The sequence below is a fragment of the Cibotium barometz genome, chromosome 1 (genome assembly GCF_041138505.1).
Source record: "Cibotium barometz isolate CiBa-2024 chromosome 1, ASM4113850v1, whole genome shotgun sequence".
Classification (NCBI taxonomy): Eukaryota; Viridiplantae; Streptophyta; class Polypodiopsida; order Cyatheales; family Cibotiaceae; genus Cibotium; species Cibotium barometz.
The window spans coordinates 66882218-67026396 of NC_141046.1; the positions used below are offsets into that span (position 1 = coordinate 66882218).

Here is a 144179-nt window from a genome sequence, read left to right on the forward strand (position 1 = left end):
TAAAACCACCTCTGAGCCACCGATGATGTAGGCCACGTGGTAGATGTATGTGTGAGTACTTTAGTCGAGGTCGCAGGCACTTGTAGTAGCCTTGGACACATAGAGAGAGAGTGTGTCAAGGACTATGAGTTTAGGGACTTGAGGCACTGGTCACGGGCTATCAAGTAAGAGAGAAACTTGGTATAGGGTCCAGGTGTGCTAGGAGTATTCACTTGAGGGGAGGTGTTGAAATATACAAGTGAATAGGGTGCAAAAAAGTCTCCTTAGAGATCTAGAATATTACAAAAAGCAGGTCCAAATAGATCCTCTAAGTTTGATTATTTGGAAATTCCAAGCCTCATCACATAACACCAACCCTTCCTAACTCTACCACAAGCACGAGCCAACAAGCTAAAAGCCAGCAGACCTAAGGCAAAGAAGCCCAAGCCAAAACCAAGGAACCATAGTAGGAACCAAAAAATTACCCACCATGAATCACCAATCCCTTGTTGCCTCCACTTCACCCACCATTTTTTCCAAGAACAAACTTTAACGAGTATGGGTCCCAAAGGCTCATATCCAAATCTATGACAAACTTACGACAAGTTTCTATGGATTCCAAAGTGAGGGAGAAACATAATCCAACCACCCAAGGATGGATAAACACATAATTCTCCCTTGAGGCCGCCCAAGGCTATTATCAAGGAAAAGGCTGGATCTAGTTGCCAAAGATTAACTTTAGAAAGTCGGGCCATCACTAACAACGAAACACAAAAGTCAAAGAACATGAAAAATCATCATCGTGCTCAAAGCTAGTCCATAAGCTAGCCAAGCCATAGCAAGTGTGGGTACCCAAAAGGACCAACAAGGTCAAGGCTAAAGTAGAGGAATAATTGACTATAAAAAAAGTAGCAAAAACTTCAAAATCAAATCTAGGACCTCCCCTCAACCTCTAGCATAAAGAATATTCCTCTAAACCCAACATAAGCATCGGTCTGACAAGCAGACCTCACCATAAAAAGGCCCAAGGACCATAAAGCCTTCAATCCTTGCATGGGTAGAAACCTTGTTTGTCAAGAAGATGTTGTCACCCTTATGGTGGAATCAAAGGACAAAAAAAGTTATTTCTTACCCAATAGCAACATCAAGCCAAAAAAAAAAAACGCAAAAAGAAAGGAATTAGGGGCTACAATTAAAATTGTCATCATTTTGAGAAGGCCAAAATGTACTAGAGGGCATAAAAATCAAGAGTTAGGTTACTAAAGGCCAAAATGTGCCCGATGTAAAGATGTAAATCCTAAGCACAACATGCACATACTTGATCATAGGGTTTTTTTATTGATTATGCTAGAAAGATAAACATAAAGGTCAAGCCAAGTTGCCTATGTGGGATGCGGTAGGCATAAATGTCAAGTCTAAGTCAATTCAAAGGAGCAGCAAAGTAGTCCTCTCATAGCCATGCACTATTTACAAAAGGCGAAGGCTCGACTCCAAAAGCCACTCAGGTACAGCTCTAGATGGGGGGACCCTAGCGAGTCACTAAGGGGAAACCTCAAAATGTCTTGGCCTAGCATATCACCAATCGCCTAAGAACCCATTATCATATTCCTTATTACACCATAAATCTATTTTATAATCAAGCTTGTGATGTATCTCAAGGTGTCACATGACAAGGCACATGCAATAGGCATACTTTTACTATTTTACTAGTGTACTTACATGATTGCGCATCATTCATGGACCAAACACCCAGGATAGAAACCTTGTCATCACATTGATAGCCCATGGACCCCCATTGAGCTCTCTTGCATAGCATGCCATGGATATATTAAGCATATATAGGGAAATACATTGCAAGGTGCATCATTAGGCACAAGAAGAGGCACTAAAAATCACTTAAGAATCCATACACAATTCCTTAGATCATGGCGATCCAACCCCTAGACAATTCCACTTTCCAGACGATCCAATATCTTTAATCATCAATCCTGCTTCTCGAATTTTAATTTAACTCCATCGTTCAACCCTTTGATTGTTAACTTCAGAGCGATGATTTGCCTTTCAATTTGTTGATCATCCCAATCTTTGATCAATGCAATCAAAATCTTCAGAACTACCATGATTCGACCCGAGGTGACTTGACTTACATACCACATTATCATAAATTAATGATCTGAGTCAAAGCTAAATCGACGATCCAGATGGCATGTCATCATCAATCATTTTTTTTATTCAATCATGCAATTCAACAACTGAATATCATGATCCACCAAATAAGTTTAATCTTGATAATTCATTCCTTGAATTGTGATCTAAGATGGATTCATCAATTATCGACTAATGTCAAAGTAAATCTGAGTCATGATCTAAGGAACATGATTATGCAATCCCACTTCCAGTTAATCTCACAATTTAAATCAAGGATCGTGACCTGGATCCAACCCCACGATTCAACGAACTTCAATCACAAAATGATTCACCCCTCTTTAGCCCACGTCACCATGACTATATAAAGCAAAAGTAACATGAGCCTAAAGAGGGTAAGGTCTAAGAAAATAAATTTAAAGATACCTCCGCTCACACCATCTTTGTGGAATGTATCCTTATCATGGAATTATTCTACATTCTCAGTAAACCCTCTAGTTTGACATGATGACATCTGTAACTTTTTGCTTAACCCCATGTAACTTTCTTTCACTTCCAAGGATGAAAGAAGGTCTAGGTAGGGGGGAGATCTTACCTCCATCCGTACTCATCTGTACTTTTGTAGTTCCCCACAACACTAGCTTAGGTGGTTCACATTATGTATGGACACCATGGACCCACTTTTGTAAATGGAAGGCTGGCCATATAAGGCTTGTATATATATGAGTCTATATTGGTGACCCCATAAGTGTTGGGTAACCAGAAAAGCCCTTTGTATATAAGTGGCTTATCATAATGTGAAGGACACAACATCTTCTAGTGAAGAAGCGTCATTCTTCTTCTCTAAAGTTTCTACCTTCTTTTGTGTTTATTTATATGCATGTGGTGATGGATTGCTTATGTGTGATAAGCAATGTGTTCATGCTTGCTTTCATTTAAGTAGCCTTCATGACCATCTCTATAGCTCTAGACACTACATCTTTGATGAGTATTATCTTAGCGAGGCAATAGACTGAGTAGACAATCCCCTACAAAAGACTAGATGACTTATCGCTCATTGATCAATAAGTCACTCAAAAGACTAGATGACTTATCTCTCATTGATCATCCACGATAAGTCGCCTATTTATGATCAATCTGAAGAGCAAGAGGATTCATGACCATGTTTGTAGGTCTAGATACTACATCTTTGATGTGTGTTGTCATCATAAGGCAATAGACCTAATATACAATCTCTAAGGCAAGTATATAGTAGTTACCCACGCTAACCAAGAGATCGGGAACATATCATCAAAAGCCTTAATGGATGTGGGTGCCCAACCAGTATAGTTAGAGTCCTAGTTAAGGGCATGACCATGGACAAGTTGGCAAAAAATTTGCTTAACTAATTATGCTAAAAGTGGAAAAGGCCATAATTTCTCAAGTAGGACACCCTTATTTATTTCCATAGAGGTATGGTTTGGTGTGCAATTTGCTACTACCATACAAGTACGGAGTGTCCACTACTATAAAATAACAATATTCTTCTTATTTCCCAGTGTCATTGGAAGCCATGATACTATTAGCTTTGATAAAACCAAAGTTGTAAGCGCCTTGTTCATTAAAGAGAACACATGAGAGAGAGAGAGAGAGAGAGAGAGAGTATAGAAGGCTAGTTCACTAGGAGAAAGAGCTCAAGATACAATGAAGCAAAAAATAAATAGCAACCCTAAATTGAGATGAAGTTTCTTAACTAACCCTAAGGTACCTGTTAACACCAAAATGGCCATGCGCAAAAACCTAGTTGGATAAAAGTTTCTTATCTAACCCTAAGGTACCTGTTAACACCTAGATGGCCACGGGGAAAAACCTAGTGGGATAAAAGTGTCCATGGCATAAGTGCATGACCTCATAGTATAGTACTCTACCAAATATCTAACAAACCCCCCTTGTAGTACAAATGTGAGGTTTACAAAGATTATAGATTAGTCTCTGAAAGGGGAAGAGGCGTAAAGCTTTGCAAAAGGCCTCAAATTTAAGGTAACCCTAAGGTACCCATTAACACCTAAATGGCCATGGGGGGAAAAACTAGTGAAATAAAAGTGCCCATGGCATAAGTACATGACCTCACAATGTAGTACTCTGCCAAATATCTAACAAACCCCCCTGTAGTACAAATGTGAGGTTTACAAAGATTGCAGATTAGTCTCTAAAAGGGGAAGAGGCCCAAAGCTTTGCAAAAGGCCTCAAACTTTTCACATGATAAGGCTTTAATGAAATGATTTTCCACATTATCATGTGTAGTGTAATAGAACAGACTTATCTCTCTAGCATGGAGTCAGATCATGTGTAGTGTAATAGAACAGACTTATCTCTCTAGCATGGAGTCTCTCTTTGATATAGTGATAAGGCATTTCAATGTGTTTGGTCATCCTAGCATAAAGGATAGGATTCTTTACGACTATCATTATGCTCTGGCTATGAGAATAGAAGTAGGGCTATCTAAAGAGACACAAAAATCCTCCATCAATTTCTTGTCAACCATACACATTCATTATCACATTGAATGTTGCTCTGAATTTAGCTTCACAGGAAGATGTTGCTCTGAATTTAGCTTCACAGGAAGATGTTCCCATATTTAGTTGTTTCTTGCTTAGCTCACGAATTGCCAAGAAGGAATTTTCGTTTCTAGATGTGGACTATCGTGTTTCGTGATTGCCTACCCAAGACTAAGTTTTACACCAAGTTCCATTGGTATAGAAATTGGTTTGTAACTTTCCATGTTGAACCTCTTGAGCGATGCTTTGATGTTCTTTGAATGCTTAATGTTGATACCATTATCTTGCTATATAAAGTGCATACTCAAACAGTAGTGCAAAATACCAAGATATGACATCTCAAAATTGAAGGCAATGTCAACTTTGAAATCTGTAATGAAATTCTCATTAGTGCCTGCTGTCACTAGCATGCTATGTACATAGAGAATGACAAGAAGAAAATCTTGCTTCTCCTTTTTCACATATAAGGTCATGCCCTTAACTGGACTCTAACTATACTGGCTGGGCCCAACCAGTGTAGTTAGAGTCCTAGTTAAGGTCAGCTTCAAAATCCTCATCATCATCTACATAGAGAATGATAATAAGAAATCATACTTATCCTTTTTCACATATAAAGTGGTTTCTGTATGACGCTCATGAAATATATGTCTAGTCAAACAGGGATAAATCTTCTAGTACCAAGCTTTAGGAGCCTATTTTTTGAAATCTATATCTAGTCAAACAAGGACAAATCTTCTAGTACCAAGCTTTAGGAGCCTATTTCAAATAATATAATTCTTTATTATGCTTGTATACCTTATGTTCTTAACTTATTTAGGCAAGTCTAGTTGGTTGACTCACATAAACTTCTTCATGTAAGTCACCATTCAAAAAATTTATTTTGATGTCCAATTGGTATCACTTTCCCGTCCATGATGGGCTGCCAAAGGCAAAATAACTAATTGGGTAGTGGTGGTCATACGAGAAGTAAACATGGGTGTGTGCATAAAATCTCTCCAATAATCAATTTGACCAACTCATCTCTCACCCCATCAATTTTGGCATTGCCAATCTCAACAAGAAGTAGGAACAAAAGTTTCATCATAATCAAATCCCTTTTTGTTGGACATAACCTTTTTGCAACAAATATGGCCTTGAATCTGTCAAACTGATCCATCTACCTTTCTCTTGACTTTGAAAGCCTACTTATTAGTAACAATAATAAATTTCTTGCCAAGTGCTAGATCCACTAAATCCCAAGTGTAAGATTCCTCCTCAGTCGAAAAATCAAATAAGCCTCTACTTCAATCCCTTGTAATCATTCTATGTTTCTGAATGCAAGAAAATATTATTTTTCCTTGTTTGGCCTAGTGAGATAAAAATTTCTAAAGAATGGTAAATCAATATTGGGATATTTTTGGATAAATAAATTCTACAGATATCAAAAAAATATTTTCAAAGACAAAAAATGAAAATAGATTTTCTAAGGTGCAATTGAAATTAATTAAAAATGATTTAGAAAACCTTATCCTAAGGGTCAAGATTTTCTAAAAATTTTGCATTAAGGTTCCTATGGACCAATAAAATTAATCCAAGTGTTGGGATAAGATAAATCCAAAGAATAAAAGAAAATACCCAAAAATGAGTAAATGCCCATATAAGATGAAGAGTTGACTAAGTACTAGGTTTATTAGTTAAAAATTATGAAGTATTAAAAAAATGAGATATTTTGGAGTAATCATTCATTTTTGACACATGGGTAAGGAAAAGAGGGCCCTTCAAGGAGGCACCTATTTCACATGTGTGGATGAGTTTTAAACTCAAAAATAATAGAATATTTCAATCTCTCCTCTCTTCTAAATCAAACCAAATCAAAAAGGGAGCCAAACTGGTCCAAATCTTGTCCAAATTCAACCAAACTGAAGCTAGAAAATTCTAGAACTCAGTTGGACTCAGTTAGTGGTCTCCCTCACCTACAAATAGACTCTCATTCCTTTGTATTCTCATCCTGTGAACTAAACTATGCCGGTATTACTCTAAGTTAAGCTTATTTTCTATTATCCTCTAAAAACCCTCTACAAATTGAAGAGATTGGAGCTTCTCTCTCTCTTCAAGAACATACCAAACCAATTGATTGGTTGGGGGCCTCTACTGTGATCAAAGAATCAAGTAATTTAGGAGGTAAAGTGTGGATTATTGTCTTCTTTTTCTTAAATCTGTAAATGTTTCTCTTCTCAACCTCTCTCAAGCTTGAGAAGCATTAATTTGAATGGCTTTTGAATACTATTGAAGTTCTTTAATGTATTGTAATGAAGAAACATATAAATTTCCATTTATGCTTAATTTATAATGGTTTTTAAACATTTCTCTCTCTCCTCCAAAAGAATGGTCATTCCTATGACCTATTCTTAATTCGAATAAAGCTTCTCATGAAGCATTTCAATAATCTGAAAGTAATCTCTATGCTTGTCTAATTGGAGGCCAAAATAATGGCTTTTTAATACTTTTATGCTATTTAGTTTTTCTGGTAAAATTAAGAATCAATCCATAATTGGATAATGATCCAATTAGTGGTTATTCTAATCACATAAATAATACTAAACTTTATTCTTTCAAATTTATTGAGAATTATCAGTAATAGCAGCGGAGCTATGGCAAAAATTTTTAAAAATAAACACATAAATCATTTTCATTTATATCATGAAAAGAGGACTTCCTATCATATTCTAGGATTAATCATCCTAGATTAATTAAATTATTCTTATTATAACCATGGAAAATTGATTTTTATGTTTATGCATAAATAGTTAATTATGAAAAAGAGAAATTCCTAATAATCCATTTTTATGTTAAAAGAGTAATCCCCATGACAATGGAAATCCATGTATTCCAATGAAGTAGGAGAAAAAATGTGATGCTAAAATAATGTATATTTTATTTAAAAATTAAAGAAGGATTTTAGTTAAATCTATCCTTTTGCATAGATAAATTTAAACAAAGAAAGAAAAATTTCCACCATATTGAAATTCAAATATTTAAATGAGGAAAGTGTAATTCCTAGTGTAAAGGAATTAATGGAGCAATTCAAATATTTAAATGAGGAAAGTGTAATTCCTAGTGTAAAGGAAATAATAGAGATTTTTATTTAAATTTTAAGAGAAAATTTATTTAAATTTATCTTTTTGTATAGATAAGTTTAAATGATGAAAGAGGAATTCCCACCATATTAGAATTCAAATGTTTAAATGAGAAAAGTGGAATTTTTAGCTTAATGGAATTAATAGATATTTTTATGTAATTTTTGAGAATAATTTTAAGTAGATTTAATTTATGGTAAAAGAGGAATTCCCATGATAATTGGATTGCACTCATTGAAATGAGAAAAAGAAGGATTTCAAGTTTATTCAAAAAAATAGGTATTGATATTTTAGTTAAAAGAAGAATTTTTATGATATTTAAGAAAAGGTGAATTTGAATTAAATTTTAGTGTCAAAAGATGAATTTCCACCATAATTCTACCTACTGAATTAATGGTAAGAAATTATGTGGCATAAAGAATATCTTTGGATATTTTAATTGGTTAAATCACTAAATGTATATTTACCCAAAACTAGATGTTTATCTGAAAGGAATTGTAGAACTAAACCGAATGAATTTGGTTAGACTACAACAAGGACGGACAGTAAACCTACTTGTCCATCTCTTGATCTGAATTAAGTAAAAACTTTGTGACCAATTCCAGTTACTAAATCCAAAGAATAGACTTGAAACTAATCTAGTTTTTTCTTGACCAAACTCACAAAGAATCTAGTTGGACAAATGGACAAAATGATGGGTAGATTACCCTCATGAGAGATCAAGGATCCTCATTATGAAACTGGGAATCATGGAAAAAGGGTTTTCAGAACCAATCTCAAACTGGAATTTTACTTGCATTGGAACCTCTATTTTTTTAATTTAAAGGACCGTTTTATGTCAGAATGTTGGAGGAAGCATTTGGCTTATGTTTTTCTAAGAGGAGGTTCGTTGGAACAGCTGGTGGGGAGCCGTTAAGGGACGTTGCTCGCAGCAAAGCCTGTCGAGGTCTTGACCAGCCTCGGTACGGTTAAAATGGTGTGCTTCCGGTACGATGGGCGAGGACCGACGAAGCAGTCCTTGAGTGAAGTGCTAGGACACCTAAGGAGGATCCTAGAAGGTTCTGACTAGGCGATGCACGGGCTCATGGTTGCTAGGACACCCATGTGTACATCGAGGAAGATTCCGGATGGACAAAAAGGAAAGATTTTTGGGAACCAAATTTTGATACTGGATCTCATTGGTTGGCCAGCTGGTCTTCAATAGAGAGTTCAGAGGATACATTTTTGTAATACAATGGACTCGGAATTTTGAAAAACGATGATCAGAAATATTATGATTTCTATTGAAGGATTGTTTTTAAAGCCAGTCGAATCTATTATAAATGGCAAGTTCATATTGGGTGTGTACATGGTATGCCTACCTTGATTTTTGCATGAATCGCTAGCTAGGGGGCCTAGGAGCTCTTTTCCTCAGTACCCAGGCAAAAACCCAACCAAATCTTTATAAAGGAATCCCACCAATTCAGTGGTTGGGTGGTTGGCTAACCCATGGGCTGCAGGCTAGATCGGAGGATTCTTGAGAAACAACTAGATACGATTAGTTACGTTATTTGGTTTTAAATCCTGAGAAGACCTTGTTCTATGGGAGGGGATCATCGGTTGTGCCTCATAAATGAGGAAAAAAGCGGTGATTCCATGGACCAAGTGCAAGTCTCTTCTTGATCTGACCATGTGACTTCAAGTTTGGTCAGATCAATTTTTCTAGTTAAGACTTGACTCATTAGAGTAATTTCCCCGTTAGAAGATTTTTTCTAATTGGCAAAATCGCCTGTGCCTTCCGGGCGAGGGGAGTCTTCCGGGCCGGGCCGCCCGGGCTAGCCTCTCGTCTCGGACATCCACGGGCGAGGCCTCGAGTATGTGGACCCCACCCCGCACGGGAGGCCGATGCCGCTTTCGCCGGTAGGAGCCCGAGAGCAGGCGGGGGACCTCAGAGCTGGTAGTATTAGGAGAAGATTCTCAGGAGTAGAGTCCTCAGAGAATTCCTAGTAAAGTGGAAGTTCTTCCCTCTAGAAGACGCCACTTGGGAGAAAGAAGAAGAGTTGATGAAGGATTACCCCCACTTTGCGAGATGAGGACATCTCATGTTTTTCAAGTGGGAGAGGATGTAAGATTCCTCCTCAGCTGAAAAATCAAATAAGCCTCTACTTCAATCCCTTGTAATCATTCTATGTTTCTGAATGCAAGAAAATATTATTTTTCCTTGTTTTGCCTAGTGAGATAAAAATTTCTAGAGAGTGGTAAATCAATATTGGGATATTTTTAGATAAATAAATTCTACAGATATCAAAAAAATGTTTCCCTGAAATAGAAAATCAAAATAGATTTTCCAAGGTGTAATTGGAATTAATTAAAAATGATTTAGAAAACCTTATCCTAAGGGTCAAGATTTTTTGAAAACTTTGCATTAAGGTTCCTATGGACCAATAAGATTTATCCAAGTGTTGGGATAAGATAAATCCAAAGAATAAAAGAAAATACCCAAAAATGAGTAAATGTCCACATAAGATGAAGAGTTGACTAAGTACTAGGTTTATTAGTTAAAAAATATGCAGTATTAATATAAAAAATGAGATATTTTGGAGTAATCATTTATTTTTGACACATGGGTAAGGAAAATGGGGCCCTTCAAGGAGGCACCTATTTCACATGTGTGGATGAGTTTTAAACTCAAAAATAATAGAATATTTTTATCTCTCCTCTCTCCTAAATCAAACCAAATCAAAAAGGGAGCCAAACTGGTCCAAATCTTGTCCAAACTGAAGCTGGAAAATTCTAGAACTCAATTGAACTCAGTTAGTGGCCTCCCTCACCTATAAATAGACCCTCATTCTTTTATATTCTCATCTGTGAACTAAACTATGCCGGTATTACTCTAAGTTAAGCTTATTTTCTATTATCCTCTAAAAACCCTCTACAAATTGAAGAGATTGGAGCTTCTCTCTCTCTTCAATCTTTCTTAGAGACTCCAACAACATACCAAACCAATTGATTGGTTGGGGGCCTCTACTATGATCAAAGAATCAAGTAATTTAGGAGGCAAAGTGTGGATTATTGTCTTCTTTTTCTTAAATCTCCAAATGTTTCTCTTATCAACCCCTCTCAAGCTTGAGAAGCATTAATTTGAATGGCTTTTGAATACTATTGAAGTTCTTTAATGTATTGTAATGAAGAAACACATAAATTTCCATTTATGCTTAATTTATAATGGTTTTTAAGCATTTCTCTCTCTCCCCTAAAGAATGGTCATTCCTATGACCTATTCTCAATTCAAATGAAGCTTCTCATGAAGCATTTCTCTAATCTAAAAGTAATCTCTATGCTTGTCTAATTGGAGGCCAAAATAATTACTTTTTAATACTTTTATATTATTTATTTTATGGTAAAATTAAGAATCAATCCATAATTGGATAATGATCCAATTAGTGGTTATTCTAATCACATAAATAATACTAAACTTTATTCTTTCAAATTTACTGAGAATTATCAGTAATAGCAGCAATGGAGCTATGGTAAAATTTTTGAAAAATAAACACATAAATCATTTTCATTTATATTATGAAAAAAGGACTTCCTATCATATTCTAGGATTAATCATCCTAGATTAATTGAATGATTCTCATTATAATCATGGAAAATTGATTTTTATGTTTATGCATAAATAGTTAATTATGAAAAAGAGGAATTCCTAGTAATCCATTTTTATGTTAAAAGAGTAGTCCCCATGACAATGGAAATCCATGTATTCCAATTAAGTAAGAGAAAATTTGTGATGCTAAAATAATGTATATTTTATTTAAAAATTAAAGAAGGATTTTAGTTAAATTTATCTTTTTACATAGATAAATTTAAATGATGAAAGAGGAATTCCCACCATATTGGAATTCAAATATTTAAATGAGGAAAGTGTAATTCCTAGTGTAAAGGAATTAATGGAGATTTTTATTTAAATTTTAAGAGAAAATTTATTTAAATTTATCTTTTTGTGTAGATAAGTTTATATGTTGAAAGAGGAATTCCCACCATATTGGAATTCAAATGTTTAAATGAGAAAAGTGAAATTTTTAGCTTAATGGAACTAATGGATATTTTTATGTAATTTTTAAAAAGAATTTTAAGTAGATTTAATTTATGGTAAAAGAGGAATTCCCATGATAATTGGATTGCACTCATTGAAATGAGAAAAAGAAGGATTTCAAGTTTATTCCAAAAAAAATAGGTATTGATATTTTAGTTAAAAGAAGAATTTTTATGATATTTAAGAAAAGATGGATTTGAATTAAATTTTAGTGTCAAAAGATGAATTTCCACCATAATTCTACCTAATGAATTAAGGCTGAGAAATTATGTGGCATAAAGAATATCTTTGGATATTTTAATTGGTAAAATCACTAAATGTATATTTACCCAAAACTAGATGTTTATCTTCTAAAGGGAATCCTTGCAGAACTAAACCAAATGAATTTGGTTAGACTACGAGAGGGACGGCGGACAGTAAACCTACTTGTCCATCTCTCGATCTGAATCAAGTAAAAACTTTGTGATCAATTCCAGTTACTAAATCCAAAGAATAGACTACCGAAACTAATCTAGTTTTTCCTAGACCAAACTCACCAAGAATCTACTTGGACAAACGGACAAAATGATGGGTAGATTACCCTCATGAGAGATCAAGGATCCTCATTATGAAACTGGGAATTATGGAAAAAGGGTTTTCGGAACCGATCTCAAACTGGAATTTTACTTGCATTGGAACCTCTGTTTTTTTAATTCAAAGGACTTTTTTACGCCAGAATGCTGGAGGAACCATTTGTCTTATGTTTTTCTAAGAGGAGGTTTGTTTTGGAACAGCTGGCGGCGGGGAGTCTTCAAGGGACGTTGCTCACGGCAAAGCCTACCGAGGTCTTGACCAGCTCAGTACGGTTAAAATGGTGCGCTTCCGGTACGATGGGCGAGGACCGACGAAGCGATCCCTGAGTAAAGTGCTAGGACACCTAAGGAGGATCCTAGAGGGTTCTGACGAGGCAATGCGCGGGATCGCGGTTGCTAGGACACCCATGCATACATCGAGGAAGATTTCGGATGGACAAAAAGAAAAGATTTTTGGGAACCAAATTTTGATACTGGATCTGGTTGGTTGGTCAGCTAATCTTCAATGAAGAGTTCAGAGGATGCATTTTTGTAATACAATGGACTCAAAATTTTGGAAAATGATGATAAAAAATATTATGATTTCTATTGAAGGATTGTTTTTAAAGCCAGTCGAATCTATTGAAGGATTGTTTTTAAAGCCAGTCGAATCTGTTATAAATGGCAAGTTCATATTGGGGGTGTGTACGTGGTATGCCTACCTTGATTTTTGCATGAATCACTGGCTAGGGGATCTGGGAACTCTTTTCCTCGATATCCGGGCAAAAACCTAACCAAATATTTATAAAGGAATCCCACCAATTCAATGGTCGGGTGGTTGGCTAACCCATGGGGCCGGATGGGGTATGGATAGGATGGATCGGAGGATTCCTGAGAAACAACTAGATACGATTAGTTACATTATTTAGTTTTAAAACCTGAGAAGACCTTGTTCTGTGGTGGGAAGGGATCATCAACTGTGCCTCAAAAATGAGGAAAAAAGCGATGATTCCATGGACCAAGTGCAAGTCTCTTCTTGATCTGACCATGTGTTAGAGTAATTTCCCCGTTAGAAGATTTTTCCCAATTGGCAGAATCGCACGTGCCTTCCGGGCGAGGGGAGTTTTTCGGGCCCAGTCTCGGAGGGGCCGCCCGGGCTAGCCTCTCATCCCGGACATCTACGGGCAAGGCCCCGAGTGTGTGGACCCCACCCCGCACAGGAGGTCAACGCCGCTTCCGCCGTCGGTGGTGGCAGGAGCCCCAGAGCGGGCAGGGGACCTCACACCAAGTACCAGTCTTTTGAATGAAATAAATGTCATCTTAAAGGCTTTCATCCAATTTTAGATCTTTTTGAGGCTCTTTAAAAGACTCACATTCATCTACATCATATGTAGAGAACTAAGGAATGCAAACGTAGCAATATCTACTGACTTGAAGAAGTGGTTTGAGCACTAGATCTAGTTTTACTCTATAATGGATCAAATAATTTGCTATCATGTACTGATCGTTTAGCATTTACTGTATCCTCCAGCTGATTTGAAGTTGGTGCATCAATTCATGGACCCCTTTCTTGAACATTTTCATTAAGTTGCCTTCTGGAGAAAGGCAATCCTCGTATCATTTTTTAGCTTAATACATAATTTCTAGTGTTCCAAGCAAGCATGGACATTTTACAAGATCTAATGTGTAGAACAATAATAGACCTTTTTAACTGGTAGAAAATCAATGCCAAATCTTGAGCATCATGTGAATCCCATCTTCTTTGATCGGTATCCTTATGCATATATATAGGTCAATTGGCCTTAATCCCTCTTGAGGAGTAGAAAGAGTAATTATGACTGGACAAAGGTCATCACCCACTCACATGACCCCATAAGCCTTTTGTAACATGGATATTTTTTACCATAAAACTCCATAGGGAGCAATTTTGACCCATCTAATTTATCCTCTTTGGAAAGAATACCAAACAAATCATTTGGAAAGTTGCTAGCCATAACTAGTCGCTTGAGAATTTGAGAAGGAAAGGTGTTAAAAGAAAGCCTAAACTAATGTTAGTAGCTATCAAGGACTCTGGAAAGCTGTTGGAAATTATCTACAATCGGATCGCTGATTGGAGTCTCCGATCGTATGATTGGAGATAAAGGACTTTGGGAGAAATTATCAATTGCACTCTGGGAGAACGATCTAAGAAGTACAATTGGACAATTGGAAAACACCAATCGGATGATTATAAGACACTGATTAGATGATTGAAAAACAATGATCATATGATTGGACATGATCGATTGGATGATTGAGTCAACAGATCAAACGATTGGAAAATAGGAATCGTACAATCGAAAAGTACAATCGGGTGATTAATTCTAACGATTGAAAAAGTATTAAAAAAGTACAATCATTGATTGGAAAAAATGAATCGAACAATTAGAAAAGTATAATCATCAATTGGAAAAGTATAATCGGGTGATTAGACTAGTCGATTGAAGAAGTCACGATTGGAAAATATGTGCAACAATTGAAGAAGCTAGCGATTGGAGAATACAATAATTGGATAAGCTAGCAATTAGTAAACCAGTGCAATCGAAGGATTGAAAAAGCCTACAATTACACCACCAATTAAGGAGATTGGACAAAACCCCAAAAAATATAATTACATGATTGTAAAAACTAGACGATTGCACTGCCCTTTATATTAGAGATCCAAATGATTGGAGAACCAAATAATTAGAAAAGCAGACAATTGGAGATTCAGACGATTGCACTGCCCTTTATATTAGAGATCCAAATGATTGGAGAACCAAATGATTAGAAAAGCAGACAATTGGAGATTCAAACGATTGCACTGCCCTTTATATTAGAGATCCAAATGATTGGAGAACCAAATGATTAGAAAAGCAGACAATTGGAGATATATACGATTGGAGATTTAGACAATTGTTAATTGTAATTGTTGAGATGATTGGAGAAGCGGATGATTTCTCACACTAATGATTCTAACGATTGCATAACCTTATCTGCATGCTGAGAGGCAGGCATTGAGTGTATACTATCATTAATGGACTTCACAATGCAACGAAATCAACAAATCGTGCTATCACCTGCATGAGATGATTGCTTCTTACTTTTAGCTTATCAACATGATGATTGTAATGCTTTGGTAATGCTTGTTACCGACCGGTTGTAATGCTTATGTAATGCTACCACCTATAACCCTGTTAGATGAAAAACTTTTAACACAGTTGTGTAATACTACCACCCATAATCGTACAACTATAAGCTGTGTGCTTGGGCTGAACCAACTACAACTTGTAGGACTCCACACAGATAGAGGAGAAGTTTGTAGTGAAAAACTAAGTGAAGCTTCCACACAAGCTATGAAACCAAAGAAACCATAGTATTGTGAGCAAAAAATGAAAGATGTGGAAAGCTTGAACAAAAAACTAAAGCTTTAAAACTAGAAAACCAAGCAATGGAGAGTTTTGGCTCTGATACCGCTATTAGCTTTAATGAAAGCAAAGCTACAAACACTCACTCACTTGATGTTCACAAATCAAAGAGAACACAAGGGGGAGAGAGAGTCTATAAGGCTAGTTCACTAGGATTAAGAGCTCAAGGTCTAATGAAGTATAATTGAATAGCAACCCTAAACTGAGGTTGCTTATATACTAGTTAACCCTAAGGTGCATGTTCACACATGGATGGTCATGAGAAAAAACCCAGTGGGACAAAAGTGCCCATGCCATAATTGCATGACCTCATAGTGTAGTACTATCAAATATCTAATAGATACAGCCCATTGTTGGTGCTAAGGAAACCAACACCATAACCTATCTAGAGCTGTTGCACCAAGTATCCCAACTCCATCCACAATTATGATTCATATGAATGTCAAGAATAACCCCCATCTATTGACTATAATGCTCCTTAAGTGCAACAAAGAGAAAGACTCCACCTCTCTATAAGTCTCCTCAGCAAAAGGACCCCAAGTCTATCCCTGAATTCATTGCAACCTCCACTTCCCACTTACAAGCCATCACCTGCACCAATAAACCCTAACACTCTCAACATTCCTCTCGCCTCGCATCAAACCATTATAGAATCCAAAACCTTGATGAGGAAGAGAGGGAGAGAGATAGAGGGTGTGTTTTGTGTGTTGGAGGAGAAGGAGAGAGAGAGAGAGAGAGAGAGAGAGAGAGAGAGAGAGAGGGAGAGAGAGAGGGAGACAGGGACTGCCAGGCGGGGTGAGGCTAGGCGGAGGGTTGGGGAGGTGGATGGAGAGGGGAGGATGGAGACAGCTCAAATTGTAGAGAGAGAACAAAGAGGGAAGTCTTGATCTCCAAGGTAGGACACACGTGGAAGAAACAAACCTACACACACATTGCATACATTAGTAATAGATTCACATACACAAGCTCTCTCACTCTCTACATCTCTCACAACACACACATACAAATCTTCTCTCCATACATAATTAAAAAGGTAAGAAGAAGGATGGAGAGAGGGGAATGAGATATACACACACACATCACACATTTAACCTAATCTCCATTTACCCTAATCTCTCCACACACACACACACACACACATAAGAAGATAAGGAGAGAGGGAGAGGCAAAACGTCATAAGAAGATGAGGAGATGGGGAGAGGCAAACCGTCCAAGGAGAGAGGGAGAGAGGGAGATCTACACACACACTTCACTAAGTCTCTCCACACACACACACACACAACAAGAGTGGGTTGAATGGAAGAAGGCAAACGCTTGAGGGAGATGGACGCATACCTTCTCTGGATGCAGTTCGACACTGCACAAAACAAAGAACAATAGGTTCTCGGCTGCTGTAAAAAACTTACGGGCGTCGGTATATCCATCGGTATATGCGTCGGTATATCCATCAGTATATCCGTCGGTATACCCGTCAGTTTAAGCGTCGGTATACGAACTTTTGAAAATTACCCGCCCGACTTTTCGCCTCCAAGTTTAGGACATACATACCGACGTTCGACATTTGCGTCGGTGTTCTAACATCGGTATGCCCTAAACCTCTAGTAGTGGGTGAGGCAAATTCTCCTAATATCTAAAATATATTTCCCTGAAACAGAAGTTCAAAATAAATTCTCCAATGTGCATTAGGAATCAATCAAAAATGATATAAGGGACCTTAGCCTAAGGGTCTAGATTTTTAAAAATTTATGGATTATGGTCCAATTAAGGTTCCCATGAGCCAATAGGATTAATCCAAGTGTTGGGATGAGATAAATCCAAAGAATAAAAGAAAATACCTACACAAATGACTAAATGCTCACATAAGGTGAAGAGTTGGCTGAGTACAAGGTTTATTAGTTAAAAATTAAGAGATATTACTTTAAAAAATGAGATATTTTAGAGAAATGATGCATTTTTGACACCTTGGTAATTAGGAGGGGGGACCTTTGAGGTAGGCGCCTCTTTCACGTCAAAATATTCTTCCATAGCTTCCACCCATTTCTCCACAGCCTCGCCCAGGTTCTCCCCTTCTCCTTTGAAGGGTCTTGGCTGAGTTCTATGAAGCGCCTTGGAATGTGATGGTCAAGCTCATCATCTTCAGAGAGAGGGTCTGGCTGACGACGGCCACGGTTTCCTCATCTCATGATTCTATCAAAAATGATATATTATTAAATTTTTATTTTGATATCATCCACGAGATCCTAAGACTTAAGGGATTCAGAAAACAATTTCTTAAACAAGATAAATGATCTTATTGGAGATTTATGACATATGTTCGGTAACAGATTTTTCTTTATTAATTCGTCCATAAACAATCACTTATACAACAGAAAATTTTTCTCCATAAAACATTTCTTTATTTATATAAAAGTTGCAATATGTACATAGAGCAGCTCGGCTCCAGAAATCAAAATCTCCTCAGGAGATGCATAAGACGGCGATACTGGGCCATAGCCATGCCCTGATACAAACGTTCTCTTACTGCCAAAGGAGCTATTATCTTCTCCTTTTAGAAATAAAGCGACTAAGGAGTCTGTAGATTTGGCATGAAAGTCTGAAATTGAGGCGTGGACATACTACCCTGCAAACCACTTATGCTGTCGTCTCTCCGCTGCGTTAGGAAAATATAAATCCTCAAAATGGCATGCGAGTCTGACTCGGCTTGTTCGAGTTGCATCGGAAGAGATGAGATACTCAAAGGCGAACGCAGTCATGTCTTGTGGGTGAGGTCGGGAGGAACACCAAATAAGTATGGAACTTCCTTCTAAAAAATATTTTCTTTGATTAAAAATTCTTTATTAATGAGACTTGCGGAATGAAAATACATTATGAAAAATGCTTTTTCTGAGTTTTTATTATCAATTTCTGATAAGAATTCATTTATCCTTATTAGCTTTGAACAAAGCTCTGATACCAGTTGTGAGGTCCCTGCCCCCTGCACGATGCCTCGCTGACGGCGGCAGAAGCGGCATTGGCCTCCCGTGCGGGGCGGGGATCCACACTCGGGGCCTCACCCGCCGCAGATGTCCGGGACGAGAGGCTAGTCCGAGCGGTCCCTCCGAGACCAGCAGGCTCAGAAGACTCCCCTCACCCGGAAGGCACGGGCGATTCCGCCATGGGAAAAATCTTCTAATGGGAAAATTACTCTAACGAGTCAAAATCTTAACTAGTTAAACTCATCTGACCAAACCTGAAGTCACATAGTCAGATCAAGAAGAGACTTGTACTTGGTCCATGGAATCACCACTTTTTTCCTCATTTATGAGGCACAGCCGTTGATCCCCTCCCACAGAACAAGGTCTTCTCAGGATTTAAACTAATTAACGTAACTAATCGTATCTAGTTGTTTCTCAGGAATCCTCCGATCTAACCTAACCTATCCAACCCACTGTATTGGTGGGATTCCTTTATAAAGATTTGGTTGTGTTTTTACCCGGGTACTGAGGAAAAGAGTTCCCAGGCCCGCTAGCCAACGATTCATGCAAAAATTAAGGTAGGCATACCATGTACACACCCAATTACCATTTATAACAAATTCGACTGGCTTTAAAACAATCCTTCAATAGAAATCATAATATTTGTGATCATCATTTTTTAAAATTTTGAGTCCATTGTATTACAATAATATCCTCTGGACTCTCCGTTGAAGACTAGCTGGCCAACCAACGAGATCCAGTATCAAAATTTGGTTCCCAAAAATCTTTCCTTTTAGTCCATCCAAAATCTTCCTCGACATACGCATGGGTGTCCTAGCAACCGCAAGCTCATGCATCGCCTGGTCAGAACCCTCTAGGATCCTCCTTAGGTGTCCTAGCACTTCACTCAGGGACCGCTTCGTCGGTCCTCCCCATCGTACTGGAAGCGCACCATTTTAACCCTACACCGAGGGCTGGTCAAGACCTCGGCAAGCTTTGCCGCGAGCGACATCCCTTGACGACTCCCCGCCAGCTTTTTCAACGAGCCTCCTCTTAGAAAATCATAAGCCAAATGCTTCCTCCAGCATTCTGGCGTAAAACAATCCTTTGAATTAAAAAAACAGAGGTTCCAATGCAAGTAAAATTCTAATTTGAGATTCGGTCAAGAAAAACTAGTTTAGTTCCAGTAGTCTATTCTTTGTGATTAGAACTGGAATTGGTCACAAAGTTTTTACTTGATTCAGATCGAGAGATGGACAAGTAGGTTTACTGTCCGTCCCTCTCGTAGTAGTCTAACCAAATTCATTCGGTTTAGTTCTACAAGGATTCCCTTCAGATAAACATCTAGTTTTGGGTAAATATCCATTTAGTGATTTTACCAATTAAAATATCCAAAGATATTGCTTCTATCACATAATTTCTCAACCTTAATTCATTGGGTAGAATTATGGTGAAAATTCATCTTTTGACACTAAAATTTAATTTAAATCCATCTTTTCTTAATTATCATAAAAATTCTTCTTTTTGACTAAATATCATACCTTTTTTTAATAAACTTGAAATTCCTCTTTTTCTCATTTTAATGAGTGTAATCCAATTATCATGGGAATTCCTCTTTTACCCATAAATTAAATCTATTTAAAATTCTTCTTAAAAATTACATAAAAATATCCATTAATTCCATTAAGCTAAAAATTTCACTTTTCTCATTTAAATATTTGAATTCCAATATGGTGAAAATTTCTCTTTCATCGTTTAAACTTATCTATGTGTAAAAAGATAAATTTAACTAAATTTTCTCTTAAAATTTAAATAAAAATCTCCATCAATTCCTTTACACTAGGAATTACACTTTCCTCATTTAAATATTTGAATTCCAATATGGTGGAAATTTCTCTTTCATTATTCAAACTTATCTATACAGAAAGATAAATTTAACTAAAATCCTTCTTTAATTTTTAAATAAAATATACATTATTTTAGCACCCCAATTTTTCTCTTACTTTATTGGAATACATGGATTTCCATTATCATGAGGATTACTCTTTTAACATAAAAATGGATTACTAACATCTATGTTTGGTCCACATTCGTAAAGGCCTCCATTATGAGGAGAAGACATTGGTGCACGTCTTTGGTGGGAACCCTGACTTAGACGCTGATGGGGTCGTTATTTGTGACCATTGATGGTTAGGAAATGGTCAGGGGTGTAAGTGTTAGCTGGGGCCCGATGGTATGGAGAATATTCCACTAAGTTCAGTACTAGTGTGCGGACGGTGGACACGTTCTTGATACATGAGTGGTGACTACATCCTTACCATGTCCGTATTGTATATGCATCTACCAGACCACCTACAACACTATATATGGACATAATTATCATCTCATTATCATGAGTTAAGGTATCCAATGCTTGTGAGTACCTACACCCTCCACACTTAGTACTTCCTCCATTTAGAGTCTATCTACATCGCCATCTAAGCTCTACTTGAGAGTGCACGGGTGAACATAGCACCATCACATTGTACCTATCTCATAATTTTTTAAATTCTCTATCTATTGCACTTTGTTTTGCTATCTATCTTTTCGTTGTGCTATATTCTTATAGTCAAATCAATCGATGGACATCGATGTGTCCAATCAAATTTGTTCGATAACAAAAACCATTGATTCACACAATGTTGACATATATGGTAGATAAGCACAATGTGGAAAATAAATGCCATATGACCAAGCTTTGACTCTCGCTCAGAATGAAGAAATGAAGATGAACGGAGGCAAGCCCAAGACTCTAACTATTTATACATAAATATAAAAAATAATTTTTTCATGATTATAAAGAGAATCATTCAATTAATCTAGGATGATTAATCCTAGAATATGGTAGGAAGTCCTCTTTTCATATTATGTATGAAAATTATTTATGTGTTAATTTTTTAAAAATTTTACCATTGCTCTACTGCTATTACTGATAATTCTCAATAATTTTAAAAACACAAAGTTTAGTAATATCATATCATATAATAACCATTAATTGGATCAATATCCAATTATGGACTTGATTCCTAATTTTTCCATGAATTAAATAGCATAAAAGCATTAAAAAGCCACTTATTTGGCCTCAAGCATAGAAATTACTTTTAGATCAGAGAATTGCTTCATGGGAGAAGCTTCATTTGAATATAGTATAGGTCATAGGAATGACCATTATTTAGGGGAGAGAGAGAAATGCTTTAAAAAACATTATAATTTAAGCATAAATGAAAATTTATGTGTTTTATCACTACAATTCATTAAAGAACTTCAATTGTATTAAAAAGCCATTCAATTTTTTAGGTGAGGGAGGCCACTAACTAAGTCCAACGTCTTCATCTTTGGTATTTTCTTTTATTCTTTGGATTTATCTTATCCTAACACTTGGATTAATCTTATTGGTCCATAGGAACCTTAATTGAACCATAATCTAAAATTTTCAGAAAATCTTGACCCTTAGGCTAAGGTCTTCTAAATCATTTTTAATTAATTCCAATTGCACCTTGAAAAAACCCTTGAATGCCAGACCCTAACCTTAACCCTTAAGGTTAGTTCTAACCCATGCTCCACTAGAGCTTGTTCCCATGCTCCCATGCTCACAAGCCTAATGTGGGTTAGCCTCCTAGTATATGCACACATAATGTGTGTATAACATACTTTTCCTCTCTCAAAACATTGCACTCTTGCAATGAAAAGAAGAAGAACTACGCTGAACAATCTCAACCGACTCCCAAGTCGAATCCCCTATTTCCCAATCTTTCCACCTAATTTTAACCTCAGGGATTCGTCAACTAACAAAGTTTCCTTTCCCTGAATTCAAGTACCTTATCAGGTTCATGTGGAAACATAGGATAATTCTTCAACTTCAACGAGTTCTTGAGGAGTAACTGTGTTATCCTCACCTCCCAGATTCCCTTTCAATCTATTGATATGAAAGACTGGATGAACTCTAACATGTGGAGGTAGTTTAAGTTCATACACAACTGTGCCAATCCGATGTATAAATCAAAATAGACCACAATATCTAGGAGATAAATTCGAGCATTTTCCTATTGACAAAGTCTGAGAAACTTTAGGAACATGAAAATAAACCAACGCTCCTGGTTCAAAAGACCAAATTGAGCGTCCTCTATCAGCATAGAACCGTGCCATATCCTGAGCACTCTTGATAGAATCCCGAGCTTCAATCAACATTTTTTGCATATCACGCAAGAAATCCCTCGATGCATCAAGCTCGATGTCCTTAAGGATCGACATCAATAGGTACCCTGGGTTGATACCCATACATAAGCATGAATGGACTAAAACCAGTAGCCGTATGTTTAAAACTGTTATAGGCAAATTCCATCATTGGAAGATATTTTTTTCAATTTGATGATTTTCTAGAGACGTATGCACGAAGCATATACTCTACAATCTGATTCATACGCTCTGTTTGCCCATCAGACTGCGGATGATCAGAGCAATTCACATTCAAAGTAACTTCCTCGTTGTAAACCATTCAAAATAAAGTAAGAAAACATGGCATTATAACAGTAGAAACCAGGGATTCATCGGTACCCCGACATACCCACATCTGCATATGGAATAATCGGCATCCCAAGTTACCCATATCAACATAGAGAGTCATCAGCATTTCGATGAGTCACATATGTTCATCCGTAAAACCATCAAGTTAACTATATAAATCACCCTAAGTACGGAACTAGAAAAAGAAATGCCAACAAAGAAAAAATCCAAATTTCCTTAATCCAAACATAACAAGATAAACTCGTTGAACTCTAAAGAAAAAGATTTCAACAAGTGAATATGCCAACGAGATTACCCTCATCAAAACATGCAGGCTATAGATAAAAGAAGTTTATCTAGAGAATGCCCACATTATAACTTTCACTAAATTTAGAAAATGAGATTGTCTTTGAATATTGAGGTCACCATACTAAGTGATGTAAGCAAAGCAACAATCTTGAGCCCAAATTATCTTATAAGATAATATATGTGAGGGATCACTAGCATCCCATACCACCACGATACCACCCATATATACCTTAACAATTTGAAACTCCCTAATATGTCGTCTAGGAAATATGAATAAAATCATGTATAAAAGGAATAAAATGGCCTTATCTAGACTTTCACATACTAAAACCTATCTCTATATACCTGAGACTACCTCAAGGAATAACTCTTTCCAAGTACATCATTTAGAAAAGAAATTGAATTATTGGCGCCTTTCTAATGATAACTACCCAATAAACATGAATTATTGGCGCCTTTCTAATGATAACTACCCAATGATAACTATCTAATAAAATCATGTATAAAAGGAATAAAATGGCCTTATCTAGACTTTCACATACTAAAACCTGTCTCTATATACCTGAGACTACATCAAGGAATAACTCTTTCCAAGTACATCATTTAGAAAAGAATTTGAATTATTGGCGCCTTTCATATACTAAAACCTGTCTCTATATACCTGAGACTATATCAAGGAATAACTCTTTCCAAGTACATCATTTAGAAAAGAAATTGAATTATTGGCACCTTTCTAATGATAACAATAAAGTTAGGGTAAAAAAAACTCACCTAGCTAAATAAGCAACTAGGTATCCGAGTTGAAATAAAACTCACCTAGCTAAATAAGCAACTAGGTATCCGAGTTGAAATAATTCAATAAAGAAATTGAATTATTGGCGCCTTTCTAATGATAACAATAAAGTTAGGGTAAAAAAAACTCACCTAGCTAAATAAACAACTAGGTATCCGAGTTGAAATATGTACAAGAGTACAAGAAACATAGTCCAAAATTACGTGCAAAAAACGAAGGCAAATGCTACCTTCAAAGCACATGATATTATCCAAAAGACCAATAGATCCTTATGAAACCATGGATAAAAGCATAAAAGCTCCTCGAATCCATAAAAACCATAGTTGATCATAAAAATCAATGCATACCATCTAATGAACATTACTCATGCAAAAGAAGCATTAAAATTGGTAGCCAACTCATCAATCATCCAAAGTATATGAACGTAGTGTCGTTCAAACAAAACTCCAAAGTAAGCAAGTGAAACACATGTGTGTAGTACTCATTAAAAATCCCCAGATACAAGTGATCTAGACAAAACCTGATGAGTCCATATAAAACTTAGAAAAGTTCCAATAAAATCCACCAAAACAAACAGATCAACTAACCCATGATAGAATTTGTCTTAGGCTTAAGAAATTAAGCACAGACCACACTTAAATAAGTACAAAATAAATTATCATGAAAAGTGTCATAGGTGAAACACACTTTGAACGCAAATTATAGCCATCAAAAGAAACTAAGAAACATGTCCAAAAAGAATGGCTAAACAATGGTTTAAAAATCATGAAAACATCGTTTAGAATATATCCAAACAGAAATATATACTAATATGAGATATAATCGTATTAATACTATGTGAATAACCTGCATCTATCTAATGCCAGCACGAGAAAACGTATTTAGATATTAAATAACCCTCAAAAATATTAAATTCTCGAGAAAAAGAATTATCATGATTTTTTCTAATTTTATAGGGCCTCAAAATACTATAATTTTGAATTGCACCAAACCTATTTTATGGCATTCCAAATCTATATTTTTTCAGAAAATTTTTAACAAATAAATTTGCTAAAAGATCATTGATATTTTAAAAATACCAATTTTCAGGGTTTCTAAAAATAATTTCTAAAAAACTCCTAATTTTTCTTGAGAATCCCATCGTTCACGAAATTTTTAATTTTGCTCGACAATTCTCAAATCCAATGAAATTTTTTAATTTTAATGGATTTTTTAATTTTCTAGATCAAAAAAATGTTTTGAAGGAATTTGAATGGTTACGGACACCCGAATGGACACACCACATGCCAAACACCAACCCCACATTTTTCAAAAATTTAAAATAACCTTTGTCTAATTTTTTACTGATTTTTAAGAATTTTTTAAAAATTTTACATTACCCCGAACACATTTAGAATACGAATGGTCAAAAAATTTCGGAATTCCAATGGTTTTCTTGGAATACAGAAAGCCAAAAAATTCAAGAAAATGAAAAGACAAAAAAAATCGAAATATGAAAGATCAAAAGTTTCCAGAATACGAAAGGTCAAAAGTTTTTCCAGAATTCAAAAAGCCAAAAGGTTTCGGGAAAGCGGAAAGCCAAAGGTTTTCCGGAAGATGAAAAGCCAAAAGGCACCAAGAAAAAATTTTCATAAATTTTTTGAGATTTTTTTTCCTCAAATTTTAATTTTTCTCTAATTTTTAGGCTTTTTCCAAGCTTTTTTTTTAACAATCTCAAAAGCTCTTTTTTTTAAATAAAAAAACTTATTTTTTAAAAATAAATAAATAATAATAATAAGCTTAGTTAAGCTTATGGTTTTGATTTTTTAGGGAGAGGAGGCGGCTGCTGTGCAACCCCTCCCCTCCCTCCCACCTGTGCGTAGAAAAAGTGGAGAGGAGAGAACCTCTCCTCTCCATCTCCACTCCTTCTCTCCTCTCCATCTTCTCCACTCAATTCTCCCTCCTTCTCTCTCTGTTAACAGAGACCTTAACTTTAATCTTTTGATTAAGGTTTTTAATCAAATCCTTAATCATAATTAATATTAATTATGATGAATTCACACGCGCAAGAGGAAAATAAACGAGAAAAATCAGATTTGAGAGGCACATAGAGTCCTACACACACAAGAGAGCATTTCATGCATCAACATGCTGTCCCCTACTACATTTCAACAAAAAATCGACAAAAATTTGATCGCATACCCGCGAAAAAACCCATAAAAAATTTATAAAAAATATATTTTTAATCATAAAAATGCTCTAAAAATTTAGAAAAATTTTCTAAAAATTTAGGGAATCCATTCTACCAAAAATATCCACAATAAACTATGTGGTATTTTCGTAAAAATCTCTATTAATGCTTATTTTAAACCACAAAAAATAAGAAAAAATAGCAATAAACTCACGAAATTCTCTCACAAACGTCAATTCATCCATTGAATAGTAGTAACACGCATTCCAATAGCCATATCAACGATCCACATGCAAATCATCAACACAAATCAACAAAATAATATTTTTTATCTAGTAAATATTAAAATTTACTTCAAAAAATATCAAAATTTATAATTTAAAAAAAGAATTAACTAGAGATTGCTCTGATACACTTGTTAAAACCCTAAGATCTCTCTAGATAATTGTTATGCATAAACATGCATTAACTAGAGATTGCTCTGATACACTTGTTAAAATCCTAAGATCTCTCTAGATAATTATTATGCATAAACATGCATTAATCAAGCATAAACTCATCCACCCGACCACCCCCGAGCCCAAGGGATGCACACATGAAATATAATGAAATACATCATACCTCTACCTTGATGTCCCATACCATCAAGAGGTATAACTCCAATCCAATAGCATGTAGCTATAGTGTGAAATGGTAGGAGGTAAGTAGATATAGACCTCTATACAAGAGACCATAGCCTAAGCCTCCAAGCCCCTAAGCCTCCCTTGAGTGTGCCCCATGTCCCTATTATATAGAAAGGCCCTCAAGTGACTCTTGACTCTCCATTTCCCATGTGTGACCCTTGGATGCCTGACCCTAACCTTAACCCTTAAGGTTAGTTCTAACCCATGCTCCACTAGAGCTTGTTCCCATGCTCCCATGCTCACAAGCCTAATGTGGGTTAGCCTCCTAGTATATGCACACATAATATGCATATAACACCTAAGGAAGCAATGACAACTCAAACCTCGACATCAAAGTTCTTGAAGCCTAAAACTTCTCCAAAAACATTTGATAAACCTCACAAAGGAAATGAAAGGTATTGACACCAAGGTTGATGAATCACAACAAGCTAATAAAGATGATTTTTTTTTAAAAGAAGTGTTACAAGTGCAACGAGATTGGACATATTGCATCAAATTCTCCACGGAATTCAAAAAAAAGTTTATTTCACTTATGATCGACGATAAAGAATACCCCTATTGCAAGACGAGTATTCCGACTCCTAAAATAACATATTCATTTCATTTGATTATTTTCACCATAAATTTTATTTAAGACTTTTTGTAAATTTCAAAAAGGAGAGTTTTTATGCACAAAAGTAGAACTTCTTGAAAGAGCTGGCCCTTCCATCTTGAACTATGCTTTATGAATTTTTCACTATGTATTAGTCTTGTGTTATGGGACACAAAGATTAATCCTATGTGAAGGATTCTGATGCATTCTTATCTCTCTATTTATGTGGGATAATTTCTGGTTGTATGAGACACTAGAATTTTTACACATAGAATTCCTTGATAGAATGTCTTTTTGTCCTAATTCGAGAAGATACCAGAATTTATATATTCTAAGACAATGATCTCCTTTGCTTATCCAGGGGCAAGAGAGATGTTACATAATGTCCACCCTTTTGCTGAAAGGGAACGCCCGGATGCTAGTGTGCCATCCTAGTAAATTGGTATTGTGGGTGACCCTGTATTAAATACTAGTTACCTAGTGTTATTGGTATAGCTTGAGACCATGCTTGACGGGTGTATGTTATTGAGGTGTAACAAGTGTCGTTCTGACGACTGTATATGGTAAAAGTGAAACAAGCAGAGTACGGTAGACAATTGCGCGCATAGTCGCGAAGCGTAACAAGTGGTTTATGTAATTTGTGTGCCATGTTAATTAAAGTGTAACAAGTGGTAATACACACCATGCTAAATGATGTGTATAATGATACTCTCATCGTAGTGAAACAAGTGGTGAGTGTATGTTGTGTTTGTGCCTTTCAACGTTTCATATTGGGATTAATTATGGATACAGCAAGTAATTGAAACAACTAATGTATTTATGTTTGTGAGATAGGTGATTGAGCAATGTGTGTGTCGCACATGGCGGTTCTTATCTATATCATCTTGGATTATTATTATTTTGTATTTATTTTTTTGACCATGTGCCAACAGATTGTGCATATTATTTAGACACGCTTGTACGTGGCATTGCTATATTACTAGCACATATGTTAGAAGAGTTTTGGTTATTTAAACTTAGTGTGTGAACAAGCTCTAGTGCTTGAGCTATTTTTGTAAAAGTGGAAAAACAAGCCCAAATTTGTACACACAACTATTATTAGCTCTTTAGGCAATATATTGGATACAATTCTCAAAATACTCATGTCATGAAAGTAGGAGCTACACGCATGAGAGGTGGAGATTGCATCCAATAGTGTGTTGATGGTGATATTATTCTATCTCATGTTCTATGCTATGATTTAATCTTATTAATTTGATTCAAGTCTATGGTTTATTCCTTGACATATATGTGAGTTTGATTAATTTCTTCAAGAAGTACATGAGGTCCCGTGTAATAGCTTGGAATCTCCATCAAAAGCATGACCAAGTATAGGGCCAACCGCATCTTTCACATACATATTCCGATACAAAGTGACTTCTTTCCATTGCTCCTTAACGAACATGGAATCAAATCTATTACAAGTTAGTTGTATCATAAGAACTAACTTTGATTAGAATTCAACAAGAGGGTCTACAATCAATACTCTTGCACAGTTGGCAATCACATTGTTCTGGAATGCATCCACAATTCTATGATACCCATTCATGCCATCGCCAAACAAGCACTGTGAAATTTGAAATGCATGTGTGATCTATCTTCTTCCCACAAAAACCAACAAGTTAGTCATCTCTTGATATCCACCTCACCATCCTCTTTACCATAATCCCATCTTCAACAACAATGGCAAGCACATTTCCCATGCAAAGTCCATTTTTTAACATATGATGCTTTTAAATTTCTGCCACATGCTTCTCTTAAGCCAATCCTTTATTTTAAAGCCTCTCGGGGCTCTAGTTCAAGTAGTTAAAACCTTGTTGAATAAAAGGTCCCTACTTTGAAGCCTTGATAGTCTAGCTTAGGTTTTAGAAATGCTAATACATTGGATCCCATCAATACTTTGGAGTTAAGGGTGCTAGGACCAGAATAGTACTGGATGGGTGAGACCTCTCAGGAAGGCTTGGTGTTGTACTCTTTTTGGGCTCTTAAATTTAAGTTCGGTAGAGGAAATTAATAGGGAGCTTACCCCTAATGTATACGCTTAAGTGCCTCCTTCCAAAAACCCTCCTCCCTTACACTCATGTGATACCATACAACATCCATTGTGAACCCCCCTTTGGGTATGGATGGACCCGTTAACCCATTTAACTCCTAGTCTATTAGCAAGAGCTCTAATGTCAAGTAGACTCAATCCTCCTCTCTTATTTGGAGGCAACAAATTTTCCATTTGATCTTCCACTTTTCTGTTCCAATTGTTTTTGCTCCATAGAACATCCTTGAGGCATCCCTGAGAATACTCTCCAATTTCACAATGTGAGACTTAAGGGGCCTCCAACCATTGAGAAAATAAACTATACTAGCATTGAGAGTTTTATTTAAGAGGATGGCCTTCCCTTACAAACTCAAAAATGAGATGAACCATTTGTTACAGTTTGGAGCACCCAATCCCATCTAGCCTTGAGAGATACTCTCACGCACAATGGAATGCCAAGAATCATAATAACTTGTTGTTCAACCTATCTTTGGGCAAAGGGTTTCAATTTGACAATTAATGGACATAAGGAATGTCTTGGTGGTTTTAATAACAAATCTCGAGACAATGCAAAACTATGCTATTAACTTCCAAGCTTTTCTGAATTTATGAACATTAGATCCTAGTGAGAGTGGTGTCATTATCAATTGTTTCAAAAATTGTGATTCTCATTTGGTATTCTAAAAAGAGATAGGGCATCCCTATGTAAAACTTCTCTGGAGAGTAATGAGAGGAGATGGACTCCACCTTCATGAGGAGCTCCGCCAAAATAATAAAGGAAGGAGCAACACCTGACACCTTAATCATTTCCAAAGTACCCATCAAAGGCCTTGTCATGGTCCACCTTAAAAAATATGCTTGCTTGCTTTGATTGTTTAACCCATTCTTGACCTTCCCACAAGGTGATGGGAGTCTAAAATGAATCTACCCTTTATGAACCCTTTTTTTCCTCCTTCCTAATGAGATCTTTCATCCAATATCTTAACCTTAAAGCCATGCCCTTAGCTAAAATTTGGTAGGGAACATTCAGAATGCTGATAGGTCTCCAGTTACTTGGGGGTACCTTATCACCTACTTTACCTAACAGTTTAATCACTCTCTTCTTGCACCCATCATGGAGTAAATGTTGCTTAATGCTAAATTAAATTGCCTCCCAATAATCATGCTTAACGATATTCCATGCCCATTTATATCACTATGTAGTGAAGCCATCAGGATATAGGGATTTATCATCTTCCATTTCCAAAAGAGCATTTGTAAGTTCATGATGAGAAGAGGAGCTTCCAAGACCACTGTGGGAATGATCCGTTTATATATGTTCCATAGTTGAGCTTGTTTCCATCAAATCATAATGCAAAATGGAGGGTGCTCCGAGCCAGCAGCTATTCTCCTCAGATTCACTAGGGGCATAAATATTGAGGATCCTCCATCAAACATCCCTACATTTGATACGGACCTAGTACCATGTATGTGTGTCTTCTTGCTTCCACTGGACTATTTCCCATTTAGGGTGGGCACCCACCATTATACCTCCTTTCCCATCAAAGTCTCCATTGCCAAAGCATTTGTACATGCCATGGATCGAAGTCTCTCCTGTAATCTATCTCATGATACCTTAACATTTTATAAACAAATACAAACAAACACGCCAAATTGATCCTATATAACCAGTTTCTTATCATCGACAGCTTCTTTCTCTTCTAAGCTATGGGTGTCCCAATCTGAGGGTCATAAACCACCTTCCCCTTCCTCACAAAGAGGAATGAATTTCTCATCCTCTTCAGTTTTCAATAATTATTTTTCCTTGAGAATGAAAGGTGTGTCATTGACTTCTAGGATCTCTCTATTGATCCTTGCTTCTATCAGTTCTAAATCCACATCCCCGTGGACCCTCGTAATGCCAAAATCCTTACTACATTGAGTAGGGGAGGGCCTTGGCTTCCTAAAGGTCTAGAAGTCCACAAGGGGAATCTTTGGCCGTATGCTCTAATAAGGCCCCACAATTAAAACACAACTCACCTATGTCCTTGTACAAATCTTAGCTATTATGCTCACCTGAGCCAATGCTAATCTCTACATGTGTGATTCTTTCCACTTGGAGGTTTGCTAGAACACAAGCATTGCAGACGAGGTTTGACTTGAACGTGACTAGTTCATTATCTTCTTCTCCTTCCTTCCTAAGGAGAGGGCCTAATGCCAGGAAAACCTCTTCTTCTACCATATCTCAGAGTTCCACTGGGAGGTTAAGGCACTTCAACCCAACATAGTGTTTCCTTCAATCTTGCTTGGTGAACAAGAGTTTGGTTGCCACAAGAACACCACCATCGGGCTACCGTTGCCAAAAAGAGCTTCTCTACATCTCAAGGTCTCATTCACTGAGATGCTCTCCCAATGCTCCATTATCTAGAACATCAAGTCGGAGGAATCACGACTTCCGCTATTACAATAGACTAGCATGCTCTTGGTGTTGTATCGATTCTTCACATGTTACGTACCTAATGCTAGTTCTCGAGATTACTGGCCTAATCTGACAAGGTTAGGGGTGCCCTAGGATTAAGGAAAGCAAGCTGATACAAGTAACTAAGGCTCAAGGTTAATAATACCAAGTATACTCGCTATTTATGACCGGACAATCATTTATAGCAACAATACCCACTATATAAGTGAGACTTGGGTTATTATTGTTCACAGAGAGTTATTCACTCTGTGGTCTGAGATGGACCAAGATTACCATTGGGAACATGATTGGATTTGACAAATCACAGACAGTCATGCCGAAGGCCTCAGCAAGAAGGCATTGGTGGTATACCAATGCTAACTGGCATAGTTCGTGGAATTGGAGCCTTGCCCTGCGGCTCAAGGGTGGTTCCAAATAAAATCTCTGCTTGGGAGGTGAGCTAGCAACCCTTCTATTTGGTACTAATCTATTTGTTTGTGTTGAACGATATCCAGTTGGTATTGTTTAACCATGAGCCTTGGTGGCCTATACCCTTATCCTAGGGCTCCCCTAACCTTGCCGAATTGGACCACTAATCCCAAGGATTAGCATAAGGTGCGTAACATCAAACAAGACCACCTAAGCTCCAACACAAAGAGCTTTTTCCTACTAGGGATAGGAAGTAGTAGTTTACCTTCAAAAATATCCTCTTGCATAGTTAGATCCACCAGGGTAAGTGGAGGTTTTCTTTTGGGACTATTTACCAACTGACTGGTCACAAGTGTCTTGCCACTTGTAGTGCCCACCTCTCTTTGTGTACCCACCAATCCTAGAAGAGTGTTTTCCCTACCTTTGTCGTCGCCGATAATGCTAACGTAGCTTATAGCAATCTTTATTTTGCAATCATCAGACCAAGTGTCACCGGCAACACAAGTACAATCCCCCCCCCAACCCAATACCTGGCAATGCAATGTTCTTCGATAGGTCCACTCAAGAACTCCTCCACTTATCTCAATTCTCTTTAACCATCTACCGTTGATTATTGCATTTCCCTTTATTGATTTTCTCCAAGTTCTTGATTGCAAAAGATCAAAAAAGGAGAGTGAATACCTTCTTTAAACTTTATCAAAGAGCCTATAACCAACCCTGAATAGACTAGGACAACAAGATCTAGGCATGAGGCATAGCTAAAGATCTACTCCTCGACTCTTGGATGTAAACCAAAACCCACCAAAGCCCTCTAGAGATAGTGGGATTCAACTCTAAAGAGAGGTCCACTCCTTGGCTGTTAGATTTTAGTTTAAAGACTTTGGGAGACTAAAATAGTACAATCCATGTCTAAAGAGAGCTCCACTACTAGAAAGGTTCTTCACAAGGGTCTCATGCAACTATTTCTTATCCATAAAAGGATTAAAGCAAAATCAAACAACCTTTGACTCGATCAAAAGATTGCTTTGAAAGACTATATATTACTCCACTATTATCATTCCCTTGGTACACTTGGTAATTGAAACCAACCAAAAGATGATAGCTCATTTGTTTTCTTGATTGTAACGCGAGCTCGTATCCAAAAACACATAGTAACACCTTGGTATATACGCCAGCAGACGTAAACCAATTCAAGCCCTATGTTGCTTCGGGCAGAGGCTAGAACTGGATGAACATAATGATCAAACGATAATTCGGGACCTTTTTCAGCATTTGGCAGAAAAAACTCTTAAATTGTCTTCTGACAACAAATGACCTACTTGGCCAGTTTAGCCTCCTCTCAATTTGTTAAGTAATGGTGGTGTAGGCTGTGCTCCATATTTGACTGCTTCTAAATAGATCGTTTTCTCAGCCCCCATGTAACTAAGAGTGTAGGATTTCTCCGCACAACATCTGTCACAAATAGAACCCAGAGCTCCAGGAAAAACTCAAAAACTTGGCCTTAGCTTAGGTCTTACTGATAACCACCTTGCTGCTGCTCATAGATTTGCATGTACGCCTCTGACAGTGCCACCATTTGAGGTAAGGTCTCCGCCACATGCAGATCCTGCATTTCATACCTAACCATACCAAGAAAGAGACAAGCCCGATTAGAGCCTCGGAGTTTGTTCCGTTCTTCACAAGCAATTTCTATCACAGCAAGACAGCATAAACTGACCATATCTCTTCAGACTTTCGCTGTACAAAAACCCTGTAAGAGCCTTCCCCAGGTTTTCCATCATGGACTATGTTTGCAATTAGATCATACTTGGAACGCAACTTTTCAATCTTTTTAGGGACCGGCAGTGGGATGTAATCCTTCAACTCCAGATTCTTTACAGGAAAATTTACTGGTGAGAACAAAGCAACCAACACAAGAAACCCAAAGTAAGAGCAATTATAATACAGCAATTCCACCATCACCACAGCATGTCCAGCAGATGCAACTAACCCAGGGTTGGATTCTTCTCAATAAAGAAATTGTTCTTGGTGAACCTTCGCATGTGCAAAATCAGGTATTGTGGAAGCCTCGTGACCCTATAACGCATCCTAGCAAGCTGAGGCCTTACAACTTCAGTGACAGACTCACCATCAAACTTTTTTAATATATTGAACAATGGGACCTGCAAGAAGACAGCACGTCATCACCACCATGTATGTAAGCCATAAACCACAACACACTTCTAAAGCCTCAAGAACTTGTGATGAATTAAGACCTGGGGGATAATGTTTTTCTCCATAACATCCTTAAAAAGAGGAGGAGGAGGTAGGTCCAAGCCAAGCATTAGGAAAGGCATCCTGCTGATTTCCCTTTCTAAACTCCCAGGGATACTTTTTTCCTCTTCACCAGGAGGCTTATCAGAATCTTCTTTCCTGTCATTGGCATTCTTACTTTGGAATTCTTTTGTAACTTCCAATTCACCCTGCAAAATGGTTTGAAGATGCATTAGAGTTTTGATGTTATGAAAAAAAAAAACAGCCTTTTTAGAATTTTCGTAAGAATTGTTCCATAAGTTTTATGTAACATTGCAGCCAAGATGAGACACATCAGCGATCATCAGCAATGGTGAAAAACCAAGACTTGTGTTAGCTCCGTGTGTGTGCACATGTGCATGCATGGGTGCATAGGTTTGTGCATGGGTGCGTAGGTTCGTGCTTGCATGCATCCATGGGTAGATGGACCGTGGGTGGCTACACGTGCATGTGTGGTAGGAAAGTGTGCACTTGTGTGAGGCTTGTGCAAACCTCTACACAAAGTGGGATATACATGCATGTGTGTGTGTGTGTGTGTGTGTGTGTGTGTGAGAGAGAGAGAGAGAGAGAGAGAGAGAGAGAGAGAGAGAGAGAGAAGGAAAGAAAGCAAGATATATTAAGTGTCTACTAAAGACCCAATGGGCCTATGAGACCAAAGTGAGACAAAAATGTCCACGACACATCTCATCATGGAACGGAAAATAAAATCAAACAAATCAAAACTATCTCATTGGAGTGATACAAAACTATCCATGACAGAAATCTCATGATGGAATTACAAGAGCATGAAACATGAGAGGAGCATCCGCCCCCAATAAATAATATACCACTCTCCAAAATATCAAGCAAGGGACTGATGAGTATGGCCTAGAAGTCTCCCTCAGCTACGTCATGTGGAAAGGTAGCTCAACGGCAATGGAGCATGTCCTGGATCTGGAGTTGATGAGGGGGTCATGGCCGACGTCCAGGGGGCTGGGGACATCGGCCACACTGGAATGCAGAGGCCTGATCCGACGAAACTCCTCTCGGGCGTGTGGGCCTCCCCTAAGCCATGGGCTGTTCCACTCCCACAAGTCCATGCCAGTCAACCCTGGCGTCCCTTACCACCAGTGCCTACCCATAGGCACTCTCAGTAAGACTATCCATCATCCACCATGTCCATGGATTTACTAAATATGAACCTTAGCCACCTAAATCCACCTGCTTTTCCTAATTCATGGACTCCCCTAATCTGTTTGGATTAGTTCCTAACCCCAAGGGTTAGTGCTAGATATGTAACAATTGGCCCTGCTTTATTTATAAGCTTTTAGTCATTATTAGCCCTAGGCTATTAATTATAAGCTCTTGTTCAATCTAGACCTCTTCTTGCTAGGGCCCTTAGCACACATGTGAACCCTCTAGGTCCCCACGCCTCGGCTATGCCCTTCATTCTAATCTTGGGTTAATTCTGACCCTGATCTTGGGTTAGCACACACCCCCTAGCCCTAATCCTAGGCATGTTGAGACGTAACAGTGGAGTCCGAAACAACCCGAGGTGGATCCAAGGGATCCATTAAATGGGTGTCCTCCTCTTGGGTCCAAAAAGAAGTCGGTGATGGTTAGCAGACGAGGGAGGAGTCGAGGTGGCTCGTGCAAAAGCTCTCTCAAGAAAGTGTCCATGTGTCTGCAAAGCTCGAGCAAGAAGAGCCCAGGGCAATGCTGGTTCGAGAGGTCAATAGTCTTCGAAAGTGGGCCAAATCCCTCATAGAACAGATAGTGAAACCTCCCACGGATCTCATAGTATATTGGGCAGCAACATACGTAATGCTCATCTATCTTAATCTCTCTGTGGCATAATTGGCAGATCCTCTCCTCCCTCGGTCTTCGTAAGAGCTCCCCAGCTCTGAAGACACTTAGCTTAGGCAGTGGAATGAAACCCATATCTGGCCAATCGCAATCCGCATGTCATGGGACATGTGAACACTCAAGTAGCCCAGCTGTTGTTGGATGTTCCATCCTCGGTGAGCGTGAGGAAGTGATCTCTGTAGAAGTGCATCTTTGAAGGAAGCTCCAAAGGTGTGATCCATGTGTAGTGGGTATAGAGGCTTGAAAGATCTAACTAGATAACCCGATTGGCACATCTTCCCTGCCAATAAAGCTGTAGAGCTCCTAAATCTAATCCTGAATTTTGTTCTTTATCTGTTGGAGGCTTGAAAGATCTAACTAGATAACCCGATTGGCACATCTTCCCTGCCAATAAAGCTGTAGAGCTCCTAAATCTAATCCTGAATTTTGTTCTTTATCTGTTGCCCTTCAAGGATCAAAAATCAACCCTTCGTCCTGGGCTCCTGGAAATGTGCCTGGATACCGTGCCGCTCAAGTAAGCTTAAGGTTGCATATCCATGTGTCACTCTGGCATGCCTTATGGGAGCCATAGTGAAGGGTGGGCTACTGAAAGTGACACCAATGTAGACATAGGATGAGAGAACCTCCACGGGATCCCCTCTGTATGTGAAGCTCAATCTGGATGTAAAGCGATGGGGGGTATTGAAGACCATTTTTTACCAAGGTTAACAGTGAGGCCATGCTGAGTGCAAAAATTCTATAAGGCATCCAAAAGTCTCTAAAGCCCCTCGGCTAAATCTAAAAGGAGGACAGATGTCATGTGCATAAAGTAGTAGGGAGATTAATATGCCTGCCAGTTTCGTACCAGCCCTCCCTAATCTGTCAATGAAGCTCGAGATCTCATCAATGTAGAGGCCAAAAAGAGTGGCTGATAGAAGGCAGCCCTGCTTCACCCCAATAGTACTGGAAATCTCTTGCGATGTACCTCCTGGGGCTTTCACTCATCCGGTGACAAACTCATAGAGAGCGATGATGCTCCAAACCATGTCAGATGAGACTCCTATCTCCTGTTGACGTTGTAAGAGGCGGGCTCGGGATACACTATCAAAATCTTTCCAAAAAGCAACAATAAATCCTCTCATGTCGTGCTCTACCCTCCTCGATGATGGAACAAAGGATGAACATTGAATATGTAGTCAAGGGTAGGTAGCTCCTCCGAAAGCATGTATTGAGGCCCTGCATCCTTGTCTCTCTACGACAAAGAACTAAGTTCCGATCCATAGAATTTGGCCAATGTGTGGCCAATGTGATTGTCCTGTAATTATTAGGATCAAGTGGATCTCCGGCTTTGAGGATGATGGTGATGCTATTAGCGAACCAAGAGAGTGAAAATTCTTCACAAAGGCTCTGTTGGGTATGGAGAAAGAAGCCTGCACACAGACACACACACACAGCTGCACGAGAGAGAAAAACAAGTGAAGCTCAAGAGTGCTGGAAAAGATGTACTCAATAATAATAATGAAAGTACAATGTGAGTACATAAAGTAGCCTAGGACAAAGTGCCCAAAACACATAAGTGTATTCACACGGGGAAAAAACATGTGTCCAGTCACAGGGAAAAAGTGCCCGTGAGTAAGCTGTGTTCACACCTAAACTAGCTGGGAGTGGTCATGACCAACAAGCCCCCCTCAAGTGAATGGTGTGAACGGAGACGAGGTGTAGCACACTACCCTAGTAGAGGCTGTAAGCTCAAAGCTTTGCAAAAAGCTTCAAACTTTTCCCTCGAAAGAGGCTTTGTAAACCCATCTGCTATATTGGCATGTGTAGACACATAAGCCAAGTCAATCTCTCCTGCATGGAGCCTTTCCTTGACATAATGATAGTGAATCTCAATATACTTTGTGCGGGCATGAAATACTGGGTTTCGTGCAATTGCCAAAGCACTCTGACTGTCAGTGTAAATGGTGGTAGGGGACTGCTCTCCAACACCAAGATCAACTAAAAGGCGTTGTAGCCAAACACATTCCATAGTAGCTGTAAAGGTTGCCCTGTATTCAGCTTCACAGCTAGAAGTGGCCACTGTAGACTGCTTCTTACTGAGCCATAGTCACCAAGAAGAAACACAGTTACCACTGGTTGACACTCGCGTGTCATAGCAACCTGCCCAATCACTGTCTGTAAATGCAAGCAAGCACAGTGTACAAGAACTGCCATAAAACAAGGCAAAGTTTGCAGTGCCTTTAAGATAGCGAAAGACGCGCTTACATGCTTGCCAATGCATAGTGCTCGGACAATGCATGAATCTCCTCAATTGAGAAACAGCATACTGTATATCCAAACGAGTAGAGCATAAATAGATAAGGCTTCCCACAGCCTGCTGATAGGTGGCAACATCAAAAGGCTCACCAACATGCTCAAGTGACAGTTTTAAACCTGGTTCCATAGGAGTAGAAACAGGTTTACAATCTGTCATGTGAAAACGCTAAAGGAGCTACTCAACATATCTCCACTGAGATAACATGATACCCCCCTCAAAAGGTATAAATTGTATGCCCAAATAGTAATGTAATGCCCCATGCCTGTGACATCAAATGCATGCTGCAAATCAGCTTTAAAAGCTGAAATATCACCCTCTTCAGGGCCAGTGACGAGCATGTCATCCAATAAAGAATAAGGATGAGAACATTGTTCTCAATGTGGCGTACATAAAGTGTACTCTCAACTGAACTATTCTGAAACCCTTTGGCAGTCAAGTATGCATGAATTTTGTGGTACCAAGCACAAGGAGCCTGCTTAAGACCATACAGTGCTTTATGTAAATGGCATACTTTACTTTCTACACCTTTTTGAACAAAGCCAAGAGGCTGAGACACATAAAATTCCTCCTGCAAATCGCCATTCAAAAAGACAGTTTTGACCTCCAACTGATGTACATGCCATTGTTTGTGGGCAGCCAATGCAATAACAGTACGTATGGTAGTCATATGTGAAGTGGGAGCAAAGGTCTCCTCATAGTCAATGCCCTCAAGTTGGGCATACCCTTTGGCGACCAAGCGAGCCTTATGGCGATCAATTGAACCATCAGGCTTACGCTTAAGCTTGAAAACCCATTTTGTGCCAATAGCACGCTTGCCTGGAGGCAAGTCACATAACTCCCAAGTACCATTTTTGTCAATGGAGTCCAACTTCGAATGCATGGCTGCCACCCAATTGTCATCCTCCAATGCATCAACATGAGAAATGGGTTCCTCATTACAAGCGGTGGCAACAAGAGCTGTATCCACATAATGTGAAGATGCATGGCGAGAAGCAACACGTGTACGACCTGACATAAATGTAGACTGTTTGCTATCACGCAAAGTGTCAATCAGCCATCTCGGAACAGTTTTTGACTTCCTAGTATCTGCATCTTCCTCTGCCAATGCATCACCCAAGGTATCCTGATCAATCTAAGGCATGTCAGGATCAATTTGGGGCAATTTCAGCTACTGATTTTGCTGGTTTTCAACAGGCATAGGTGGCTGTAAATGAGCTGAAACTGGCTCTACATTGTCCACATTTGAATTGAATAAAGGAAACAAAGTATCAAGCACATCTTCCGGCCCAATAGATGGCTGTCTCGTACATGAGACAAGTGGTTGAGATGCATATTCATCAAAGATAACATCTCTTGACACAATGATCTTGCCTGTATTAGGCACATAGAGTCTGTATCCCTTACTCTCAATACTATAACCAATGAAAATGCATTTGATTGACTTTGCATCAAGCTTATGTCTTTGTTGTGTGGGCACATGCATATATGCCAAACACCCAAAGACTCATATGAGTCACCACTGGAATCCTGCCATTCCATGCCTCATAGACAGTCATAGATTTCAAGGCTTTAATGGGGCAACAGTTAAGCACATAATTGGCACACATAACCGCCTCAAGCCAAAATTTACTGGGTAGATCCTTGCTCTTGAGCATGCAATGTGCCATCTCCATAAGTGTACGATTACGTCTCTCTGCAACTCCATTTTGCTAAGGAGTATAGGGAGTAGTAGTACACTGACGAGAAATACCATGTAACTCCATGTAAGCTATGAACTCATTTGACAAATATTCCCCCCCTCGATCTATACGCAATGTTACAAGCTTGTGTCCACAAGCATTTTCAGCCATGGGACGGAAGTCTCTGAAAGCTGCAAAGGCACCTGACTTCATTTTTAATCCATACACCAGAGATGGGAAGTTCAAGTGACCAAACCGACCATGCCATAACTCAATGTCACTCAACACACGGGAGGTGGATGCAAGCATAGCATCATGAGAATAAGTACTCCTGTCATACATGTCAAGCTTTACAAGCCACTACATAATGTCCCAGAAAGCATAAGAGAAGCTGAATCTCTGCTGTCATACACTGAGCAACAATGGTCAGAAAACTGAACCTTAAACCCAGATAATGCGAGGGCTAAAACAGAAATGAGATTCTTCTTAATGCCTGGTACATATAAAGTGTCACAAAGAGTAAAACTATCCCCATTACATGCTGTTAGCTCCACATTGCCAATGCCTTTGATGGAGTAAGACGCATCATTGGCACACATAGCTATGCCACCTGGAGGTGAATCCTGCAAATTGACAAATAGATCTCTGCAAAAAGTGATGTGCTTAGAAGCACCATTGTCAAAGTACCAATCTCCAGCTGAGATAGACATACAAGAAGCAAGCAAACTGCATGTAACCACTAATGCATATCCCTCATGAGCAAAGTTAGCCTCTTCTTTAGTGTCCACAGTAGCAGCCAAACCTTGCTGCTTCTTTCTCTTTTCACTCTCAATGTGCTTCCTACATTCCTCAATAAGATAGCCAGGTTTTCTAAAATAGTTAAATCTCTTCTTTCTATTGTTGTCACCTTTTTTAGACGAGGTAGAATCTGAACAGGCATGTGGTTTGCCCTTAGGTTTACCACTAGATGCAGCCCCAGATTTACCTTTGTTTCGATCAAAGGCACTAAATGCCTAATCAACAGAAAGCATAGTGATCATATTAGAACGAGACTGCTCCTCTTGCAATAAGAGAGTCACCAACTCATCAAACGTATACAAGTTTGGATTACCCTTCATGAGTAGACGAAGAGTAGTAGCAAAACCTTGATAGGATTTTGGCAAACCCTAAAGCACTGTAGATACAAGTGAACCATCTGAAATGACCTCATCAATGTTGATGAGCTGCTCTTGCAAATCCTTGATGCGGGTAAGGAACATGTTCATTGAATCACCCTCATCCATATGCTCAGACTCAATCTTCTTGCGAAGATAGCCAACACGAGCCTCATTACGAAGAAGTAAGTACATCCCATGCACCCTTAGAAGAAGTGCATGAACGGATGTGCGGTATAACCTGCCTTTTGCATGAAAGGGCAATCAAAGCATGTGGCTGAGCATCCTTGGCATCCCATCTGAGCTGTTCTGAAGTGGGTGGCAAAGGTGTAGAAGATGTAGCACCACCTAAAGATACATCATCACCTATATCAATGGTTCCTGAAGTACTTGCTGCTCGTTCAGGAGCAATAGGCCTAACATCAGCCCTTGATACATAAACCCACAAATTCTTTGGAACAAGTACATGTTTCATCATGTATGCCCACATAGGATAGTTGCTGCCATCCAACTTATCCTCAACGGAGAGCATTCCAAATAAATCACTAGTATTCCCAGACATGGTTGTCACAAGTGTGTACAAACAAGTAGTAATGCTGCAGTAATGTTGTAACATCCAAAAATTTGGAAAAAATGCCCCAATGTCAACTGAATCTGCCTCTAACACCCAAAATGCCTGCAAATCTCTATAAAAGACTTGCAAACGGTGTCAATTTTTGCAAAAACCCCAAATTTCTAGCGCAATTACGCACCGAATCAAGCAAAATCAGTGCCAATGTATGCCAATGTTGCAATTTTGAGCTCAATGGTGAAAAGTCCCAAAATTAATGCACTATATTTAGCAATTTCTGAGTATTTGAAAAAATTACAGAAATACCACATGTTGTGGAGCAGCTTCAATTGGGCAGGTACAATAGTACAATCAACGGGTACAGCAGTACACGTGTAAGGCAGCATAGTACGGGCATGTACACAAGGCGGCGCAGTACGGGCGATGCAAATCTGGGTGGTGTCGCTGTGCTACAATGGATCTGGTGCAATTACAAGTGGCGCAAGGCGAACAGGGCGGCGCAGGGGGGACAGCGCAGAGCGAACTGGGCAGCACAGGGGCGGCGCAGATCTGAGGCGCAAGGACGATGCAGGGCGGCGACAGATCTGAGGCGGCAGAGTGCAGACAGGCGGCGCCGTACAATACAGGCGGCGTAAAGATGCAAAGGGCAATGGCAGGGCGGCGGCAGATCTGAGGGGATGCAGGGAGAAACCCTAACCCTAATGCTCAGAAACCCTAACCCTAATGCTCTGATACCAATGTTGGGTATGGGAGAAGAAGCCTGCACACACACACACACACACACAGCTGCAAGAGAGAGAGAAAACAAGTGAAGCTCAAGAGTGCTGGAAAAGATGTACTCAATAATAATAATGAAAGTACAATGTGAGTACATAAAGTAGCCTAGGGCAAAGTGCCCAACACACATAAGTGTGTTCACACGGGAAAAAACCTATGTCCAGTCACAGGGAAAAAGTGCCCGTGAGTAAGCTGTGTTCACACCTGAACTAGCCAGGGTGGTCATCCCTAACAGGCCTCCGCCTCTAGCACCAATCCATAGAGTTTGGCCAATGCGCGGCCAACAATGATTGTCCTATAATTATGAGGATCAAGTGGATCTCCGATTTTGAGGATGATGGTTGGTGATGGTATTAGTGGACCAAGAGGGTGGAAATTCTTCACAAAGAGCTCTATTGAACATGTAGGCTGGAAGGGGCGCCAAGGTATCATCGGCATGTGAGATGTACTCGGCAGTGAGTCCCTCGTGACCTGGGCCCGTTAATTACTAGTCTAGGGATGGCCTTGAAGACCATGCTCTTTGTGGAGGTGGTGGGACTAGTGGTGGCTTATGGGGGATAAGAGAAGTGCCATGTAACTAGGCAAGTGATAGATGTGGGGGCCGATGTTCTCGAAGTTTCCTCCAAGCCTCTTTGCAGTTCAGCCCTAAGAAGAGTCGGTATAGCTCATCCTCTTTCTGAGCATAGAACCCTCGTTTCTTGCATTGGGTAAGACATTGAGAAATGTGTTGTGTTTGGCGCTTCATGATTCTCCCAATCCGTACTCATACTTAAGACGGAAGTGTGTGGCTCGGCATTCGTCATCATACCAACAGTTCTGGGGCATGGAACCGCAAGGTGGCTTGGCAGTAGACTGTCACGTGCAAAAGAAAGAAGTGGTGGCAAATGTGTAGAGAATGGTGGTGAGTAGCGATGTGAGAGGGGTAGGGGGACATTGGGATCAACACCTTGGAGGTGGCAGTAGACGTGATCAAAGTAAACAAGGTCAAGCTCGTGATCAAAATGGACCTAGGTGTAATGTGAGATGAGCGGTGGTGGCAGGGGAGCAAGTGGTGTGCAAGTAAGAGTGAAAGAAAGGTAGGCATGGTCCAATTCAAAGGGGGTGGGAGGATGGAGAAGTCAGGGAGAAGGTGTGCCAAAGCACGAGATCCCATCAAGCAGTCCACGGTGCTGGTACATCCTGAGTAAGGGAAGGAAGTGAAGGCGTCAGAGGAGGTTCCATACTGCTAACCTCAGGTGTTTGATCTCATAGACCCTGCATCCCTATTTGGGACGGCGCTCAGTGAGGATGGCGCTCAGTGAGAATACCCCGCCATCTCTATAGATAGCCCACTCGCCCACTCTAATGGGCCTCGTAGACTGTCACCACGCCTCACGCCAATGTGCCACATGTGCTAAGGTGAGATCATCCCCCATGTACACTTTGTTAGCATATTCATCCCCATATTCTGCCCATGTATTGTGCCCACATTTGATTCCTTTTATGGCCCTTGGTTGTGGTCTGGCCACCCTTATTTTCACCATATTTTTTCCCATTTTCCTGGTTTTTTTCCCAGGTCGGGTGATGCTTTTCCAGTCAGCCAGCTCCTATTGTTCAGTCGGCTAGGTCTTGTTGCTGCAATCCGCCAGCCCCATATGACCTATATATAGGTGGGCTAGCCTCTCCCCTTTTCCATTCATTCGTTCTTGAGGTGTGGTTCATGTGTTGACACACTCTCACCTTTTGTATCCTTCACTTATGAGACTATTATGTCTCTTGCTCAGGACTGCTTTCATTGCAATATATTCAGCTTATTAGCTTCATATCTCTTTCTCTTGCACTTCTCAGATCAGCACACTCTAGTGCTCATCTTGCTTCCGCTCTGTGCACTCTTTCATGGTATCATCACTCTAGGTTCACAGTTTTCTCTGCTGCCTCAGATTCTGCCCTATCTACAGTCCCTTCACCTCTGCGTTTTTCAGATTCACAGCCCTCTAGATTGCTGCGTTTTCTGGACGATTGCTGCTGGTTGCTCTACCTTCTTCTAGGCTTCATCGCTTACAGCCTACAGGTATATTCTCATCAGCGTTTTTCTCTACAAAGGTGTGGAAGCTGGTCGGCCTGTATTTTCAGGTTGCAGCCCCCTATTTGGCTGCGTTTTCTTCTCCAGTGGACACTATCTCTTGCAGAGGGGGTCTTGTGGTGATTCTGGCTTTGGTGGCAACCTTGGTACCTGTGGTGGACACTTCTTTCTTTTGAGGTGTGAGTTTTTCTTCTGAGATTGAACCCGAGTTTTAGTGATGGCTGCCTCGACTGCTCTTCTAATGTTCTCTGAGTCTACAAAGTTGGATGGCTCCAACTGTACTCTATAGATGGTGAAGGTAAAATCAGCCTTGTGTGGAGTGGATTTCTGGGACTGGCTCGTTACGACTGCCAATGCCACCTCTCCCACCCTTTCTACCGTTGGTGTGACTCAGGCGCAAATTGATGTTTGGCAGGCGAATGATCCTCATGCTTTCTCCTTTCTAATGTTGAATTGTCAAGATTCTGTTCTCTCTCATGTGCGTACAGCAGATGTTGCACATGAAGTTTGGAAGGCACTTGCATATCTTTACGAGATTTAAGTCTCCGGGTCGGATTTTGGCTTTGGAAAAGCAGCTTATGAATCTTCATGTTTCTGCCTTTCCATCTTTATCTACTTTCATCACGAAGATGAAAGATCTTCAAGATGAGCTTGCTGTATGTAGCAAGGATATCTTTACACAAGATATGGCTATTCAGCTTCTCTTCAAGCTTCCAAAGAGGTTTGATGCTTTCTTCCGGTCTCTTGTTTCTTCTCCTCATCCTGTTCAGTCACTTGGGAGGAAGTTCTCCCCTCCATTATGCAAATTGAGTCTCGCTTTGAGAAGCGGACTGGCACCTCTGGTGGTTCTGATGGAGCTTTGGCTCCTCGAGATAAAGGGAAGAATTGACAAAAGAAAGGGAAAGGGGGTTCTAACAAGAACTCGACAAAGATAAAGACAAAGACCAAAAAAAATCTTCTAAAAACAAAGACGTGGAGTGTCACTACTGTGGCAAGAAGGGTCATAAACAGCCCCAATGTTACAAGAAGCGGGATGAAGAAGCAAAGGACGCTACCTCTACAGCGATGTCCCAGACCAAGAAGGACAATGGTATTCTTTTATTAGCCAGTGCTCGTCATATACTGGCTCTTGTGACTTCTCGATCTCGGTCTTGGATTGTGGATAGTAGTGCTACTCTTTACATGACACCTCATCGGGATTGGTTCAAGGACTTTACTGCCAGGACAGGCTATATCACTTTGGGTGATTCTTCTTCCATGCTAGTTCATGGACGTGGCACCATTCCCATCTTCCACTCCTCCGAGGACAAGAGATACTTCTCTGACGTTCTATACATTCCAGATTTGGCATTTAACCTTTTGTCAATGAGTGCTCTTACAACTCAGGGTGCGGAGGTGATCTTCTCTCATCACGATATTACTATTCGTGATAAGGAGACTGGTGCCATCTTGGCTCAAGGAGTCCAGGATAGTAGCTTGTACAAGTTGACCGCTTTGCTCTCTACTGGTTTTTCTTCCGCTCTTTGGCATGCTCGGTTTCGCCATTTGAGCTATCAGCTTCTATAGCGAGCTTTCAAAGGATGCGTTGGTTGAGGGTTTACCAACTATCAAGGCTTCAACTTTTGTTTGTTCCTCTTGTTTACAAGGGAAGCAACACCGAGCCGCCTTTCCGAAGGATGCAACACACATATCTTCGACATCACTTGCTCTTGTTCATGCAGACTTATGTGGTCCTATGAGTACCGCGTCTTTGAGTAAGGTGTTGTACATGCTCATGATGGTGGATGACTTCTTCAAATTTACTTGGTTTCTTGAAGTCCAGGAGCATTCGGAAACAGCTTACTAGAGCATATACTCCATGATCCATCACGGAATGGAGTTGCAGAGAAGATCGACTATCATGGAGATGGCTCATGCTATGCTTGAGCTTCTACTACTGTCTATATTCAGAACAGGTCTCCCACTAGATAAAACTGCATATGAGGCTTTCCATGGTGAGAATCCCTCTGCTGTTCATTTGCGAGTATTTGGTTATTCGCGTATTTGGTTGTTCGGAGGCAGCTCACTACAACATATACTCCATCACAAAATGGAGTTGCAGAGTTGAAGGATAGAACTATCATGGAGATGGCACGTGCTATGCTTGAGCACTCCTCTTTACCTCGACGTTTCTAGGCTGAGGCGACTTCTACTATTGTCTGTATTCAGAACATGTCTCCTACTGGTGCTCTTCCAAATAAAACTCCATATGAGGCTTTCCATGGTGAGAAGCCCTATGTTGTTCATTTGCGAGTATTTGGTTGTACATGTGCCTAAGGAGCATCGCTCCAAGTTGGACTCGAAGTCTCAGCGTATGACTTTTCTTGGATATAGTTCTGTGTCCAAGGCATATCATTTGTATAATCAGCAGGCCAGCAAAATTGTTGTGAGCCGTGAATGATGTTCGACGAGACTCCTGCATCTTCTGAGAGGGGTAGTGAGCTTCTCCTTCCTCCGCCTACTCCTCCTCCTCCCCCTGCTTTTGTTACACCTCCAGCTGTGGATTCTAAGTCAGATAATGATGATGACTCTGTACCTCCTCCAGCAAGCTCGAGCAGACCGGTGCTTGGATGGTATTTTCAGACAATTCGTGATTCTAGGTTGCGTGAGCTTCCTTCTACTCCCCCACCTAGTTCTCTCAGACAATCTTCCGGAGTTACAGAAAAACAAATTCATGAGGGCAACATGTTTGTTAACTATGCTCTTATGTCCTCTATTATTCATGGTCCTTCTCATCCCATTTCTGTGGACGAGGATCTTTTGCACGAGCCTTGGCATCATGCTATGCACGCAAAGTTGGATGCTATTGAACAAAATGGCACTTGGATTTTGGTACCTAGACCCCAGCAAGGTAAGGTGATTGGTGTGCGGTGGATCGGAGCTGATGGCAACTTGGACAAGCACAAGGCGAGGTTGGTTGCCAAGGGCTATGCTCAAGGTCTTGGAGTTGACTTCGATGAGACCTTCGCTCCGACGGCCGGGATGACTACTATTCAAACCGTTCTTGCTCTTGCAAGACATCATAGATTACTCGTATTACAAATGGACGTCAAGTTGGCTTTCCTAAATGGAGAGTTTACACAAGAAGTGTATATTGATCAACCACCAAGATTTGAGGTTCCAGGCAGACAGGATCAGGTGTATCGGCTAAAGAAAGCTTTGTATGGTCTGAAGCAAGCTAAGCGAGCTTAGTACCAACGGATTGATAAGTTCTTTGAGAAGCTTGGTCTACGCCGTTCTCATGCATATTCGAACCTTTATATCCTCCTTGAGAGGAGGATATCATTGTGGTCTATGTTGATGACCTCATCTTCATGGACATAGTCACCAAAAACAAGAAACAGAAACGGAAACGTTCGAGGAATGAAAACGGGAAAACCAGTTTTTTGGAGTGGAAACGATCGTTTCTTGTGACAATATCACTTGGGAAATGAGAAATGGCCATGGAAACGGATGGGGTCTTGAAACGGAGAAACACAATTCTGAGACTGAAACGGCCGTTTCTTGTGACTATGGTCATGGATGCTTTGAAGACGGAGTTTGAGATGACGGATCTTGGCCTTCTATATTATTTTCTTGGCTTTGAGATTTGACAAACTCCTCAGGTTATTTTCTTCTCTCAACAAAAGTACACACGGGAGATTCTTAACAGGTTTAGATGATTGGCTATAGACCAATTCTTCTCCTATAGATACTAGTGAGAAGCTTTCTCTTCTAATGCTTCTCCAGGGATTGAGCGGGGATAGTATCGGGTTCTCTTCGGTTGTTTGGTATGGTTGGCCTACTCCCGATTGGACACTTGTGTGCCCTTGAGGACAGCCTGTCTATCTAAGATGGCCCATCTGCTGGTGACATTAGGGAACCTTATAATGAGAGGTCACCCTCGTGTCATATCCTTCCCTGCCCTCCCTGTATCTGCTTTTTGGAGGGGGGGAGGGAGTCCCATCTACTCCTATCATTTGGCAAATCATTATGGCATCTGCCTTGAGAGAAGCTCCCACCTGTATCTACTTGGAGAGGGAGGGAGAGAGTCCCATCTACTCCTATCATTTAGCAAATCATCATGGCATTTGCCTTAGGGGAAGCCCCCACCTGTAGCCCCCGCACTCGCACATGGAGGGCCTTATCCTTCCTGCGTTTCTCCTCCTCAAGTGTCTCATGTTTGTTGCTCTATAGGGATTCGTGCTTCTTCACCACCTCCACCCAATCTTTCTTGGTTTGGTTTGCAGTTCTTCCAGCAACTTGTCACTCACAGTCTTTAGCTTCTCTAGGTCTGTCCTTAGACCCTCCTGTGTATTCAGTTCCCCTTCCTCCGTTGTATGGTCTTTGACAATAGGATTTACCGCTCCCACAGTTCCCCTATCATTGGAGTAGGCTTTAGCATTGCCTGTTGTTGCATCTGGATCTCTTTCAACGTCCGAATTGTTGAGAAATCATGTATGGTTGAGCTCATGGTAGATCAAAGCTTATGAGAAACATGATTAAGATAATATAAAATGTGATGAAGCTAATAACAAGATAATGACAAGTGATTAATCACAAACCCACATAATCTCATTGCATTAGAGTTGATCCAAGTACATCCTTCTCTATAGCTCTGATGGAGCTCCCAACTCACAAGATATGTGCACCCTAGTGCCACAAAAATGCTTACACTCCATGCGCCTCCTTGCACTTTCCACGTGCTACCTTTTTGACCTTTGACTTCACCTTTTACAAATGACCATACAAACCAACCTTTGCCAATGTACCCTTAGTCTATCCTTTTCTAATGTGCATGCTCCTCCCCTTGCTCTACTCATGTTGCACCCTCACACATTGCTTTTCTCAACTGAATCTCCTCCTTAAGGTTCAGCTTTTCCTCCAGTTCTTCACTCTTGTTATTCTTGCCATGTATCTCTTGGCGGAGGCCTTCCACCTGTTTTTTGTGTTGGTTCAGAAACCTGTCCAACACCTTCTACTCGAGCAACGCCTTCTTGGTGTTGTCCTCCACACTCTCGATGTATGCCTTCAGCTCTTTGTAGGTTCATCCTGGCTATTCCCTCCTAGTTTATGCCTTGGGGGCATGAGCAGGGTGGGTGGGAATAGCGCGCAGCACAAACAGCAGGGAACAGAGGGGCAGCACGTAGATGGGTGGGATAAGGGCACGCACTGAACAGCGCGCAGGGCAGGGAACAGCGTGCACAGCACGGCAAACAGCAGCGACCAGAGAGAGAAAGAGAGAAAGAAAGAAAGAAAGAAAGTTATATTAACGTCCACGGGAGGCCGAATCCGACCTATGGGACAGATCAGGTACATCCATTTACATTCCACTCTGGGTATCGATGCCAAAGAGGCATAAAACTGAAAAAAAATAACTCAAAATGAACTCTTAAGACTCTTAAGAGTTTAAATTACAATGGGTTCTATTGCATCTAGTTCGAAATTGAGGTTCAAAATAAAAATAGCTATATTTCATCCATGGATGGATTTGCTCTTGAGAGGGGTGGGGTACGGAATTCTTTAATGATTGCTTGTCCTCCTCTGTATACTGCCCATTTGCCATTCTTTCTTGCTTCTTTAACTTTATTCAGCTCTGCCGATCTGTTCTTGAGTTGTAGCGGGGTGAGTTCATCAGCTATCCATACCTTTGTCCCTTGGAGAGACCTTGTTTGCTTCATCACTGCTATTTTCTCATTGTTGTCCATATAGGAGACTTTTGCATGTGTACCCTTTACTATAATAGAGATAGGGTCTCCTAAGTCCACGAAGGGGACTACTTTGCTCAGTTGTGCTGTAAGTACATCTGTATCTAATATGTAGTCTTCTCGAAGCTCTTGAGTTATGTCTGCCCTATCCCAGCCTTGAGGAAGACCACCGACTCTGATTACCTTTTTGTTACTTTCCATTCGTTCCTTTTCTTTGACCGCTAATATGACTTCTTTAACAAAATCTTGTGAGTTAACTGAATTTACCTTTGAAACATGGTTTGTCGTTTCTGTTTGTAGTGTTGTAGGTATGGGTCCTTCTCGTGCTTCCTCTTGCTTCGTCTTCATGGCTTGCACTTGCACTTTCAGTTCGTTGATTTGTTCATCTTTCTTGATAGTCTCGTGTTTTAGTGCTGCTAATTCTCCCTGGAGTTTCTTCAGTTCTTGCATGAGGTAGGCTTCCCATGGTGTCGGCTTGCTCACGGGTGGAGGAATGGGCGGTAATCGTGAAGCGGTGACTGAGGCAAAAGACTTCTTACTTTCCATGTATTGCTGCTGATAAAGGAGAGGGCTGTTGGTGGAACGAGTCCCCCCTCAAGGGTACCCTCTCCCCTTTGGGGGAGACTCAGAAAATGCGACCTACAAGATGCTCAGCTACTACAGGTGCAGGGGAGAGTTATGTTGCTGCCTTGGGGGCCTGAGCAAGGGTGGGTGGGGAAAGGGGCGAAGAGAGAGAAGCGAAGCGGGTGGGAAGAGAAGAGGTGCAGGCGGGCGAAATGCAGGCAGAGAAAGGGGACGAAGAGAGAGAAGGTGGGAAGAGAGAAGCGAAGCGGGTGAAAGGGGCGAAGAGAGAGAAGCGAAGCGGATGGGAAGCGAGCGGGTGAAAGGGGCGAAGAGAGAGAAGCGAAGCGGGTGGGAAGAGAAGAGGTGCAGGCGGGCGAAATGCAGGCAGAGAAAGGGGGCAAAGAGAGAGAAGGTGGGAAGAGAGAAGCGAAGCGGGTGAAAGGGGCGAAGAGAGAGAAGCGAAGCGGGTGGGAAGAGAAGAGGTGCAGGCGGGCGAAATGCAGGCAGAGAGAGAGAGAGAGAGAGAGAGAGAGAATGCGTGCATGCGTATTTGTGTGTGCATGCTTGTGTGTGGTGGGTGGGTATGCGTGTGCATGTGTGGGTGGTGGGTGCCCATGCATGTGTGGTGTTTGCATGCATGCAAGCGCAAATGTGCTGAGGAGACCTGTTATCATGCTTGCCACAAATTAAAGATGAAATTGCAGTTCTTTGTAGACTTTTCAAAAGCTAAGACAAAAAAATCCTGTTGATGCTTACTTGGAAGCACTTAAAAATAACACTGCTGTTTAGTTTTTTTGTTCCTCCAAGATCAGCATGAAGAGTATTAAGGAGCCAGGACATAAATTCAACTGGATCAGATTGCACTCCGATACGAAAACGCTTCTTGCTAGCAACCATAACTGCCTGGAGAAACTCATGTGGACTCACCTGAGAACACACAGAAAACAGAGTCAGACACGTTCCATCCTAAAATAAACTTAACTATTGAGGACTTCAACCTTGTTGTTCACACTAGATCATCAACCAATCAGGCCAGAAAGCAATTACTCAATTCAACCAAAAGATGTGCAAAGTAGTTGACTCAGGAAACAAGTTTTAACAGAACCCCTCGCTAACAGCTGTAAATGTTATAACCCTCGGGTGAAGCCTCTTGGACTTTTCCCCCGTCTGTAGGTAAGCCGCCCATACTTGTAAGCCCAAGAGCATGAATTTAAATACCACCATTGGCAAAGACTGATACTCTCACCTATGGGTGTGACTACCCACCGTCACACTATGGCCTGGTAAACATGGCAACCTAGCAAGAATTCTTGCCTATCCACCATAGTTCTGCTCCCTACCCATCCACAAGGTCAATTCCAGAGCGATGCTTTGAGTGGGAGTGTTGCACACGAGTGAAGAAAAGTGCAATGATTCCTAAGCCCTTAGGTTCTCTGAAAGAGACCATTAGGGCTGAAGCTCCCCCGCATAGCAGCAGTGCTGCCCCCATCCTTCATGTCTCCTGCGCACCCTCCCCACTCTCCTGTGTGCGCTCCTTTTCTCCCCACCTGCCCCCCTCTCCCCTGCGTGCTTCCCCATGCCCGCCATTATGTCCCCCTACCCCTTCTTGTTCACACCTCTGCCTGGGCAGCCAACCCTTTTGCCCTTCTTTGTCCACACCTCATTTAGATGAGAATGAGACCTTTGAAATAGAAGGGGCCCAACTTATAACGTGTCCACCGCTTTTATAAGTGAGTGTGGACAGCCCTATAAAAGCCTGTTTCCATGCCCAAAACCTTCCACAAATCCACTATGCCTACCACACGAGAGACTTGGCCTCAGATGCCCATCCATATGTCCCTAGTCCATGGTTCTTGCACTAGAAAATCCCCCATTCCCAAAGCCAGTACATCCACAATCATTAGTGGCATCCTAGAATCCATGTGAGCCCATCCACATATGAAAACAAGGAAACATCCAAGCTCTTGACACACCTCCCCCCCTCCTGTTCCCAGTAGTAGTACACCTCCTCTTCATTTGACTCGGTCTGACATGATCTATGTTGTCCTGGGTTGGCAAGATCTTTGTTGTCTTGGCCTGGCATGATATGGTGGTGCACCGAGGGGTGATCCATAAACCATCCAGTGCCCATTATTTTTTAATGAAGGCACATCACGAACTATTTTGATTGAATGACTGAAATTCCCTACGGTGAAGCATATGAATGTTGCGGTCTTGGCCATCGCCGTGAGGGGCAAGAGGAAGTAATCAAACCAGCTTAGGGTTTTTGAGACATTGGAGAATGATGCTTTCGCTTTTGGGGAGTTTTTAGCACTCACAACATCAAAGTGGCACCTTTGGACCAAGCAGACGCTATTTTCAAGGAGTCCTTGCCTTCGTACTCAAAAGCCATTGATTTCGTTTTTGCTCTTTGGATGAAGCGGGCAGTACACCAAGGATCATCATTTTTGCATGTATATGTACAAGCATGTATGGGCCATGAAGTCAGATAAGTTGGATTATCTAGAGGAAGCTAGAAAGCAGGTTTTCGATCATTATGGACATCTCTTGAGTTTCATGTTACCTGATTGGTTGCCACCTCCAAAGTGAGAGAACCACCGCATTGAGCTTATCCTAGGTGTGCCGAGCCTCCATCGCGCGTGTTACTATTTGGGCATTCTCTACGCTTTTGACATCTGGACGAGCTTTGAAGAATCAATTTGAATCTATGGACGCACTCGATAGTGTCGACATGACACCTCATGGCAGGAGAGACGTCTACACCAAGGATCATGTGAATTGGAAACTCACAGTAGGGGAATTATGTCTACACCAAGGACCAGAAGGCTGGATCTAGTATGTTGGGGACTTTGGTCCGCGCTTAAATCCACAATACAATATTCTCGTTAGCGTAGGGATGTAATGTCTATGCCTGGAATGACTGCCAGCTACAAGCTAAATGAAAGGGAGATTATCCAATACATTTTGTGCCTGAAAAACTGTGCACAGTTCACGAGAGGACGAGGATCTGTTTGTGTAGTTTACGAACAAGGGAGACCTCCCATGAACCATGCGTGTGAATCTGTATTCTGATCTTTCTTGTGGATTGTAGATAGGTGATAGGGGTAACTCTAAACATTTTGTGTATTCATACAAGAGTTATGGCTTATTTTTGCAGGTTCACACTTCATTAAAGTGTGGGCAAGATAGGTTGTAAATGAGTTTGGGCATTCCAGCCAGCCACGCACGTATAGACAAGCACCTTCTTCATTAAAAGGGTGTGGACACCTATGTGGACACCCTCCCACTTATGAGAGAAGTGTGGCCACAAGTGAGCTGGCCCAATGGCCACTACCCCGCAGTATAGCTACACATTCACTAATCTCTTGGGAAAAAGGACACCTATTTGCAAAGAAGGAAGAAGCAACAAAATCCAGCAAAAATCACTCCATTGGAGAGAAAATCAAGCGATACACATGCCCATATGCCTTCCTGCTCTTCTGACAGCAGCCATCCATATAGTTGTATGGTATGCACTTGCAGTCCATACTGCTGTACAGCAGTCATACACTTGCTCCTGCTGCCCACATGGGACGCTTTTTAAAATCTTTATATTCCCTCATGCATTGTACAAGCAACACAAAATCATTTGTTTGCTAAAGCATTTTGAAACAGGTTTTCTATTTCCTGCAGAAGTTTAGAAAATGTTTCATACGCAGGGGGGAGGAAGGGGATGCCATGTTCTCTACTTGGAGCCTGGCCGTCACACTAGTTCCCAAAAAATGAAGATGTTATCCAGGATACCCTGATTCCAATTGAAACTTGTCTGAGTGGAGTGATTAGAGGGCGGGGGGAGGGAGGCTGAGGCTGATTGCCTTGGCGAGGATCTTATAGATTTCCCCTAAGAGGGTGATCACCCTCCGCCAAAGTGCGAGCCATTCTTCATGACCTCAGTGAAAGCAGCCTGAAAGCCCACTTCCATAAGATCCCAAAGACGAAGGAAGAGGGAAACCGGGTGTCTATTCTCTCCAGGGCACTTCCAGCAAGGTAGTGCATGGAGTGCAGCTGCTAGCTCCTCTCCTGAAAAAGAGGAGTTCAGGTACGGCCACAGGGGGTCTGAAACACACAGTTGTAAATGCCACCTCTCTCTAGCAAGCCACCTCCCTCTATAGCGAGTCATGGTCAGCTGTGAGAAGAGATTGTAATATGCGGAAGCCACCTTCTTGACCTGTGGAGGCTCCAAGGTTATGGGACCAACCGGCCTCTGAAGGGCACAGCGCGCACCTCCTCCTGATGGAACTGGGAGCCCTAGGCAACAAAGAAATCTCTGTTGACCCAATCCCTTGCGAGGGTCCACAAGGAAGCACTCACATGATATCAATACTCATTCCACTTCTCCTCTAGGGGCTTTCAAGTAATGCGGGTTGTCTCCATCTGGCCGCCTGCCCATGGGCTCTCTGCAGTCTGCTCTTGGAGGCGCTGAAGGGAGGCAAGGCTACTGTTGGGTTTTATGCTGTGTATGCACCCAGAGGAGTGCTAGTGATCATCAGTAGGTTACTGGGGCACTTTTTACTTCAGTTAGTGGAGGTTTTTTCCCCCAGTTTAGTTCATTTTCACTTATATGCAGTTTATAAGTGTTTTGGTCCACCCGGCACATTTATGGCCGGTCATGTGAACACTTATCCTTTAGGGGTCACTATCATGTGGCTTGTACTTCACATTTTCTATTATTGAGATATCTACAGCAGTCGTGTTCACTCCCTGCTCGTTTTCCATGCCTGTTTTCTTTCTGTAAACCCTAACCCTAACCCTGTTTAGTCTTCAATTGGTATCAGAGCAATTGAAGCTTTGCCCTTGTTCATTGCCCGTACACATCCAAGTTTTTTTGTTGCTGCTGCCGTATAGCACCCGTACCTTCTGCCCGTACTTCTGAGCGCCGTACAGCTGTGCGCCTGCTGTCCGTACTCCCATTGTGCGCCGCCTTCAGCTTCAGCCGTGCGCACTAGCTGCCTGTACATCCAGTCGCACGTCGCCTTCAATAAAGTACTACAACAGGCGTCGCCTACATTTACACACGTGTACTAGCCACCGTACGCCTACGCCTTCAGCGCCAATAGTACTACAAGTCGCCGCCTGCTGGTATTCGTCTGCAAGTCGACACCTGCAGCCAGTCAAGCGCAGCCACCATCACTTGCTGCCCGTACACTTGCATCCGTACCAGGCGACTGTACCTGGCGACTGTACATACCTGGCGACTGCACCAGGCGACTGTACCTGACGTGTCTTCAGTGAACCTGCTCGCCCGACTGTACCTGACGTGTACCTGCCCGTATATACCAGCTGTGTATAGGCCTTCGACTAGCTTCTGTACAGTCATCGTTTTTTTTGTCACCTGCACAGAGAAACGTGCACTGTGTACTTTCAGTGCAGCATTCAGTGCTGTGTATTTGAGGACTGTACCTGCTTGCTTACAGAGGACTGGTTTCGTAAAGTACCTGCAGAGTACAACAATCAACTCATATCTCAGCTGGTAAGCATTACAGGTTTTGAGTTTTGGGCATTCTTATTTTTCTTTGTGAAAAATATACAGGCACAACAGGCAGATTTTCTAGCAAGAAAATATACAGATTTTTGCACAGTTTGGGTGCAGCAAATTTGGGCATTTTGGCATTGTGTACGCCATTTGCTGCTCTACTCAGTCATTGGTGCATTAAGCTGCACATTCAGAGGATTGAGAGTGCAGGCAGATTTGGGTAAACTGTATTCAGTGGAGTACAGTTGTTATCAGGGTTTTTGCTTTTGGGTTTTTTGGTAAACAGGTACAACATTGTGCGTAAAGCATAATGGCAAATCAACAGCAAAGTGATGTATTCACATATTTGTCTAAGGAAGACAAATTGGATGGCACGAACTACTCCTTGTGGAGTTTTATGCTGAAAAATGTGCTTGTGGCAAAAGGTCTTTGGGATTTTGTTAGTGGTGATGAACCACGTCCAGGTCCATTGGCTCCAGACACTCCTCCTCAAGGGGGTGCTCGTGGACGAGGACAACAGGTACAGGCTCCAGGACAGCCATTGCCTGTTCAGAGAACAAATGCTCAAAAGACATGGGATGCCAGGGATGCACAAGCTTTGTCACTCATTGCATTGTCAGTTCAGAGGTTTATTATACCTCATATTCGTTCAGCTGGCACTTCACAGAATGCATGGGTGACTTTGGAGCAAATGTATGCTGCTCGTAATGAGGCTAGGATCTCATTTTTGAAAAGAGAGCTGGAAAATCAGAAAATGAATGAAGGAGATGATATGTCTAGCCACTTGAACAAGCTGCAGGATTTGAGAGAGCAACTCATCAATGTGGATGACATTATTCCTGAGACACAGCTTGTGTCCACCATTTTGCACTCTTTGCCAAGATCTTACTTGGCTTTCCATACCTCTTTGAACCTCAGCATGAGGAATGCTGTTGAACCCCTCAAGTATCAGGAACTTGTTGCTCTCTTACTACAAGAGGAGCAAATGAGGAAGAATATGAATATGAACACAAATGCTGAACAAGCATTTACTACAGGTCAAAAGGGGAAAGGGAAATCTCAGCCAAAGAGTGCAAATCAAAATTCAGGTGATGGTGGTTCTTCACAGGATACCAAGAAAGGTGATGGACAGCCCAAGAAGAAGGGAAAATGTCATTACTGTAAGAAGCCAGGTCACTACATCACGGAATGTAGGAAGAGGATTGCCAAAGAGAAGGCAAAGGAAGCTGGGATGTCTGTTAATGATGCTCCTAAAGCTCCTCCAGAGACTGCTTCTTTTGTTGAGGACAGGGATTACTGTTTCTATACATGCAGCTATGATGCCTCTTGGTCTTCACAGGCACTCAGTTTGACAGAGCATGCATGTACTTGGTATTTTGATAGTGGTGCCTCAAAGCATATCACATCTCGCAGGGATTTGTTTAGTCATGTTGGCCCTGCCCCTGTTGGCAAAACTGTTCAGTGTGCCAACAATGCTTCATATCCAGTGTGTGGCATTGGGGAGATTCAGCTTACAGCCATTGATGGCTCCATTCTCCGCCTTACAGATGCCTTATATGTACCAGGGATAAAGAAGAATTTGTTGTCCATTTCTTCTTTAGCACATTGTGGAATGCAAGTCCACTTTGATGATGATAAATGCATGGTCAGAGACAAAGCAAATGCCTTGACCTTGATGCTTACTGGTACATTATGTCATGGACTTTATGAGTTGGATGCATTTCAGCCAGTGGATCAGTCTGCTTATCATGCATTCACTCTTACTCCAGCTATGGTTGATGCGGAGTTATGGCATGCTCGCATGGGGCATGTAAATTTTGGTAGTCTTATGCTTATGCAGCGACATAATATGTTTACAGATCTACCTCTCATGGAGAAGCCTCCAGATCACATTTGTGAAGGATGTATTTTGGGAAAAATGCACAGGTTTTCCTTCCCACGTGATCAGGCTCTAAGAGCAACTGCAAAGTTGCAACTTATACACAGTGATCTTTGTGGTCCCATGCAGACGAAGTCATTAGGTGGTTGCTTTTATTTTGCAACATTTATTGATGACTTCTCTCGTATATGCTGGGTCTATCCTTTGACACAGAAATCACAGGTATATGATGCATTTTTGGCCTTTGTAGCACTTGCTGAGACAGAGTCAGGATGCAAAGTGAAGACTCTCCGTTCTGACCGAGGGGGGGAATATATGTCGCATGTGCTGAATTCTTTTCTTGGGAGTAGAGGTATAAAACATCAGTATACTACTCCTTACACTCCACAGCAGAATGGGGTTGCAGAAAGGAAAAATCGGTCACTCATGGAGATGGCCAGATGTATGCTAAAGGCAAAAAGACTACCACATATCTTTTGGGTGGAAGCAGTAATGTGTGCTTGTCATATTTTGAATCGATGTCCCACAAAGGCATTGGTTTCTATTACTCCTTTTGAGGCTTGGCATGGCCGCAAGCCTTCTGTATCACATTTTCGTATCTTTGGGTGCCTTGCATATGCACACATACCCAAAGAGTTGAGGAGGAAGCTTGATGATAAAGCCACAAAATGCATTTTTGTTGGGTATAGCCGTGAGAGCAAGGGCTACAGGTTATATGACCCACTATCCAGGAAAATATTTATCAGCCGGGATGTGATTTTTGATGAAAAATCAGAATTATCCATGGCTGGTTATGAGGCAAATCAGGCTGAAAATGATGTATTTGAAGGTCTTCTACCCATGGAGTTTCATTCCACAGTTGGTGATCCAACTCATGAGGGTAATGGACAGCCAGCAAATGATGTAGGTGGTGCAGAAATTCAGCAGCCAAATGAGCCAGAAGCTGAACCAAATATGGGACAGCAGGCACCACAGGTCAGACATATACCTAGATGGTATTTGAGGACATTACAGGACAGCCATTTAGAAGGTCCTCTTGCTGGTCGTACTCGTAGGGAGACAAGGACCAATGAGCATGCACACATCATGGATTTGAATCTGGTTATGGCAGCCAGTTTACAGGATGATGATGAGCCTGATTCATTTGTGGATGCACGAGATAATGTGCATTGGAACAAAGCCATGCAGGATGAGATTGATTCTATTAAAAAGAATCAAACATGGGATTTGGTTGATCTGCCCAAAGGCAAGAAAGCCATTGGTACTAAATGGGTCTACAAGTTGAAAAGACATGCAGATGGATCCATTGACAGGTACAAAGCCCGTCTAGTTGCAAAGGGCTATGCACAGAAGAAGGGCATTGATTATGAGGAGACATTTGCTCCTACATCCCGTATGTCGACACTTAGGTGTGTCATTGCATTGGCTGCACATCGTGGTTGGGTTGTTCACCAGTTGGACATAAAGACTGCATTCCTACATGGGGACCTCGAGGAGGAAGTTTATGTATTTCAGCCCATGGGATTTGCAGAACATGGTCATGAGGGGAAAGTATGCAGGCTGAAAAAGGCCTTGTATGGTTTGAAACAAGCTCCACGAGCTTGGTATGCAAAAATAGATGCTTTTCTACTCACTCAGGGATTTGTGAACAGTCCATCAGAGACCACTTTGTATGTGAAGAAAGAAGAGACAGATCTGCTGGTCATCAGTCTTTATGTGGATGATCTCTTGCTCATGGGATCAAATGATGACAAAATTGCAGCATTTAAAGAGATACTGCAACAGACATTTGACATGTCTGACTTGGGCCTTGTACATTACTATTTGGGCATACAGTTTGTGCAGGATAACAGAGGCATTGGGTTGTTGCAATCACGTTATGTTGCTAAACTTCTGGAGAAGTTTAAATTTCAGGATTGCAAGCCTATTAGTACTCCTATGGAGCCTGGGATGAAACTGTCACTACAAGATGACAGTGTTTCCTTTGATGCCACTACATATGCTCAGGCTGTTGGGTGCCTCATTTACTTGTGTAATACAAGGCCAGATATTCAGTATGCAGTCTCTCAGTTGAGCAGATTCATGCACAGCCCACGGTTGTCACATTGGCAAGCTGTGAAGCGTGTATTCCGTTATTTGCAGGGTACCTTGTCTCTTGGGTTGCTTTATCCTGAGGGGGGTGACATGCAGTTACATGCTTACAGTGATTCAGATTGGGCTGGTGATTTTGATACCAGACATTCCACTAGTGGGAATTGTTTCTTCCTTGGCGCTTCATGCATTTCTTGGCTAAGCAAGAAACAGACCACGGTGGCCACTTCATCTTGTGAGGCAGAGTACAGAGCAGCCTACACTACTACTGTTGAGTGTGTTTGGCTGCATCGTCTTATGACTGATATGGATATTTCAGTGGAGGAGCCTACACCTATCTATACTGATAGTCAGAGTGCCATTGCTGTGGCCAGGAATCCTGTGTTTCATGCTCGCACGAAACACATTGAGATTCACTATCATTTTGTTCGGGAGAGACTCCAGGCAGGAGATATCAGTCTGATCTACTGTCCTACAGATCAGAATGTGGCAGACATCTTCACCAAGGCATTACCACGTCCGAAATTTGAAGCATTCCGCAATGCTTTGAATTTGTTTCCTTTTGGTGGATGATGTACAGTGATCACATATCACTCCAAGGGGGTTTGTTGGGTTTTATGCTGTGTATGCACCCAGAGGAGTGCTAGTGATCATCAGTAGGTTACTGGGGCACTTTTTACTTCAATTAGTGGAGGTTTTTTCCCCCAGTTTAGTTCATTTTCACTTATATGCAGTTTATAAGTGTTTTGGTCCACCCGGCACATTTATGGCCGGTCATGTGAACACTTATCCTTTAGGGGTCACTATCATGTGGCTTGTACTTCACATTTTCTATTATTGAGATATCTACAGCAGTCGTGTTCACTCCCTGCTTGTTTTCCATGCCTGTTTTCTTTCTGTAAACCCTAACCCTAACCCTGTTTAGTCTTCAGCTACATCGGATACTATTATGTACTTGGATGCTAATCTACGGAATAGGAACCTAATCCAACAGGGTTAGGGGACCCCAAGATTAGGGGGTTAGCAAGTTGACACCTTACATACATACTTCTCTGTCAAACAACTATCAAGTAAAGCTCATCAAAAACACCCTAATAGGATATCCAACATAAGCTGCCATACTGTTACATACCTAGTAATAATCATAGTTGTTTCTCGTACCAGTACGAATGGGTTCGTACCGTACGGTTCGTACAGTACGAGTCCCCCCCGCCCCCCCCCCCGCCCCCCCCCCAAAATTTTTTCCTTGAAAAAATTAAATTTCAAATGCTTTAAAAAAATATAGAAACCCTGCTTAACGAAGATCCCAAATGCTCGCAATACGTCGCAACTTTCGTGTCCACTCAGTATTCCATATGGGGTTGTTGAGAGACCTAAAAAATCTAGCGAGGTAGACTGGTAGTGTACACTTGATTGGTAGGATGAGAGAATCTTGCTACATCACTTGGAGATCCTTGGTATAGGTAGGCTAGACAGTTAGATTCTCAAGTTATGTACGAGGGAGAAGATTTGGACATGGCCATTTTGATCTAGAGAGGAGTCCCTAAACCTATATAGCACCCTAGATGCACTGCTCGTATTTGTGCAAGGACGGTCCCTTAGTCATAAACGCTACACTGGGAGACCTTTGGTATTGCATTACCTATCCAGGTTCTTTTTTGGAGACAATCGGAAGATCCAACTGGGAGAGACACATATCCATGTTCTAGTTCCTCAAGCACTGTAGACTCCTCCCCTCCCAACCTTCCCTCACATTCAAGCTTGAAGCTCCATAGGTTGTAAGTGTAAAAAATAAAAACCGTATTTTATCGTACGGTATCCGAAAATTTCATATCGTACCAAAAATTCCTGTACGATACCGTATCGTACTGTATCGTATTTTCGTACCGTGACAACCATGGTAATAATCCTCAAGATTAGTGGCCTAATCTGGTAAGATTTTGGGAGCCCTAGGATTAGGAGAAAGCAAGCTAATAATAAATCCATGTGTACAACATATTTATAACAAGATCGCCATTTATAGCAACAATGGGCACTATATAAGTAAAACATGGGTTATTATTGTCATAACCTGACTATTGGTCAGAGTTCCACCAAGACTCCGACCACACATGTGGCAGAGCATAGATCGGCATGCCAAAAGCCTCTGGGGCAGACTGGTATGAATATGTGGGAGTCAAACCTTAGCCCCTGGCTTGGGGATGGTTCGAAGCATGGTACCTACAGTTGAGAGGTGAGTTACATGCACCCCTCTTAGGGGGTTTGTACTAATCACTTGTGTTTTGTGTTTAGGAGATCTCTGGGAATGTAACACTTGAATATCAGAGCCACCTTATTGTGATGCACGGAAGGTGGTTTAGGTAAGTTTTTCCGTTTTGTTTTCCATGGTTTCACAAGAACCAGGTATTCTCTACGCTTTTGTGCTAAAGTTGATTTGATGCATACTCAATGTTCATTGAAGGTATATCTCTATGCAATGCCAAAGTTTTCATCTCAGAAAAAAAGTTTATGCTTTTTAGAGTTTGCTGACATCTTAGGTACATGGATTTTGAGAGAAGGGGAAAAATGTGAGAATCGCGCGTGTAAGAGATGACCCTGATTTGCTCCCAGATGGGTTGCATTTATGCTCAAAACGCCCTACTCATGACGCAAGGGGAAGAGGTGAGAGAGCAATTGATGGGCTGTGATGCCACGAATTGCCGGTTACGCAAATTTGGTGAGCTGTGGGCAGAGGGCTGATGCAGCCTGTGCACAGTGGCTTGTGTGGACAGCGGACAGGTGTGATGTGAAGAAAAGCATAAAATGCCGGCTTCGTACAGGACAGCAACAGGCCGAGATGCACAGCAAAGTAGTGGGGAAGAGTGAACCAGGGCAGCCAGCAGAGGGGCGAGCAGTCCAATTCCACGTGATGTGGGCAGGTGTTCGGGTATGGAATGGACACAAGGACTGCTGGGCGCTGCCTACACAGGGCCGCCAGGGAGAGAAAAGCACATGTTGCTACTATTGATGATGTTTCTATAATAATAAAAATGCATGTGTCGTCTTTTTTTACAGAAACCTCCTAAAACAGGTTGACTATAGGTACTTTTGGGGTTCTAGAAGGAAGGCGCCTGTTTTTTTTTGGGGGAGAAAAAGAGCAGTATGGGCGTTTTTTTTTTTAGCTAGAGGTTGACTCCTTAGTTCAAGCGTGGGACAAAAGCGCTCAAAGGCAAATTTCACAACCCCCCTCTTGTACACAGAACAGGGGTAAGTTTTATCCTCGCCATTATTCTCAGATTTTCATGCGTAAGTGTGTTTGTTCCTCTACTTTTTTGTGATTTCTAGAATTAGCATGTATTTTATTATGGTGACGTAGCAGCAAAAGGATCCCTTTTCTCCTAATCCATTGCAAAGATTACCTCCCTTTCTCAGATGATCTTTTTGATCATGAGAAAGAGCAGATCACTGTTAGGGAAGTCAGCCAGGATGATAAAGGAGTAACATGACCATTAGATGGCCATTAGAGAATAAGATAGGCACTTGGGTTCGGCAGATGTGGTCACGACGGGATGACAGGAGCACTTGTTTGCCATGGCACCTTCTTTCACCTCTAAGGCATCTCTGGGTGAGGAGAAGTGGACACACGGGAAAAGCAAGCAAGAAGAGCAGATCATTGCTACGGAAGTCAGCCAAGATCATCAAGGAGTAACATGACCATTAGATGGCCGTTTGAGAATAAGATAGGCACTTGGGTTCCGCAATTGTGGTCACGACGGGAGCACCTGTTTGCTATGGCACCCTCTTTCACCTCTGAGGCATCTATGGATGAGAAGGAGCGGACACATGGGGAAAGCAGGCATTATGTTTTTTTTTTCCGAGAAATAGATCCTTCTAATAGCTAATGAAAAACAGCCACGATGGGCTAAATACAACCATGAATAGCTAGATACAACCTCGCCTCATGTGCACGGCGGGGATCACTAATCAAAAGGGAGAAAGATGCACTTCCCCTCCGGCTGGCCGCTCTATGAGGAGAAGGCTATCTCATACAAGAGGAGGGGGGGGGATAACCACACCGGTGGTCTGTAATGCCAAGTGGGATCACCTCCTCTATCCCTGAGAAAGGGGCCAGGCCGCCAGAGCCTCAAAAAAGCTTCCCGCCGCTTCCACATGCGATAGAAGCCACCCTGCAACTTTCCCCACTGACCGGAGGGTATGAATGATGTCGAGCCACATGCTCTTGATGGACTCCGCAAGCGGAGAGTAGGTACCCTCGATGGCTTCGCTACATCTAGCTCGCCATATGTGCCAGGCTGCAATGCTACTGCAAATCTCCCATCTCTGACATGAGCCTAGTCTCCAGTGGTTTGTAGATGGGGCTGTGATTGGTACTGCCGAAATGCAAAGGTGAGAAACCTGAAGGGCAAGCCCCCCACCATCCTCCTCATAATCCCTCACAACCTCAACCTCTGTGGCCCAAGAGACGGTGCCCCAAGTAATGATCCGGGTCGAGGCCATATCCATCGTGAAGATGCGGACAATCCACTGCCAAACCTACTGAGCCTTCGGGCAATCCCAAAGACAATGTCGCTGAGACTCCTGAGGGTGGCTGCACCTCGTGCAAGCTGTTGGTCGACCTCCAATGGCCAACCACATGCCCACCACCAAGCTCCTGTGTGCCATCAGCCGTAGAAAGAGGGTGATCTTTTGAGGCCGAAAACTATCCCAGAGCCTCTTCCAAAAATCTGAGAGAAAGCGCTATGAGAGACCCTATTACTACCAATGTACTTCGGGGCATAGTTTTTCCATACAGCAAATGCATACGGGTATGGAAGTACGAAAAAAGTACGGTTCACACTCCCAAGAAATTCCATACGTTGGATACCATACGGCACCCTAAATTTTAGGAAAAACATGCTACATATGACACAAAAAACCAAAGAAACTTGAAACTGCAAAGATTTTGGGATTAGAAAAAACATAAATGATGTAGAGCCAGAATCCAAACTCCAGACTTTATATTACTGTAACTTGTTTACATCATACATGTATGATCGATGATGTATCATGTAACATGTTACATAAGTAGGGACTAGGGAGTGTGGAGTGGGCAAATGCCAAAACCTATCACTTGTAGGCATAGTTTTTTCATACGGCAACCATACGACATATGTGTATAAGTCTGGAACTATGAAATAAGTATGGTTTAAACCTTGGAGAAATTCCATACGTGGCATTTCATACTTGATTCTTAAATTAAAGGATAGACATGCCATTTTCAAAGAAGTGAACCATGAGAGACTTATATGTGAAAGCCATGATAGATGATCTATCATAGTTTTCACAAATTGACCATGTTTCATCCGTCATGACTTTCACACATTGACAACTAATCTCTATGTCTAGAGAAGATGCAAAACATTTTCTTTTTTGGCTAGAGTATGAAAAGTTTTTCCATACGTGACCACACGCATACGGGTATGGAAGTATGGAATATTTTCCATACGAGTATGAAAAAAACTATGCTTCGGGGTGCCATCAATCTCTGGCATCTGAATCCTGCGGCCTAGCCGCACTGTATACGCAAAGAAGGGGGCATCTAGAGTCTCCTCCCAATCAGCACGATCATGCAAAGTCCACTCGCCCGGGTCCCAATGGAGGTTGGCTGAAACCGGCCTTCAGAAACTTGACGGGCGGTGTGAAACAAACACTTGCAGACAAAACACTTCAACACCTTTGAGGACCTGGAAAAGGAAAACAAATAGAGGGAGCTAGAGTGCTCCTGCAAATAGTACACGGACACCGATTGGCCCCAAAACGCAGTGGCACCCCTTGCGGTATTTCTTTAATTGATTATAAGAGAACTTTGATTACAATAAGACTGGAATACTCAGCCATCCCAGTAGAACTCGTGAAGCCTACAAAGACCCTGCCATGGCTTCTTGTCCACTCGGCCTCCACAAACAAATCCAGCCATTGTTCACATCGAAAGACTCTCTCACATGAAGCTTTCCTCCACGATCAAGGCTGCCACAACTACCCATGGTCTCTCACCCTATGAGCAACAAACATCCTGATACTTCCAGTGCTCCTATCTCACAGCAAAGACTCTAATTTGTTTCCAAAAGAAAACTCTCGTTATTACAGCACAGCATACCTGTCACCAGCCTAGACATTTCTCAGTTGAAATGGGTCTGGTGGACTCAGGATGTCTAAATATTTGGAAAGTACAAGCTTTGGGAATGGGGGATTATCCTAGAATACAAAGGACCACACTCCTAAAAGTTAGGAGAGTAGCTATTTTTGGCCCGACTCCAATGGAAATTCTGTTCGCGTCATTACATCTACAATTGAGCAGATACCAAGAGTTGGCAAAGTGCCTATGACAGAATGTCTACCAGTTGGGATATTTTTAGAGAGAGAGTTTATGGAAGGACCCATCTCTTAGATTAGGACATGTGGCAAGAAAGTGGATCAAATTGAGACAAGTGGCCTCACACTTGTCACTTCAGCTATTGTGTTGCTCTCCACTTGTCATTGTAGCCTTCTCTTGCCATTTTAGCTCATGGGAGGCCCAAATCTATAAATTGGAGCCCTCTCTCTTCATTAATAGAGGCTCTCTTGCTGCACACTAGCCTCTACCACCGTTACAGGCTGCCCTAATGATGGCTACTCTCTTTCTCTCTCTCTTGAAGGCTACCCATGAAGAATACCGACTGTTGGGGACTGTTTTGGAGGCTTCCATCGCGAAGAAATACTGAAGGCAATGGTATTTAATCATTTATTATGATTTCTAGCCATTGTACTTGTTGTACCAATCCTTGTACCGGCTGTACCAACTTCTATACTTGTTGTACCACCCATTGTACCGGCTATACCAGCCACTGTACCTACTGTACTACTCACTGTACATGATGTACCAGCATTTGTACTTGCTATACCAGCCACCGTACTAGCTGTACCAACCACTGCACCTGCTGTACCAGCCATTGTACCGGCTGTACCGGCTGAATGGAGAGTTATACTTGCTGTACCAGCTCTATTGCATGAAGACCCGTGGTTTTTGGGGAAGAATCAGTACCCACACGTAGGTATATGGATTATATTGTTGGCTCCGCTTTTCTACAACCTATTTTTCGGCTTGGTTGCCTCGTGTTGGGCTGTGTTATGGCATTTGTATATGGATAATCCCCCGTGGGGAGAGTAAGGCCCTCAAAGCTTGTACATGATATTATTCTCCTTGGGTAATAAAATACCCCAAGGGAGGGGTCGGCCCATTCCGGCCTCTATGCGGTGTCACACGTGCAACCTCCATTTTCAGCATTTGTGGATGTTTTGTCCATCTTTTATGTTTTATGTTTCAGCATTTGTGGATGTTTTGTCCATCTTTTATGTTTTATGCAAAGTGATGCTGGATATGTGTTAAGGTTGTGGCCATGTTTAAATGTTTAAATATGCATTGATGGTATCAACAAGTGTGTCGAAGGCCCTAGGCACACCTGTACAACACCTCCCTGCTTCCAAAGGTCTTATCCATCTCTAGCATGGATGCCTCAAACCCTTTCCCAAACAGCAATAGGGCTGTACGATACCACATGTTCTTCCCTGTAGCCACAGCTTGCATGTAACTAATCTCCTCGAGAAACCTACAACCTGTTCACATGAATCCAAAGACATGTTTCCACATGAAACCAAAGACCTGTATCCCATAAACCATAGGCCTGTTTCCTGGAAATCAAAGTTCTGTTTCCTCTCGAAAACCAATGTCCTGAACCAATGTCCAGTTTCCATGAGAAACCCACATATACACCATCCAAGCACGGTGCCAAAACCAAGGTTGTTTTCCATAGCACCAAGCCAGAGAAAAATAGAGAACCTGTAAGCAAATCCCTGAACACATATAAGTTCAACACGAAGAGAAATCACACCATCTCTCCCATGAACATCATCCTGTGCATCTGTAGCTTGTTCTCCCGTTTCCAAGTCTCTCATACTTCCATGGCACACAGAAGAGAAAACACGCCAGGTCCTTATGATGAGAGAAGAAAGAAAGAAAGAAAGAAAGTTGTATTAACCTCTTCAAAAGGCCAAAATGACCTATGAGACCAAAAGGTTACATCATATCCATGAGGTACATAATCCTGGGTACAAAATAGTAATAAAGAAAGATAACAAAAATCTAGAACTTTAAAATCTGATCTAGGTACACGAGCAGAGAGCTCTCATATCACCCTAATACATCCCTCATGGGCCGCTGTGACATGGTGCTCAAGGTGGTAAAACTGAGCTGGCGCGAGAAGGTCCTGCGATGATGGGAGATGATGGCCCGGATCTTCATGTGGTGGCGTGGCCGTGGGCGAGGGCCATGGGGTCTGGGGCATCGAGCTCTGCATAACTCAGTGGCTCTGTTGAGTGTCACACCTCTCGGACGAGCTCCTACACTAGCCTATGGTCTGGGTATGATGGGTGGATCGGCCCTCAGAGTGCTGGTATGGAAGAAGTCAGTGAGAGCTCTATGTGTTGGTCCTCGAGTAAGTACAGCTGATATGGATCTCGCTAAGGACTCCCTCTGTCTACGGAGCTCTAGAAGAAAAAGTCCCAGGCATCTCTGATCCGGGAAGTCCATTATCCTGGAAAGTGGTCCGAACCCAGCTCGGAGGAGGCAGTGGAACCTCCCCCGAATCTCATAGTACACGGGGCATCGGCATATGTACTGGTCCTCTGTCTCGGTCCTGTGTGACAGAGCTGGCATATCCTGTCCTCTGGTGCGGCCGCCCTAGGCCCATATCTGGCAGTCTCCACTCTCAGCTGGTGGGACGAGGTGCGGATATGGCCGATCGCACATCTCACCCCAAAGGATAGGTGTATGTCCATGTAGCGTGGACGGATGATGAACCCATCCTCTGTCACGCATAGGAGGTGATCTCTATAGAAGGCCATCTTTGTCCCCAATGGACGACTAGGTGAACTCCATGTCCTCTGAGTATCCAGTCTGACAATGTCCTTCCTGATAACCCTGTTCCGCTCTGTGCGGCTGAGAGCAAATGACGGGGCCTCTATGTTGTACTAGAAGGGGGGGAGTGCCTCCATCTGCATACCGGTATCTGTCAAGTGGAAGCTCCCATAGCCTATGCCAGTATGTCACTGTCTGGAATAGAGCCTCTGTCACTATCGGTGCAGCCCCCATCTCTGCCCACACAATCTCATGTGGCACTGATGGTTTACTCCTAATCATGCGTGAGATCATCGCCACTAGGGGCCTCTCCATCGGCTTCCACCCATCATATACCTCCTCTGTATCTGTCTCGGTCGGCTCTCTCCTCTGTCTCCTCCTATAGTATAAGCTAGGACCCCAGATGGGGGCACCATACAATAGTGCAAGTGTAACTAGAGTATCAAATAGCCAAAGCTTCGTCCTCGGCTCCTGAAACTGTATCTGTGAGCATTGCCTCTCTAGCGAGACAAGGGCTGCATATCCCCTCATCAATCTAGCGTCAGCCGCCTTCCGCATCGAGAACTGAGGTGCAACAAAAGTGATCCCAAGGTATACATACGAGGTAACATACTCCACAGACTCTCCACTGTATGTAAACTGTACTACAGATCTACTTATCCACTGTGAGGAGGTGTTAAAGATCATGACCTTAGTCTTTCCAAGGTTCACAGTAAGGTCCCGGTCCTCGCAAAAGGCCTGTAATGCATCCAAATGCCTCTGCAGCCCCTCTGGTGAATCAAAAATAAGAACAATATCATCTGCGTACAAGAGGATCGGTATCAAGACTCCTGCCAAATGTGCTCCCGGTCCTCCCTGTCTGTCTATGTAATCCGAGATCTCGTCAATGTATAGACCAAATAGAGTAGGAGACAAGGGGCAACCCTACTTCACCCCGATAGTGCTGTGTATGATCTCTGAGTCACCTCCTGGAGCCCGTACTCTGCCTGTGACTGACTCATAGAGTGTAATGATCCCCCACAGCATCTCTGCTGGCACTCCCATATCTTGCAGTCTCCTCATCAATCTGGCCCGTGGGACAATATCAAAAGCTTTGCGGAAATCCACAAAGCAGCAGTATATCCATTGCCCGTGAGCTCTCCCCTCCTCAATGATCCCCCGTAGTGTAAAGATATGATCTAGGGTGGAGTGCCCTCTCCTGAAGCCTGCCTGCCCCGGTGCTCTCAGTCTTCCATAAAGCCCTGTTAAACATGTGAACCAATAAAGGGGCTAGCGTGTCTCTAGCATGGGAGAAATGCTCGGTGAGGAGTCCCATCATGATCCTGTGCTCTCCCAGTCCGCATCCTGTCAATAGCATCTCTCACCATGCTGAGGTAAAAGAAGGAAGAGTGTGGGGGTCGAGGTTCGGGTGGATGGAGGAGAGGTGGCTGCTCGGGGACATGGTAGAGAGAGGTGGCATAGGTGTGCCAGGTGCTGTGTGAAATAATCGGAGTTGGAAGGCGATGATCCTGGAAGATCCTCCAGGCCTCCTTACAGTCCCTTCCAAGAAATAGCTGGTATAGCTCCTGCTCAAGCCTTGCTAGGTAGGCTCTCTTCTTTCTCCGTGTGAGACGTCGAAAGATCACTCGCGCCTGCCGGTGAGTGGTGGATCCTAGTGCCATCTCCCGATGTAGACGGGCTCGGGTATCACGGCATTCCTCGTCGTACCAGCTATTCTGTGGGATAGTCCCTCTTGGTGATGTAGGGGTGGCTCTGGATTGTGGGAAGGCGGCTACAGCGGACGTATGGAGGGTGGCTGAGAGGTGTGTAGTAAGCTCATCAAGTGGGATGTGGGAGTCGAGGTCGGAGAGGATGCGGCAGACATGATCAGAATAGATGGAAGAGGTCTCTCTGGTGAAGTGGTATCTCGGACGGTGATGGGGCAAAGCAGGTGGTTGCATGGTGTATCGGCATGTGAGTGAGAAGGCCAAGTATGCATGGTCGGCTGCAACACCGATGGGGCGAGGAGAGATGGTAAACTCCGAAATGAGTGGAATCAAAGAGAGGGATCCCATTAGGTAGCCCACTGTACTAGCTCCATGTCCGAAGGGGTAGGAAGTGAAGGAGTTGGATCTAGGCCATCTAGCCAAGCCATTATAAATGGCTAGCCTATGAGCCCCACTGAGGGCTAAGAGATACTCTCCATAGTCTGTGCGGGCTGCTGTATCCTATGATGTCCGCTCCAGATCTGTACCCATCGTGTCAATCTCCTAGTACATGGGATCATCTGTCTCAAAGAGGGCTACCTGTGCACCTGTGGTGCGGGCATTGAAGTCTCCAGCCAGGAGGATGTCCTCTAGACTGGAAAACTTCATAATGTCACCATAAAGGGACAGGTACGGGGACTCTCCATGGGTGGCATATTTAGAATTGGAGGGTGCAAAGTAACACACTGCAAGGTAGATGTCTCGGGCCCTCTCTGTCTGGATCCTCACCCACAAAAACCGTGCGGCCTCATACCATCCGACCACCTGTATCACATGTTGAAGCTCCTCCCTATATAATAAAGCCACCCCTCCCGACCCCCGGTGTAACTCGCGGCGGGTGTGCCCGGGGGACTAGGGCCTTTGACACACTTGTTGATACCATCAATGCATATTAAAACATTTAAACATGGCCACAGCCTTAACACATATCCATCATCACTTTGCATAAAACATAACGCTGGACAAAACATCCACAAATGCTGCAAATGGAGCTTGCACGAGTGACACTGCATAGAGGCCGGAATGGGCCGACCCCCCCCCTTGGAGTATTTTATTACCCAAGGAGAATAATATCATGTACAAGCTTTGAGGGCCTTACTCTCCCCACGGGAGATGCCGGATTATCCATATACAAATGCCATAACACAGCCCAACACAAGGCAACTGAGCCGGAACATAGGCTGTAGAAATGCCGAGCCAACAATATAATCCATATACCTCCGTGTGGGTACTGATTCTTCCCCAAAAACCACGGTTCTTCATGCAATAGAGCTGGTACAGCAAGTACAACTCTCCATTCAGCCGGTACAGCAGGTACAATGGCTGGTACAGCCGGTACAGTGGCTGGTACTGCAGGTACAGCAAGTATAAATGTTGGTACAGTAGGTACGGTGGCTGGTACAGCCGGTACAGTGGCTGGTACAGCAGGTACGGTGGCTGGTACAGCAGGTATAGTAAGTACAGTGGTTGGTACAGCAAGTACGGTGGCTGGTACAGTCGGTACGGTGGCTGGTACAGCATGTACAGCAAGTACAAATGCTGGTACAACACATACAATGGCTAGAAATCATAATAAATGATTGAATACCCTTGCCTTCAGTATTTCTTCGCGATGGAAGCCTCCAAAACAGTCCCCAACAGCTGGTATTCTTCATGGGCAGCCTTCAAGCGAGAAAGAAAGAGAGTAGCCATCATTAGAGATACCTTCAACGGTGGTAGAGGCTAGTGTGCAGCAAGAGAGCCTCTCTTAATGAAGAGAGAGGGCTCCAATTTATAGATTTGGGCCTCCCATGAGCTAAAATGGCAAGAGAAGGCTACAATGACAAGTGGAGAGCCACACAATAGCTGAAGTGACAAGTGTGAGGCCACTTGTCTCACTTTGATCCATTTTCTAACAAGTGTCAGGCCACTTGTCTCACTTTGGTCCACCTCCTTGCCACATGTCCCAATCTAAGAGATGGGTCCTTCCATAAACTTTATCTCTAAAAATATCCCAACTGGTAGACATTCTGTCATAGACACTTTGCCAACTCTTGGTATCTGCTCAATTCCAAATGTAATGACGCGAACAGAATTTCCATCGGAGTCGGGCCAAAAATAGCAACTCTCCTAAATTTTAGAAGTGTGGTCCTTTGTATTCTAGGATAATCCCCCATTCCCAAAGCTTGTACTTTCCAAATATTTAAACATCCTAGAGTCCACCAGGCCCCTTTCAGACTGGGAAATGTCCAGGCTGGTGACATCCTCCCCAGCTTCTTAAAAGTTGTCCGCAACTTTAAGCTTCAAGCTATATATTCAAGATATAATCATGTCCCATCGATTGGGCGAGACCAGACAGTCTCAAAAATCCAATATAACTGAAGAATCCATGTCCCAAAAAAATGGGCGAGACTAAATAAGTCTCCTGCCAACAAGACATCAGTCCACATGACCCTTGGCATAGACATAAGTCCCGTCATGTCCACTTTACCACTTGCACTCCGTGTTGGTACTCTGACCACACACCTTGGATGAGAGGTGGGCTTACAAGAGACACACAATGAGCCAAAACGGCTGACCCCTCTCTTGAGTAAATTGTATTACTATTGGAGAAATTCAATACATAGCTTCACGGGCATCCATTGCCAAATCCTCCATGCCAATGCATATGAAATTCAGCATTTAAAAAACAATGGTATGTCAATGTAGATCACCAAGGAGCTGCCTTGACGCCCGGCCCGACTTCAGTGCCCATATTCTCTACCATTGGCTCTATGTTCTACCAAGGAAGGTAGCAACATCTTGAAGAGCACTTAGGACAAGAGAAATACTACACAGGGCGGCTAAACAAGGAGTCCTGAAAACAATCACTCGCAGGCATAGATAACCTGGTGTTCCATACGCATTTCTGCTACACATAGTTTATAAGCATTTCGGCCACCAACTCACACTACCCTCTCAAGTGCCCATGTTCCCTTCCATCTGCTCTCTATTGTTCCACCCACACATGGTAGAAACAATCTTCAAGAGAGCACGTAGGACAAGAGAACACTACACAGGGTATGTTGTGCTTGTCACTACCCTTTGAAGTGCCCAGGTTCCCTTCCATCTGCTCTCTATTGTTCCACCCTCACATGGTAGAAACAATCTTCAAGAGAGCACGTAGGACAAGAGAACACTACACAGGGTATGTGAATCATGAGTTCCATAAGTCCAATGCATCCCAAATAAAGGGAGCCAAAAGGAATAATTCATCCCAGTAAAAGGGAGTCATAAACATAATCCATAAACCTGAGGATGGATCCAAACCCCTAGAAAAGAAGTCCAAGAATCCATAGAGCTGTATACCATAATCCTTGTATACCATAACTCTTACCACATACTCCGTGCTAACCACACACCTTGGAGTAGAGGTGGACTTTATCCATAAAAGCATCATATCCATGAGATATCCAAAGATTTCTTCTCTATAAACTCGGACAGATTCGTCCATAGAAATTGCTTGTGAAGCCCAATATCTATATAGATCTCGTCCAAGAAAGAAATCTCCATAGATATAATCCATCCCAATAAAGGAAGCCATGAAAAGAATTCATCCCATTAAAGGGAGCCATAAACAATGTTTCCCTGAAACCATCTCAAGGCAAACAACAACACCTTTCTCCTTGCATAGCTATACAAGGGTTAGTCAACATCAAAAACACTTCATAGTAAATAGCAAAAGCACCAACTTTGCAAACTCAAAGTATACTTAGCTTTTCTTTGCCAGGTTGGTCATGAAACGAAAAGAAATATCTCGTCAGCATATCCTTCAAATATCCTGAGATATATCTCCATATAGCTTGCCTGTAAGCTTGATAATATAATCCACAATATTCATATGGAAAGAGTGCTAAACGTGTGCACATAAAGCCAACTCCATACTTCCAAGATAAATTTTGTGAATTCATAAATCCTTAGACCAAGCTGTCTATTGCTCATGCTCTTGCTTCATAGGCTCTGAAGTGGCTGGCCATGCTTAATAGCAATGATGGTAAGTGTGGTCCCCACTTGAGATCTTTTCTCTTCCTTATTGATAGAAGGAAGCCTCCGCTTCCAAGGCAGTCTATGCTCTGATACCAATGTAACTCGCAGCGGGTGTGCCCGGGGGACTAGGGCCTTTGACACACTTGTTGATACCATCAATGCATATTAAAACATTTAAACATGGCCACAGCCTTAACACATATCCATCATCACTTTGCATAAAACATAACGCTGGACAAAACATCCACAAATGCTGCAAATGGAGCTTGCACGAGTGACACTGCATAGAGGCCGGAATGGGCCGACCCCCCCCCCCCCCCCCCCTTGGAGTATTTTATTACCCAAGGAGAATAATATCATGTACAAGCTTTGAGGGCCTTACTCTCCCCACGGGAGATGCCGGATTATCCATATACAAATGCCATAACACAGCCCAACACAAGGCAACTGAGCCGGAACATAGGCTGTAGAAATGCCGAGCCACCAATATAATCCATATACCTCCGTGTGGGTACTGATTCTTCCCCAAAAACCACGGTTCTTCATGCAATAGAGCTGGTACAGTAAAGTACAACTCTCCATTCAGCCGGTACACCAGGTACAATGGCTGGTACAACCGGTACAGTGGCTGGTACTGCAGGTACAGCAAGTACAAATGTTGGTACAGCAAGTACAATGGCTGGTACAGCCGGTACAGTGGCTGGTACTGCAGGTACAGCAAGTACAAATGTTGGTACAGCAGGTACAATGGCTGGTACAGCCGGTACAATGGCTGGTACAGAAGGTACAGTAAGTACAGTGGTTGGTACAGCAAGTACGGTGGCTGGTACAGTCGGTACGGTGGCTGGTACAGCATGTACAGCAAGTACAAATACTGGTACAACACATACAATGGCTAGAAATCATAATAAATGATTGAATACCCTTGCCTTCAGTATTTCTTCGCGATGGAAGCCTCCAAAACAGTCCCCAACAGCTGGTATTCTTCATGGGCAGCCTTCAAGCGAGAAAGAAAGAGAGTAGCCATCATTAGAGATACCTTCAACGGTGGTAGAGGCTAGTGTGCAGCAAGAGAGCCTCTCTTAATGAAGAGAGAGGGCTCCAATTTATAGATTTGGGCCTCCCATGAGCTAAAATGGCAAGAGAAGGCTACAATGACAAGTGGAGAGCCACACAATAGCTGAAGTGACAAGTGTGAGGCCACTTGTCTCACTTTGATCCATTTTCTAACAAGTGTCAGGCCACTTGTCTCACTTTGGTCCACCTCCTTGCCACATGTCCCAATCTAAGAGATGGGTCCTTCCATAAACTTTATCTCTAAAAATATCCCAACTGGTAGACATTCTGTCATAGACACTTTGCCAACTCTTGGTATCTGCTCAATTCCAGATGTAATGACGCGAACAGAATTTCCATCGGAGTCGGGCCAAAAATAGCAACTCTCCTAAATTTTAGGAGTGTGGTCCTTTGTATTCTAGGATAATCCCCCATTCCCAAAGCTTGTACTTTCCAAATATTTAAACATCCTAGAGTCCACCAGGCCCCTTTCAGACTAGGAAATGTCCAGGCTGGTGACACCCGGGTACCCCCTACTGTGCGTGGGTGTAGGCGGTGAACAGACTCCCATCTGTATCCTCTCACCTTTGGAAGCCGACTCCCCTCGCACTGATGAGTCTCTGTGTATAAGACCAAGTCTCTCCCTCTAAATGTCTCCTCGAACAGACCTGCATCTGTCCTCAAGGCACCATTGCAGTTCCAAACCGCACTGATGAGTCTCTGTGTATAAGACCAAGTCTCTCCCTCTAAATGTCTCCTCGAACAGACCTGCATCTGTCCTCAAGGCACCATTGCAGTTCCAAACCGCAATCTCTAGCTTGGTCTCATAGGTCTCGCACAGTCATTGGGCACGTCGCTCGGTGATGATCACCCTCCCATCTCTATACACTGCCCATTTCCCTACCTTCTGTGTAGCGTGGCATGCATTCCCTCCTGTGTGCCACCTATGCTAGTGTGAGATCGTCTTCGAGGTATGTCTTTTCTCCTTTTAGTGCCCGCCTTTTGGTAAGGAATGCTTGCCTCGCCTCCAACCCCACAAACTTGAGGATGAGTGCGCGTTCCTTGGTGGTGTCTTTGCCCACCCTCCATGCCTACATGAAGGGGGTATCTGCGATTTCTAGCTTTCTGCATAGTGCTATGGCGTCCTCTTTCGGCGAGGCTCCTTCCTTCCATCCCACCACTCTCACATTCAATGCCCTAATCTTCCTTCTTTTCTCCTCTTCAAGTGTGTCATTGATGATGTTTGGGGATGATGGTGGGTTCCATTGCTTCTTGGCAACCTCAATCCAACTGCCTGCTTCTTCCACTTGTTTCTGTGTCTTCTTAATCACCTCGGCCCATGTGGTTGCCTCCTTTGCCTTCTTCTCCTCTTGTTCCTGGAGGGTCTTCAATAGCACTCTAAGTGTATTCAGCTCATCATTGAGGGATAGTTGAATCTCTCCTTCTTCAAATTCAGTACGTGCCCTCAAGGTCTCGTTTTCCACTCTTAAGGGTGGCAACTTGGGCCTCCAGCTCTGTGATTAGTGAGGTGTGGTGGCTGGTTTTTGCGTCCAACATTTGGACCATTTCCTCCTGCATCTTGCTTGGCTGAGTTGCCATGTATGCCTGCATGTCTACCTTCCACCTATGATCTATCCATCTCCTCTTGCATGGAGGCACGCAACTCATGCCCAAGGTCATTACTATCCTTGTTCTCCCCGAGCTTCTTTTGTAGGTGCTCAATGTCACTATCCTACATTTTGCATACTTCTCTCATGGTGGTCAGGCATGTTTTGATATGGGGGTCGCCAATCTTCTGTGAGCTCGCCCAAATCGAGCTGTATTTCCTCTCCTTCTCACCTCTAGTCCTTGTTGCCAACGAGCTGTCCATGTTGGACTGAAGGGGTCCCCCTTCTAGTACTGAATTTTCTCCTCAGCTGGTGGCCCCCATAGATGGCCAGCTGCAAGTGGGGAGGCAAGTAGCAGCAGGTAGGTATGTTGCTACCTTGGGGGCCTGAGCAAGGGCGGGTGAGGAAAAGGGGCTGAAGAGAGAGAGGGCAGGTGGGGAAAAGGGGCAAAGACAGAGAAGGAAGCGAAGAGAGAGAGGGTGGGTGGGGAAAAGGGGCGAAGACAGAGAAGGAAGCGAACAGCAGATAGGGCGCAAAGAGAGAAGCGAAGAGAGAGAGGGCGGGTGGGGAAAAGGGTCGAAGACACGAAGACAGAGAAGGCGCAGAGAGAGAAGCGAAGAGAGAGAGGGCAGGTGGGGAAAGGGGGCGAAGACAGAGAAGGAAGCGAACGAGAGAGAGAGAGAGAGAGAGAGAGAGAGAAATGAAATGAAATGATATATTAACGTCTTCAAAAGGCCAAAATGACCTATGAGACCAAAAAGGTTACAACAATTGGTGGATCTGATACAATGTCTGTGTAAGAAAAGCTAAAACAACTAAACAACTAACGTAAGGTACTAGGAGCTCCTAATGGATAACATCTGGGAAGGAAAACTCTAGCAACAAAGGTAAGCATCATATACATCACTATCCAAACATGTCTCTCATCGGTCGATGGCGGATATCCTCAATGTCCTCCATGGTGAGTACTCTGACTGGACGTCTCCCATGCCGTGCTAGAATGGTCCTGATCCTCTGTTGTAGTCTCCGCCGGTGTCGAGATGGGCCTCTCATCTTGGGGCGCCTGGACCGCCCCAGCTCTATATCCCAATCAATCAGTGTACCTCTGGTGCGGCTATACTCTAGGACTAGTTGCAATGCCTGCTGGCCTGACTGCTCAATCTCTGGTCGAAAGAAGTCTGTAATCTGCCTCTGTAGGTGTCTCTCCCTCTCTGACCCCCTCCCTCTCAAGAGACCCTCTCTTTATCTACGCAGCTCCAGCAAGTATAATAGTTCTGTGCAATCTGCAGCCGCTTGTAGCCTAGGCCTTGCCTTGTTCGCTGTCCAGAGCTTCCTACAGTTCAGCACCTCAGCAGCCCAGCCCTCCACAGCCTTCCAAAGCAAGAGAGAGAGGGCGTGAGAAAATCTGCCCGGCTGTCAACTCTCGTATGCTTCCTGCAGCCCCTCCTCCTTCCAAGAGACAGAGGGCGTGAGAAACGCCTCCTGCAGCCCTCTGTAATCCTGCCGACCCCCCCCCCACCCCCCCCCCTTCCGATAGAGAGAGAGAGAACAAGCGCATTCCAGCCCACCTCCTACTCAGCCGTGCGCTGCCTGCTATCTGGCCATCAGCTTGCCAGCTTTCCGAAGAGAGACAGAAAGGGAGCAAGCGTAGTCCAGTCCGCCTTCCACTAGAGAGAAAGAGAGAGAGAGAGAGAGAGAGAGAGAGAGAGAGCGCCGCCCTGCCTTCCGCTTCTTGCCAAGGGACCCTCCCCGCCTTGCTTTTTATCAAGAGAGAAGTCTACAGCCGCCAGTCCCTCCATTAGAGTGAAAGTCCACGATCTCCTCTCCCCTTTTTTCACCAATAGGGAGGTGCCTGCAAAAACAGCCCGCCACCCCCCTTTTTCTCCTTTAAAAAAAACTAAAAGCAAAAGCAAAAAGCGCATTCTCCAAATTATTATTATTATTTTAAATCATCAAAGGTTATAAAACCTTATAAATTAAAATCCCTTTGTACCAAAGGTTATAAAACCTTTAAACTTTAATTCTCTGTCCCCTTCACACTTGGGGTTGTCCACACATGGGCGAACCAATGCCATTCACACTGTCCACCATGTCCCCGTGCCCACCTGCATACTGTCCAGAGAAAAACACAAGGTCGTAACATCAGCTCTCCCATATCAATAGCCGTCCGCCAAAATCTCTCGATGGCCACCTTGGACGGTGGTGGGTCTATGTGCCACTCCTGTACGTGAAATCCAATCACCCTCACCCTTTGTAAGGTGCAACCATTGAGATCCTCCAAGGGGGGCTCGGATCTCTCTAATCTGCCATGGAATCCAATAGAAAAAGTGAGCAAACCACTGCCCTCATCCGCTCCGCGAACTGCCACAAGAATATCATGCCTGGTAAACACGCCTAGCCACACTAGGAAGTGAGGTCTGGGATAGGAGTCGGCCACTCCTAAGGAATAGCAGAGTCGATGTCGATGCTTAGCCTGTCTCTGCCCCAGATCCCTATCACGCCTCTCTCCTGCACCTCCGGGGGTAACTACCTATGTGCAATCCAATCTCCAAGGAACCTGGCAGGTCCTATGCTCAATGTGCCCCATGATGCATGAGGTCAAGCCCCCAACATGTGGAAACTGGATAAATAGATCAGGAGGTTCCAGACCAATGACTGCCAAAGCCGCTCCTCTGAGGCTACCGGAGCAATCTGCCTAAGGGCCGGCTTGAGGTGATCCAAAGTCGAAGTAAAATGACTGCGAGTCTGTCCTCAAAAGCTGGGCTAAAACCGCAGACCCGCAGCTCTGTGAAGATCCATCTGGTACTCTGCAGCCACGGGACCCCTAGACTTGGGGTGTGGGCTGAAATCCGAGCCAAGAGGAAGTCCTTCCAAGGTCCACCACCACTGGGAAGGAGTCCTCTAACAATCAGCTTGCCCAACAAGGCACGGCTCTGAGTAGCAGGGTCAATGATGCCTAGCCCCCCCTCTACGTCGTGGCTGAATGATCACTCTCCATGCCACCTTGGCCCTGGCAGGCCTCCCGTCATTGCCGGCCCATAATAAGTTCCGGATCAACCGTTGTACCTTGCCAATACATGCTCGAGAGAAGACCCAGTAAGAAGGGATGTACCACATCATGGCAAGAAGAACCTGGTTTGCCAACACCACTCTAATAGCTAGGGAGAGCCTCGCAGAACTCCAGTACAAAAGCTTCTTCTGAATATTGGAGTGCCCCTCGGGATCCACTCGAAAGCCTCAACTGGGCACCAAGTCCGGGCAGGTGCATAGCCTACCCAAAAACGACACGACTTGTGCCGGTTGATCTGTACTCTTGATGCATGACAAAAGATCTTGATCGCCTCCGCGAATCTCTGGAGATTCCCCACTTCTCTTGAAAGGTACGCTACTGTGTCATCTACAAACTAGCTCCTGCTCAATACGGAGGGAGAGACGCAATCCCTGAAGCTCAATATCCTGGGCTAAGAGAAAACTGCTCATGGCCTCGACGACGAATAGAAAAAGGTAAGGTGCCAGAGGACAGCCCTGCCGTACCGAGTGGGAAAGGATGAATCTGTCACCACGGGCTCCCTGAATGAGAACCTCGCTGTGAAAGACTGAGTAAAGTCCTGAAACCCCGCAAATCCACTCCACAAGGAACCCCATCCGGCTCATCGTGCCCTCTAGAAAGCTCCAATCCACCCTACCATAAGCTTTCTCAAAGTCTAGGAGTAGCACTATGAGGTCCCACTGCCGCATCCTGGCCGAAGTAGTCGCCTCCCAAAAGGTGAAGATGTTGTCCAAAATGCTCCAATCCTGAACAAAACTTGTCTGAGTGTCATGGATCAAGTCAAGGATGAAGTCTCCCGCTGATGACCTTGGCCAAGATTTTGTAGGCCATCCCTAGAAGGGTGATGGGTCTCCACTACCGGATCTCCAATTTGTCACCACCCTCCTTACGAATCAAGTGTATCAAACCCTTTGAAAGCCTCTCTGGCATGGCTGCTATGATCATAATCTCATTGAAGGCTGCTCGAAGGCTGCCTTCCATGAGATCCCAGTGGCGAAGAAAGAAAGAAGCTGGAAGCCCGTCCGCCCCCGGGCATTTGCCCCTAGGAAGAGCAGTCAATGCCTCTGCCAGCTCCTCTGATGAAGGGAGTCAATAAGAAGCACCGAAGAGCGAGGGGAACCACCTCTCTCGTGTGCCGCCAGACCCTCTCGCGCGCATCCATCACATGTTGGGATAATGGGGCACCCATGAGGAGAGATCGGAAAAAATCAGTTGCGATGGCTCTCACATGGGGGAGAGGGGTCAAAAATAATGACTCCATCCTGTCGACGCAACCTGCAAATACCATCTCTCCTCCTGTGGGGACCTGCTATCTCAAAGAAGTCACCCATTACTCTATCGCCAGCCTAGGTCCAGAAGGAAGCTCCGGCATGGTATCTATACTCCACCCTCCTCTCCTCGATGGATTTGATCTCCGTACGGGCGGCAGCAAGCTGACTCTCAATCCAAGGGCTATCGGGGAAACTCTCCTGAAGCCGCTGAAGAGAAGCTAGACTCCTCCTCACACTCCTCTCCGACTCACGGAATCCCTCCAATCTGCTCTGAGTTGCCTCCTCCAAAAAACTATTGATCTCACCAAGGCCCGCATCCAAGGTGCACGCAACAAAGCCTGAAATAAAATCCAATCCCACCCAAATCTACTCTATCCTGTTGCATATTTCGGGGTCCTAAATAAGGCTATCCGGAATCCTAGAGCTCGCGTACCTATCCTGTCTCCAGGGGTCCTCTAATGTCAGAATGACCGGAGCGTAATCCAAAAAAGTAGTGCCCGCCAAGATGCCGCTCATGCCCCCACGGCCGCAAGCCCACTCATCCACATAAAATATGTCAAGTCGAGAGAGGTTGGGACCAGTGCTCCTCCGATCAGATCGTGAGAAGCACAAGCTCCCGAAAATCTAAAAAATGCCAAGAATCCTGTCTCCTAAGTAACAGGATCAACTCCTCCCGTGCAGAGTACTCTGTGCCTGAGACTGTGGCCGTGCCTCCTTGGAGTCTGTCCTCTGCTGCCTCAATCATGTTGAAGTCTCTCACCCCATACACCAAAAGTCAGCATGAGGAAGGGCCTCACAAACTATGCTCCAAAATATGGCTCTACCTGCTATGACGTTCGGGGCATAGACGTTGAGGAAGCCCACACAATCCTCTCCAATCGCAACGGTGACCCTTTGTGCTCACCCAGAGACTATGATACATGAGCACTGCCGGTAAGAGCTCCTCGCTGATAGAAATACAAACTCCTCCCTGCGTCCAAAAGAGGGGGACCAAGAAGTGTGGCTCCTGCCTTGTAAAATCTTCCCACAGCTGCGGGTACGCCCCTAAAGAGGTGGTGCTCTTGGAGGAAAAGAATGTCAATGGATCCCCCTACTGTAGTTCTGTGAAGCTTGCCTCTGAGGACGCCGCGTCTCTAAAAGCACTAAGGCCTCCCTAAACCCTGAATGTTCCATGAGGCTATCTGCATATAAATCTCTGTGGGAAGCGGAACTATCGGAACTCGAAGAGTCTTGGGTGTGGGTTTAGAGGGGGAATAATCACTATCAGTCATGTGGCGAAGGCGCACCAAGTGGGCGCAGATCCTGTTCTCTAAGTATCACCACTCCAATGGATGTACATGTAAGAGGGGGAGAGTAGTTCTGCGACTAAGATATGCAGGAACACAAAGAGCAGCACCTCCAAGCTGGAGGCCACTACCTCCCCATCCTAGTCCCTATGGACTGAGCCTCCAAGCTCCATCCTGGCCAAGAGCGAGAGGTGCATGAGCACATCGGTGATGCAAAGATCGTGAAGATGGTGTGAAGGCTCGACTACCTACCCCTGGATGGCGGCAGCCACCGACTCCAAGTCCCACTCCGTCCCTAGGGCTGCACTCAGAAAAGATCATCGCGCCACTCTCTGGCGTAGAAGGTCTGGAGTGATGGAACACCTCCGCTCCGGGTCGAGTGCTGTTGGAGGGCGCAGGAGTGCTCTGGAGAGGCAGAGGGAGGGAAGTGCGGGCTCATAGGAAGAGGACAGGCAGAGGGGACCACTGCGAGAAAAATCGGAGGTGAGGATGGGAGAAGAGGGGGAGGAGGGGGGGGGAGGAGGAGGTGGAGTGGGGTGGGGTGGGGTGGGGTGGGGTGGGGTGGGGAGGCGGAGAGGAAGGAGAAGGGACCAGCTGAGAGCTCTCTCTCTCTCGCTCTTATGAACCTTTTTCAATTTATCATGGCTACTATTAGGTGGAGTTCGACTCTTTCACTCTCTCTCTCTCTCTCTCTCTCTCTCTCTCTCTTATGCACCTTTTCAAATTTATCGTGGCTACTATCAGGTGGAGTTCGACTCTTTCACTCTCTCTCTCTTTTGTACTCATTGTCACTTTTGTACTCCCCCATATTCATGTATTCATGTATCCATGTACTCATGTACCCCATTTTGACTAGTAGCATTAGCTTCCCACTCTCCCTAGTTGTTGCTTCTGGATGCCCCCTACTGATGTATTGTGGGGCTAGATACTTACCTTCAGTTCTTTCTTTCTTTTCCAGACAGTGTATCAGATGTCACATGGTTGTAACTTTGGTCTCATAGGTCACTTTGGCCTTTTGAAGACGTTAATATAACATTTCATTTCTCTCTCTCTCTCTCTCATGCACCTTTGTATGGATGTATGCTCTTATGTGTGTGTGTGTGCATGGGGTGTGTGTGTGGGAGCATATATTGATACCAAGTTCTACACCCACTATTGGGCACTAATGACGTTAGTGGGGATGTCGTAGTATCTAGTCCATACTATGCATGATGGAGTTGATGGTTTATTGTCTTGTGGATGACTACCATGAGGTTATAAATTGCACTTTCTTATAAGGTGAATTTGGGCATGCTCTTGGATTCATCTAGGTATACCTTTTCCAATTTATCATTGTCTTCTCTCTCTTTCTCTCTCTCTCTACACACACACACGTGTGCACATGCATGCATATTCTTTGTATGTATGTTTGTCTGTCCGTTTGACTATCTCTTGACACCCACACACCCTCTCTTTCTTTACACACACACACACACATTCTCTCTCTCTCTCTCTCTCTCTCTCTCAAAACATTAAAACAGCGTTCTTCACTGGGTGTGTGAGTAAATAAACAAAATGGGCTAACCTTTCTATCACCCAATGTGTGGTAGATCGGTTAGCTCATGGAGTTGTTATTCAACACGTCTTGTGTTCGAATCTCACTCCTGTCGGATAGATCTTCTTAGGTCTCTTGGGATTGTTCCTACGACATTAAAACAGCGTTCTCTCTCAAAACACACACAAAGTTACAAACACACAAATCCTAAACCCACTCACCCACACACACCCCTTTTCTATCTCTTACACACATTTTCTCTCTTTGTCTCTCCCAAAACACATTCTCTCTCTCTCTCTCTCTCTCTACACACACACACACATACAAATCCTCTCTCTTTTACACACAAATCGAGTCATGTAGCTGAGCCCCGTTGCACTACGTACAGCCCGGGCCTTTTGACCCTTTGGCTGGCATGTCAAGCTTCCCAGTGACAGTCTCTTTCCCAAGCCTTAGGAAGGAATACCTTCCTCTTCTCCAGGGGTGATCGGTGGAGCCATAGGGAGAGTGATGAAATCCCCCCTCACTACTGCCTCATCTCTCACACGGGCGGCCAGGATTCCATCCCTTCGCATTTGTATTGCCTCACCGTAGATAGTGCCTCGTGTCATATCTATCCCATGCCTTTGGGGCGACCCCATCATTCAGCAAGTGGAGTACTCAGGCCTCCTAGGCCAGTGTTTCATTTGCAGGTAGATGGGCCACCTCGTTAGAGCTTGCCCTCAACGCCAGTCCAGGAGACCATCTCCAATGGTCCCGCCCCTGGGTCCCCGTTCAGATCCTCACCAGGGGACACAGAGAGAGGCAGGTTCTTAGGTAGCGGAGCACCAGGATCCGGCCGTGGACGACCTTGCTACCGGAGAGTGGCGAACGGTTGGCCCTCACCCGAGCTACTAGTACCAGCTGACTACTAGAGTTGAGCATCGCCGCCGTGCGCGCCAAGCTGAGAGAGTACAGGAGGGTTCGGTTTTGTTAGAGATCTGTTTCAAGCATTTATCACAACACCCACCCGTCGGTGATGGGCTCCCTCCAGCCCACGGAGAGGGTCCCTCTGGTCCCTCCGATTTGGTGACCACTTCCCCGCCGAGATTTCTCATGCGGTTCTCAGTTTCCAGTAAAGCCATCTGGCCCCACTGAACCCCGGACGAGGCCCTCGCAGCAATCTCCCACTTCGATGGATCAAGAGTGAAAGAGTCGAACTCCACCTGATAGTAGCCACGCCCCAAAGGATGAATGTCTATGGTCTTTGCAAGCCCACCCATAGACTTGCCTGCAAAAGCTCTCTGAGTTGTCCGCGTGCTGGGCGGCTACAGACAATCTTGCATATCAGAGTGGAGGCCTCTAATGATGCAACAGTCCTAGAGAGGAGCTGAAGGTCCGCTTCAGAAAATGATAAGCAAGCAACGGTGGCCTCAGTCGGGGTAGATGGAGCAGCTGCCATGGAGTCCTTCTGAGGGTGAAGACCAGAAAAGGCCGAGACTTGCCAATAGGAGAAAGCGCCGAGAACTAGGAAAACTATCTGAAGACAACAGAGGAGGCAAAGGAAACAGAGGAGAGGCTACCAAAAAGGAAGGGGGTGACACGGGAGGAGGGGGGCGGCGAGAGAAGAATCAAAGAAGAAGAAGAAGGGGGGGGGGGGGGGGGGGGCGAGGCAAAATAGGGCAAGTGGGGACTAGAAGGGGAAAATGATGGGAGGCGAAGCTGAAGGAGGGGGCACAGGCGAAGGCCCCTTGGGGGGGGGGGGGGGGGGGGGGCGCAAGCAGAATCACAGGAGGGGGGAGAGAGCAGGTCACGCTACGACTCAAAATGTATCCGCGTCCTTTATGGTTTAAGCAAGACTTCTCTGCACATGCATTATGTTTTTATGGCATAGGCCAATGGGGAAGCTTGGTTTGCTTCCCCGCGCCTGCCCCACCAAACCCTTACCTCATCGCGCAAGGTGTTAATTCTTCGTCGTCATACTTTATGGGGTGGTCATTTCAGGAGTTATTTGATCCAAGTAGATTTCCGTTTTTGGAGCGGAATAGTTTGAGTTTTCCTTCATGATACCTTTGAGATACCTACAGGCTGATTTTCCTCGTCAAGGGGTTCTGTGGGCTATACACACCCACAATGGGCAGCCATAGGTGGAAGGATAGTTGTTTGAGTATGTAGCGAGAACAGATTTCTTCAAAGCTTCTCATTTGAATGCGCTCGTCATGCCTTAGCTGAACAACTTCAACCAATATTCTGCTTGCTTACCTAAACTCATGGTAGACCAATCTGAAATAGTAGATCCAGACCATTGCAAGGGTGACTGAGGGAGGGGACCCAAGGTTGGTTGATCTCTTGGGAGGTTCAGATGGAGATACACACCTTGGAGACATATACCTTGGTGTCCCATCTGGCACACTATCTGACAGATTATTGTTCTGGATATTTGATGGGTCACTTGTAGACGGGTGATTTCCTAATCCCTGATCTATAGAGAAGAATTTATTGTAGAGACCATTGACTTGAGAGCCCAAAGAGCCTTCCTTGGATGGTCTTGTGGAGCCGGCCTTCAATAGAAACCAAAGTGTGGTAGACTAACTATCGCAATAACACGGCCGTAAATCAGCAAAGAAAACAGACAAAAGGGAGCTAGAGCACTCCTACAAGAAAACAATGACACCTGTTGGCCCCAAAGCTTGGCGCCCCTTTCGGTATTTCTTTATTTGCATTCAAAAAGAGTTCAGCTGAATACAATAGCCATACATGGCCTAAACATATGCATGTCCAAACTGCTAGTCCTCTGGTCCTCTCAGCATAGAGGTTTCACACAGCCCTGTGCTCAAAACAGCTCATTGTTCTCGAAACACCTCACTGTTCTGCACCTCTAATCTGCCAAGAAGGTATCTCCACAAGGCCCTGAAAACGCAGCCAATTGACCCATGCTCACAGCCATTAAACAGCCCACGAACTCTTCCAAAGACATGCCAAAGTTGCTCCTGTTTCAGCCCTCTTAGGCTGCAAATCCCTCCTCTCACAAGGGACCAAGAGAAACACTCCCGAACAGCCCACGAGCCAGAAGAAAGAGGAGCTTTAGCCTGTGTGCGTCTGACACCGCCCACCAGCCTGCGAAGAGAGAGAGAGAGAGAGAGAGAGAGTAAACAGTGGCCGGCTGTCCCGGGTCAGCAGCACGCCTCTACGTCTCCTGCAGTCCGCCGCCTTTTACAAGAGGGGGCGTGGGAAAAGCTCTGTTATGTCCTGCCCCTCCTGTCTTGCAGCCGTCTGCAGTCCAGCGCCTGTTTCCACGTGAGAAAGAGAGAGAGAAAGCGTGTCCCTGGCTGCAGCCCGACTCCTTGCAAAGAGAGAGAGAGGGAGAAGTTCAGCCTGCGCTTCCTGTAACCCCACTTCTCTGTCCAGCCAACCTGCCTGTTGCACAAAGGGAAGGCGCCTGTGTGTGCTGCAGCGCAGCCCGCCAACCTCTCCCAAAAAAGCAAGAGCCCAAACGTGCTGGCCCAACTCCCCCTCCAAAAGATACATAGGCCCCAATAATAGCATAGGGGCCACCATCCCTTCAAAAAGGGGTTCTTTGTTTTTATTGGTTTTAAAACCTTTGTCCCCTCCCCCATATGGGGTTATGAAAAGAAACCTTAATAGGTGACCCCAAGTGTGAACATTAAATAAATGTCCTACACACTAACCACAATGCCCACACTGGCTCTTCCCACACCCTCCAGGTCCCCTAGGGTTAGGGTTAGGATTAGGGTTTACAGACACAGAGCTAAAGATACATTTTACGTGACGAACTGCCAAAAATACAGAAGGCCGTGACATCTTGCCGAGGTAACCTTGAGTTTGTTTAGATGAACTCTTGGATATGGACGTACTTTGGTGTTTATTCTATGACCCGTGTGTTGCAAAGTGCAAACACGTGTCTTTTGTGGGGATCCTAGTGATTGCATGCTACCTGGTGTGACCCAAGAGGATGCGAAGGATCGATAGCTTGACTTTGATAGTGCTATGTATACCATGCACTTATCTAATTTTATTTTTCCAGCAGAGTTGTCATGATCGATAGTTCCTTCATGCATCCAAGAATAACATTAGTTAATCCTCGACAGATAGACGCCACAATCGGCAAGCCTTGATGAAGGATTTCATCAAGCATTTGCTTCAATTGCAATCCGTGTGTGTCACAACCAAGTGTGCTAGTGAACAAATTTGTGACTACTTGTAGTTACTTGTTACTTTCATGTACGATTATTGATCTTGCCTATTTTGAGTTACCAACAGTATCCTTAGATCATGTATTTGATCAAGCATATTTCTTGGATGTAGGGCACAAGATCTCAAGGATGGTTATTCAGTCATCTTTTGATAGAGAGTTTTCGGCTTTAAGCTAGGGATTCAGTGTAGCTTCATGCGGGTAGTTATTTTCTGATGATTTTGACTCACAAGGGAAGCATGTCTTGACTTTTGTCAAGAATATTACACTGATGAGGTTTCTCTGTGAGCATGGATAACTTATTTTTGTCAGCATGGCGAGGATGGGCTGTTGTAGCATATTTTCCTTCAAGAGCACTAGGTTTCCTAGTGATTATACTGGTACTTTTACAATGTGCAGATTGTTAGAATTTGTGCATCTCTGTGTTTTGGGGCTTTACCATTTATCTGGTATATTACACATTTTCTCCTATTTATTTTGTCCAAGGCCAGTCGGCCAGGTCCCTATAGCACTATACAAGGAGTTCCCCATTATTCACTCATTCATCCACTTCCTTTGCACATAGTTCAACACTCAGTTGCTGGCCATTGCCATTGTAAAGCTTTACTGCTGTTATAAAAGGTGATCTTGTCCAACTCTCTCAATCTCCTTTGCACTCTGTCATATGTTTACTATTTATGCTTCCGCTTGTGCTATCTCCTTCATGGTATCATACGCTTAGGTCCAGGCGGCTACAAACTCTGCAAATCTGCCCACCTTTCCCTCCTTTGCTGTGTGTTTTCCTCCATAACTATCCCAGCTGCAGATCCGTGACAACAAGTGGCTGCGTTTCCCAACTGTGCTGCGTTTTCAGGTCCAACCAGCCTGCTGTTTGCTGCCGGCCAGTTTTGATGGCTGCATTTTCTCCTACAGAGGCAACCCGGCCAGTTCACTTGGCTGCGTTTTCTTCTACAGAGACAAAAGGTGGCATTGTGGCTGTGTTTTCTACACCGGCATCTGTTTTTGGTGAGTTCTTTGCAATTGGTGTTGCCAGACAAGTGGCCCTACATTGTCTTCTTCCTCCACGAGTCCCTGTCCTTTCGGTAGGAGGTTCCCGGTGGATCTTGGACTGTTTTGCTGCTGTCCAGCCTACTCTCTCTCAAGTTTGAGAGGGATCTCATTGTTCCCGGTGCCTCGCTTCGTTGGAAAGCACTTGAGAGAAGTGTTTGAGAGCTGAGATTTGTTCTTTGTTGCTGTGGATATGGCTCCCCCCTTACGAACAAGGATGACAAGTTGAAAGGACCCAACTATGCTCATTGGAAGCTTCAGATGCAGATCTGGTTCATCCACAAGGGTTTGTGGGACATTGTTCAAGGCACTGAAAGGAAGCCCAAGCATCCTCAAAACTCTAGGCGGTGGACTCAAGATCAGAAGGATGAATTTGCTGTGGAATTACAAGACTCGGAGAATCGGGACTCGAAGGTGTATTCTGTGCTTGTGCGGACCATCACAGAGGAGGTCTCACCAGCCGTGCAAACTCTCACCATACTCATCAGGTATGGTAAAAATTAGAGGATCTCTTTGCTCGAGATTCATCGATGAGGCCAGTTACCTTGCAAGGGCAGCTCTACGGCTTGTTATTTCCTGCAGGCAATTCAATGCAGTCTTTTCTCACGAAGGCCAAGGTTATCCATGACCAGTTACTAGCTATGGGTGTTACTTTTTCCTCTTCTCAACTGGCTGCTCTTATCCGCACCAAGCTTCCTCCAGACTATGATGTGATTTCTCGATCTTTGTGGTGCCAGGTCACATCCACTCAATTGGATTTTGATGATCTTAACTTCCTACTTTTAGAGGAGGAATCCATTCTCATCTCATAGGGTAAGTTGAAGGTGTCAGTCAACAGTTCTGACCAGGCACTTTCCTCGGTTCAAAAGAAAGGTCGGAGTCACTGCTTTACTTGTGGAAAAAGAGGCCATCTGTCTAAAGATTGTTTGTCCAAGAAGAAGCACAAGACCAAGGGCAAGGCTTCATCTCAGAGAAAAGGCAAAGACACGACACAGGATAGTGATGCGAATTCTAGTACCACTTCTAGGGCTCCCAGGGCGCTTCTAGCTCAGGAGAACCCAAATGGTGTACTTCTCTAGTAGACATGCAGTTTCCCCCCATGTGCTTTCAGCCCGAAGAGGCTTGTGGGCGAGAGAGGGAGCTGATTACAGCTCCACTTACTGGTGCATGGGAACCGTGATTCGGAATTCCAAGCATTAGACATCTGGCAGGACATGGTTATCTTTGGTGCAACAGAGATTATGAACTCGATCTGTTCCAAGTTCATTGTTCGAGGCTTTTGGGATGTGATGCGTTCCGTCCACTGTTGGGGATTATGGGCGCGGTGTGTCCAGCAGCTCATCATCTATTCTTGGAGTTCACTGCACACTTGTGTAGGAATTCGTGGCCAAGCAAAGTTCCTTGCTATTCGAGGTGGCATTTTGTTTCGAGGAAACAGGTTGGCGGGTGCTCTCTCCGAGGTGATTCTAGTATTCGCAGTGCTGGAGGGTCCATGGTTGCATCTACATCCACTTATCTTCTTCCGACTCTTGCACACTATGAGCTACAAAGGAGGTGTTAGAATTTGTGCATCTCTGTGTTTTGGGGCTTTACCATTTATCTAGTATTTTATACATTTTCTCCTATTTATTTTGTCCAGGGCCAGTCGGCCAGTCCTAGAGGCAGTCGGCCAGGTCCCTACAGCACTATATAAGGATTTCCCATTATTCACTCATTCATCCACTTCCCTTGCACATAGTTCAACACTCAATTGCTGGCCATTGCCATTGTAAAGCTTTACTGCTGTTATAAAAGGTGATCTTGTCCAACTCTCTCAATCTCCTTTGCACTCTCTCATATGTTTATTGTTTATGCTTCTGCCTGTGCTATCTCCGTCACAGATTTGGGTTCCCTATATAGACCAGATTCAGGTTTATCTTACGGAGTTGGTTCGGTATTAGGTTTTGGTACCAAAGATATTACCCGAGGGAGACATGATATGCAGATGTGTGATATACACAACAATGGTATGACCTATACCCAATGAGTTGCTATAGACACAGTATTACTTGAGGCAAGATTTTTGTGGATAATTGTTCTACACTTACAACGGCCTCATGATCTTATTTGGGGCGGGATTACCATAGACGAATGATCTAGGTAATGACTCTGGTTCAAGTTGTCTCTCTCCTTTGTCTTAATCATGTTTAAATCAAGCCGACGCACCGTAGGCTCTATGGGCTTTGTAGGCTCTGATCGCTAAAAAATGCAGATGATAAATGACGAATTCCTATGCTCGTATATATAGGCACCCCAGGTGCTGGTCGGCCAGCATAAAATGCTGTCGGCCTATTATATTTGTCTGCAACCTGCATTTACTGCTGCACACTGCCACGTGGCTCAAGTGCTTGCCCGCCACTCCTGCACGCGTGTTCTTGGCTACTGTCCATAGCCTGTTCATAGGGGAGATGTGTCACGCAAAGCTTTGAAACCTCAAGTTCACTTCGAGTTGCTTCTAGCTGTAGTTCCTATGCTGGAAATAGGAGACCGAAATAAGCTTTTTGTGCTCAAAGTAGATGTGAGCAAGTATAATATAGGAGCATTCATTTTGCATTCTCAGCCATCAGTTGTACTCGAATTTCAGTTGTAATACTTCTTTCTTGTACATAATACAGATCAGCAGTTTAGAGGACTCTTGCGTGTGATGTGTTTGCTTGTGATGTGTTTGCTTCCGCTACTCTCTTCTCTCTCTCTTATGTCAGCCTAGCACATAGGCACAAGTGTTCTAACCAATGTAGCGCTCCTAAGGAGTATCGGCGGAGGATTTAGGGGCTGTTCACTTCGGACGACACGGGAATCACCTAGGTTGTCACGTGGGGACCATTGCATGTGCCGCGGGCAGCAGCACTCTTATAGTAGGACAGCCAGGGTCTTCCACTTTTGGACACCATCACAGTGGCTCCAGCGTACCTTGAACCCCCCGGACCCATACTGTCAAGAGCTAGGAAGTTACCAGCAACATAGCAGCCCAGCATATCAAGCGAGAGCAATGCAGCAAGTCAATCAAGGCACAGCCACCCTACCAGCGGAGACCATCCATTGTATCTGGACGAATTTCTAGTGTATAGAGGCCATCACACCCAACTACCACACATTATTTTGGTGCCCCCACTAAGGATCATAAGGATTTGGGGGCGTTTGGAGGGCCTTGATGGGCGAATCAAAGTATGCAACGGCACCAGGCAGCCTTATTCTACATTTGGAACCCAGGTCTCTTCGTCACCCATGGGAACGGCGACGTCACTTTGCACTAGAGGGCTTAGTTGATATAATAGCACACACTAGACTACTGCAAGCTACTTCCTTAAGCTCCACAGAAGCTGAAGGCTGCCTGAATGGACCGATCAAGAAGGTTTTGCAACATGCAATGTCAATTCAATCAACCCAGGGTACTCATCCGCATGCGCTCATCCCAACCTAATGTTGTCATACATGTGCAAAGAATCTAGCCTCATCTATGACAACTCAATAGAAACCAAACCTGTTGGAGATATCAATAACTGCAATTGTCAATCCAAATTGAAATAAATCTTGAACCAGAAAATGCTCCTACAACCACCAAATCGACTCGTCTTTGTAGCCAAAAGCTTCCTCATCACCCTCATGAAGCTCAACAAACATTCTTGCTATAATGCAGCAATATCCATCAATCAACAACTGAAATGGCCCACACGTAAAATCGGATAGACTCGTTGCCTCAAACTTTACCTGTCCCTTGAAATTTCGTGGATGCCAGATCTTCCTTGTCAACTCCCCAAAGCGATGAACAAGGGTTGACTTACACATCTGATAGTTTTCAGGAATTAGAAAAAAGTCTCTGAGTGGAGTGACTCTCATTAAAGACTGTATTGTTACATTAACAAAGTCGGTTTCCTTAATGTTGTTGAGGCCCACCTGAATTCCAAAGAAGGTAGAACCATAGTAAGACATTATACAAGCCCATGAACGTATTAAAAATTAAAAGACATTTAGTCAGGATGGTTAAAAACCACACAAACTGTTCACCTGCCACATTTGAGGGTTCATACAACACAGAAGTGGGCCATGTGAATATTTGTGACCATAGCAATCCTCTTCTGAAGAGTTAGGACGGAAGATCAGTCATAGATAGGTTAAATGTGGTCCACTAATGTTGCTGGGTAGAAAGGGTACCTACATTAGACTCAAAGCTTGCACATCTTCAACTGTAACTTCCATGCACAATAAGGGCAGCCAAAACCACTAGTCCGCATACAGGAAGGTAGATCTCACTTCACACCCTAAGTTCGCAAATCATTCATGTAAATCATGAGTAAAGAGAAAAGCTCTCCGTGTCTTCTGTACAGCATCTACCAAGATTCCACCTCCGTCTATGCTAGAAAATGGTTAAAGACACTAATGCTGAGGTACCTAGCCACTGAGATCGTCTGTTTTTTGAGGTGCAAACAGCATGTGCATATCATCTCCTGGACACCCTACGGTAAGGGTACTCCAGTTATCCAGAATATGTATTGACTCAAATCAAACCACCTGACTGGTAGGCCTCTGTCACAAGCAGGTGCCATGGCTTCTCATATTGATTGACATGTACAGTGGTAAAGAGGCTTATTCTCACGGTAAGGATAAGATACAGGCTCGAAGTGTAAGAGAGGTCTGCGTCTTTGTTCAGAGCAGGATAGGCTTGCATCTTAGATAAGAGAAAGAGAAACAATAAAACCCATACCATTCCTGGTAGATAGTCAGAACTATCCAATGCTCTTGCCCACTGCTTATTTTTGTCAAGTTGTTCAACTTGTTCCCTTGTGAACCTGTTCATAAAACACAAGCCAAAACAATGTATGAGACACAAAACATAGAATTTGTTGAAACAATCTGTATTATTGAACAAAATGAAAGGGACTGGATATTCAGAAGTTGCCAGATAATAAATTGGGAAAACCTATACAAATGAATCTGGAACACATGCATATGGCTTTGACAACCCACTCTAAAGTTTCCAAACGATTGCCTCACAATGCATGCTCATAAAAGCATACCTTGGATACAGCACATGGCGAATGTCATCCAACGATGGATCATTAACCTCATATCCATCTGGCAGGCAATAGACTTTCTCTGTGAGTAGATTGATGAAGACATGATGACTCGCCTCAAGGCTATGAGTGTAGGCATGAGAATTGCGGCCCCTCCCTTGGAAATATTTTCCACAGACCAAGCAAGCATAAACATTCAGATTCGATAGAGACACAGAGCAGAATTTCTCAAAATCGAAATCCAAAACCTGTAAAAAAATTAAATAACATGTTTGAAAGATGGTGCTTGCAAGTCTTGAAGAAAAAAGTAAGCATATAAACCAAGGCAAAATGCATTTCTAAGAACATGTGGAACTGTAAACGTAAATGTGCATGGGCCAAGCTGTAATAAAATAACGCGAGCAGCACTGGACTAGGTACAAGCCATCCTATTAGTGCCGGCCAGGCACAAATGCCGTCAGCTACCCTTGGCCACCAGCTAATCAGACTGGTCCTGAGCATCGATTGCTGCCTCATCTCCCATATTGTATCATGCTTCCCACCTCTATATTCAGCACCTCACAACTTACGCTTACTGTCATCCACTGTGCGTTAATGGAAAACGCTGATTTGGAGATGTACTTGGCTGATCCAAACTGTTAGACTGCATGCCCTTGGACATTTGGCTCTACAATCTCTGTCTCTCAATGAATAGAAATGACCATGACTTGCCTTTATATAGGCCCATAATATGTGGTGCATGTCCTGGTGAAACCGGCCTTCAAAAACTTGACGCGGGCGGTGAGCACACTTAATCACACTTAAAAACTCTTTACAAACTGGAATAATAGACTTGGGAGGAAGAAGAAAAAGAATAAGTGGAGCTAGAGTGCTACTGCACAAAAGACCAATTGGCCCCAAAGCGTGGCACCCCCGCAAGTATTTATTTATCACTCGAGGTCGGCGTAGCCCTTGTACAATTCCCGAGAAGATGCCTCCTTGATTCACGCGCAGGAGATATCCTTCAACTTTCACCCAGTTTGTGTTGTGGGATACAAGAGCCTTGGCCCCCTTTTTATACAAGTTTAGGAGTGAAAAGCTATGCTTTTCCCCCTTAGGAAAAAAAAAACTACTACAAGAGCTTTTATCTCATTAAAATCTCTTCAAATAGCTTTTCCCTCTCTCTTTTTTTTTTATTTTAAAAAAAAATAACATGGCGCATAGCGTTTCCTTTTTTCGAAAAATCAACGCTTGCGCCTTTTTGAGCTGCCCGGAGCTTTTCTCCATCGCTTTTCCTTGCGTTTTTGCTGCTGCCCAGCGCTTCCGAGTTTTGCTACTGCCCGGCGCCTTTGCTTCGCTTCTCTCTCCTTCGCTTGTGCGCCTACTTGCCTACGTGGCAGCACCTGTGCCTGCCATGTCAGCCGCCTACGTGGCAACGCCTGCAGCCAGCCGCCACGTCATCACCTGACGTCTTGCCTGCACAGCCAGCCGTACCATGTGCAGCTGCCAGTACCACGTGTCAGGTTCCTGTGCCATAGTGCCACGTGTCAGGTTCCTGCTGACTGGTTGTACCTGCAGGGCTGACCCACAAGTAGTCTTGAGACAAAAACTGCTATATACCTGTAGCAAGGTAAGAGAAAAACACATAAACATGTACATGAGCATGCACACACACATGCACACACGCACACCAACCATGTATCTGCATCCACACACGTGTACAAACTTACACATGCATATACAGGATTAAACATGATCAGTGAGAGTTAAACATGCTTAAACATAATCACAATGCTTAAGAAAAAGAGGTAAAATACTCAGTCTTGTAACACTTGGGCACCTCCGAGAACCTAAAGGGCCACCAAATTGTCTCCAAACTGCCCATATACGACCTCTAACTTTGCCCTTAAGGTGGCTGTAAGGAATAATCATGTCTACGTGGCACCAGATTAAGGTGTGCACATGATATTCCCTCCTACTAAACTTGAAGCTAGGGTGCACATGATGTGCCTTTGCTCCATGTTGTAGATTCGACTACGCATTGGATCTCCCATAGGGTGTCTCCACCACTATCTCCTCGGGAACTGCGGGCAATGGAAGTTGCCCCTTTTTCCATTGCCCCTTTGCCTTTGGAAGCTCTATTGGCATGGTAGACTCCATGAACACCTCAGAAACTGAAGTACTTATCTTCTCCTCCTCGTCAATGGATTCGGAGATAATTGTGGAAACCTCACGAACTGTCACCTCCTTGATGGCTATGATGATCTCGGGAACTCGCATGGAATCTAGAATTGTTTGTGGCTCTGAATACTTGAACAATTGTAACTCTTGGTTGACCTCGACTTGCGGATTCGACAGTTTCTAGTGCCTCTTCGGTATCCCTTTGTCCTTGGTCTTCTTGTTAACAATCGTAAAATGGGATTGATCATGGTGATAGACACAATAGATTAAGCATAATTACGGTGGATTAAACCACACTAAAAACTCCATAAGAGAGAGAGAGAGAGAGAGAGAGAGAGAGAGAGAGAGAGATTGCACATTCAAAACTAGTTCTCTTCTTCTATTGCATTCACAATGAATCATACAATGATATAGGCTTTCTAGCCTTATCCCACTTTACACACCATCATCCATGCGGCACTCCCTTTTCCACTCTTTTGGTCAACACTCACACACCATACAATATCACATGTGGCATTTTTATCTTACCACAATATCTTGCACCTCTAGGGTGCTTTCCCACATACACATAACACCGCGATCACATCTCTCAACACCCCCTCTTAATCGAGGTGTTCCACAAATCACCCATATCAATGTAGCATTGCACAACCGCAATCACTACCTCTCAACACTCCCCCTCAATGATACAACTTGGTGACACAAATTTCCTTTCTACAAGCCGTTGTGCTACTCCATAGACATGGCTAGTCTACCCTATAGATCTATGAGGTTCCCTTGCTTCTACTCCCAACCTTGAGCATTATGCTTGTGCTCAAAGTTGCTAGCACACCAGCTGCATTGGTGCATTAGCTTTCTTTCTCAATGCACCTTGGTGCCACAAATTTCCTTTCTGGAAGCCGTTGTGCTACTCCAGAGACATGATTGGTCTACCCTATAGATCTATGAGGTTCCCTTGCTTCTGCTCCCAACCTTGAGCATTATGCTTGTGCTCAAAGTTGCTAGTGCACCAGCTGCATTGGTGCACTTCAAGGTACCAATTTGGATGCTTGAACTTGATAGCCCCGGCTCTTTGCCACTCTATACCTAAGATTTCCATATATGCAGCTTGTTCTAACTACTACTCTTTGCCTCAGAGAACCTCCTTCATGAGGTTATTTTAGCCATTGAATTGCCACTACTAGAAGCTCCTAAATGAGCTCCATATGCATATATTCTTGTTGGACACATGCATTCAAGGTTTCTTTTCAAGTGGATTTCTTGCAAGAAATCCAAGGTGCTCTCCATGCGAAAGCTTCAAAGGCTTCCACCAAACATTGTCCATCTTCCATGAGCAAAACCATGAGCCATGCCTCAACTGACATGCTCCAATATGGACTGCAACTGTCACCAGCCTGGACATTTCCCAGTATGAAAGGGGTCTGGTGGACTCCAGGATGTCTAAATATTTGAAAAGTACAAGCTTTGGGAATGGGGGAATTATCCTAGAATACAAAGGACCACACTCCTAAAATTTAGGAGAGTTGCTATTTTTGGCCCGACTCCGATGAAAATTCTGTTCGCGTCATTACATCTGGAATTCAGCAGATACCAAGAGTTGGCAATGTGCCTACGGCAGAATGTCTACCAGTTGGGATATTTTTAGAGAGAGAGTTTATGGAAGGACCCATCTCTTAGATTGGGACATGTGGCAAGAAACTGGACCAAAGTGAGACAAGTGGCCTGACACTTGTTAGAAAGTGGATCAAAGTGAGACAAGTGGCCTCATTCAGCTATTGTGTGGCTCTCCACTTGTCATTGTAGCCTTCTCTTGCCATTTTAGCTCATGGGAGGCCCAAATCTATAAATTCGAGTCCTCTCTCTTCATTAATAGAGGCTCTCTTGCTGCACACTAGCCTCTACCACCGTTACAGGCTGCCCTAATGATGGCTACTCTCTTTCTCTCTCTCTTGAAGGCTGCCCATGAAGAATACCGGCTGTTGGGGACTGTTTTGGAGGCTTCCATCGTGAAGAAATACTGAAGGCAAGGGTATTTAATCATTTATTATGATTTCTAGCCATTGTACTTGTTGTACCAACCTTTGTACTTGCTGTACCAGCCATTGTACTCAATGTACCAATCCTTGTACTTGTACTTGCTGTACCACCCATTGTACCGGCTGTACCAGCTTCTGTACTTGCTGTACCAACCACTATACCTGCTGTACTAGTCATTGTACATGCTGTACCAACATTTGTACTTGCTGTACCTGCTGTACCAGCCACCATACCGGCTGTACCAGCCACTATACTTGCTGTACCAACCACTGTACCGGCTGTACCAACCATCGTACCTGCTACACCGGCTGAATGGAGAGTTGTACTTGCTGTACCACCTCTATTGCATGAAGACCCGTGGTTTTTGGAGAAGAATCAGTACCCACACGGAGGTATATGGATTATGCTGTTGGCTCAGCATTTCTACAGCCTATGTTCCGGCTTGGTTGCCTCGTGTTGGGCTGTGTTATGGCATTTGTATATGGATAATCCGGCATCTCCTGTGGGGAGAGTAAGGCCCTCAAAGCTTGTACATGATATTATTCTCCTTGGGTAATAAAATACTCAAGGGGGGGGGGGTCAGCCCATTCCGGCCTCTATGCGTGTCACACGTGCAAGCTCCATTTTCAGCATTTGTGGATGTTTTATCGCTTTTATGTTTTATGCAAAGTGATGATGGATATGTGTTAAGGCTGTGGCTATGTTTAAATGTTTTAATATGCATTGATGGTATCAACAAGTGTGTCAAAGGCCCTAGTCCCCCAGGTTCCGCCACGAGTTACACTGGTATCAGAGCATAGGCTTTCTTGGAAGCGGAGGCTTCTTTCTATCAATAAGGAAGAGAAAAGATCTCAAGTGGGGACCACACTTACCATCATTGCTATTAAGCATGGCCAGCCACTTCATAGCCTATGAAGCAAGAGCATGAGCAATAGACAGCTTGATCTAAGGATTTATGAATTCACAAAATTTTATCTTGGAAGTGTGAAGTTGGCTTTATGTGCACACATTTAGCACTCTTTCCATATGGATATTGTGGATTATATTATCAAGCTTACAAGTAAGCTATATGGAGATATATCTCCGGATATCTTAAGGATATGGTGACGAGATATTTCTTTTGGCTTCATGACCAACCTGGCAAAGAAAAGCTAAGTATACTTTAAGTTTGCAAAGTTAGTGCTTTTGCTATTTACTATGAAGTATTTTTGATGTTCACTAAGCCTTGTATAGCCATGCAAGGAGAAAGGTGTTGTCTTTTGCCTTGAGATGGTTTCAGGGAAACATTGTTTATGGATCCCTTTATTGGGATGGATTATATCTATGAGATTTCTTTCTTGGACGAGATTTATATAGATATTGGGCTTCACAAGCAATTTCTATGGACGAATCTGTCCGAGTTTATAGAGAAGAAATCTTTGGATATCTCATGGATATGATGCTTTTTATGGATAAAGTCCACCTCTACTCCAAGGTGTGTGGTTAGCATGGAGTATGTGGAAAGAGTTGTGGTATACAAGGATTATGGCATACAGGTCTATGGATTCTTGGACTTCTTTGGATCTATCCTCAAGTTTATGGATTATTCTTTTTGGCTCCCTTTATTTGGGATGCATTGGACTTATGAAACTCATGGTTCACATACCCTGTGTAGTGTTCTCTTATCCTACGTGCTCTCTTGAAGATTGTTTCTACCATGTGTGGGTGGAACAATAGAGAGAGAAACATATTCCACACGTGTAGATCCCAAAATCTCTAGAGTAGGCACTTCAAATCAACCACTTTGTACAACAATCTATGCAAACCATTTATTAAAACATTGCACAACCAAACAATGTCACTGTCAGTGCTTCTATAAAGTGCTTGCCAAAAACCTTGCAGGGTCAATGTGCAAGGTCTAAAATGACTTTGGATGTCAAAAGTAACAAAGTATGCACTTTGGATTTTCTTCACTAAAGAGTTCTCCCCAATATATAATGATAGTGCCCCCTCCTACTATGCCTACTACTGCCAATGTCCTTAACTAGCAATTTTACTGGTAGAGATTTCCTTCTAAATCAAAGGGAAAGAGATGGATTACCTTTATTGTATCGCTTCTTTTATATGGAAGGGAACATGGGCACTTCAAAGGGTAGTGACAAGCACAACATACCCTGTGTAGTGTTCTCTTGTCCTACGTGCTCTCTTCAAGATTATTTCTACCATGTGTGGGTGGAACAATAGAGAGCACATGGAAGGGAACATGCGCACTTGAGAGGGTAGTGTGAGTTGGTGGCCGAAATGCCTATAAACTATGTGTAGCAGAAATGCTTATGGAACACCAGGCTATCTATGCCTGCGAGTGATTGTTTTATCTTGTTACTTGAGCCCACCTCTCATCCAAGGTGTGTGGTCAGAGTACCAACACGGAGTGCAAGTGGTAAAGTGGACATGATGCCTGGTTGGCACGGAACTTATATCTATGCCAAGGGTCATGTGGACCGATGCCTTATTGGCAGAGACTTATTTTGTCTCGCCCATTTACTTGGGACATGGATTATGATATCTGGACTTATGGGACTGATTTGTCTCGCCCATTTATTTTGGGACATGATATTGCTATTATGGAGACTTATTTAGTCTCACCCATTTCTTTGGCACATGGATTCTTCAGTTATATTGGATTTTTGAGACTGTCTTGTCTCGCCCAGTTGATGGGACATGATTATATCTTGAATATATGGCTTGAAGCTTAAAGTTGCGGACAACTTTTAAGAAGCTGGGAAGGATGTCACCAACCTCGACATTTACCAGTATGAAAGGGGTCTAGTGGACTCCAGGATGTCTAAATATTTGAAAAGTACAAGCTTTGGGAATGGGGGATTATTCTAGAATACAAAGGACCACACTCCTAAAATTTAGGAGAGTTGCTATTTTTGGCCCGACTCCGATGGAAATTCTATTCGCGTCATTACATCTGGAATTGAGCAGATACCAAGAGTTGGCAAAGTGCCTATGACAGAATGTCTACCAGTTGGGATATTTTTAGAGATAAAGTTTATGGAAGGACCCATCTCTTAGATTGGGACATGTGGCAAGAAACTGGACCAAAGTGAGACAAGTGGCCTGACACTTGTTAGAAAGTGGATCAAAGTGAGACAAGTGGCCTCACACTTGTCACTTCAGCTATTGTGTGGCTCTCCACTTGTCATTGTAGCCTTCTCTTGCCATTTTAGCTCATGGGAGGCCCAAATCTATAAATTCGAGTCCTCTCTCTTCATTAATAGAGGCTCTCTTGCTGCACACTAGCCTCTACCACCGTTACAGGCTGTCCTAGTGATGCCCACACCAGGGGTACACTGATTGATCGTGCGATTGAGCTTGGGTGGTCCAGACGCCCACGACCACGGAGGAGGGCATCCCAGCATAGACGGAGGTTGCAGCGGCAGATTCGGATTATTCTTGCGAGGCATGCGAGACACCCAGTCAGGGTGCTGACCACAGAGGATATTGAGGAGATCCGCCAGTGTCCGATGCGGCACATATTATGAGATGGAGGTACCTCCATAGTGTACCTTCCAGTTCCAGTTTCATTTTCTAGGTGCCAGTAGTATCATCTTTATTTTTCATTTTCTGGGTTTTTTTATCCAGACATTGTATCAGATCCACCATGATGTAACTTTTGGTCTCATAGGTCATTATGGCCTTTTGAAGACGTTAATATAACATTTCATTTCATTTCATTTCTCTCTCTCTCTCTCTAAGGCTACCCATGAAGAATACCGGCTGTTGGGGACTGTTTTGGAGGCTTCCATCGCGAAGAAATACTGAAGGCAAGGGTATTTAATCATTTATTATGATTTCTAGTCATTATACTTGTTGTACCAGCCTTTGTACCTACTGTACCAACCATTGTACTGGCTGTACCAATCCTTGTACTTGTTGTACTTGTTGTACCACCCATTGTACCGGCTGTACCAGCTTCTATACTTACTGTACCAGCCACTATACCTACTGTACTAGTCACTATACATGTTGTACCAACATTTATACTTGCTGTACCTATTGTACCTGCCATCGTACCGACTGTACCAGCCATTGTACCTGTTGTACCAACCACTGTACCGACTGTACCAACCATTGTACTTGCCGTACCGGCTTAATGGAGAGTTGTACTTGCTATACCAGCTCTATTGCATGAAGACCCGTGGTTTTTGGAGAAGAATCAATACCCACACGGAGGTATATGGATTATGTTGTTGGCTCGGCATTTCTACAGCCTATGTTCCGACTTGGTTGCCTCGTGTTGGGCTGTGTTATGGCATTTGTATATGGATAATCCGGCATCTCCCGTGGGGAGAGTAAGGCCCTCAAAGCTTGTACATGATATTATTCTCCTTGGGTAATAAAATACTCCAAGGCATTCCGGCCTCTATGAGTGTCACACGTGCAAGCTCCATTTTCAGCATTTGTGGATGTTTAGTTTTGGTCGCCCAAAACTTAATGAAGTGTGTACACACTCACTTATAAATTAGTGCTAACTCCTAAGGCTAGGATTACGACCAATACTTACCACCTATCACATGCCACATAACCATGTCAGCAGACAGTTTCACACGCACGATTCGCGGGCGGGCATCCCCTTACCCAGAACTGCACATTGATCAAGCAAGCATGAAAACAGCATGCAATTTCAATTACAAGCAAGCACATAAAGATGCTATGCAATGCAACATTGGTATGGACAATCCCTGTTCATGAGACTATACCAAAATAGACGTGCTCCAAGCAAGTACACGAGGTACTAGATCCAATGGAACACCAATCCACCAAGCATTTCCGGGCATGTACAAAGAGGCACAAGTCCCAACGGAAAGCCAAGTCCACAATATCACATGAGTGGCATCAATCCCCGACATATACAACTGCCATGGACACCAGTCCAATGTACATACATGATGAGAAAGCACCGGTGGACCAATTGGGTGGCCAAATGGTGACAATTGAGCAGTCCAGCAATCCAATACAACCTCGCTAGGTCAATGTCAATAAAATCGACATTGAGAAGATGAAAGATGACCGAAAGATTCCTCAGGAGGAGCAGCATCGTCCTCTTCGGAGAGTGACGTTGAGTCTACCAAGGAGGCTCCTGATGAGGATATCGAGGACGTTGAGGATTGAGTGCTCAAACTCCAGATTGAAGACTCTAGTCTTTGGACCTATCAAGCTCCTCTAGTTTACTGTTTGTCATACATGATTGCATCTATCAGCATACTTTACTTTGTGTATTTTAAACTTCAATTTACTTTTTTTGTACCAGCTCGGGATTCAGACTTTTTGTGCTCACTTTCAGTGCCATTATTGAGTAGTTGCCATTATTGATGATGGAAACCAGATCTTGATTCTTGATGTTGCCAGTTTATTTATGCCAATTGGTCAGTGACTCAGTTGGGTGTCCAATTGGTCAGTGACTCAGTTGGGTGTCCAATGGAAACTGGGTCACCCAGATTCTTTAGTTTTAGCTTGTAAACATGTTTTAATGTGTAAATGATGCATGTTTAATATTGTTTTGGAGGAAAGGCAACATATTTTTAACATATTATAAACTTGTATATAAATTTTGGGGACTATAACCCCTCTTTTTGTATGAAACGTTTTTGAAACATCTGGGAAATGAAAGAAACGTTTCTGAAACATTTATGAAACACATTTCATGAAACGCCTGGCAACTATGGACTATACCTGCCCTCATGTCACGGTCTCCCTACAAGTAGGCTGTGAAAGGAACCGTTGAGTTAAATTAATCCCTCACCCACGTAGGAAGCAATCAACTGCCTTTGAATACCATGTTGCTTGCCAAAATTGTCAAACTCTGTTGAGGTGTGCAAGCTTTGTAAACTCCTTCAATTACCCAAACTTTTGGCAGTCCCTAAACCAATGAGTCTAAATGAGTCTTCAGTAGAGTTGTATATCTCAAGTGGCCGAATCTTTTGTGCCACAACACTATAAATAGGAGTCTAGGCATTAGTCATTCGTTCATTGATCAGTCAGTCATCATTGAGTCATTGAGAGCTCAGGAGCAATGCCACCATTTAGTATCTCTATTCAGCATTGTATATACTTCATGTTAGTAAACTTTGTGATCGAATTAATTTGAGAAATTGGGCAAAATGTCCAAGACAGCTGTGAGAGTTTGCTTTGTGAACCAAGTCCACCTGCGGACAGCTGAAACCCGGGCCTCCTAGGGAATGTCACATGCATTAATCTTAGTTGCAAGTGCCCGCTTCTGTACACCACGACACTCCATGGATTGCTACAGGGTACACTTTGACCTTGGCCCTGAACAATGCAATACCTGCTTCCTTCTTTCAAGATGTGATCTGCTTCAGTAGTCAAGATGGGATCTCCCGTATACTGAGGCATATACAGGATGGGCTCGATGAGTGTTGGCCACTCGTAAGCCCTTACTGACATTTTTTGACAAGGTACTGGCCTTGGCATAAAAACCTTTAAAAAACTTTCCATATTGCGAAATTAGGGTTTAGCACAATACCTGTCGATTGACAGTGTCCAGGTAAGGGCAGTCACGGCGGACTTCTGTGTCTCTCCGGCTAATCCCTCGTGGCTTTGAGTCTTCGAGGCCTTCATTGTCGCCAATCTTGTCATACTCATCGTCTTCCACATCTCCATAGGCAAAACCAGGCAACGAGCCAGCCAGATTATGGTCCCTTCCTACGTACCCATTGACATCCCCGGTCTGAGCTGCATCATGATCATCCGCGTCTTCCTCCCTTGCCCTCTTCATAGTTTTAAGTGCTGAACATGTTTTCCTCTCCTCGGTGTTCAATTATTGTAGTCCTTAGTCCTTATTAATTAAAGTCGGTGAGACTATAATATATTCCAACCAAAAAATTAGAACTCCCCACATTTTAGGACAAAAATGGAAGTTACTCTATTTCATACCGGTTCCGACAGTTACTTAGTTACTTAGGACCAGTGCTCGATAAAAACGACAATTACTCTATTTCATATCAATTGAGAAACTCAAAAACCAGCATTTCATCAGAGCTCCCTTTATTTGATACGAAAAGGAATCAAGGGATAATCTTGATTTCAAGGGTGGACCTTAAAAACAGCTTTAATATAAAGCTCAATTTAAAAAATTCCCTTGATTATAAAGGCTAAGCTATATATATATATATATATATATATATATATATATATATATATATATATATATATATATATATATATATGAAGGTAGATATATCAATATGAATATAAAATAATATGATAGTTGATAATTGTATTTAATTAAAATTATTATTTTGAAATTTTGATATTTTATTTAATTTTACTTTAAAACATGCAAAAATAATTTCTCGAATCAGCCTTGGGCCCTTATCCCTTATCTCCAAAGTGGATTCTGATTCTCTCTCAACCAACCGACCGACTCCACCAGGAACCAGCCCAAAGCTCTACCTTAAGAGACAAGTAAGTCGTAACTACTACGTCAAGAACATCCGTGTCTTGAGAGACAAGTAATTACAGCCTTTTCACCAATTCTCATTGTACTCGTTCTGAATTTGTTTCTGCAACTCTACATCGTGCAGCTTCTTCAATTCTTGTGTAACCTTGTCTTCAGTTTTGCCCTTCTCACCTTTGCCCTTGATTTGGTGTTGGTGGTGGGGGGGTGGCCTTGGTGTCAACCTCTTTTTCTTCCAACTCCAATTGTTTGGTGTCGACCTCTTTTTCTTCCAACTCCAACTGTTTGGTTATGAGGGTGTTTACCTGCTCAATGAACGCATTGCGCTCCTTCTCCGACTACTTATTTGCCACTTTAAGGTCTTGTTCTAGTATTTCATAAGCAACTACTTTGTTCTGTACCATTTCTAGCTATTAGAACTTGGTGTAGATTGTATTTTATCATTCATAGTTGGTCTGCATGAATTTTTCTATGGCACCGTGATGGTTGGCCAAGGAGATCCTTCACTCTTTGGGCTACTCCTCCATAGGCTTTTTAGAAGTTTGGATTGCTTCTTTAGCTTTTTATTGCTGCCAACTATGCTTTCACCATTTGCGGCGAAGATTCGTCTTTTCTTAATAAGCAATGTTATTTTCATTGGAGATTTTGGCGGAGTCAAACGTGTTTCCTTCGTCCCAAAATTACACTTAGCCAGCTGATGTTGTTTTGTTGCTCGTACTTGTAAGCCATGTAAGAAATGTATCATATGAGAAATGATTTTGTACACATATGGGCTGATTTTGTAGTCCAAGACAGCACTAAGCTAGTATGCTATGACATTGATGGTACCATCTCCTAAGCAATGTTATTTTCATTGGAGATTTTGGCAGAGTTTTTTCCATTTTAAAGAATTCATGAAATATTTTGCCAAAATGATATTGAAGATTTATCTTTTGAGAAAAACCTTATAAAGTGAGAGAGAGAGAGAGAGAGAGAGAGAGAGAGAGAGAGAGAGAGAGAGAGAGAAAATTAATTATGAAATCTATCTTTTTTTCAAGATTCAATAATGTCTCAATAAACCCTTTTTGCTATGCCACATTTTACCCAACAAGTTCCACCCTGGAAAAAAGGAAGAAAAAGGCTTCCTTGCAAAGATGTGTCATCAGAACAAGAGGTTATAAGAATGGATGGTGACAAGAATGATCCTAAGAAGGAAGAAAAAGAACTTTATAGAAGGCATGAAATGAGGGTTAGACAATAATATTTAAGTGGGCCTATTTTGGTTATAGTACTGTAAAAATGTTTTGTACGTATTGCAAAAAGGATAAGTGGGCCTATTTTGGTTATAGTACTGTTTTGTACGTATTGCAAAAAGGATAAGTGGGCCTATTTTGATCATAGTACTACAAAGATGTTTTGTACATATTGTAAAAAGGATAAGTGGGCCTATTTTTATCATAGTACTGCAAAGATGTTTTATATGCATTGCAAAAAGGATAAACGGGCCTATTTTGATCATAAGATCCTACCACAGTATTTCTGGGATTACTTAAATTACAAGAGGGCACTTCTCAACACTTACACAAATGCTTTCTTCACTTTTTATCACAGTTTCACCTTGATCTCTATAAGATGGTATGCCTAGGCACTAATGGCGCATCTTCTATGGTTGGTTATGTAAATGGTTTACCTGCTCGCTTTAAACGTCAAAATCCATTTATGACATTCAAACATTGTGTTGCTCAGAAAACTAGCTTGTGTCTTGCCAATGCTGTAAAGAACTCGGCTTATTCACATAACATTGGTAAGTTATCAATGAAATGTTGCTATTTTTAGTAAAAGTGCATTAAAAATGCTTTATTGGAAAGTTTAGAGGCCGAATTAGGTTGTTCGATCATACACATATGAGTCGCATACACAAAGTGAAGTGGTTAAGCAGATCAACAAAAATTCACAAATTATGTGAGTCATTTGAACACTTACTTGTGTTCTCCATAACATCGTCTCTTTTCTTATTCATTATTCAAGTAATTTTCTCTCTTCTTAACATGGTCTTGTAAACGTTTAGTATATGTTACCCTCTAGGAGAGAGTGAATTCTCAAGTCCTATTAATTTGCAAGGATGTAGCTCTTATCATGCATGTGCTAAATAAGGCCTCATAATGTTATTTTTGTTGCAATCAATTAATTGGTTCTTTATTTAAACTTTGATTAAGGTTAATTGAACCAATGATTTCCTTATTCGTGTGAAGGTTAAGGCCTTTTGCAATAAAGGTGGCGTGCATGTCTTTCATGTATTTCTTGTACGTGCTCCTCCTTTTGTGTAAGATTCTACACCCTTCATTGTTTGCATCTCTTGGTTCTTTCATCTTTTGCACTCTTAATGCAATTCTTTAGGGACCCCATATTTTTCTCCTTTGTTTCAAGTATATGTCTAGCTTCCCATTATTCCCCCATGCTCATTATTCTATTCACGAGGTGATATGATCTTCGCGTCCCTTATTTTTGCATCCTCTCGATTTCCTTTAGTTACAGGGTTTCCAAGCTATTTTCTATATGCAAAATATCACTAATAGGCATGCTCAATGTGCTCGTTCATATGCGAGTTGTGATATTTCTCCTTCTATGTCCCTATTCTGCAAATTCATTGGAAAATTTATCTCAAAATGGCCATGCACACAATACTCGTCCTTGTCTTCCTATCGTTATGGTTGCAAATGCTCCTTGAGAATAGTGACCCCTTTAAAGCATGATGCTAGTCTTGAGAACATGGCATTAAAAAGAGGGCAAGATCATCAAGTAAGTGTTCCTACTAGGACTTCGTCTTTTTAAACCAATTTCCAAGCTTGATTGAAAAAAATAATAATAGATGTTCTTCTTTGTGTATCGAAGTGTGAAACATACATTAGAAGCTTCCAAGGCTTGTGTTAATCCATGTAAGAAGAAAGAGAGTTCAAATCAATCTGTTGTATTTCTTCCTCTCTCAAAACCATTCTTGGCTCCCCGTCCTTTTGGGAGACCATAGAAGATTTCATAAAGGCTTGAACATCTTGTACTTTTTTCAAATGTGGTATTTTCATGGGCAAGAAGTGAAATGTTGCCACTCTTTATACATTCTGTGCCTATGGCATGTAGTTTGGAGTATTTGTACTTCTTGTTATATTTTGTGCCTAAGGTTATATACTTCTAATTCACTAATGCCTTGTCTTTGTTTGGTTAAAAGTCAAGGCATCAACCGTGACATTAAATATGAAACAAAATTTTAACTAAATATGTATATGAAATAAAATAATTTATGTTACTCCCATTGCTGTAAGATTAAGTTCTACATTGAAATTTTAAGAAGGGAAGTTAGATCTTTTAGGGGTTTTGGGCATTTTTAAGTATGAAAATGTTTTAAATGTTCGTACACAATGAAGCGAGCATGGCTAAACTGCATGCATGTTCTCTCTGAAGTCCACATGGAACCAAGGGGTGATCTCTCTCTCTCTCTCTCTCTCTCTCTCTCTCTCTCTCTCTCTCTCTCTCTCTCTCTCTCTCTCTCTCTCTCTCTCTCGAAAAAGGAAGTAGAGCTAGAGAAGACGGTAACATGGGGAATGAGAAATTCCCAGAAATGGCAATGCCATCATTCATGAGTTTTAGACTCCTAAATTGATAGTCTCTCCTTCTTTGGATGTGGATGTATGATTGATGTTACTTTTCTTTTTCTTTTTCTTTTTCTTTTTGTAAGCCTTATGGATCCCTAACACACTCTAAGTCATTAACTGATGTAATGACTCTCAGTCCTTAAACGATGTACTATGATTGCATCATTTAAGGATTCTCAGTCCTAAGTGATGTAATGTGATTACATTGTCACATAGGTTAGCCTCCCGATGACGTTAACATCAACATCATTGTGTGTGTGTGTGTGTGTGTGTGTGTGTGTGTGTGTGTGTGAGAGAGAGAGAGAGAGAGAGAGAGAGAGAGAGAGAGGGGGAGGGGAGAGGGGGAGGAGAGAGGGGGGCTCAGTGCATCATAGGGAAGGGGTAAAGTCCCCCTCCTACAAGAAAAAATGTCTCTTATATGCTATAGCTAGATTTATGGTGGGCTCACACATAGGAGAAGGATCCATTTGAAAAAGAAACATGTTAGAATAATCCAAAGCCTAACTTTGGTGATTGAGTCTTCAACATGCCAAAATGCCATGTATAGAGTGTTTATCTCTACTATTGTAGGATCATTTTCATATCACCTTATTGAGCATAATGCTTTCATTGATAGTGCATACCTTCACACTCCTTGCATCATAAAAACCAAATAGATATATGCCTTCAAACAACAGCATAAAAAAGGACCAACATACAAACTCTAATAACATGAATCACTTGAATAGAGTTAATGTGCAAAGAAACATGATAATTTATATGACAACGATGTGTCAATAGCTAGATACATAGCATACATATAAAGGCCAACAAGATAAGATACACACAATAGTATACATATATGTAGTATAGGAACATACATCAAACCAAGTAAGGTTCACACATGATAATTCTATATGACAATGATGTGTCCACATGAAGATACATAGCATATGTGTAAAGACCAAACAAGGTAAAATACACACACTAGTATGCATACATGTAGTATAGGAACATGCATCAAATCAAGCAAGATTCACACATGATATACAAAACTGAGATTAGAAGGAGAAACCAAGTAAGGTGGCAATATACACATAGAAGTATAATAGCAAGAAACTAAAGAGATGGATAGAGAATAGATGGAGAAACCAAGTAAGATACATACATAGTACATATAGAAAGATCAAGCCAAATATACAGAGATGAGATAATGTAAGTAGACATACATGGACAATGTACATGCATAATATACATGTCAATGCATAGTAAACATGGCAACGTATATGGCAACAATGCACACTTAGTAAGAAACTAAAAAGATTGTCAGTGCATAGTATGTACTACAACATATGTGGCAATGATGCATAATCTAGTAAGAACCTAAATAGGTTGAGCAAAGTCTACTCGCCGAGAAAATATTTAGCCTCCTTCATTGGGTGATTCTTTTTACTTTTTTCTTCGTTCATTAAATATAGCAGACATCTCTAAGAGAATCCGTGCAAAGTAACATATTGACCATCTCAATTATTGATGAAGTTAATCATTTTGGTTGCAAAAAAAAAAAAAAACACTTATGTGCATGTGGGGAAAAAAAAAGATTGAACACAAGGTAAGGCAAGGAGGTGGCACGTCTCCCCTTAAAGTTACAATAATAGAGGCAACTTGCCATTCCCCTAATTAAATAAGTGCTTTAAGTGCTGAAAGTGTGGGATAAGAACTTTAAGTGTTGAAAGTGGAGGATACACACTTTTGGTGTTAAAAGTGGAGGATGCGCACTTTCGGTGCTAAAAGTGAAGGATGAACACTTTCAGTGTTGAAAGTGGACAATGTACTTACATTTTGAGCACTCGCTTCAAAAGTGGACAATAGAGTATGTGACAATGTGAGCTTTTGCTTCAAATTTATTATCAAGCATTCCCATTGGTGATTCTCGCTGAGGATTCTCCCTACCCAATGTAACAGCCTAGTGTAGCAAGATCTATTATTGGAATGAGGCACCAACTGTTCAGATAGAAATTTCGGCCTAATGGACCATTATTGCGATAAGGGTTGAATGTTACGATTTGAGTGAATTATTATGTGATGATGAGTTTTATATAAGGGATCTTTATCCCAGGATTCTTTTGGGAACCCCAGAATCAGTTGGATCTTAAGGAAAAGAGTTCTCCTCTAATTTTGCGAGATGAGGACATCTCACGTTTTTTAAGTGGGATAGGATGTAAGATTCCTCCCTCTGGCTTTTGAGGTGTACAGGTGTAAGAACCTCCCCTTCTGTTTTGGCCTAGAGAGAGAAAATATCTAGAGAGAGATAATTCAAAATTGAGATATTTTTGGATATAAAAATCCTTCTAGTGTCTAAAATGGTTTTCCCTGGAACAGATATTCAAAAAGCAATTTTCAATGTGCAATTGGAATAAATTAAAATCAGGTAAAAAGGACCTTAGCCTAAGGGTCCAGATTTTTTAAAATTTTTGAATTAAGGTTCCTATGGACCAATTAGATTAATCCAAATGTAGGGAGCAGATAAATGGAAGAATAAAAGAAAATCCCCCAAAAACGAGTAAATGCTCACATAAGATATAGAGTTGACTAAGGACAAGGTTATTAGTTAAAAAAGAAGATATATTTAAAAGAAATGATGCATTTTTGACACCTTAGTGTGGGGAATTCCCCTCATGAAGGAGGCACCTATTTCACATGTGTGGTAGAGTTTTAAACTCACAAATAATGAGATATTTTCATCTCTCCTCTCTTCTGCTTCAACTAGATCCAAAAAGTAAGCTAAACTGACCTAAAAATGGTGAAAAATTGACCAAACTGATTTAGAAAAATTTTAGAATCAGTTTGCTTGGTTAGAGGCTCACGTTTTCCTATAAATAAAGCCTCCCCCTTTGTAAATGGTTAATAGTGTTTTATGCAGTGTTACTCTACTCCTCCCCAGAGCCAAAAACAGTGAATTCATTGATAATTCATTTGTTTTTGACCATTTCCTCTTCAAAAGAATTGGTGGCCACTCTTGTTGCAAACAAGAGTAGATCCCTCAAACCATCAAGCCAAAGGAAAGCTCACAAAACTCCTAGTAAGTTAGAAATTCTACTTTTTCTTATTCTATTTTATGGTTTTCTGGTTTTTGCTTTCTTTAAAATGAAAATGGATGTTATGCCTTGTTGGAAAGGCTTTCCCCCTTCTCTTCATTATTGAATTCAGCCTTTCTTTATCCTAGATGTGTAATCAAATTGATGGAATTAAACTTTTCATATTGTTTACTCTTAATAAAAAGAAAATTGATTAGATTAGAATGATTTAAATCGTCTTGGATAATTTCTAGTAAATTTTAGAGTGAAAAATTTAAAAAATGGTCAGCCATACAAAGGAGGTTATGGAAAAATTTTCTTAAATTTGGTGAAGTAAGTTTTATCTTTTTATTATTCAAAAAGAGTAATCCCCACCGCTTGTGTATTCTAAAAGTGTTATTTTTATTCTATGCATAGAAAAATGCATATTAGAAATATTTTTATTATAAAAGTGTTATTTTCATTAGAATTAATTTCTATGCATAGAAAGATGCATATTGGAAATATTTTGATTATAAAAGTGTTACTTTCATCAAAATTAATTTTTATGCATAAATAGATGCATAAAAGAATTTTTTTATTATAAAAGTGTTACTTTCATTAAAATTGAATTTATGCATAAAAGAATTTTTTTAATTATAAAAGCGTTACTTTCATCAAATTAGTTATTCTCATCAATTTTGATTTTATGCATAGAAGGATGCATAAAGAAATTTATTTTTATTTCAAAAGAGTTACTCTCACCAATTTTAATTTTATGCATAGAAAGATGCATAAAGAAATTTATTTTTATTTCAAAAGAGTTACTCTCATCAATTTTGATTTTATGCATAGAAAGATGCATAAAGAAATTTATTTTTATTTCAAAAGAGTTATTCTCTTCAATTTTGATTTTATGCATAGAAAGATGCATAAAGAAATTTATTTTTATTTCGAAGGTGTTATTCTCCTTAAAATTGAATTTATGCATAAATAGATGCATAAACGGATTTTTACAAAAGTGTTATTTTCCACTGAAGTTATTCTTATGCATAAATAGATGCGTAAAGAATCTTTATATCAAAAATAAGAATTCTCTTACATTCTATAAATAGATGTGATAAGATGTGATATGAATCAGATAGATAAGAATGAATAGAGAATGGATGTGATGAGAATAGAAGTGATGAGAATGAGAGGTAAATAGATGTGATGAGATGTGATGTGAATCAGATAAATGTGAAAGAATAGATGAGATGTGATGTCATTGAATTAGGATGTAAATGAATGATATAAGATGTGAATGAATGATAAGGGATGTGAATGGATGTGATGTGATGTGAATCAGATAAATGTGAATGAATAGATGAGATGTGATGTCATGTGAATTAGGATGTAAATAAATGATATAGGATGTGAATGAATGTGTTAGCATGTGAATCGGGATGTGAATGAATGCTATAGGATGTGAATGAATGTGATAGCATGTGAATCGGGATGTGAATGAATGACAAGGGATGTGAATGGATGTGATGTCATGTGAATCAGGATGTAAATGAATGATATAGAATGTGAATGAACGTGTTAGCATGTGAATCGGGATGTGAATAAATGTGTTAGCATGTGAATCGGGATGTGAATGAATGATATAGGATGTGAATGAATGTGATAGCATGTGAATTGGGATGTGAATGAATGATAAGGGATGTGAATGGATGTGATGTGATGTGAATCGGGATGTGAATGAACGCTAAGGGACGTGAATGAACGTGTTAGCATGAGAATCGGGATGTGAATGAATGAGATGTGATGTGAAATAGATGTGATAAGATGCGATGTAAATTGGATAGATGTTAATGTATGTGAAGTGATAAGATGTATGGGTAGATGTAAGTGGATGAGATCTGATGAGGATAAATGAGGAAATAAGTGATGAGATAGAAAAAGATGTGATTAGATGAGAATGGGAATACTTATGAAACGAATGTGGATTGATGTGGGTTGATGTGTGGATAATGTGGATTGATGTGGATGGATGTATGGATGATGTGGATTGATGTGTGGGTAATGTGGATTGACGTGAATGGATGTGTGAATGATGTGAATTGATGTGTGGATAATGTGGATTGATGTGGATGGATGTATGGATGATGTGGATTGATGTGGATGGATATATGGATGATGTGGATAGATGTATGGATGATGTGGATTGATGTGTGGATAATGTGGATTGATGTGGAGGGATGGATGTATGGATGATGTGGATTGACGTGTGGATTGATGTGGATGGATGTATGAAATATGTGGATGGATGTGTGGATAATGTGGATTGATGTGGATGGATGTATGGATGATGTGGATTGATGTGGATGGATGTATGGATGATGTGGGTTGATGTGTGGATAATGTGGATTGACGTGAATGGAATGATGTGGATTGATGTGTGGATAATGTGGATTGATGTGGATGGATGTATGGATGATGTGGATTGATGTGGATGATATGGATAGATGTATGGATGATGTGGATTGATGTGTGGATGATGCGATTGGATGTGATTGGATGTGGGAATGATGTGATGTGATAGGGATCGATGAAGAAAAAAAATTATGAGAAGATGAGAAAAGATGGGGACTAATGTGAAAGGATGTGGTGATGAGAAAAGATGGAAATATTGTTGGAACTGTATTTGTATATGAAATCTATTTTTAAATGACTGTTTTATGTCAAGAATGCTGTGGAAGCATTTTGACCGTCTTGTGAATGAGGTCGTGGAGACCTATATGTTAAAGCTGTAACTGCTGACGGAGAGTCAACGGAGGACGTCTCACGTAGCAAGATCCTCGGCCGAGGTCTTGACCAGCCTCGGTTTGATTTAAATGGTGAGCTTCCGGTACAGTGAATGAGGGACCAAGGAAGCGGCCTATGAGTGAAGCGCTAGGTGACCTGCCGAAGGATCCCAGAGGGTGCTGACCATATGGTGCTTGGGCTCTGGGTCACCGAAGATACCCACACGTACGTCGGGGAAGATATTGGAACAAGGAGTAAGAGTTGTTTTTTTAATTCGGGCATGGATTTGGTTGATTGACCTTGCTGGTCCTCAATGGATGAGTCCATGGCTCTTTTATATGGATTTGTTGGTTGATCTTGCTGATCTTCAACGGAGACTCCATTTTTGTTAAAGTGAATACTTGTCGGTTATTATGAGCTAGGAACTATCGAAAAGGCCCCTGAGTGGACAGGGGGTGAGCGTTCTGGTTGCCAATGATGCCATAGATACACCGATGAAGGAATGTTTGGAAATAAGGATTCAACTGGATAATTAGAGGATTATGATCAGTGACACTATGGTTTCATTAAATGATTGTTTTAAAGACTGTTGAATCTGTGAAAAAGGCAGTTTCATATTAGGTGTGTAAGTGGTGTGACTAGTTTTAAGTTTGCATGAATATCCGGCTAGAAGGGCCCGGGAACTCTTTTCCTTGGTACCCAGGACAACCTAACCAAATTCTTAATTGGATCCCATCACTACAGTGGTTGGACGGTTTGCTAACCCATGGGACTGGATGGGGTAGGCTGGACTAATGGATCCCTCAATTGAGACTCAATTCTATTCTGGTTTAATAGATGAAGTAAATCCTGGACAAAAATTGTTCTATGGAAAAGAATCAACGGCTGTGCCTCTCAATGAGGAAAAAAGCGTTGGTCTCTATGATCCAAGTACAACCTTTTCTCTGATCTGACTATGGGACTTACGGGTTCGTCGACCAGATCAGTTCAGTTAGTTAAGGCTACGTCAGAGAAAAGTTATCCTGGAGGAATCGCCCGTGCTTTTTGGGCAAGGGAAGTTTTTTCGGGTTCGATTTTGGAAGAACCGATGGATTAGTCTCTTGTCCGGATATCCGTGGGTGAGGCCCCGAGTGCGGGACCCTGCCTTGCGCAAGAAGTGCTACTTCCGCTGCTCTAGCAACCTTGAAGTCGTTACGTGGTGGGGATAGGGACCTCACAGCTGCCGCTGGTATCATAGCAAATTGGCTAATGAGGATCAACTGAGAAGCCAAAAATGTCAAAAATTTATGAAGAAGCAGCAAAAGGTTGTAATTGTGTGATAAAATTCATACAATTTGATATTCAAATTGAAATTCGTAAATTGGTAATTGGTTCTTCAGATGGAAGTACCGCAATTTTATGGAATCCCTGACTTGCTTGAGGCCTAGACATGATGGTATTTACCTTATAGTTCCAAGGACCATGACTACCCGTATATACCGAGGGTATAACTGCAGCTCTTTATTGGCAGTATATACAAGTAAATCTAAGACTTGAAATTATAAGTATTAATACTATCCAGACGATGAATTCGAATGTGGTTGATATGATTTTAAATTCTGGTTGAGAACTGATGAGTTGATTTGGATTCTGATTGAAAAATGAAGATTCCTGAATTTTGATTGAAATGTAATAAACTAAGCAAAACCACAATGAGAACGAATGGGATGAGTCCCTGTGATGATGTTCGTAGCTGGAATGACGTTAATGACTTCAGCACATCACTATGAGATTAGTGGATTGTGCTGTGGCAGATTGCTGTTGTTAACACCTGGGATGTCAAATTAAAAATCTGTATAATTGAAAATTTCCATGAAGGACTGTTCAGATAGAAATTCCGATCTAATGGACCATTATTGTGATAAGGATTGAATGTTACGATTTGAGTGAATTATTATTTGATGATGAGTTTTATATAAGGGATCTTTATCCCAGGATTCTTTTGGGTTCACCGGACTATAAGGAACCCCGGAATCAGTTGGATCTTAAGGAAAAGAGTCTAATTTTGCGAGGTGAGGCTTGGTTAGAGGCTCACTTTTTCCTATAAATGAAGCCTCCCCCTTTGTAAATGGTTAATAGTGTTTTATGCAGTGTTACTCTACTCCTCCCCAGAGCCAAAAACAGTGAATTCATTGATAATTCATTTGTTTTTGACCATTTCCTCTTCAAAAGAATTGGTGGCCACTCTTGTTGCAAACAAGAGTACATCCCTCAAACCATCAAGCCAAAGGAAAGCTCACAAAACTCCTAGTAAGTTAGAAATTCTACTTTTTCTTATTCTATTTTATGGTTTTATGGTTTTTGCTTTCTTTAAAATGAAAATGGATGTTATGCCTTTCTGGAAAGGCTTTCCCCCTTCTCTTCATTATTGAATTCAGCCTTTCTTTATCCTAGATGTGTAATCAAATTGATGGAATTAAACTTTTCATATTGTTGTTTACTCTTAATAAAGTGGAAATTGATTAGATTAGAATGATTTAAATCATCTTGGATAATTTCTAATAAATTTTAGAGTGAAAAACTTGAAAAACGGTCAGCCATACAAAGGAGGTTATGGCAAAATTTTCTTAAATTTGGTGAAGTAAGTTTTATCTTTTTATTATTCAAAAAGAGTAATCCCCACCGCTTGTGTATTCTAAAAGTGTTATTTTTATTCTATGCATAAAAAAATACATATTAGAAATATTTTTATTATAAAAGTGTTATTTTCATTAGAAGTAATTTCTATGCATGGAAAGATGCATATTGGGAATATTTTGATTATAAAAGTGTTACTTTCATCAAAATTGATTTTTATGCATAAATAGATGCATAAAAGAATTTTTTTTAATTATAAAAGTGTTACTTTCATTAAAATTGAATTTATGCATAAAAGAAATTTTTTTAATTATAAAAGCGTTACTTTCATCAAATTAGTTATTCTCATCAATTTTGATTTTATGCATAGAAGGATGCATAAAGAAATTTATTTTTATTTCAAAAGAGTTACTCTCACCAATTTTGATTTTATGCATAGAAAGATGCATAAAGAAATTTATTTTTATTTCAAAAGAGTTACTCTCACCAATTTTGATTTTATGCATAGAAAGATGCATAAAGAAATTTATTTTTATTTCAAAAGAGTTATTCTCATCAATTTCCAATTGCCAATTAAATGAGGTAGAACAAAACTATACCACAAGGGAATGAGAAGGGTTAGCCATGGTCTATACGGTTAAAACGTTTCACCATTATCTTTTGGCAACCAAGTTCATTTTCTTTGCGGACCAGGATGTGGATGTGGATGTATGGATGTATGAATGTGGATATGGATGTGGATGTATGAATGTGGATGTGAAAATGGATGTATGGATGTAGATATGGATGTGGATGTACGAATGTGGATGTGTATGTGGAAATAATGAATGCGAATATGTATGTGAATGGATATGACGTCGATATGAGCGAATGGATGAGATGAGATGTCATGTGAATCAGAATGTGCATGAATGATATAAGATGTGAATGAATGAGATGTAATGAGAAATGGATGGGATGAGACGTAATGTAATTTAAGAAAGATAGAAATGGATGTTATGTGAAGTGAATGAATCTGATGTGATGGGATGGAAAATGATGTATCTGGTTAAGAATGGATACGCATATGGTTTGGATTTGGTTTAAGTAATATGGATTGATGTGGAACAATCTGGAAAGAAGAGAGTTCATTATAGAAACTGTATTTGTGAACTCTTTGTAAATGACTGTTTTATGTCAAGAATGCTGGGGAAGCATTTTGACTGTCTTGAGAATGTGGTCGTGGAGACCTACCTGATAAAGTTGCAACAGCTGACGGAGAGTCATCGGAGGACATCTCGCGTAGCAAGGTCGGCCGAGGTCTTAACCAGCCTCGGTTCGATTTAAATGGTGAGCTTCGGGTACAGTGGATGAGGGACCAAGGAAGCGGCCTATGAGTGAAGCGCTAGGTGATGTGCGAAGGATCCTAGAGGGTGCTGACCATACAGTGCTCGGGCTCTGGGTCGTCGAAGATACCCACACGTGTGTCGTGGAAGATATTGGAACAAGGAGTAAGAGTTGTTTTCTGAAACCGAGTATGGATCTAGTTGATTGACCTTGCTGGTCCTCAACTGATGAATCCATAGCTCTCTTATATGGATCTGTTGGTTGATCTTGCTAATCTTCAACAAGGATTCCATCTTGATTTTTATAAGTGAATATTTGCCGGGTACTATGAGCTAGGAACTATCGAAAAGGCCCCTGAGTGAACAGGTGGTGAGCGTTCTGGTTGCCAATGATGTCATAGATACTCCGATGAAGGAATGATTGGAAATTAAGATTCAAGCAGATACTTGGAAGTTTATGATCAGTAACACTATGATTTCATTAAATGACTGATTTAAATACATTTAAATATGGGAAAAAGGCAATTTCATATTGGGTGTGTAAGTGGTGTGACTGGAGTTAAATTTGCTTGAAAATCCAGCTAGGGAGCCTGAGAACTCTTTTCCCTGCTGGTACTCGGGACAAAACCTAACCAAATTCTAAATTGGATCCCATCACTACAGTGGTTGGGTGGTTGGCTAACCCATGGGAGCTGGACTGATGGATCCGTAAAATGAGACTCGATTTCTATTGTAATACGCTAGATGAAGTAAATCCCGGATAGTAATTGCTGGGGGGTAATCCCGCAAGCAGATCGGCTTCATTCTCCCAGGTGGCATCTTCAAAAGGATAGAACTTCCATTTTACCAATAATTCTCTGAGAATTCTATTACTGAGAATCTTTTCTCGAACATCAAGAATTTCTTCAGGTTGGAGTTCCATTTGCCCTTGGGTTGAAGAGGTTAGGATTTCATCATCAAGCACATGATTTGGACTTGGCACATATTTCTTTAGAAGGCTTACATGAAATACATTATGAACTTTGAGATGAGGAGGTAGAAGAAGCTCGTAGACTAAGTCACCTACTTTCTTTGTAATCAGATATGGCCCACAATATCTGGGGGATAACTTCTTGTACTTCCCAAGAGATAGAGAACTTCTTTTGGGCCGTACTCTAATGAAGACCATATTTGCTTCTTCAAACTTTCTATCTATCCTCTTCTTATTTGCATACCGCTTCTGTCGATCCTGGGCAACTTTAATATCTTTACGAATTTATTGCATCTGCTGCTCCATGTTGTCAAGCATCTATCTAGACATCTCGACCCTAATCAATGGGTCGGACCAAGTTAATGGAGTTAAGCAATCTTATCCATATAGAGCTTTAAAAGGGCTCATCTCGATACTTCGATGATAAGAAGCATTGTAGGCGAACTTGACTAGGTGCAGATAGCTTAGCCACTTCTTAGGTTCCCTGCTACACAGTAGGACCGAAGTATATCTTTGATTACTTGGTTTACCCTTTCAGTTTGACCATCGGGTCTCAGGGTGATAAGCTATGCTGAGATCCAAGAAAGTTCCCACTGCTTCGAAAAATGCAGTCAAGAACCTTGAAGTAAACTTGGGATCTCGATCACTTACTATTCTCCTGGGTAGGCCATGTAATCTGAAGATTTCTTTGAGGAACACTCTGGCCACATCCACTGCAGTGTAGGTTTCTTTTACTGGGATCAGATGGGTAACTTTGGTTAGTCTGTCAACTACCACAAAAATGGAGTTGTAACCTGATTGCACTGAAGGTAATCCAGTAATAAAGTCCATACTGATACATTCCTTCCCAGGCATTTTTACTCTTTCAGCTTTGACTTTCTGGCATGTCAGACATTGACGTACATGATTCAGTACATCCTTTTCCAGACTAGGCCAAAAGAAGCTTTTCTTTACAGACATGTAGGTTTTGATGAAACCTGGATGTCCTGCTATAAGGCTGTCATGGGCTTCATTCAGAATTTGGTCCTTGGTTCCCTCATCATTGGGAATGCATAGCCTACGATTATAATACATAATGCCATCATCCACGCTGTACCCTTGAACTCTGTTCAATTCCTGTGGAGTTTTGTTTTCCTACATAAGAAGAGTAGCAATAGGGCCAAAGAATCTATCCTGCATGATCTTCTCTCTTGCTTGCTTCAATAATCAAAGGATTTGATACTACAATAATTGTAAGCAAGGAGGCTTTTCTGGTGAGGGCATCCACTACCACATTTTCTTTGCCTGGGCGGTACTTGATTTCAAAATCAAATTCATGTAGGGTCTGTATCCACCTTCTTTGGCGTATGTTGAGGTCCTTTTGAGTAAAGATCTACTTTAAACTCTGATGGTCATCAAAGTGAATCTTTTTCCCAGTAGGTAATGTCTCCACAACTTTAAGGCATAGACTACTGAAAGTAATTCCAGGTCGTGAACAGCACAATTCCTCTCATGCGTTTTGAGCTTTCGGGATTCATAGGCCACTGCATGACCTTCCTGCATGAGTGCACCTCCCAGGGCAAAACCACTTGCATCAGTTACTACCTCAAAGGGTAGAGAGAAATTTGGCAGCTTCAGAACGGGACTGGTTACCAAGGCGGTCTTCAACTTATCAAAAGCACTCTGGCACCTCGCATAACACTGAAATGGGGTATTCTTTTTGAGAAGGTTAGTCAGGGGGGAAGCTATGAGAGCATACTTTGGTATAAAAATTCTATACCAACCAGTCAATCCCAAGAATCCTCTGACTTTTTTCACTGTCTTTGGTTTCGGCCAATCTATGACTGCTTGGACTTTTACGGAATCTGGAGAAATTCCATCTTTGGATACCAGAAAGCCCAAGTATTCAACGTGGTCGGCAGAGAAAGTGCATTTGCTCTTTTTGGCAAAGAGTTGGTGCTTTCTTAGAATCTTAAGAACTTTTCGGACATGAGTCTCATGGTCAGCTGCATTCTTTGAGTAAATCAGAATGTCATCTAAGAAAACTAGAACAAAATCATCCAAGTATTCTCTGAGGATGTCCTGCATTAGGCGATTGAATGTAGCTGGGGAATTAGTTAATCCGAACGGCATGACAGTAAATTCATAATGCCCATAGCGAGTATTGATGGCTGTTTTTAGTATATCTTGATCATTGATCCTGATTTGGTAATACCTGAATTTGAGATCTATCTTTGTGAAGATCTGGGCTCCATTTAGCCTATCCAAAAGCTCATCAATTCTTGGGATAGGATACTTATTCTTAACTCTCAGCAGCTGATTTAGACCTCTGTAGTCCACACATGGTCTAAGCGTTCCATCTTTCTTTTTTTGAAAGAGAACTGGTGCACCCCAAGGTGAAACACTGGGTCTTACAAACCCTTGTTCTAACAGTTACCTAAGCTGTTCCTTGAGTTTGATGGCTTTAGGAACTGGCATTTTGTATGTACGCAGGGCTACTGGCTGAGCTCCGGGGGTCAATTCAATCACATGATCTACTTCCCGGATTGGAGGCATTTTAGTTAGCTCTGCTGGGAATAGATCATCAAATTCATTTAACCATTCTGGTTCTTTAGCCTTAAGCTTTAAGTCTACTGGGTTCATTTTGACAACATAAATTTGCTGCTTCTTTCTAAGTCCTTTCAGTAACCTAGAAGCATTTACTAACTGAAGGTCTGGGGATCCGGAAACTCCAGTTCCTTGAACTTTGTTCCCGTGAAGGTCATGGAAGGAAATGGTTCTATTGTGACAGTGTATGTCAGCTTGATTTTTGTGGAGCTAATCCATTCCAAGGATCGCGTCAAAAACTCCCAGAGGTAAGACTTTGAACTGAAAGTGGGTTACATTACCATCTAGATTGAACTGGATAAGATCTGTCTCATGGTGAGTGAAAAGAGTCTTCCCACTGGCCAATTCAACTTACATAGGTTTCCCTGATTTCTGTTCTAAGACTAGCTTACGCAAGCATCCAGGGGAAATGAATGAATGAGAACTGGCTAAATCAATCAAAAGCTTAAAAGGCTTACCCTGATATTCTGCTTGAGTATGGATGACTGAGAACTGATGGTGGTTAGGTCCTTGGTTTTCAATTGCAGCATAGATCTGCCCTCTTTTCTCTTCTACTACATCTGAAATTGTGATTGCTCTGGCTGCAGTCTGAGGTGGAACTCTTTCTCTTTGGTTGCCCCAGTTCTGGGAAGGAGTTCTGAGGTTACTCTGGACAGAGGCAGATGGCTGAGCTAGAGTTCTTCTGGGGTTTCCCTTGCTTGGGCGAGACGGTATGAAGGACCCTGATTAGACTGGTATGAAGGGGTTGGTCTCTGACTTCGGGGTCCTTGACTTCCCTGTCCCCTTGACATGGCAGGAGTCGGGCAGTCTTTCAGTTGGTGACCAAAACCTTGGCATCCAAGACATCGGTTTTCACTTCTGAGCTCATCCCTTTGATTTCTTGAAAGAGGTGGGGCTCCTGAGAAAGTATTCTGGGGGACGGGTCTTCCTTCACTTCGCATCCTGATTCTGATTCGGGCCTTGCTGCCTCTTCGGGGGTGGAAAGTTTGAAGTATTTCCTTGGGCTTGGAATCTTTTAAAGTTAGAGGGCGCAGGCTTTGCCAGGACCTTTACTACAAAGGCTTTGGCAAAATCTTTTGCCATTCTTACCGCTTCAGCCATGGACACTGGCTTGGCATTTTTGACCAGTGTGTCCAAGGGTTCGTTCATTCCCCGAATGAACCTGGCCATGAGTTGCTCTTCATCTAGAGGTGGTGAATATTTGAGTAGAAGAGTAAAGGCCTCATGATATTCCTCGATGGTTTTGCTCTCCTGCTTTAGCTCTAAGAATTCGTTCATTTTGATTTCCAAAAATCCAGGGGGACAAAATCTCTTTCTCAAATAGGGTTTTAGGTCGTTCCAGGACTGAGTATTTCTGTCCAGACGGTTGGTGTCATAGTGGTTCCTCCATGCTACCCTGGCTGTTTCCACTATTTTCAGTCGGGCAAGAGCCATTTTGCTCCGCTCATTGTAGCCTGTGATGTCAAAATATTCTTCCATGGCTTCCATCCATTTCTCCACAACCTCGCCTAGGTTCTCCCCTTCTCCTTTAAAGAGTCCTGATTGAGTCCTATGAAGAGCCTTGCGAACATCAGGGTCAAGCTCGTCCTCTTCAGAGAGAGGGTCTGGCTTTTCCTTGGCTCATGATTCTGCCAAAAATTTATATATTATTAAATTTTTATTTTGATATCATCCACGAGATCCTAAGACTTAAGAGGTTTGGAAAACAATTTCTTAAACAAGACAATGATCTTATTGGAGATCTATGACATATGTCTAATAACAGATTTTTCTTTATATCAGATCGTCCGTAAACAATCATTTATACAACAAGGAATTTTTTTCCAAAAAACATTTCTATATTTATATAAAAGTTACAATATTATGTACATAGAGCAACTCGGCTCCAAAATCACCGCCTCAGTCGTAATCATATAAAGAAGCGAAACTATGAAGAACATATACCATGGTACACACGATTCATTACACAAAGAGGTGCTCTAATTCAATTTCTCGGGATAAAGCGGCTAAGAAGTCTAAAAAATCGGCATGAAGTTCTGAAGTTCCTGGGTGAATGATCACAGAGTAGAACGTGCTGAACAAGCCCTAGTTTTATCAGAATCATGGCCAAGGAAATATTTTGCCTGAGCCTCTGACGCTGACTGGTACTGATGTTAATGTGTACACCGTCCTCCACAAAACCACATATACCGATGTCGCTCAAGAGGATCAGGAAAGTAAAGACTCTCAAAATGGCGAGCGAGTCTCACTCTACTCATTCGGGACATAGCAAAGTTGATGAGGTGATCAAATGCAAAAGCTATCATAACTGACTCTGAGAGAGTCCAGGAACTCCAAATAGGTTCGGGGTGTCCATCTATAAATTTCCAATTCAATTTATAAGTTGTCAATTTTTAAGTTCACTCACATAGTATTAACAAGTGAAAAACATTTCTTTCCCAGATTTCTATTAAAAATTTAGGCAATTTCTGCTCTGATACCAACTGTGAGATCCCTTTGCCCCCTCCGCGCACCGGACTCCTGGTAGCTGACAGCGGAAGCAGCCCCCTCATGCACGGAGTAGGATTTCTCACTCGAGGCCTCGCCCCACGAATGTCCGAGCACGAGACTAGGCTGGTGGTCACTCCAAAAACCAAAACCGGGAAAATTTCCCATGCCCAGAAAGCGGGGACGATTCCACCTTTTTGAATTTTCTTAACGAATTTTTCTAACAAGATCAATTCTAAACTATCCTTTACCTGAATAAACCAGATAGAAGGAAACTATCTCACTGATATAATTTGATCATCTGAGTAATTTCAACGCTTTTTTCCTAATCAAGATTAGGCATAGCCGTTGATCCACTCAATTGAGGAATTTATCAGGGAATTAATTAGCTACTCGAATCTTAGCGTAATCCTAAGATTTTTCAATTTGATTATTAAAACTCCACTGATTCCAGCCTAACCCCATCCGGCCCATGGGTTAGCCACCACCCTACCACTGGAATCGGTGGAACCAAACAAGTACTCACCCACCCATGATTGAAATGCCTTTCTTAACTTTAGCTTTAGAAAACAGATACGCACACACTCCTCTTTAAAATTTTAATATAAACAAATAATCCATTGACAAAACAGATATGATCACAGATTTCATAACTCAAAATTTCCATTCAATCCCTTATTTCACCAAAATAGTACCACTCTGGACTCTCCGTTGGGACCACCTGGTCCGCAACGAGATCCAGTAACAGATTACAATAATCATTTCGTCAACATACATATATAAATCTTCCTCAACATACGTATGGGTGTCCTAAGCACCGTGAGCCCGTGCATCGCCTGGTCAGAACCCTCCAGGATCCTCCTTAGGTGTCCTGGTACTTCACTTAGGGACCGCTTCGTTGGCCCTCGCCCATCGTACTGGAAGCACACCATTTTTCACCATACCCAGGCTGGTCAAGACCTGGGCAGGTTTTTGTCACGTGAGCTGTCCCTCGAACACTCCCCGCCAGCAGCTGTTGCAACCAAACTTCCCTTAGATAAACATATATGCCAAATGCTCCCTCCACCAGCATTCTGGCGTAAGACAGTCCTTTAAGAAAACAGGGTTTCTATGCAAGTTTTCAGTTTTGATTTTGTTTGAAAACCATGAATAATCTTAAATCCGTATCTCAATACTTCTAAATCCAGGTCTGAATTCCAAACAGAATTCCTCGAATTCTGTTAACTTGATCCTCAGATCAAAATCAAAAGTCTTAACTTAGTTTCAGATTCGGTGGGGGATTTGAGTATATTTTTTCTGAACTGGGCACATCGTCATTGATTGAAACTGACGAAGGAATTAGGTCTTGGTCAATAGTCTGAAAGAATCAGAGTTTGGGTCTGGAAAGGTTCTTCCTAAACTATCTTTCTCGATAGGTAATATTTCAATTTCTCTTTTTCTAAATTTCGTCCGTCAAATATTTGCTTACAGATTTCTAAAACATGAATTTTCCATGAGGAATAAAATAATCATTTATCTCGATCTCCGACTTCGATAGCTTAATTGAATTTTCTCATTATTACCATCTTAGTGAATATGAAATGGTAGCATTTCTTCTCACAGATTATCTACTTATTTGTTTTTCTATTTTTTACGAAAATTAAATAGCGGATTAAGAGAACCCGTATTTAAATATAAAAATTCTATATGCATCTATTTATGCATAAAATCTAATTCTGATGAAAGTCACACTTTTATCATCATAAAAATCATTTATGATGAAAATCACTCTTTTAATATAAAAGAATTTCTTTTATGCATCCATTTATGCATAGAAATCATTTATGATGAAAATCACTCTTTTAATAGAAAAGAATTTCTTTTATGCATCCATTTATGCATAAAAATAATTTATGATGAAAATCACACTTTTAATATAAAAATAATATCTTTTATGCATACAAATTATTTATGATGAAAATCACTCTTTTAATATGAAAGAATTTTCTGTGTGCATCCATTTATGCATAAAAATCATTTATGATGAAAATCACACTTTTAATATTAGAAAAATATCTTTTATGCATATGTTTATGCATACAAATCATTTATGATAAAAATCACTCTTTTAATATAAAAGAATTTCTTTTATGCATCCATTTTTACGATAAAAATCACACTTTTAATATATAAAAAATATCTTTTATGCATACAAATCATTTATGATGAAAATCACTCTTTTAATATGAAAGAATTTTCTTTATGCATAAAAATCATTTATGATGAAAATCACACTTTTAATATATAAAAAATATCTTTTATGCATATGTTTATGCACACTTCCAAAACAAATTATTGTCCGAAGGGCTGAGGAACACACTATCTCTTCTAAAAGGGTTGAGAAACGCCTCTATGACCCATGTATTGCAATTGTACATTTCTTCCAAAACAAATTAGTGTTTGAAGGGCTAAGGAACACACTATCTCTTGTGAAAGTAGATGTAAGATCCCCGTTCCCACCGCGCAACGGATTCTGGGTACTAGCAGCGGAAGTAGTAGATCTTGCGCGGGGCAAGGTCCCACACTCGGGGCCTCGCCCCACGGATATCCGGACAGGTGACTAATTCCTCGGTTCTTCCAAAACCGAACTTTTAAAAAAAATTCCCTTGCCCAAGATAAAATTTTACTCTAACGTAGTCAGGGTCATTACTGACCAAACTGATCCAACCGAACCTAAAGTCACTTGGTCAGATCAAGGAAGAAACTTGCACTTGGATCATAGAGATCAACGCTTTTTTCCCCATCGAGAGGCTGCGAGATGAGGGCATCTCGCGTTTTTCAAGTGGGAGAGAATGTAAGATTCCTCCCTAGCCTCTTAAGATGTCTAGCATCTTCCATCCCTCTTCAAAAATATAAAAGATCTTGTTTCTACCAGTTTTGGCCTAGAGAGAGAAAATCTTCTAGAGAGTGGTAATTCAGTTTTTAAATATTTTTGGATGGAAAAATATCTTATCTTATTAAAATAAGTTCTCCCGAAACAGAAGTTCAAAAAGATTTTCAGAAGGTGCATTAGAAATTAAGTATAATCTGTTAAAGAGGCATTATCCTAGGGGTCAAGATTTTTTTGAAATTTTAAATTAAGGTTCCTATGGACCAATAAGATTCATCCAAATGTAGGGAGGAGATAAATAGAAGAATAAAAAGAAAATCTCCCAAAATGAGTAAATACTCACATAAGATGAAGAGTTGACTAAGGACAAGGTTAATAGTTAAAAAAGAGAGATATTTAGATGAAATGATGCATTTTTGACACCTCAGTATGGGGGAATCCTATTTCAACTAGATCCAAAAAGTGGACTAAACTGATCCAAAAATGGTCAAAAATTGACCAAACTGATCTGGAAAATTCTAGAATCAGTTGGCTTGGTTAGAAGCTCACTTTTTCCTATAAATAGAAGCCTTCCCCTTTGTTGAAGCTTAATAGTGTTTTTGCACTATTACCCTACTTCTCCCAAGAGCCAGAAAATTGTGAATTTACTCATAATTCATTAGTTTTTTGACCTTCCCTCTTCTAAAGACTGGTGCCCACTCTTGTTTCAAACAAGAGTAGAACCCTCAAACCATCAAGCCAAAGGAAAGCTCTCAAATTCCCATAAGTTGGAGATTCTTCTCTTTTCTATTCATTTTATGGTTTTTATGGTTTTTTATGATTTTTGTCCTCTAAATTGAAAATGATGTTATGCCTCATTGAAAAAAAGGCATTCCCCTCTCTTCTTTTGTAAGATTCCTCCCCAGCCTCTCAAGATGTCCAGCATCTTCCCCTGTAATCAAATCCCTCTTCAAAAATATAAAAGATCTTGTTTCTACCAGTTTTGGCCTAGAGAGAGAAAATCTTCTCGAGAGTGGTAATTTAATTTTTAAATATTTTTGGATAGAAAAATGTCTCATCTTATTAAAATAAGTTTCCCTGAAACAGAAGTTCAAAAAGATTTTTAGAAGGTACATTAGAAATTAAGTATAATCTGTTCCAAGAGGCATTATCTTAGGAGTCAAGATTTTTTTGAAATTTTAAATTAACGTTCCTATGGACCAATAAGATTCATCCAAATGTAGGGAGGAGATAAATAGAAGAATAAAAGAAAAATCCCCCAAAAATGAGTAAATACTCACATAAGATGAAGAGTTGACTAAGGACAAGGTTAATAGTTAAAAAAGAGAGATATTTAGGTGAAATGATACATTTTTGACACCTCAGTATGGGGGAATTCCCCTCATGAAAGAGGCGCCTATTTCACATGCTTGAATGAGTTTTAAACTCCCAAATAATGAGATATTTTTATCTCTCCTCTCTTTTGTTTCAACTAGATCCAAAAAGTGGACTAAATTGACCCAAAAATGGTTAAAAATTGACCAAACTGATCTAGAAAATTCTAGAATCAATTGGCTTGGTTAGAAGCTCACTTTTTCCTATAAATAGAAGCCTTCCCTTTTGTTGAAACTCAATAGTGTTTTGCACTGTTACCTTGCCTCTCCCAAGTGCCAAAAACTGTGAATTTTACTCATCATAATTCCCTCTTCTAAAAGATTGGTGGTCACTCTTGTTTCAAACAAGAGAAGAACCCTCAAACCATCAAGCCAAAGGAAAGCTCTCAAATTATCTATGTAAGTTGGAGATTCTTCTCTTTTCTATTTCTTTTATGGTTTTTATGATTTTTGTCTTCTCTAAAATGAAATGATGTTATGCCTCATTGAAAAAAGGCATTCCCCTCTCATCTTTAGTAAATCCAACCATTCTTTATCCTAGATGAATGATTATTGGATAAAATCAAGTTTTTCATAATGTTTCTCTTAAATAAGTAGAAAATGTGTACACTAGAATGATTTAAATACTCTTGATGAACTTCTAATTAATTTCAGTGAGTTAAAAATTAAAAAATGGTCAGCCATACAACGGAGGTTATGGTGAAGTTTTTCAAAAATTTGTGAATTACATTTCATCTTTTATTAATCAAAAAGAGTAATCCCCATTGTTAGAGTATTCTAAAAGTGTCATTTTCATTCATGCATAGAAAGATGCATATTGATTAATTTTTATAAAAGAATGATTTTCAATAGAATTAAATTCTATGTATAGAAAGATACATATTGATAATTTATTTTTTATTATAAAAGTGTTACTTTTATCATTATTGATTTCTATGCATAAAGGTATGCATAAAAGAATATTTTTTAATTATAAAAGTGTTACTTTTATCATTATTGAATTCTATACATAAAAGTATGCATAAAAGAATATTTTTTTAAATTAAAAGTGTGATTTTCATCATAAATGATTTTTATGCATAAAAGATATTTTTTTATATTAAAAGTGTGATTTTTATCATAAATGATTTTTATGCATAAACATATGCACAAAAGAATATTTTTTTATATTAGAAGTGTGATTTTCATCATAAATTATTTTTATGCATAAATATATGCACAAAAGAATATTTTTTAATATTAAAAGTGTGATTTTCATCATAAATGATTTTTATGCATAAACATATGCATAAAAGATATTTTTTTAATATTAAAAGTGTGATTTTCATCATAAATGATTTTTATGCATAAACATGTGCACAAAAGATATATTTTTTATATTACAAGTGTGATTTTTATCATAAATGATTTTTATGCATAAACATAAATGATTTTTTATCATAAATGAAATTCATGTTTTTAGAAATCTGTAAGCAAATATTCGTCGAACGAAATTTAGAAAAAGAGAAATTGAAATAGTATCTTTCGAGAAAGATAATTTAGGAAGAACTTTTCTAGACCCAAACTTTGATTTAGACTATTGACCAAGACCTAATTCCTTCATCAATTTCAATCAATGACGATGTGCCCAGTTCAGGAAAAATGTACTCAAATCCCCCACCGAATCTGAAACTAAGTTAAGACTTTTGATTTTGATCTGAGGATCAAGTTAACAGAATTCGAGGAATTCTGTTTGGAATTCAGACCTGGATCTAGAAGTATTGAGATACGGATTTAAGATTATTCATGGTTTTCAAACAAAATCAAAACTAAAAACTTGCATAGAAACCCTGTTTTCTTAAAGGACTGTCTTACGCCAGAATGCTGGAGGGAGCATTTGGCATATATGTTTATCTAAGGGAAGTTCGGTTGCAATAACTGGCGGGGAGTTTTTGAGAGACAGCTCACGCGCCAAAAACCTGCTCAGGTCTTGACCAGCCTGAATGGTGTGCTTCCGGTACGATGGGCGAGGGCCGACGAAGCGGTCCCTGAGTGAAGTACCAGGACACCTAAGGAGGATCCTGGAGGATTCTGACCAGGCGATGCACAGGCTTGCGGTGCTTAGGACACCCATACGTATGTCGAGGAAGATATATATATATATGTTGACGAAGTGATTATTGTAATCTGTTACTGGATCTCGTTGGTTGCTGACCAGCTGGTCCCAATGGAGAGTCCAGAGTGGTATCGTTTTTGTGAAACAAGGGATTGAATGAAAATTTTGAGTTATGAAATCTGTGATCATATCTGTTTTGTCAATGGATTATTTTTATATATTAAAATTTTAAAGAGAAGTGTGTGCGTATTTGTTTTCTAAAGCTAAAGTTAAGAAAGGCATTTCAATTATGGGTGGGTGAGTACTTGTTTGGTTCCACCGATTCCAGTGGTAGGGTGGTGGCTAACCCATGGGCCGGATGGGGTTAGGCTGGAATCAGTGGAGTTTTAATAATCAAACTGAAAAATCTTAGGATTACGCTAGGATTCGAGTAGCTAGTTAATTCCCTGATAAATTTCTCAATTGATTGGATCAGGTTTATTCAGGTGAAGGATAGTTTAGAATTGATCTCGTTAGAAAAATTCGTTAAGGAAATTCAAAAAGGTGGAATCGTCCCCGCCTTTCGGGCATGGGAAATTTTTTGGTTTCGGTTTTTAGAGTGACCACCAGCCTAGTCTCGTGCCCGGACATTCGTGGGCGAGGCCCTGAGTGAGAAACCCTACCCCGCGCATGAGGGGATTGCTTCCGCTGTCAGCTACTATCGGGAGTCCGCACGGAGGGGGCAGAGGGATCTCACAGTTGGTATCAGAGCCAAGTTGTAAGCTAATAAGGATAAACAAATTCTTATTAGAAATTGATAATAAAAACTCACAAAAAGCATTTTTCATAATGTATTTTCATTCCGTAAGCTTCTTTAATGAAGAATTTTTAATCAAAGAAATTGTTTTTATAGATGGAAGTTCCCTATTTATCTGGTATTCCCGACCTTACCTAGTCTCAAGATATGACTGCGTTCGCCTTCGAGCATCTCATTTCTTCTGCTTCAACTCGAACAAGTCGAGCTAGACTCGCACGCCATTTCGAGGATTTATATTTTCCTAACCCAGTGGAGAAACTACAGGATAAGTGGTTTGCAAGGTAGTATGTCCATGTCTCTTGCGACCGCCGTGCAATGCTGTGGCAGAACCTCTCATTGGCTAGGATTCTGTTAAAAGTGAAAATGGTGCGTGGCGTCATTCTATATCATTCAACGCCTCGGAATTTCAGACTTTCATGCCAAGTCTAAAGACTCCTTAGTTGTTTTATTCCTAAGGAGAAAATAATAGCTCCCTTGTCAGTAAGTGAACGTTTGTATCAGGGCATGGCTATGGCCCAGTACCATCGTCTTATGCAACTCCCGAGGAGATTTTGAATTTTGGAGCCGAGCTGCTCTATGTACATATTGCAACTTTTATACAAATAAAGAAACGTTTCTGGAGAAAAATTCCCTGTTGTATAAGTAATTGTTTACAGACGATCTGATAAAGAAAAATTTGTTATTCGAATATATGTCATAGATCTCCAATAAGATCATTGTCTTGTTTAAGAAATTGTTTCCCGAAACTCTTAAGTCTTAGGATCTCGTGGATGATATCAAAATAAAAATTTAATAATATATAAATTTTTGGCAGAATCATGAGATGAGGAAACCGTGGCCGTCAGCCAGGCCCTCTCTCTGAAGATGACGAGCTTGACCCTGATGTTCGCAAGGCTCTTCATAGGACTCACCCAAGACCCTTCAAAGGAGAAGGGGAAAACCTGGGCGAGGCTGTGGAGAAATGGGTGGAAGCCATGGAAGAATATTTTGACGTCATAGGCTACAATGAGGGAGCAAACTGGCTCTTGCCTAGCTGAAAATAGTGGAAACAGCCAGGGTAGCATGGATGAACCACTGTGACACCAACCGTCTAGATAGAAATACTCACTCCTGGAACGACCTAAAAACCTATCTAAGAAAGAGATTTTGTCCCCCTGGATTTTTGGAAACCAAAATGAACGAATTCTTAGAGCTAAAGCAGGAGAGCAAAACCATCGAGGAATATCACCAGGCCTTTGCTCTTCTACTCAAATATTCACCACCTCTAGATGAAGAACAACTCATGTTCAGGTTCATTCGGGGAATGAACCTGAACCCTTGGACACACTGGTCAAAATGCCAAGCCAGTGTCCATGGCTGAAGCAGTAAGAATGGCAAAGGATTTTGCCAAAGCCTTTGTAGTAAAGATCCCGCCAAAGCCTGCACCCTCTAACTTTAAAAGATTCCAAGCCCAGGGAAGTACTTCAAACTTTCCACCCCCAAAGAGGCAGCAAGGCCCGAATCAAAATCAAGATGCAGGAAGATTCTGAAGTGAAGGAAGACCCTTCCCCCAGAATACTTTCTCAGGAGCCCCATCTCTTTCAAGAAATCAGAAGGATGGACTCAGAAGTGAAAACCGATGTTTTGGATGCCAAGGTTTTGGTCACCAACTGAAAGACTGCTCGACTCTTGCCATGTCAAGGGGACACGGAAGTCAAGGACCCCGAATTCAGAGACCAACCCCTTCATACCAGTCTAATCAAGGTCCATATCACCCAAGCCAAGGTAACCCCAGAAGAACTCCAGCTCAGCCATGTGCCTGTCTCCAGAGTAACCTCACAACTCCAGCTCAGCCATCTGCCTCTGTCCAGAGTAACCTCAGAACTGCTTCCCAGAACTGGGGCAACCAAAGAGAAAGGGTTCCACTGTAGACTGCAGCAGCCAGAGCAGTCACAATTTCAGATGTAGTAGAAGAGGAAAGAGGGCAGATCTATGCTGCAATTGAAAACCAAGGACCTAACCATCAGTTCTCAGTCATCCATACTCCAGTAGAATATCAGGGTAAGCCTTTTAAGCTTTTGATTGATTCAGCCAGTTCTCATTCATTCATTTCCCCTGGATGCTTGCGTAAGCTAGTCTTAGAACAGAAATCAAGGAAACCTATGCAAGTTGAATTGGCCAGTGGGAAGACTCTTTTCACTCACCATGAGACAGATCTTATCCAGTTCATACTAGATGACCGACTGTCAGTTCAAAGTCTTACCTCTGAGAGTTTTTGATGGGATCCTTGGAATGGATTGGCTCCACAAAAATCAAGCTAGCTGACATACATTGTCACAATGGAACCATTTCCTTCCATGACCTTTACGGGAACAAAGTTCAAGAAACTGGAGTTTCCGGATCCCTAGACCTTCAGTTTAGTAAAAGCTTCCAGGTTGCTGAAAGGACTTAGAAAGAAGCAGCAAATTTATGTTGTCAAAATGAACCCAGTAGACTCAAAGCTTAAGGCTAAAGAATCTGAATGGTTAAGTGATTATGATGATTTATTCCTAGCTGAATTATTTGAGATGCCTCCAATTCGGGAAGTAGATCATGTGATAGAATTAACCCCCGGAGCTTAGCCCCAGTAGCCCTATGCACATACAAAATGCCAGTTCCTGAAGCCATCGAACTCAAGGAAAAGCTTAGATAGCTGTTAGAACAAGGGTTTGTAAGACCCAGTGTTTCACCTTGGGGTGTGCCAGTTCTCTTTCAGAAAAAGAAAGATGGAAAGCTTAGACTCTGTGTGGACTACAGAGGTCTAAATCAGTTGACAGTTAAAAATAAGTATCCTATCCCAAGAATTGATGAGCTTTTGGACAAGCTAAATGGAGCCTAGATCTTCACAAAGATAGATCTCAAATCTGGGTATTACCAGATCAGGATCAATGATCAAGATATACTGAAAACAGCCATCAATACTCGGTATGGGCATTATGAATTCACTGTCATGCCGTTTGGATTGATAAATGCCCCAGCTACCTTCAATCGCTTAATGCAAGACATTCTCAGAGAATACTTAGATGATTTTGTTCTTGTTTTCTTTGATGATATTTTGATTTACTCAAAGAATGCAGCTGACCATGAAGCTCATATCAGAAAAGTTCTTGAGATTCTAAGGAAGCACCAACTCTTTGCAAAAAAGAGTAAATTCACTTTCTCTGCCAACCATGTTGAATACTTGGGCTTTCTGGTACCAAAGATGGAATTTCTCCAGATTCCGCAAAAGTCCAAGCAGTCATAGATTGGCCTGAACCAAAGACAATGAAAGAAGTCAGAGGATTCTTGGGATTGACTGGTTTGGTATAGGATTTTTATACCAAAGTATGCTCTCATAGCTTCCCCTGACTAACCTTCTCAAAGAATACCCCATTTCAATGGTCTGCCAGGTGCCAGAGTGCTTGATAAGCTGAAGACTGCCTTGGTAACTAGTTCCATTCTGAAGCTGCTAGATTTTCCTCTACCCTTTGAGGTAGTAACTCATGCAAGTGGTTTTGCCCTAGGAGGTGCACTCATGCAGGAAGGTCATGCAGTGGCCTATGAATCCCGAAAGCTCAGAACGCATGAGAGGAATTATGCTGTCCACGACCTGGAATTACTTTCCGTAGTCTATGCCTTAAAGTTGTGGAGACATTACCTACTGGGAAAAAGATTCACTTTGATGACAGATCATCAGAGCTTAAAGTGGATCTTTACTCAGAAGGACCTCAACATGCGCTAAAGAAGGTGGATGTAGACCTTACAGGAGTTTGATTTTGAAATCAAGTACTGCCCAGGCAAAGAAAATGTGGTAGCAGATGTCCTCAGCAGAAAAGCCTCCTTGTTTGCAATCACTGTAGTATCAAATCCTTTGATTATTGAAGCAAGAGAAAAGATCATGCAGGATAGATTCTTTGGCCCTATTGCTACCCTACTTATGCAGGAAAGCAAAACTCCACAGGAGTTGAATAAAGTTCAAGGGTACAACCTGGATAATGACATTATGTATTATAATCGCAGGCTATGCATCCCCAATGATGAGGGAACCAAGGATCAAATTCTGAATGAAGCCCATGACAACCTTATAGTAGCAGGACATCCAGGTTTCATCAAAACCTACATGTCTGTAAAGAAAAGCTTCTTTTGGCCTGGTCTGAAAAAGGATGTACTGAATCATGTACATCAATGTCTGACATGCCAGAAAGTCAAAGCTGAAAGAGTAAAAATGCCTGGGAAGTTACATCCATTGGACATCCCCCAGATGAAGTGGGAATGTATCAGTATGGACTTTATTACTGGATTACCTTCAGTGCAATCAGGTTACAACTCCATTTTTTGTGGTAGTTGACAGACTAACCAAAGTTGCCCAGTAAAAGAAACCTACACTGCAGTGGATGTGGCGAGAGTGTTTCTCAAAGAAATCTTCAAATTGCATGGCCTACCCAGGAGAATAGTAAGTGATCGAGATCCCAAGTTTACTTCAAGGTTTTGGACTGCATTTTTCGAAGCAGTGGGAACTTTCATGGATCTCAGCACAGCTTATCACCTTGAGACCGATGGTCAAACTAAAAGGGTAAACCAAGTAATCGAAGATATACTTTGGTCATGCTGTGGGGCAGGGAACCCAAGAAGTGGCTAAGCTATCTGCACCTAGTCGAGTTCGCCTACAATGCTTCTTATCACCGAAGTATCGAGATGAGCCCTTTTAAAGCTCTGTATGGACAAGATTGCTTAACTCCATTAACTTGGTCCGACCCATTGATTAGGGTCGAGATATCCAGACAGATGCTTGACGACATGGAGCAGCAGATGCAGGCAATTCGTAAAGATATAAAAGCTGCCTACGATAGATAGAAGCAATATGCAGATAAGAAGAGGACAGACAGAGAATTCAAAGAAGCAGATATGGTTTTCATTCGAGTACGGTCCAAAAGAAGTTCTTTATCTCTTGGGAAGTACAAGAAGTTATCCCCCAGATATTGTGGGCCATATCTGATTATAAAGAAAGTAGGTGACTTAGCCTACGAGCTTCTTCTGCCTCCTCATCTCAAAGTTCATAATGTATTTCATGTAAGCCTTCTAAAGAAATATGTGCCAAGCCCAAATCATGTGCTTGATGATGAAATCCTAACCTCCAACCCAAGGGCAGATGGAACTCCAACCTGAAGAAATTCTTGATGTTCGAGAAAAGAGTCTCAGGAATAGAATTCTCAGAGAATTATTGGTAAAATGGAAGTTCTATCCTTTTGAAGATGCCACCTGGGAGAATGAAGCCGATTTATTGCGGGATTACCCCCTGTTTGCGAGATGAGGGCATCTCATGTTTTTCGAGTGGGAGAGAATGTAAGATTCCTCCCCAGCCTCTTAAGATGTCCAACATCTTCCCCTGTAATCAAATCCCTCTTCAGAAATATAAAAGATCTTGTTTCTACTAGTTTTGGCCTAGAAAGAGAAAATCTTTTAGAGAAATATTTTTGGATAGAAAAATATCTCATCTTATTAAAATAAGTTCCCCTGAAACAGAAGTTCAAAAAGATTTTCAGAAGGTGTATTGGAAATTAAGTATAATCTGTTCAAGAGGCATTATCCTCGGGGTCAAGATTTTTTTGAAATTTTAAATTAAGGTTCCTACAGACCAATAAGATTCATCCAAATGTAGGGAGGAGATAAATAGAAGAATAAAAGGAAAATCCCCCAAAAATGAGTAAATACTCACATAAGATGAAGAGTTGACTAAGGACAAGGTTAATAGTTAAAAAAGAGAGATATTTTGGTGAAATGATGCATTTTTGACACCTCAGTATGGGGGAATTCCCCTCATGAAGGAGGCACTTATTTCACATGCTTGAATGAGTTTTAAACTCCCAAATAATGAGATATTTTTATCTCTCCTCTCTCCTGTTTCAACTAGATCCAAAAAGTGGACTAAACTGACCAAAAAATGGTCAAAATTGACCAAACTGATCTAGAAAATTCTAGAATCAACTGGCTTGGTTAGAAGTTCACTTTTTTCTATAAATAAAAGCCTTCCCCTTTGTTGAAACTCAATAGTATTTTGCACTGTTACCGTGCCTCTCCCAAGTGCCAAAAACTGTGAATTTTACTCATAATTCATTAGTTTTTGACCTTTCCTCTTCTAAAAGATTGGTGGCCACTCTTGTTTCAAACAAGAGAAGAACCCTCAGCCAAAGGAAAGCTCTCAAATTATCTATGTAAGTTGGAGATTCTTCTCTTTTCTATTTCTTTTATAGTTTTTATGATTTTTGTCTTCTCTAAAATGAAATGATGTTATGCCTTATTGAAAAAAGGCATTCCCCTCTCTTCTTTAGTAAATCCAACCATTATTTATCCTAGATGATTGATTATTGGATAAAATCAAGTTTTTCATAATATTTCTCTTAAATAAGTAGAAAATGTTTACACTAGAATGATTTAAATACTCTTGGTGAACTTCTGTATAATTTCAGTGAGTTAAAAATTGAAAAATGGTCAGCCATACAAAGGAGGTTATGGCAAAATTTTTTGAAAATTTATGAATTAAATTTCATCTTTTATTAATCAAAAAGAGTAATCCCCATTGTTAGAGTATTCTAAAAGTGTCATTTTCATTCATGCATAGAAAGATGCATATTGATTAATTTTTATAAAAGAATGATTTTCAATAGAATTAAATTCTATGTATAGAAAGATACATATTGATAATTTATTTTTTATTATAAAAGTGTTACTTTTATCATTATTGATTTCTATGCATAAAGGTATGCATAAAAGAATTTTTTTTATTATAAAAGTGTTACTTTTATCATTATTGAATTCTATGCATATAAGTATGCATAAAAGTGTTGGAATTAGGATTGCAGGAAAGCACACAAAGCTTGGAGAAGAAGAAGCAAGAATGCACACAACACACAATGTATTAGATTGTGTCAATGTACAAAGGATAAGTTAGCCCTAGAATGATGGGCGTATATACAAGCCGGGGGAAAAAACCTCCTAAAGAGGGAAAAAGTGCCCCGGCGGTCCTAAGTGTGTTCACACACATCACTGCCTATATATATATATATGGCAACAAATCCCCCCTGGGAGTGATGGTGTGAACGAGAGCTGGCACTCATGTATAGGGGAGTGCCATGCCCGAAGTAGATCAGTCCACAAAGGGGAGCAAGCCCAAAGCTTTGCGGAAAGCTTCGAACTTCTCACGAGGAAGCACCTTTGTGAAAAGATCGACGAGGTTGTCTTGTGTTGGCACATAGGCCAAGCTGATCTCTCCTACTGAGAGTCTCTCCCTGACATAGTGATAATGCACCTCAATGTGCTTTGTGCGAGCATGAAAAACTGGGTTTCTCGCAACTGCCAATGCGCTCTGACTGTCAGTGAAGATAGAGGTGGCAGACTCCTGTCCAATACCCAAGTCAGCCCCACCATAAGCCGTCTGAGCCACACACACTCAACCATAGCTGTGAAAGCTGCCCTGTACTCAGCTTCACAACTAGAAGTGGCCACAGCAGGTTGCTTCTTGCTCAACCAAGATATGCATGAGCTACTGAGCATGAAACAAAAACCACTTGTGGACACTCTTGTGTCATAGTAACCAGCCCAATCTGAGTCCGAAAAAGCATGTAAATCTGACGACAACGATCCCCCCTTGGGATAAAACAATCCAAGATGTATGGTGCCACTCAAGTAGTGAAAGATGCGTTTAACTGCCTTCCAATGCTGAGACCCTGGGCTATGCATAAACCTGCTCACCTGTGAGACTGCAAACTGAATGTCCGGCCTCGTAATGCATACATAAATGAGGCAACCAATAGCTGTCTGATAGGGTGTGACATCAAAGTGATCTCCAGCATCATGAAGACTCAACTTCAAACCTGTCTCCATTGGAGTAGCAATAGGCTTGCAGTCTTCAAGGCCAAATCTCCGCAACAATGTCTCAATATACTTTGTCTGACACAAAGCAATATCCCCAAATAATGATGCAAATGCCCCAAATCTGACATCTCAAAAGAGGCATTCAAATCAGCCTTAAAATCAGCAATATGACTTTCATTTGGTCCTGTGAGCAGCATGTCATCGACATAGAGAGCAATGATTAGATGTACATCATCCACACGTTTAGCATACAAAGTGCTTTCTGTTGGACTATTCTGAAAACCTTGTGCAGTCAAATATGCATGTATCTTTTCATACCAAGCTCGTGGAGCTTGCTTTAAACCATATAAAGCCTTTTTCAACCTGTACACTTTGTTTTCCTGCCCTCTTTGAACAAAACCACGAGGCTGCGATACATACACCTCCTCATGCAAATCTCCATTCTGATGTACAACTGATGTACATTCCAACCATTATGAGCTGCCAATGCACAAATGCTACGAATGGTAGTCATACGACAAGTGGGAGCAAAGGTCTCATCAAAATCAATGCCCTTTTCTTGAGCATAACCCTTTGCAACAAGTCTAGCTTTATAGCGATCAACACTGCCATCTGGCTTTTGTTTCAACTTAAAAACCCACTTACATCCAATGGACTTTTTACCAATAGGCAAATCACACAAAGACCATGTACCATTCTTCATTATAGCATCATATTCACTTTGCATTGCAGCCAACCAATTTTCTGATTTTTGTGCCTCATCAAATGAAAGAGGTTCTTCCTCTTCACACATACTAGACACAGCCAAAGCATAACAATCTGATGCATAAAAGGCATGCTGAAAACCTGAACGAGTACGACTAGACATAGGTGCATCAATTTTATTATCACGCAAGGTTTGCACCAGCCATTTAGGCATACCTCTAGCCTGCTCATTTTCAGCCCTATCCTCATAGATTACATCCTGTAAATCTGCATCAGAAATAGGCTGATCTATGATGTCGTTTAAATCTGCATAGGCTGAGTATTTGCCTCATTAGGACTTACATTTGAATTCCCACCTGTAAATAGAGGCAACAACGTATCAAATACATCCCGTGAGCTCACACCTGTCTCTTTGGTATATGATAACAAAGGCTGCACAGCATCTTCCACAAAAACAACATCTCGACTAATCAAGATACGCTTTGACTGTGGATGATACAATCTGTAACCCTTGCTCTCAGCACTGTAACCAACAAAAATACATTTGACAGCCTTGTCATCCAATTTTCTGCGCTGTTGCACAGGCACTAAAGCATAGGCCAAGCAACCAAAGACACGCAAGTGACCAATAGAAGGCTTCCTGTGCCATGCCAAGCTTCGTATGGAGTAATAGACTGCAAGGCCTTAGTGGGACACCTGTTGAGTACATATGTAGCACACATGACAGCCTCAAGCCAAAACGCATGTGGCAAAGCTTGGCGCTTGACCATACATCGTGCCATCTCCATAAGTGACCTGTTTTTCCTCTCAGCAACACCATTTTGCTGAGGGGTATACGGCACTGTACATTGGTGTTTTATCCCACGACTAGCCAGAAATGCATCAAACTCTTTAGACAATACTTCCCCCCTCGATCAGAACGGAGGGTGCCCACCATAGTACAATTGGATACATTTTCAACCATAAGAAAAAATTGTTTGAAGCACAAAAACACTTCGGACTTTGCCTTCAGTGGATATACCCATGCATGCCTTGAGTAATCATCAATGAAAGTCACGAAGTACAAGTGTTTACCAAATGATGGAGTTTGCATAGGCCCACATACATCACTATGTACAAGTTGCAATTTGCGAGTGGCTCGCACAGAACCATCCTTTGGAAACGCAGAACATTGCATTTTGCCCAAAATACAGCCTTCACAAACATGTTTCAATGGTGCCTCAAGAGGGGGCAATGAAGCAACCATATCAAATTTCTGCAAACGCAGCAAACTAGCAAAGTTCAGATGACCAAAACGAGCATGCCATAGTTTTGCATCTGAAA

General features: G+C 41.7%; 1 protein-coding gene across 1 annotated transcript; it reads right to left on the minus strand.

Annotated features, from left to right (window-relative positions):
• Window positions 1-33849: 33849 nt before the first annotated feature.
• Window positions 33850-107088, minus strand: LOC147642353 (uncharacterized). The gene is made up of 9 exons (XM_086805596.1): window positions 106782-107088; window positions 96056-96300; window positions 95743-95827; window positions 94749-94934; window positions 52552-52722; window positions 35085-35291; window positions 34820-34991; window positions 34547-34718; window positions 33850-34448 (listed from the first exon to the last, which is right to left on the minus strand). Exons 1-9 carry the CDS (start codon window positions 107031-107033, stop codon window positions 34343-34345), a joined length of 1596 nt encoding a protein of 531 aa, XP_086661722.1. The 5' UTR covers window positions 107034-107088; the 3' UTR covers window positions 33850-34342.
• Window positions 107089-144179: the final 37091 nt, after the last annotated feature.

What these genes read in the sequence shown, in the direction of transcription:
- LOC147642353 (XM_086805596.1), bottom strand. Translation starts at nt 107,033, where the DNA reads ATGAAGAGGGCAAGGGAGGAAGACGCGGATGATCATGATGCAGCTCAG. An exon ending in CTGACTATCTACCAGGAATG is followed by an intron (nt 94,935 to 95,742) that starts GTATGGGTTTTA and finishes TTTGGAATTCAG; the next exon opens with GTGGGCCTCAACAACATTAA. An exon ending in AGAAAAACATTATCCCCCAG is followed by an intron (nt 34,992 to 35,084) that starts GTCTTAATTCAT and finishes GTCTTCTTGCAG; the next exon opens with GTCCCATTGTTCAATATATT.